This window comes from Lacerta agilis, chromosome 3 (genome assembly GCF_009819535.1).
Source record: "Lacerta agilis isolate rLacAgi1 chromosome 3, rLacAgi1.pri, whole genome shotgun sequence".
Lineage (NCBI taxonomy): Eukaryota > Metazoa > Chordata > Lepidosauria > Squamata > Lacertidae > Lacerta > Lacerta agilis.
Genome location: NC_046314.1, coordinates 62,934,448 through 63,078,626, shown reverse-complemented (window position 1 = coordinate 63,078,626; position 144,179 = coordinate 62,934,448). Strand labels below are relative to the sequence as shown.

General features: G+C 41.9%; 5 protein-coding genes, 1 non-coding gene and 1 pseudogene across 12 annotated transcripts; 5 read left to right on the top strand and 2 right to left on the bottom strand.

The window, feature by feature from the left end:
* Positions 1–6,647: 6,647 nt before the first annotated feature.
* PPP1R14C (protein phosphatase 1 regulatory inhibitor subunit 14C) lies at positions 6,648–42,665 on the bottom strand. The gene is made up of 4 exons (XM_033143984.1): positions 42,236–42,665; positions 10,647–10,730; positions 10,189–10,221; positions 6,648–7,917 (listed from the first exon to the last, which is right to left on the bottom strand). The coding sequence occupies exons 1-4, from the start codon at positions 42,512–42,514 to the stop codon at positions 7,843–7,845; spliced, it is 471 nt and encodes a 156-aa protein (XP_032999875.1). The 5' UTR covers positions 42,515–42,665; the 3' UTR covers positions 6,648–7,842.
* Positions 42,666–58,052: 15,387 nt separating this feature from the next.
* Positions 58,053–58,452, top strand: LOC117044617 (annotated as a pseudogene).
* A 13,299-nt stretch (positions 58,453–71,751) lies between these two features.
* Positions 71,752–82,285, top strand: LRP11 (LDL receptor related protein 11). Of its 2 annotated transcripts, XM_033143982.1 has the most exons (8): positions 71,757–72,323; positions 74,625–74,782; positions 75,618–75,759; positions 76,213–76,338; positions 76,637–76,840; positions 77,976–78,146; positions 78,501–78,602; positions 82,048–82,285. In XM_033143982.1, the coding sequence occupies exons 1-8, from the start codon at positions 71,786–71,788 to the stop codon at positions 82,200–82,202; spliced, it is 1,596 nt and encodes a 531-aa protein (XP_032999873.1). In that variant the 5' UTR covers positions 71,757–71,785; the 3' UTR covers positions 82,203–82,285. The 2 variants fall into 2 exon arrangements, with proteins under 2 accessions (XP_032999874.1, XP_032999873.1); XM_033143983.1 differs by lacking the exon at positions 77,976–78,146 and having other exon boundaries at positions 71,752–72,323.
* Positions 82,286–86,865: 4,580 nt separating this feature from the next.
* Positions 86,866–106,635, bottom strand: PCMT1 (protein-L-isoaspartate (D-aspartate) O-methyltransferase). Of its 5 annotated transcripts, none has more exons than XR_004426241.1 (9): positions 106,353–106,635; positions 98,417–98,521; positions 96,912–96,943; positions 95,992–96,096; positions 94,209–94,329; positions 93,395–93,480; positions 92,593–92,762; positions 90,742–90,932; positions 86,866–87,658 (listed from the first exon to the last, which is right to left on the bottom strand). XR_004426241.1 is itself a non-coding variant. In XM_033143981.1 (8 exons), exons 1-7 carry the CDS (start codon positions 106,618–106,620, stop codon positions 92,583–92,585), a joined length of 897 nt encoding a protein of 298 aa, XP_032999872.1. In that variant the 5' UTR covers positions 106,621–106,635; the 3' UTR covers positions 86,866–87,658; positions 92,540–92,582. The 5 variants fall into 5 exon arrangements, 2 of the variants coding, with proteins under 2 accessions (XP_032999872.1, XP_032999871.1); XR_004426242.1 differs by having other exon boundaries at positions 90,754–90,932; XR_004426243.1 differs by having other exon boundaries at positions 90,742–90,864.
* Positions 106,636–108,693: 2,058 nt separating this feature from the next.
* On the top strand, positions 108,694–116,057 carry NUP43 (nucleoporin 43). Its single transcript, XM_033143979.1, has 8 exons — positions 108,694–108,868; positions 109,798–109,920; positions 110,225–110,302; positions 111,536–111,704; positions 113,054–113,189; positions 113,312–113,463; positions 114,370–114,492; positions 115,055–116,057. The coding sequence occupies exons 1-8, from the start codon at positions 108,749–108,751 to the stop codon at positions 115,270–115,272; spliced, it is 1,119 nt and encodes a 372-aa protein (XP_032999870.1). The 5' UTR covers positions 108,694–108,748; the 3' UTR covers positions 115,273–116,057.
* A 2,700-nt stretch (positions 116,058–118,757) lies between these two features.
* LATS1 (large tumor suppressor kinase 1) lies at positions 118,758–136,840 on the top strand. 2 transcript variants are annotated; one of them, XM_033143977.1, is made up of 8 exons: positions 118,758–118,960; positions 123,428–123,902; positions 127,246–127,396; positions 128,074–129,569; positions 133,196–133,778; positions 134,120–134,302; positions 135,425–135,531; positions 135,652–136,840. In XM_033143977.1, exons 2-8 carry the CDS (start codon positions 123,555–123,557, stop codon positions 136,156–136,158), a joined length of 3,375 nt encoding a protein of 1,124 aa, XP_032999868.1. In that variant the 5' UTR covers positions 118,758–118,960; positions 123,428–123,554; the 3' UTR covers positions 136,159–136,840. The 2 variants fall into 2 exon arrangements, with proteins under 2 accessions (XP_032999868.1, XP_032999867.1); XM_033143976.1 differs by having other exon boundaries at positions 118,758–119,316.
* LOC117044830 lies at positions 131,311–131,451 on the top strand. The gene has a single exon (XR_004426360.1). It is a non-coding gene; the product is annotated as a U4 spliceosomal RNA (small nuclear RNA).
* Positions 136,841–144,179: the final 7,339 nt, after the last annotated feature.

The window sequence follows — 144,179 nt, the reverse complement described above, 5'->3', positions numbered from 1 at the left end:
GTTTTTGTTTTTCTTGCAAAACAGCCCAGTGAGAAATTCAGCATTTTCAGCATAAAAACCACATCACTTCAAGCACACAAAGCCAATGAAAAAAGCTAAACCCAGATGTAATTTATTTATTCCCAATATCTGTACAGTACAAAGTCCTCAGCAGTCCTCAGTCACTTTATTATTATTTTTAAAAACAACCTAACTAGATTTTATATTGTTAAACGCGAATATGATTGGTTAGCTTTCGGTACATGAAAGAACTATAAAAAGTTAGGAAACAAAGGAGGGGGGACAGAAAAAAACACCCTGCTCATATGTAGATTAGGGTGTGTTCTGTCACCCTGATAATTACAAACCACTGATTTTGTGGCTCAAGGGGGCGGGGGAGTTAACCATTTGAAACTCTGTTGCAAATAAAACTCAAAGCTGTTAAAGGCTGTAAACTTCTTTTTTCTCCCCAACCCCTCAAAGGGTCCTGAAAATCTGCACTCTGAAATGAGCTTATTGTCTAACATCCTGGTAAAAACTTCACACAGGAGAGTGAAATCATTCCTTTGACTTAATTGGCTGCCAGTTGCAGCCTTGACACAGGAACAAAGGAGTAATTCAGAAAAGCGGTTAAAAAGGTAAAGGACCCCTGACAGTTAAGTTCAGTTGCGAACAACGTTTGTCCGCAGACAGTTTTTCCGGGTCATGTGGCCAGCATGACTAAGCTGCTTCTGGTGAACCAGAGCAGCGCACGGAAACGCCGTTTACCTTCCCGCCGGAGCGGTACCTATTTATCTACTTGCACTTTGACGTGCCTTCAAACTGCTAGGTTGGCAGGAGCTGGGACCGAGCAACAGAAGCTCACCCTGTTGCGGGGATTCGAACCGCTGATTGGAAGATCGGCAAGCCCTAGGCTCAGTGGTTTACATCACAGTGTCACCCGCGTCCCATAGCAAAGTGGTTAGGATGATTCAAAACCTGCATGCTCATATCCAGTGCTTTTTTCTATTAAAAAATAAAAAAGTTTAGTAGTACTCTCATTTTCCTACTCATATTTGCAATACTGCCCCTCCATGAGGCCAAACTTAGATTCACAAAATGTTTAGGGGTATGCGCATCCCTGTGTCCCCCCAGAAAAAAGCACTGCTCATATCTTCCTCTTGCAACTTCTGAAAAGCAACTGCCCTGTGTTGCTCCATTCTGTTAAAGCCATTAGGTTGATCTTCTACCTTTACAAAGATCTAGGATTGCATGCATCTAAGAGACAAATTAGCTTGCTCTCAACATAAACTTTTCTTTGTCCCAACAACAGAAAACCTAGCCTGAAAGAGGAAAGAGTTGGGATTAAGCTCTATGCACAGACACTAAGGCCAAGAAGCAAGTCAATACAACTGATTCAAGCCCATGCCAGGAGCACAGCTGAGGACAAAGAGAGAGCACTTGATTTAAAAAAAAAAATGACATCTTAAGGACTGCAGCATTATACACATTCACTGGTTCAGTAAACTGTTGTTATGGCAACCAGGAGAAGGTCTTTTGTCATTTTAAGACATGAATCTTGCAAGCTTACAGAACTTTCCATGGGCTTTCAAGCCAGTCTTCTACAGCATAGTTACAAACAGGAAGTGATCAGCAACAGCATAAATCTTGCCTTGAGCAGTTCTTAAAGAGTTTGCAAGCACCAGGAACTGGAAGATGCCTTTCAACAATGGCCTGCATCCAATTCTCAAGGAGTTCCAAGCGAGGAAAAGTTCCACTGATTCTTCTGTCCACAAGTCAGAGAATGGCAAGGCTATTTACAGTCCTTGAACATGATTTAACTTCTATTTAATTAAGTGAAAAAAGTGGTTCATTGGTCCTTGTTGAAATTCATATTAAACATGCCAGGACTTATCGCTCTTTGGTACTTAATACTAATATAGACAGTAGCAAAATCCAGCTATTGCTGGCAAAGAATTAGGATGATTCCAACACAGGAGCTTGACTTGCTTAAAGATCAGTATGCTCAGCCCTGTTTCTGCAGTCAGTACACAAAGTGGAAGGTTTAAAAATGCCATTTCCTCCCTAATCAGACATAGACTAATGGAATCCTACACTTAACACAAGCCAAGCCTTCTAACAGTAATAAATTAGACATTGCTACAGATTTAGCCTGCTCCTACGGACAGCATTGTGTTTCATTTCGTTTGTAGCCACTACACATCAGATCTCAGTTTGAAGACTGACAATTCAGATAGCAGTATTTATGATAAAAGGCTAAACAGTATTTATTACCATTTTAACTTTGTGTGCAAACAGGAGAAAAAGGCTGGCATGTTGAGACTGGAACAAGCAAGCAGCTGCACACTTCACCTGATGCCATTTGCCAGTCTAAAATTGGTCTCACAATGGTGGGGCCAGAATATAGCATGCCGGAATCAATGTTGGATCCCCATCTCCAGGACACGGATGACTCAAGCCACTGTCTTGAATGTCAACTCAAGTCCCTTTCTAAATTTAGCCTTCAGTCAACCCTCAACCTTCATTTCTAAACCTCCCAACCCTCTGTCTCTTCTCTTCCTTGCACAGCTCCCTGCTGGGCATGTAATAATCTCAACTGGGACAGTAATCTCAACACAGACATTAGAAGATGGACAGAGCATCTATTCTATGACCTCGTCTAAAACCAGCCAGTCACCATGGAAGGAGGGAGGGGAGCTGCTGCAGGCCTAAGCTCCCAGATGCTCCCAGCTTCCTTTTGAGTTTGATGGCTACTACCACTGGAGTTTTTGTGACTGCAATGCTAAACTTTTGCTGTTGGAATGAAAGTAATTTACGTATCATAGAAATCATACCTCCCAAATGTCTAGCACCTTCCTGGGAAACACCATGCTATAGTTATTATTATTATTTATTAAATTTGTATACCACCCTTCATCCAAAGATCTCAGTGTGGTTCACAGGATAGTTTGATAGCTCTTGGTCTGAAACATTAACATTCTCATAATAATCACCCCAGACATTTTGTAAATTCTGAGTCTGCTTCAAAGAGGTGGATTGTAAAAATAAAAATTTTAAAAAATGGCCTATTGGCTTTTACAAGTTCCCACCTCTTCAGCAGGGAGGACACTGGAATTAAGGGCTCATCCACACTCACTTAACCCATATTTTGATCATATTGTGCACTGATTAATTCCCCTGGGTCTGAGAGTGTAATACAAACAATGACTGAAGTGGAAGAAGTATGAAAGCTAGAATCACTTTTGCCTCACTCTGAAGCCCACCCATCCAAGCCAAAGTCTCAACAAGTGGAGATCAATAATGTGTACTCAAGCCCTCCTGCTGGCTCTTCTCCCTCAGTCCTATTTTAAAAGGAAATGCCAGAAATGGGCAGGAGAGCATGCCTGTTCATTCCTAGACAAGATTAGGTTTAATGGCACTCCCAATTTCTGAAGGTAAATGAAATTATACTGTGGCCAAACACAACTCTGTTCATGCTACTTTTCCCACCTAAAGAGCCTAGGCTGGAGATCTGGTTTCTTGCTGTTTTAGTTCACGGTGTGTTATTGAAATGTCACTCCATTGCTAGAGGAACACCCACACAGCATAAAAGAGGTGAATCACAATGAGATCTCAACTCAATGGGTCCAATTCTCATCTTACAAAAACATCAGAAGTAATTCTGTTAGATCACTGACGTTACACCGCTACTCAGGGGGGAAGAATCCAACCGCTTCAGTCCCAGAAGCAAAACCAGCCAAGAAATGATTTAAAATTCAGTTCCGCTCTCAGATACATTGTAAAGGGACAAAGGAATTTTCAGCATGTGTAATCTGTAGGAGTGCAAGCCACAACACTAACTGTTTTATGCTCATGCATGAGACTGAAGGCAAACAGATACTGCTTTTTAGCTCAGAGCTTCTCATGTTTCTAGTGGGTGGGTGGTGGGAATCTTTTCTGAAATGAGTTTCTTAAAGGATGCCATTTTCAGCAACCATTCTGCTGTGCAATATAGGGCATATAGCACCAACTTGGTTAACCTCCAGGAAATTGCAGGGTGTTTCTTTTAAAAAATACATTTTAGGTAAAGCTTCATGTTGTGATTTCAGAGTTGAAGAACAAGTGAAGATGCCTATCTAATTGTCAATGTTTATTTCGTTTTACTGCCAAGTATTAACAAATTATTCAGATGTAAGAAAATTTGTCATATTTTCATATGATGAACATGACTTATAGTGGGTTGCCTTACTGTCTGGCTTCCATTTTTAAAAGACCCAAATTACTTAATGAACCGGAAAGCTACTTAAGACACTTTGCTTAGCTGCCATCACTATGGGCTGGGGGAGACTAGATTTCCCTCTTTCCATCCATTGTTCAGTTGTAAGAATATTTTTGAAGTCCCTGTTTCCAGTCCAGACTGACTTAGTGGGCTTCCAGAGTGGTGCTATTTTCAGATTGAATGCAAATGCAATGAAAGCTGGCTTGGTGCTTTTGCACAACAAACCCACTCTCTCCCCCCCCCCCAGTGGATATTTTGCTGAGGAAAGTTATGTGAAAACGCCCTGGAAAGTGTGGGATAATGCAGCACTACATAACCTCCCTACAAGCAAATCAGAATATTCAAAACAGGTAGACTGGAAGTGAGCCTGGGGGTGGTAATCCAAGCTTTGCCCTTCTACTTTTACTCTCATGCGATAAAGAACCACAATGTTCTGAACATGGAATTGTAAAGCAGTACAAAAGGAAGAGACAACCAGGACCCCCCCCCCAAGTGCAACCTGTCCTCAGTTGCAGAGGTCCTGCAACTAGTTGTTGTTGCTGCTGCTGCTGCTGTTATGTAGTTTAATGTCCCTTTCATCCAGAAAGGAGAGATTTAATTGTAATGAATAATAAATTCTCCTCCTACAGTACATGTTAGGAGTTGCAAATAAAAAATCCTTAATGTTTAGCACCCCTTTAATTTCAGCTTGCAACCAACCAATATGGGAAAGTATGTTTAACTTTTAAGAACCCCTTTAGACCATTAGAATGCCTTATTTAATTCCCCGCCCCCATCCAATTCAGTTCAGGGTCCGATTCCCACATTCTTTAGTGAAATTATCGAGTTCAGATAATGAATACGTGCAGAAAAAGAAAGGTTCGTTTTACTCTGCAGGTTTTAGAAACTGTCTAAGGGCCTCTCCAGACTCTGGTGCCTTGTTTCGTAGATGTATTCAGCAACATGTCATTGATGCAATAATAGCACGTTTGTGGTAGATTTATACTGGACCATCTTTCCATTTTATTAGTTTTGTGATACTTCCCCAGTGTCATTACATTATTGCTGCATGAAGGAGTTAGGGTTGACTATTCAGGATGGCTTTCAGTCTGTATGGAAACATGCCTTCTTAAAAAAAAACAAAAAAAAAAACAGCTATATAGATTCTCTTTAAGCTCTCTCATCCCTCTGCCAGAGCACTCTAAGTCCAGAAAATCAGCTAACTATCTTTTTGTACTCAGTCCAAAAGCATTGCCAAGGCTTCATGCTGGCACATTTAAATGCATTCTCCCCAGCAGTCCTGGAAGGAAGATACATTAAAAAAAAAACCAACCATGAAGGCAAGTGCCCCCCCGAGACTTGACACAGGTCCTCTTCCTTGTGTCATAATCCTACTTAAATCTTTATTGAACCTTTCTTATCAAATCTAGCAGGATGAGCAGATGCATTCTATGTCCTTCTACCCTTTTGGTTCAAAATGCATCTACCACTTGCAGTGTGAACTGATTCCAGACACTTTGTAATCTTCCTCTTTGGAGTTCATGACATGATTACATCTTTTAAGTTGTTGATCCCTTCTTATTCCACTCTATGCTATTCTTCTTATTTACCTCATTCTTTATTTTATTTTATCCTCTTTTACTCTATTAATCCACATTTAAGACTGTGTTTTATGTGCTTTTTATTTTGTTTCTTTGGTGCTGCTCATTGACAGCAACAATAAATCTTTTATTTGACTGTAGTGCAACAGAAGTGGGACAAAAACCAGAATATTTGTGGTATAAAGAGTCGCAGGATTTCAGCAGGAAGCAATGGAACATGCACTGACTGCAAATGAAGCAGCATCACTGCTCTCAATCTTTAGCAGGCATAAACAGTATTGAAATTAGGATTGTGTAGAACGGGCCCAACACCATCATGAGCACAACTCATCATGAATAAAATGATGTGTGGAGGAGCCTTAACCATGTAGGTGTCTCAACATGGAAGATAAGGGGCTGCACATACACCCCACACTTTAAGAGGACTGCTATAGAGAAATACATGTGGCATGAGGTAGCAATCATTCCTTTACAAAATATGACATCTTGTTGCCCTGTGGGTCATGTAAGTTATTTATAATGTACTAAACGTACTGGCATATTTCCTTTGTGACGGGCATGCCATTTTTTAAAATCTTCAAAATTAAATCTGAAGAAAAATGCAACGCTGTACATTAAAAAGCAATTAAGATCCATTCTTCACACCTTTCCTTGGCACACTGGAATCTTTCGCCTTAAAGTAAGTTGGTCAATAGTTTCTTTCAATGGAATGCTGTAAGGAAACTTGAGTTAACACAACTTTATCAGGTTGCTTCTGTACTCAAAACAGGTTGGCAAAGTAAGAACACCTTTCGCTTCTGCCAATAGTTAAAATACACGTAAAATGAAGCCCCAATTTGTTGCATTTATTTGAGTAAATATCTGGTAAATAAAGTCATTGATAAAACATTACAAAATTAAATACATTTTAAAAAGCTTGCCAGTATACATAAAGTCCACAAACATGTATTTCTTCTTTTAAAAAATAATATTACAGTATGTTCAGAGCACCCTTGATATAAAATGCCAGACTAGCATCTACCAGCAGATGGTAGCTTGTGAAACATTTAGAATGTTTTCCTGAAGTGTTAGGGATTCCGGCTTTCATAACTAAGAACCAGTACCACCCACACAGCCTATGAAGTCTGATGCCAAAGTTGGAGAATCAGTCTAATATTCTCGTCACAAGAAGAGAGGGCGGGAAGAAACTGCATTGGGCCAATATTACATGGTTTTGTTTGGTTTCACTTGCATTTCCTCATCTGAAAACCTTCAATGGCATCAACCCTTCCCTCACTGTTGCATCAGACCCTTAGGCAGTAGGTTAACACAATCCCAACAGACCATGAGGTGAAGAGAAGATGATCTGGCTAAGCATCAAAAGTCAATAAAATAAGTTCAAAGTCTACAAAATTAAGCCCTTGAAACCCCCTAGCTTGCTCATATGTTGCTTTGTGAATGAGTCTATTCACCCCAATGCTTTAAATGCATTTAGAAACAGTGGCAGCATTGACTTTTAACAAATTGCCTCCCCACCCCCACCCCAACATCACATCTGCTACAACTTTTGTTTAAATTGTTAACAAGACCACATTTCCCTTCCAACCATGTGAAGCAAAACGTAACACTCACTCGATAATTTATGTACATAAGCACAAGAACCTTAACATCCATGAGTCTGGTGCACAACTTAATGAAACAACCCAACTGGTCGCAAAGGAAGAGCACCCCCTAGTAGTTCTATACAGAATTCGTCAGGTAGGATTACTGTCTGGGACAGCGGAAGTCTCTCTAAATTTGGCGTTTCCCCACCTACTTTGAGCATCCTCAGGTAGTAAAAGCAGCATCCATAATGTTGATATCCATGATTAAAAAAAACAACTGACACTTTAAAAAAGCCTTAAAAACAGAAGTCGTCAAATTCATTAAAATGTCAGAACTCAACCAAAAAGTAATAATAAATTGCTCATAAAGACCGAACTAGAAGTTGATCTATCGAAAGTCCCAGTTTAGCAGCCACATCTCTCAAGAGGGCTCTGCTTCCAGTTATATACTCTTCTTCTGAGGAGGGCTCAATTTTCTCATCCCTCTTATCCGAGTTAGCAGTTCTTTGATAAAATCCTACAAAAACAAAGAATTGGGGGAAACGTGTCATTGGAAAAATCACCAAGAAAGTGTAACCCCTACCCATGCATTCATTCTAACACAACATTCAAAGCAAGACTAGGCCAGGGATTCCTGAATGCATGTTTTAACAAAAGGCTGCTTTCAAAATCCCAGTGATCCAGATTGAGTACAGTTGCCAGTAAGAGTCTGCACATGCGGGAACCCAGAAAAAGACTTTCAGTGGCAGAAGAGGGGAAAGTTTCCCCTAGTGACCCCACTTGCAACCAAAGCGCATAGTTTGCACAGACCTAATGCCTCCTCCCCACTCCCTTTCTCTCAATCACAATGGTGGCAGAGAGAAATTGATCCCATTCACACACACACACACACACACACACACACACACTTCCCTCCCACCTGCCAGCAGAGAACATTCACTAAGTTTCTAGCAATCTCCGTATATTCCTGCTATGGATATGCATTTTAAAACATGAGCACTGACTTCTAAAGGAGCTTATGTCCCCCATTTGGAGTTCCATCTGAATAAATCAAAAGACTACTGTATACATCTCCTGCTCAAACATGAATGGCAACTGCATCACTAAACACTCTCTGCTTTGCTGTGAAGTTTCAGAGACTTCTATTTCTAGCCTGCTTACTGGGAAAAGGACAGTGTGTGTATTAATAGTACAGAGGCATTAGTCATTTACAATACCCAAACATTTCCTAGAGGCTTGTAAAGCCAGATTGCCTCTTTCTAGGCAACAGATTTATGTGGCTTCTGCACATCTCTTGGAATATCCACCGGCAAGCTGTGACTGGAGTTCATGTTAGGAGTTCTCAAGTCACATGCGGTTCTCAGCAGCACCAAGTGCTTGGTACAGTTGTTCATCAAGTTTAGTGCAATACTCCAATAGTTTGAAAGATTGGCTGTTTCAGTCTGACTGAATCTGCTCACATACACACAGAAGGTCAGAGATTTTCCCTGCTGCTTGCAAAGTATGTGTTTTCCCAGGTTGATGCCACATGCCCAGAAAGTATTTTTAGCTGCTGGCATCCACTAAACAAGCTTACTTTTAAGATAAGGCAGCCACATCAAAACATTGTGTCATTCATTTCTTACAGATGACTAACTACTGGAGAGAGAGAGAGAGAGAGACTCTTTCTCCCTCTGTCAAAAAGGCTACAAAGCAACAAAGGAATCATGGAAGCAGTGAACAACCTGACAAATATATACAGTATGCTTGTTTAGCACAGTATAAAAGCTGGTGTCTGAAATGCCCTTATTTTACAATACACGGAAGACACCCAAACACATCACCGTGATGCTATGTGGAGCTGCACAACACACTTTCAAGTTACTAAACACAGGAAGCTGCTACCTGTATATAATAATTTGGACCACTGACCCATCTAGCTCAATATTGACTAGGCTGATTAGTTCACCAGGAATTCAGGCAGGAGATTTTTCCAGCCTTACCTGGAGATGCCAGGGATTGAAACTGAAGGATGCACAATACGAGCTTCATTACTGAGCTATGGCCCTTCCACAACAATTAATTTTTCATTCCACATGGATTTTTTTAAAATAATTTTTCAGGTGGTAGATTTCATAACACTCAACAAAAGGCTCATGCTCAATTTACAGTTGCCTTAAACAAGGAACAACTAGGAAAATTCTATGTGCTATATACCTTCATCCCCTTACCCTTTACTCTTACAAAGGATCAATTAAAGGCCAGGTGATATAGATGCAAATATTTATACTTAGTAACTGCAACAGAGGATTGTTGCAGGAAGACCATCGGTAGTCCACTACTGTTGCTTTTAACAAACAGGTAACATGTAGATCTTAAACACATGTCGATATGGACCAACACTGCACACATTTATGGAAAATCTATTCAGGTTCCCGATACAACTACAATGATGAGCATACACACTTATTTTAAATATGTGTGCAATGTCTGTCCAGCATGTGCTTGTTGCAGGAAAAACACCAGTGCTTCTCACAGCCACATGTAGAGCTGCCCTGAGTTAATAAGGATTTGAAACATGGCAGAGGAGTATCTGAGGGGCAGATCATTGGGTAGTGTGGCTTAACACAATTTGAGATCCAACTACCTAGTCAAAAGTATAATGGCAAAATATTCAAATAACTCCATTAACATGGATCTAGATTATGGCTATCTGTGCAGGTTTATTCATTTGGGTAAGACAAGCTGATTTGTACACACTAGACTATCATCATGTTCTTAAATTTAAAACAGCATAAGATTGGTTTACCTCTGTGGGTTTGTAGCAATCTACAAGCGCTTCCTAGAAATAAAAGAAGAGCATCAGTTGTTTTTATAAGGGCAGTCTTCCTTCATCCTTCTTGCATCTAAGGATCAGACACTTTCAGAGTAACCACCACACTTGCTGGGGAATAGACATCTTTTCTATGTCAGTATTTCATAGTCTAGGGGAAATAGGTAAACAAGTTCTACCTACTGCAATCAATGCCTGGATTCATATTACTTTACTCCACAATTAAGAGTTTATCTTTCATTTCTCCCAAGTTATACTGTACCTAGAATGGGATTGAGGTAAAAGACTATTCTACGTTGCAGCAGTAGCCTCCACACCTACCTCAATAACTCTGTACAGAAAATTATTCTAGGTTTGCGATTCGGACAGTGAAGATCTAATTAGGTTGCCCATGTATCTTAATTGCTGCCCCAAGTTGCTAAAATCAAACTAACTTGTAATTTGAGTGCTCTCTCCTCTTCGTTAGCAGCATCAAGAAGGTCATCAATGTCGATTTCTACATCGGGCATCTCTTCCTCCTGGGAAAAAGTGGAAGTTCAAAACTATATCATTCAATTTCATTTTAGCCAGGTTAAAAAGCTGTATGGCAATCTCTCTCACATACATTCACACCTCATTCTACCACCTGCTGGTTTGGTCCTAATAAGACTTGTGACATGCAGAGACCCAGTTCTTCCCTAATACACCACCATGTGAACTGGAGCATGAAACAGACCAAGAGGTGGAGGGACCTGCTTGGTGGGCTTTTGGAGAAAGACACTGAAATGTGTAGAGGCTGAAATATCTTGCTTATCCATTTAAGAAACCAAGAGCAGCACTTGTTCCAGCAACAGCTAGATGTAACCATTACCTGATAAAAAATAATACAATTTTGCAGGTGGAAAGAGAAGCAGACTAAAGGAGAGACCTGCAAATATTCAAGAGGGTTACCTCCCTTTTCCCACTTCATTTCAGCTCCAGAAAAAAGGTGACTTTTTATTTTATTTATTAGATTTGCATACTGCCCTTCATAAAAAGATCTCACTTTTCACACCTACATTATGGGAACAGCTTAATTTAGAGAGATAAAATGTATTTCTTTCCATTCTGATAATTCCTACGGCATGATTTTTATTATTTTATTTAATACTGGCTAGTAGTGTTCAGGGCTGCCCATGAATTTTTTAAAACCACTTTCCAAAATATATAGTAAACTTCATAAAATTTATATACCACTTGATTGTAAAAAATAATAATCCTCAAAGCGATTTACAAAAAGAATAAAACAATAAAATTATCAATAAAAACGTTAAGCTATGTAAAACATTCAAATCAGCAATAAAATCAGCCATAATTCCTAAATCAAATATTGGGAACATGAATTCAGATCCTAAAAGGGACGCATTTAAGCCTAATTAGAGGTCATAACAGCTGGTTAGGACATTAAATTTTACACCTTTGAAGCTAAAGGATTAGTGTTGCCTGTTAATGCTAATCTAAGTGTGTTGCTATCAGAGTACATTGTGGTTGTGAAGATGGCATTTACCAGCCCTATGAAGAGAGACCAGGTGGGCAAGGAAGTTACCATAAACATGGAATTTAGGAGAGTTGGGTTTCACTGAAGAACTGGGATATGGGCTAAAAGAGAGATTTGTTCAGCTGTGTGACCATTAGTTTTCTGTGTGGAGGTACAAACTCAATTCTTTCTTTCCCCTCTCCTACCTACCATTATAAACAGGAAAAAGCATCCTGGTGGTAATTCATTAAACACCAGGAAGCTACCAAAAGGATAGAGCTCTTGTGTGGCCAAATTCTTTTCACAACAGACAATCTGTGGAATACTTCAAGGCAGAAAAGAAATCATTAGTAAATATTTGTTCTGTAGGACTAACTATGAAAAAACCAGCCAAGAAAGCCAAATAAATGCACACACAAAAGTCTGAGTCAAGGTAAACTGTGGAGAAAAAGGATACAATTCTAGTCTTTGTGACTGAAGATTTCCCACAAGCCTTCAAACACTTGCATCTGGAGGAATCTTCATGTGTGCCCCAGGGATGATCAGGTAACAAGAAGAGAGTTTGAAACAGCCTTTATGTCGGTGTGAGCTCCTCCACACCAACAGATGGGCAGCTTTTTATTATTTAAAGAGGATATAAAGACTTTGAAGCCATTAAACCAATTCAAAACAAGTCATAACATTATTTGCCTAAAAGTCACTCTTGGGTGCAAACCCAGCTGCTACCAAGGCTCAAACTCCATTTCATTTCACTCAACCTTGAGACAAACTTCACACATGCCCAACAGGCATTAACAGAAGCTGGACCATACCCTTAGTTTACAAACTGTCATCTGTATGCCTCCCCCCAATAGCTCTGTTTTCGTAAGTTAAAAAAATAAAAATGTCAAGACTGACTACATCTGATAGATGACAGCATGCTAGTCTATCAAGACATCTGCCCTGTCATTAAAAAAGGGTTATAAAAAGGAGTCAGTACTCTTACAACAACAAAAATAGTATGATGGTGGTTTGGAGGTTTGTTTAGTTTGCTTAAATGTTTGGTAAGAAGATGACATTAACTGCAATTCTTGTTGTAGTCCTCTCAGCATTACTGAAGGGGAGGTTAATGACTTAAAAAAAAAAAAAGACTTTTGGGCATTACTCTGTTTTCCAAGACTAGTATAAGTTCACCCATTCCTTTTGCAATCAGCTCCTTTACATCAGTCCCTCTTGGGCTACTATGAATGCTCCTGCAATTGCAGAGATGGCTGCAATTATTCTGAATCCAAGGGCTTTGGGGCACACCAGAAATATTTACAATTTGCTCCCTCTGAAGAGCTAGGAAATTCACTTCAAACAAAACTCTCTTAAATTAAAGGCATAAGGAAAGCATGAAAGACACGTGGTGGAGTTTGTAGGAGTTGTTTAGAAGCAGGGAGAGGGAACATAAACCATACTTCTTGATGGATTGTGTTAAGAGGATTCTTAAATTTGAGGATTTGTTGAGGCAGCACTTTTTCGGTTTTGTAAAGTATCCTCAGTAAGCAACTATGTCAAAGGAGCAAGAAAGTCACTGTTCCATTTTCCCATACTATTTAAAAGGTAACGGTAAAGGTAAAGGTACCCCTGATGTGGACGACTGTGGGGTTGCGCGCTCATCTTGCTCTATAGGCTGAGGGAGCTGGCGTTTATCCGCAGACAGCTTCTGGGTCATGTGGCCAGCATGACTAAGCCGCTTCTGGTGAACCGGAGCAGTGCACGAAAACGCCGTTTACCTTCCCGCTGGAGCGATACCTATTTATCTACTTGCACTCTGACGAGCTTTCGAACTGCTAGGTGGGCAGGAGCAGGGACTGAGCAACGGGAGCTCACCCTGTCGCGGGGATTCAAACCGCCAACCTTCCGATCGGCAAGCCGTAGGCTCTGTGGTTTAGACCACAGCGCCACCCGCCTCCCCATACTATTTAAAAAAGCACCAAATAATGCTGCATCTTGACCCTTTGATCAAGGCTTCAGCTCTAATCAGGGGTTTTCCCCAAAGGTGCCAAACAGATTTCAACCCATAACAATCCTGCATCTGAGTTGTATGTTGCCATGTTTTTTGGATTACCATTTGCTCATGCATTTGCACTTTTATAAAATGTACAAGTTTTATGAACATCTCCCAATAAAAGTCAGTTGCATCCAGTTGAAAAAGTAGTTATTCCAAGTTGCTAGTTACTTAAATCTAACCAGGAGCTGGTTACCTGGAAGCTCACCAAGCCAAGGGAAAGGTCCCTCTTAGGAGTGTGGCACCTTATATTTTATGGAGTAAACCAGAGCCAGGTGTTGTTTGGCTCCAACTCCCAACAGCCTAGCCAGCATGGTCAATGGTCAGGAATGCCGAGAGCTGTAGACAAGCATAATCTGGGACACAGTAGATAATAATTTATTTGCATACTGGATATTTGGAGACCCACATGCAGTGCCAGCTACCTATTATATTATATAGTAAAATTGTCACGCAATATTCTTATTGAAATAGGAAATGTTGATCAAAATATTATTTTGCACCGAGCACTATTAATATCTAGTTTCTTCATCGTCTCAACCTCTGCTATACAACGCAATTCCTTCTTCTCATAAGGAAACAAAAGTAGCTTGTCTCTGGCCCATTTACAATTTTAAACTGTTCGACAAAATGACAGCTTCTACCACTGCTGCTACAGCATGCTGACAAGTCTCCCATAACAACAGTTTCTAAATTACATGCATCTTTTTTTAGAGGTCTGATGGTATCCAGACACAAATATAGACATTTGTTTAGCAAAGAAATGTCTCTTCTGTTTACCACTCTACTTTGATTATTCATCCGACTGAAAGGAAATACCCTTTCTTCACAATAGTCAATTAGCTCTCCTCATACCACTTTGGGGAAAGAGATTCATTTATAGAATTTTAATTAGGCTTTTAATGGTAATGTTTAAAGTATGATGTTTGGCATAAGCCTATTTTTAAAAACATGAAATAAAAAACCAAAGTGTACACAACTGACACCAATCATTGCCTTAGCAAGCCTACTCATGCCAGCAAAAGCAAAACCACAGTATTTGAGAACTATCACTTCCCTCTACTTCAAAGGAAGTGTTGACCTTTCCACTGATCACTGCCCACATGAGATTATTCTGATTTGGATCTGGATAGAGTTCCATTCACACAACTGGGCTTTCCTGGACTCCTTCCCATTGCTGCTCCTCAGAAAGCTATTCCTCATGAGTCAGGTGACACTCCAGAACTAAAAGTGATACAACAGACAGGGATGCAGTGAGCAATGGTGAATCAAATTAGGAACTTCCCTGTTGTCCAGCAGAAGTGGCCTTCTTTTCATCCAAAACTTTGGACCCAAGCCTTAAGGGTGGTCTGTTGCGCTGGCAATGAAAACGACGTGACGACAGGATGGTATCCACGGGAAGGCAACCTCGAGCCACACCCAAGGGCTCCCTTTTATTAGCAATCTCACACACAGGTCAATGGTTAGTTCCACAGGAACAACTTCAGGAACCAAATAAGGTCACATATAGCCAAATGGTGATACATCCATACCATATAAGGAGATGCTCCTACACAGGGTACTTTGGTAACACCCCAAAACTTCCCACATGACATCTCCATTGCGTACGTGCTCATCCTCCATGCCTCTCTCACATGCATCCGTCCCGCTGCTCATCTTGTGACTTTCCAGTACTTTTCCAACCACTCCTTTGTTCTCCTGTCCTTGCTGACACGTGTTTCCCATCCTGACGTTACCCGTCAGCATGGCTTGCCAGTGCTGTCATTCTAACCCTCCAGGTAGCGTGGCTTGCCAATGCTGCGTCTCTAGCCTTGGCAGAGCTGACGTGGATTGCCAGCGCTAACCCAGCCACAATCCCCACAGTGGTCAATCTGTGGCCCTCCAGGTTATCACTAGCAATGCTATCTGGGGAAGGAAGGACAGTTGTAGTAAAACAACCTATGGAGGACCACAGATTCTCTGCTCATGCCTAAATAAAACGTATTTTTCTAATTTACATCACCCCCTGTTTCTCTGCTCCCCACCGTCCCACCCACTTTATGGATGAGAACTTGCACTCTGCACACACATTTTGAATATATAAAACACACCTTGCTTTTGGCCACTTGATATGGAAAAAACATTGCTTTTTCTGTGAAGGCAGAAAAATGGATTGATTGGTAAGGAGCACATGCACCTGTCTGCTCAGAGACGGAGCTTAAGTGTTTTCCTTTGTCCAAAGATGCCTTTTCATAGAATCATAGAATTGTAGAGTTGGAAGGGACCCTGAGGATCATCTAGTCCAATGCAGCTGTCCCATACAGGGCTCAAACCTGCAACCTTGGCACTATCAGCACCACACTAACCAACTGAGCTATCCAGGTTTTTGTCTCATCCCAGCCAGTCCCAAGCTACTCCTGTGGCTACTAGAAGAAAAATATCAGAGCTTTCACCTCAGTGAGCTATGATGCACATTTTCCTGCTACAAGAACCACTACTGCAGAGGATCGGCACAGCTGAAAAGTGAATTACTTCACTTTGCTGCAGCGAATGACTGCAATTATGACAGGAATTGCAAATTATTATGCTCCATTCAAAGACTTTGTCACAGGCAAGCTGGCACCAGCAAGCACAGCTAGGTAGCTGTGTGAATGAATGTCTGAATTTACTATTACCTAAGTATTTACTATTAACAACCAGGGTTATTTTTAGACCATTTTCTAGTACCAAACTTAAAAGGGTGCTTTATAAAGATTTTGAAGAATGGAAAATTAGTTGGTGAAAGATTACCATTTAGGATAGGGTGAAATAATTAAGAGCTTTTGTTCTCCTGATCCAAGTTTAATCCTTTTCCATGAACTGTGACATTCAAATCTGGTAAGTGAGAAAGTTTGGAATATTTAGGAAATGTTCATTTAAATTATTTCTTTAATAAGACCACCAGGACTTCTGCAGTAGCTTTAATTTTTAGAAGCACAGGATTCTTTGCACCCCTAACAAGTTGGAAACGGTGCATGTAAAAATATTTTTCTTTTCAAAAAATAACCCTTTGTCAACAGGGAGTGCCTCTGATCAACTGAAACAATTCTTTGGGAGGCAGAGATGCAAGATGGCATCAGAGGAGGGACAGAGGGGAAAAGGGACAGAGGCCAGTGCTGCCCCCAGCACCCCTGGTTGAAAACCACTGGGCCTACACCATCTCCTGCCCTCTCCATTTCAAGAAAAATTACTGTAGGTGAAAAGTTGACTATTGTCCCACTGTCTGCTTGTTTGCTCATTTGATCTTGTTTCCAGATCCTATTACCGTACTCTGATCTTCCAAGTCTCCCAAGTAGTTTTCCACACATTTGTTGAGTGTGCAATTCAGGGTATACTTTTCCCCTTCTCTTAAAAATCTTGAGATTAAAGAACCTGCACCTTGACAGTGGTCAGCTATCAGTGAGTACACCCCCTTCCACAATTGTACGTATTATGCAGGATAAAACTTAAGTTCTGAATTGTTTGGGTATGTTTGGGAAAAATAATTGAATGCAGTGGCTTGGTGGAGACTCCATGGAACAGGATACATTTGCAACCCTTGTAAATGGAGACAAATATGCAAAGTCGCAGATAACATCTAATAGGTCCAGACAGGGGAAAATGTGCACACATATATGTACACACACAATAAGGTCTCAAGTCACTCATTTGCTTACAGCACTGCATACACCAGAAAGCCTGCCATGCCCCATGCCATGATGTTCTGCCTCTGGCACAAAGGTGACAGCTTCATATTGAATTACACCAGCTGTATCATAGCAGCAGTGTCACCATCTCAAAATGAATGGAGTGGGGGGGGAGCACAACTTCAAATTCCTTGCATCACAACACAATCAACAAGCATTTCACAGGGGGGAGCTACATCTCCATCAGAAATCAGATATTCTACTGCCAGTGTTCTGCTTCAGCACCGTGGGGAAGGGGGAGAATAAGAAAGTACATGGAGTGACTGCCATTTGTCCCATTGGCACAATTCTTATTTATATAAGCAGCCCTATTTATATAAACCACTTTTAAGGGCTTGTTTGGGCTACAGAGCGGAACCAGTCCAATGGACCTGCACAGCCAACTGTGGTAATGAAAACTAGAGGCAGGCAAGGACTAATTACAAACCTGTATCAACTCCAGAGGCCAATGGGAGCTCATGACACTTTCTGTTCTCATTGAATTCTGACTACATTCTGCCTGCTTTCGTATTAACCTCCCCCTGCAGAAGTGCCTCCCTGATATGAATACACATATGAAGATGTAAATCTACTCCAAGCCACAATAGCTGTCTGTGTGTCACAGTGTGTGCTAATCGTGCCTTAACAGCCATGCTTCGCTTGCTTCTTAGCTGCAGAGTCAAAACAATAAGTCACCTGCTCACCATGCAATGGTTGCCCACTTCTCCAAGCTGCCTATACTTGGGACTCCTGAGCTTCTGTTATTCCAGCTTCTCAGAGTTTGCAGTTCATGTGACCCAATTTCCTAGCTACTGCTATATAAAGCCCAGAATCTAAATCTAAACAGATTTCAAAGCCACCCTGTTGCTACCGTCATTCATTTTTACTTCCCTACCAGTCCCCATTCTAACCTGCCTATGAGCTTACAGAATTCATCTAGCTACTGCTCCCTGTGATTCTGAATGCTACTTCCCTTGGAGTGGACTGACAGGCTGGGTTCAGAGCCTGTAAGCTTTATTAACACAGTGGTATTTTGTGCGTTAGTTTCCAGGGAGAGCAGCAGTCTTTGGCTCGGAAGCTCCATGGCTAGCTTGCCTACGCCACTATAAATATCAAGAGATCACTACATTGTTTTAGACACCTGCTGAGGCTTTATTTCAGCAAGACTACCCAGACATATATTCCTTTAGAAAGCTTTGCTGCTTTTATCTGTGTTTTAATGATAATTATTTTATGCACACTTGTTTAACAGTTTCATGGATTTTAGTTGTGTTTTATTATGTGCACCGTCCTGAGAAAGCGCTTTAAGTTTTTATAAATCTTTCTGAGTACATAAAAAAGTGTCCTCAACCTCAAAAGCCCCTGGACTTTGCAACAGAGACTTTGAAACATGCACAGAACAAGATGGACCAGAGAGGAATTAAAAATCACAAGCTCCAGCAAGGGCCCAGAGCTGCTAGGAAGATGTGGGTAGGCAGTTTCTCCTTAGCCTGCCTACTACAGATGTGTTAGGAAGTCTTCAGTGACCCCAATCTCATGATCTGCCCACTTAACTGCTGCCTGCTTGCAGTATTTGCGACTTCTAAATAGCCTGAAGCATTCTACATTTTACAGTACAGATACACTTCAATGTCTACCGAGTAAAAACACTTTTGGAATTTCAGGGGGCAATACCTTCTGACTGGAGGTACTGGGTTTCAGGAATTCTGAACCCTGGAGGGAAAATATGGTCTCTTCCTTTAGGGGTGGGTGACATCAGTTTTGTACTTGTTGTTTCTTGCACACAGAAAATGTACAAATTAAAGGACAGCTGGTAATGCTCTTAGTACCCTAATAAGTCAGCAGGGTGCAGGAGCAGTGAGAAGTCTAGTCAAGAGGCTGTAATTGGCTCTGGTGCCCACCCGTTGAGAAGAGAGTTGGTGCCGCCAAGCAGACCAGAGGTGTCCACACTGACTATATATAGAAATTTTGGTTCCCCCGGTGCACTGCGCTGTCCTTTACACCTTGCAAAGTTTCCAGCAACACCCAAGTACTTCTGAAGTACTGGTGTGAAGAGGGGGGAGGATATATATATATATATATATATGAATGAGTAATTATATAATTCAGAATAAAACGCATTACCTGTGCAACTTGCTTTGCTATATTCTGTTCTGTCATCTTTTGGCTCAGTTCAACTTCACCATGTGGTGAACTAGACAGAACAGATGGCCAATAAGCTCTACTAAACTGCCAAGACCAGCCACTTAAGACGACACATACCCAGATCTGAAATTTGAGCTCAGAAATATGAAAGGAAGCAAATCTTTTAGTGCTCCATAAATAGTTGTCTAGAATCAATCACAAAAAGACAGTAGCAGTGTTTAAGGTTCTAATGTTAAAGTCTATCAACTAACACTAAGTTCTGAAGGTTTGAGACTAATAATTATTATTATTATTAAAAAAAGGAAATAGCTATCTTTCAACCTGCCTATTTCCCCTAAGCCTAATGGAGCATTTAACACTTTCAACCTGAAGCACAAAGTTTACTATCAAGCTAAAAATAGAGTTAAAAAATAATAATAATTTACATCTGGAGACGATACGGTCTTTTGTGGTTTTATTCTGCGGTTCATTCTTCATTTCCTCAAATAGTGAGACGTTCAAGGACAGTACCACCTGATTTGGCTTGCTTTGAATGTTAAGCCACATAGAGGTCACCAACACAGTGCCCTCTAGATATTCTGAACTGCAGCCCCTATCATCTCTGACCATTGGTATGCTGGCTGGAAGCAATGGGAGTTGTGAATTCAAGATTATTTGGAGAACACCATGTTGGCTACCCCTACAGATTCATGACAACTTTATAATAGTTGCTTTGTTCACAAATATACACATAGAACACAAATTATGAAAAGCTCAAGTACCACATAGGGACCAGCATTCTTAGCAATTTTTCCTTTTGATGGCTCAATTTGATGGCCCCAGTTTGTCAGTGGCACTGTTTTGCTGCCAGAGTATGGTGGTTGTTGTTGTTGTTGTTGTTGTTGTTGTTGTTGTTGTTGTTGTTGTTGTTTGTGTGCCATGAAACAGGTAGTATGCTCCTTTCCATTCCCCTTTTGCTTCCATATTATCTCTTCTAAGATTCCTTCCCTTTTCTTTAAAGTTAACATTAAGCTCTTACTCTTTTCCATAATTCGTTCAACCTCTCTGCCTGACAGTGTCAAACCAATATCAGTCCTCCACTTCTATCAAAGTCATAACAAAGGACAGCTGAAACGCACTGAAGAGCTTGCTCACCTGCGGAGACAACAGCTACAAGGGCTCTATAAAGTTGTGACAGGGTAGATTATTCAACATGACAACCTGCATGTGTAAAAGAAGGCTGTTTGTAGAGCCTACCACACTTTTGTATAGATCAATGGCAACTTGAGAGTAAATAAAAGCAACATGGGGTTGGATTAGCTCTATAGTGCCCAACAAAGCTAGGGAGATAAATCAGAATACTGAGTGAGGCCACTGAAATGAAGAGCTTTTGAATGTGATTGACAGAAGAGTGACCTTTCTGCTCTGAACTAGTTAAGCGTCACAAGAAGTTGAGGGATGTTTGGGGCTTTTCTATCACAACCAAGCAATATATCTAGTCACTTTCTGTATCTGTACTAGTAGTTGCACAAGGAACCAACAGGACAATTTAGTAAGGCAACAAGTTGAACAGTTTGAGTAGCTATACATAAGGGCAGATTTAAAAATAAACAGTGATTAATGTATCCAGTTACATCTATTTTAGACTGTTTCCTTAACAAAATCAATATATATTAATGTGCATCCTGTTTCTGGGGCCCTTTGTGTTCTTCTCTAGGATTCTTCCTGTTGCAGTGGTCAACTAGCTGGACTTATATACAATGTTTTCCATTCCTTTCCCATCCCATTAGTCAATCATGAGGTGAGAGGAGTCTTAGTTAAGTTTCCATTTCCCCTTAATTGAAAGGGGCAGCATTCTGCTAATGGGCCCTATAAGTGCAAATATTTCCGCTTGCATAGTGGGACTTCCCCCTCCTTCTGCTTGTAGTACCACACCCTCCACAAATCTGCTTCAGAGGGTTGGGGGAGCTCCTAGAACAGATTTGGGGGATGTGCAGGGGAAGAACGTTTTGTTTCACAAGCAGAAAACCTTCCTCTCACAGCACAATTGCATAAGTGCTATGATGGATTCCACCCTAGGTTCTTGGGATGAACGTTAAGACCCTCCTGTGAAAACCTTTCTAAGCAAAACAACCTATTGTGCTTTTAACCTCCTTAAGAACTTTTGACTTTCCTATGCTTAAGTGCCTTTAAAGCAAAAACCAACCATTTTACAACCCAAGCTTTACAAACAACAATCCAACACGAAGTGATTGAAAGTCCTGCTTCTTCACGAATCATTTTAATACAGTATTGAGAGATTTTTTAAAGCTTTCCCCAGCTGCATCTTGCCTTAAACCTCTTTTATTCTAATTAGCCCACTGCCAAAACATTCTCAGCACGATCTTACAAATGGCATAAGCAAACAATTTTGAAACTGGTGCAGCATGGCAGAAAATGACTTTGTAGTAGTCCCAGGTCACCAGTTCTGGATAGTGCAGTGACTGGTTACAAAATTTGTACAGAAAACACCTCTGTGCAAAATACCACACAGATCATTAGGTGTGCAAAGCACATAGTTTGTCACAACATAGTGCTAGGTTTCTGCCTAAGCTACAAAGAATAAATTTTGTGTTGAGGAATTGTTTTCGTTTTAAAATGAAAACTCAAATGTTAAAAACAACAACCTTTGAATGGAAAATGAATCAATATAGCTTTATCTCCAACTTTACCTTTAATTACAACAAATGCACAGAAAAACTGCACAATTAATAGTGTCAGATATCACTGGCACTAATCTCAGTGTTGAGCCAAAGAACACTAGTTGGAGTACCATCATTTGATTACAAAACATGGCATTTTCTCCTAAGTGAAAAACACACAGCAGAATCTGATTACATTCCATCCTATTGCTGAGACACGAGTCAAACATACACCATTTTTATCTAAATTAGATCTTGCTTGTATTAAATGAAAACCCAGTGTCACGAAACCTTAAGCCAAGTGCCATAAATTTCTAAGGTGTGGGCCTAAAGACTCTTGTTTCCTTTCCTATTTCATGAAAGCCCATTTAACCTGCTTCTGAAGATATACAACAATACAAAGATGCCTATTGTTAGTTTCTCAACAGGATTCAGAATGATGTTGTTATGGCCACCTCTGGGGTTGCTATGCCCCAGCTCCCCAAATGCAGGTTGCCCATCAAATTACAAAGGCTTTTCAGCTTCAGCCCCTTGGTCAAATTCTTTTCTGTGGACTATGCACTTAAAGGATCTGCCCATGCCAATGGGAACCAGAATATGCATGTGAAACATTGGAAATGAAGTGAGAAGGGGCAGAAAGAAGCCTTACTACTAGAGTGATTCCCTATAGGTAATAATGGCTCTCAAGTGCTTGAGTTCACAGAGTCTTACTGATTACAGTGGTGCCTTCAGGACAGGACTTTGGGACAGAAAGTCAGCAAGACCCCACCCCATAAGCACAGCAGGGCTAGCTTATAACATTTTAAAGTAATCCACATCATTATCTAAAAGACCATGCAGTCCTGAGTCTTAAGTTCCTATCGCCTCAGTTCATTTCCTGAGTGAAAGCTCCTTTCTTTCAAATTTGTAGTATTGTTCTCAGACAGAAATAACAAGAGACCTTGAGTTGCACTCTCTCTTTATGCCATGGCTCCTGTGCCTTTAACAATTGTCTTACAGTAATTCTCCAAAGTGAGGCTATAAGGAAAACTTCACTTGCTAAAATTTGTGTGTTAAGTGTGCAACAGTTGCCTATCAAAGTGAATTGGACAAGCTAATGAGTGGTGTGCACTAGAAGATGTAGCAAATACTCAGAATATGGGGAAAGGTTTTTCCAATGTCTTGAAGGCATGGGAGACCATGAACTTGGCCCTGAAAAGCAGAGAGCACTCTAATGCAGCAGTGAGGAACCAGTAGTCCTCCAGATGTTGATAAACTATGACTTCCATCATCCCTGACTATTGGCCATGCTGGCTGAAGCTGAAGCCCAACAACAACTGGAGGGCCACAGGTCATCCCTTGATCTGGAATCTGAAAAATCAAATCAGTCATTGGAAACACAATACACAGATGTACTTCATGATTGAGCAACAAGAGGCCATGAGCCGCACTCTCTGTAGGAGGACCAGTTTCTGTGGGGTTAACAATCTAGTAATAAATCTCAGGGGGCTCTCAGGACTGAAAGGAGGTGAATCTAGCTTTTTCTGTGGAGATAGCATGAAACAAGGATCCAGGCTACCATGCAGACCAACATGGCTGCCCAGCCTACCACCTCAAGTGAGAGCATGACCCAGAGGCCCCAGTGCTGCTGCGGGGAGCTCAGTTAGGCTCCTATTTCAAAGAGGCGTAGGGCCTGTCCAGATTGCAGACAGCACCTGTTGCCTCTGAGCTGGATGGCCTCCATCAATTATGGAAGAATGAGCTAAGCATATCTCATTTTCTTATGCTTCAGCAAGTAGTTACCATATGACAGAAGGATTGGCAAAAGAATAAGGTGCACTTGCAGTTCTGATGTCAGGAATGCCCCCCCCCCAGGGAATCAATTAGCAAACAGGCTGACCAGGCCTTATTAAGCAAGCCCCAAGTGGAAAGTGAGCCTCTTCCTCTCAGCCAAGTAGCTGCCTACCATCTCGCCTCAGGCCACCTCGACTAGCCTGCCACCATTTTGGGGCCAATGCAAACAGGCTGAGGCACAGGATACAATAATTCACAGTGGAGAGGAAATGTCCCTGTTCACAATGGCACAAAGGCACCGAGCCCCAGGGACCAGACTTTTGTGAACACAAGTCAACAACCTATTCTCATTCACAAAGGATCCCACCTGTATGGCACAGAAAGCCCCTCCTCTAATTTAAGGCTTTGAGCGGCAAAGGATACATGGATATTTCTGCCTCCATATTACCAGTTACAAAATCCGACACTAAACTGAAATTAACCTGGCGCTTCAAGTTAACAACATACAAATAGCATCTTTAAATTTCTGAAGTCTAAAAGCCTAACATGTCTACCTTATCCTTAACCTGCCTCTTAAGTCTCGTAACCCAGATCCACAAGCCATTTTCACACATTCAGGGCTACTCTGCGCAGTCTGCAAATGTGTTAGGGACAGACTCCTCTTCCTATACACTAATTGCTGGTATCTGTGGAGCCTGCCATCTTGTAGCTTGTCCACAGTCATTTCAACATGCAAAGGAGTAGACCGGAATATATAGAAATGGCTGTAGCATGCCATAGATACTAAATGCATAATAGGTATGTGCTTATAGAGAAACAATATAGTTTCTGAGAACCAATTTCCATCTATGAGGAAACATTCCTTTAAACTCAGGATGTTATCTCATTTAGAGATCCCATTCTAATCAGTTTACAAAGTGCAGTCAATCATGTACCAATGAAGAGGCAACAATCAAAACAGGAGCTTATAGTCTCTGGCTGGAATGCTGGAAGAAATGCAGGTGCTGACTTGCTTCATACTGAATTTGGGCAGAATATTGGCTGCATATTTCCAAATGAAAACAGAGCGAAGAATCTGCACCAGCTAATGTTTTAAGCAGGCACCACATGGACCATCTAGAATCCAGGCAGAGTAGTTATTAAGTGACCCCTCCCACTCTCACTTGCAAATTTCCTTTTCAATGGGTTACCAAACTATCTAGATCCAGGGCTCCATCTCTCTACTAGCACAACCAAATCACTCACAGTGACACGTCTCCGTGCCCTGACCTTAATTAGAACCATGTGGCTGACTGTAAAGATGTAAATGTGGTGATAGCAGGTAGTTGGTATAGGAGTAGGCTGAACTTCCTCGAATAAGGAACTCACAGCTTGCCTCCAGTAATTGCTTCTGCTGAGTAACCCCTCGCAGCAAACAGATGCTCAAGCAAGGCTCAGCTGCTAGTCAGCACATTGCAAGCACAGAGGATGCACCTTTGAGACAACTCTTTTTTTGCAAAGGATTAAAATCATTGGTACCCTGAGGCTCATCCAGTCCAACCCAGATATGCAGCTGTCCCATACAAGGATCCAACCTGCAACCTTGGCGTTATCAGCAACATACTCTAACCAACTGAGCTCTGCAGAAGTCTGCACTTCTATGTAATTTAGGAAATCACCTGCTCAGAGGCAGCAGGAAGCTGATTCAGCTTCATGGACTACATAGCCGCTTGACTGGTTTTACATTTTGAGCTGTTCTATTGAAACTTTAAAGAGTAATTATTAAAACTGCACTAAGTTCTAATCAACTATTCAAAAGGAAGTTTCTAGACATGATTCAGAATTCTTGCTTATCAAGACCCACAGAAGATAATATGTTTGGCTCTTGAACGAAATCAAGCTTTTCAACAGCATGAAATACAGCGTTCTTGCCAGATCATTATGAATTACTTTGCCTGGGAAGTAAACAGCAGATGCTGCTAGGAGCTAAATTCAAAATGTAAGCATGTTATACATTTCTCCCTTGCACATTTCAGAGAACATTAATACAATCGTTCGTCTTAAGGTTTTAGCTGTTTTTTTTTTTACATTGTTGGCTTCCACTTTAAAAGGGCAAAATTCGGAAACAACCACCTATGATGCCAGTTCCAACATTGATGTAAACTCTTCAGTAGTTTGCACACACACACTGGGGACAGCGGGGAGAATAGGGAGAAGCCAGGACAAGCTAATTTGGCCCTACCACAAACAAGTGTGGAGCACAACACTGTCCTGATTCACACATACCGCAATGCACAGACCCATGCTTTCTACTAGTATGTGTCTATGACGAAAGGGACAGGGCCTAACAGCTTATAATTAAGCCTGTCATTTGAAGCATAGGTAGAAATAGGTTTACACCACAAAGGAGATTGAATCCATTTTTTCTATTATAGAACTACAATTACCCTATTAACATTTAAATCAAAAGCAAAGCTTATAGTTACCGCAGAGTAATCCTGTTGAGACAGCCTGATAAGAGGATTTTCACTAGGAGGCACTGATTGTGCTGTCATGCACAATGCTAAAATTTAAAATCCTCCCATTAGCAATCCACTCAGGTCTTTGGGGACTGTGTTTTTACTTGATCATAAACTGTAGCATGGAAGGATCCATCTTACTTAAGGGGGGGGGAAGAGAAAGGTGGTTGCATCCACTTGTGTTGATTACTAGCAATTCAAGGATGTGACTGAGAAGAATAATACCCTGAATCTTTTACCCTGAATTCTCAGAATCTCTTGCTCATTCTCCAGACCCAAGGTGATTAGCAGCTAGTGATGTGTGCAAAAGATAAAGGGAAAACAGACAAGGCTTATAATGAGATCAATGGTATGACCTTCAGCCTTCATAATGCTCCTAATATGTTCAACAGACTTATGAATGGGAGGCTAACTGATCTCCAAGGAACCTTCTGCCTATTCTACTCCAACTACTTTAAGTGCCCAGTCAACATTTGACCAAGCTTTGTGGTGCATTGCAGTGCCTTAGGAAATTCAATTTAAATGTTAAATCTTCCAAATGTACATTGCTCAATGAACAAGTCGACTGTTAGAGACATATTGTTTCCCTGGAAGGACTGGCAACATTATGTTGCAAAGCAGAAGCTATGAGAACCTAGCTGAATTAAATTAGGATCATAGAAACTTAGAGTCGGAAGGGACCCAAGGGGCATCTAGTCCAACCCCCTGCAATGCAGATGAGGTTAGAGAAAGCCAGGTCCAAGTTCCTAGAGTGGGTGTAGGGAACATTTGGCCTTCCAAATGTTACTGAGCTACAACTCCCATCAGTTTCCAAAAGCATGGGCAATGGCCAGTGATGATGGGAGGTGTAGTTCACCAACACCTGGAAGGCCAACAGTTCCTCACACCTGTTCTGGAGGCTAGCCTTTGGTAGGCATAGGCAGTAGAAGAAAGGATAACTGCTGTTATTAGTCTCTCAACACATCACCCTATTTAACATTACAGTGTTCCTACTGACAAAGGGAGCCAATTTGAACAAATGAAAGAATGTAGCTCAAGCAGGTTCTAATTCATGACTGGACTACTGCAATGCACCCAACATGGAGCTACCCTTGAAGACCCAGCCACTGAAGAACGTAGCTGCAGATTATTGAGTGGGGTAGGTAGGCGGGAGCATACATCACTGGTCCTGAAAGCACTGCACTCCCTGTAAGCTGCCACACTATTCAAGGTTTCGATACTGGTGTACTAAAGCCATGAACAGTACCAATGTGTATGACCCATGGGGTGGCAACTCAGGACAGAGCCTTCTCTGTAGCAGTGCCCTGGTTTCTGAACTCAGCAGTCTTCCCAGCACCAGCCTCATATAAACATGCTCTATAACAAGTCATATTATTAGTCCATTTAGCCCAGTAATATCTACTCAGACTAGCAACATTTGGTCAACAGTAGGAAATGATCCTTGCTAATCGTTTGAGAAACAAATGAATTACTTTTTCTCATGGACCAATGGGTAACTTATTTACCTTCAGGGACAAGCTGCTTACATTGCAGTACTAATCCAATTTCTGAGAGGTTCCTAGACTCAAAAACGATCTTCCGGGAATTACTCTTGTGGAGGAAAAGTTTGGTTTTCCTTTGAATGGAATAAATTGGTCGTCCAAGTGTCTCGAGAGTTTTGACCATCATTGAGCCATCACAGGAACATCTTTGAGGCACCCTGCCCTTTCAAGTTGTGTGGCTCCCCTCCTGTCTTTTCCTTTTCCATTTTTGTACATATTTGCTTTCTCACTTAGAAGCATGAAAACAAAGTCAGTTGTTAATAAATGTTAGCCTTTGTCCATGCGTCCTTGGAGGTAAACTAAGTTATATCAATTTCTAAGTAACTTTCTACACAGTATTGAGAAACTGGCCTGACCTACTCTGCAATTGGCTGAGTACCGCTACAGCCGTCGTGCAGCTTTCCCCAGTAACTGTGCCTATTTCTGAAACACAGGAAATCATTACGTAGAAAAAATGTCTGCTTTAACCAGGTTATTTTTGTTTCAGGTATGTGTTAGGAGTTTCAAGCATCCTAGAAAGCTATGGGGCTGGTGGATGGGCTCCAAAAGAGTGACATCTGACACAGTTCACAAGCACTTTGCATAAAGTATAGTTAAAACATGCTTTTGTAAGACGTTTCAGAGCATGGCGCTCTTTCAATCCTCAACTGCCAAACATGCGAATGTGCATGTTATAGCCAGTTTGGGGAGGGAGCTGGGAAACAAAAACAAAAATCTAAGTATATGAAGCAAAATTAAGATGTTACAACAATGTAATAAAAATGAATGAATGAATGAATGAATGAATACTACAAGCATGCTCATCAAGCATCACACTGCTTTCACGCTCGTTGACTATCACTAGAATCAGGTTTACATAAGAGGAATTGTATAGTATGTTTTCTGGATGCCTGATTTCTCTGCCTGAAAGAATGCTAGCCATCAGTGGCGTGCGGCCAGTGGACTAATCTAGTCCCCTAACTGTTCCCCTGGCACCTCCTTCCCAAAGCGCAGGAAGCTTCTTCCCACCTTTGGGAGGGAGGTGCAATGCTCCAAAGGGTTGAAAACCCCACCACCACCTTCCCAAAGCCCACAAAGCTTTTGCCCAGCTTAGCGAGGTGTGATGCCCCTGCCCCACAATCACCCTCGCAAGCTGGTGCCTCTGGCCCTCACTGTTCCCCTGTGAAAAAATTCACTGCATGCCACTGCTAGTCATGTATTTTTATTTTTAAAAAGCGCAGCTGAACTTTGATGGACTTGAATATTCCCTGGACCACTGTTTTTCAAGTATTGGGTTGAGACTCACGGTTGGGTCATGGACTGATCTAAGGTTGGTAGCAACCACAGCAACATTACCAACATCATACAAATATAGGGTTAAAAAAAGTAAGGAAGAAGAAGTGGGTTCCCAAATGCACGTTTTGGGCTACAGGTGGGTCCTAAGTCTGAAAAGGTTCAAAATTACTACCTTACACAGCCTTCCTCAGGCATGTATCCTTCCCTGGCTATGACCCAGAGTTCTATGGAGTTATCTAGAAAATCAGTTTCCTCCAAGAGTGCCTGGATCTGGTCTGCGACCACCTGCTCAAGAACCATGTCCAAGAACTGGCCAGTTATTACTCAGATTTCCCAAATTCAGGGAGGATTTTAGTACATGAGAACCCACCCTAAATGCTGCAAAAGGCCTGCGACATACTGTTTATGCAGCCTCTGAACCAGGACTGTAAGTAACCATGGCAACCAGCTCAATTCTGAAGTGCACAGCAGATAAGTCAGGTGAGAAGCATTCACTGAAGTAGGTGCAGACAAATATAAATATTAATACATCAGTCATTGGCTAACATGAATGAAATTCTAGGAGATGGAAAAACACTACAAGCCAGATTTAAAGTAGGTCACAAAATGAGTTTACACACACTTGGGTGCCATTAACATCTAGCCATACAGCCTATGTTGATTCCCCTATTAAACCTGTGAAGACACAACACTTGAAAGGAAAATGTTCATTTCACAGTAACACATGAAGCCTTTACTTGAAAGCCTCTTTAGCTTCAATGAAATCTGCTCTCAAGATATGCTTAGCAACACAACATTTGTAATGCCAAAACGCCTTAGTTTGTTATAAGAAGTAGCAAGCAAGACATTGTTTTGAGTTTGGGGGAGTAGTAGGCGGAATGCCTGGCTCCCCTTCTCATTCATGGAATAGATGCCTGGTGAGGTGATAGCCAAGGTAATGGGCCATTAAGGGAACAAAGGGGCTATGCAACACTGGCAGAGTTGAGAACTGAGAGTTGAGTAATGTGCACTAGAAGCTGGGGGGAAAGCTACAGACTGGGAAGTCAGAGAAAGCCAGAGGGATGTTTGATTTCTGTGTGAATCCAAGGCTGGGGCATTGGGAGAACAAGATCCTCTTGGGCAGTTGATGTTGGGAGCCCCTCCATCGTAGGTTAAGGTTGTATATATGTGAAAATAAAACATATACCCTAAAGACACTACGGTCTCCACTGTATCACATTCTGAAGGAAAAAAGAACCCTGGGTAACTGCCTGGAATCCCTTTTGAATGTTGCACTGCTCAACTATTGGGGTGGCGAGAAACCATATGTAACTCACCTCTTTCTACAAGAGTTGGTATCCTGTATCTTGTTACAGAATAACTTTAGTGTACATGTTCCCCAAAAGAGTGTACTTGCATGTTTAGATTTCTTAATGTCTGTATTATCACATTTTCGAGGTTCAGATTCATTACATACAAAATACTGAAGATGAAACAGCAGTACAAACTGCAGAATATTTGTTCTCCATTAAATTGTTTTAATCATTATTTGATGATATATTGTATGTAATTTCTATAAATCGCTTTAGGACTTCTGCTGGCTAAATTATGCAGTGAGGACAACTAAATTGTGCAGTGAGGAGAATTCCCATCGCTGGAGAGTACAGGAATGCAATCCCCAAGTTTTCCTCTTCTCTACTCTTCTACACACAGAAATAGCAACCACTACAAAATATTAATACAAACCTATGAAGTAGCCTCTTGCATATCATTCTGTGTTTTCCAAGTTGACTTATGGAAGAATTCAATGAACTGGTTTACTGTCATCACCTCATTATTATGTACTGTAAAATAATATGTTTAGTATTTTACCCTCCTAGTGACCCATTTTTTTTGTCAGTCATGTGTTTTATTATTTACGTGTGTACATTTTAAAACAGAAAAATAAAATGTATTTTTATATATAAAAAAGGAGAAGGGGGCCTGATGAGACTAACTATGCATAGTATATGTATGTTTTCTACCCTGGTACAAGATGGGCCTTGCTTAAATAAAGGTAAGCCACCAAGGTTTAATTTCCCCAAACTTGGACTGTAACCCCAATTGGCAGGTGAAGGGTCATCATGAAGAGAAGAGAAGAGAAGAGTTCAATGAGTGGATTGCAACCTGGGGCAAGTATTCTGAAGATCATGTGTTATGAATGAGCTTTCCCAACATGGAGAATATACAATATAGTATAATTTTATTAGAGACTGATCTTTGATCTAGGGAACAACTGCAGCCATTCATTTATACTGTTTGCACAGCCTCATTCTTGCATGCCATGCTCCGAATGCCAGAGGAGGAAATACATGCTTTAAACTCAATCCAATATTAATCATGGGTTAAGTAGCTTTGACAGCCACTTCCAAGTCTGAAGAATGCCGTCAACTTGGAGAAACTTGTGAAACAGACCTACACCTGGTTCAGCAGATTTCACCACAATCTATAACAGCAGTGTTGAGGAATTTGTTCAGCATGAAGTGCCACTTAAGGACTGGTTGCAGGTGATTTCGGCAGTTTTCACTTAAAGAGTGGTTCACTTGATTTTTAACATGGCAGACACCAATTCCAGATGTTACATATACGTATCCATAGCTTTACTGTTGGAGCCACCCTCAAATGCTGTATGAACAGGGAAATGAAGGCTTGTCTAATCATGATCTCGCCACAGAATATATATTAAGATGTCACCTTGAAGACTTTCATCAGTTTAGCAGCAGCACACCAAAAAAAAAACAACCCGGACCCAGCATGATGATCTGCTAACACAGAGGCAGACCATTGATCCATCTAGCTCAGTATTGTCTTCACTGACTGCCAGTGACTACCCAGGGTTTTGGTCTTTCAGAGTCTGGCGACTGAATTGGGGACCTACATGCAAAGTACTCACCTGCCCTGCCACTGAGCCTCGGCCCTGGTGTTATGCAAAAACCAGTTTGACCCTCAGAGTATGTGCTTGTTCCTAACAAATCAATAGGATTTAATCTGGGACACAATTTCTCAACAAAAACTGTTCATTTCAGATACTGTGGTAACCAGGTACGGACAACAATTTTTTTTTACCCTTACTAGCCCATAAAAAAAATGCTGTCATTCATTCATACTGCTTCCCTTGTCCTTACATTACTTTTGAGGAAGCAGACAGGAAATAATTCCTGAAACTGGGAGGAGTACCCACTCCTGAGGGGGCTTTAAGTTTGTTGGCTTAGTTAACCCCTTCCCTGCCTTGCCAACTGAGAACAGCTCAGTACAATACTTATTGCATAAAGTACACAAAAATAATGGATAAAGAATATTCATATGCTTTTTACAATAATCACTTTTCTATCATATACTTTTGAATTAGACAGCTGCCTCCTTGTTTATCTTACATGAATGGTCACAAAAAGCATTGCCCTCCAAGCACAAAACGTTGAATGACAGAATCTGTAGTATCCAGTCAAATTCATGAGTTTTTTGGATTCTGAATGTAGGTGTAAGCAAAGCCTGCGCATCTGCACAAATGGCAATTTGTCTGCTATTGACTCAGAATATGCTATTCAGAATCACTTCAGTTTCTGCAACTAAGCTCTTTTCATGTATTGAAACAGTACACCAAAAAATATTCTTTTCTTACTGGCAAGAGGGTGCAAGGAGCACCCTCCAATTACTCCAATTTTGGCACAGACTCCAAAAATACGTTGTAGTGGTTGAAGCCAGGGGCGGAGGAAGGGGGCGGTCTGTCCCATGTGTCACCACTGTGGGGGGTGACAAAATGCCGGGTGGCACTCACCACGGGGCCTGCAGCGGGTCCAAGCCACGCGTCTCTCCTGGGAGTGATGCAGTGGCTTGGGTGCCCACAGGCTCCATGTTGCCCCAAACGGTCCACTAGCCACCTCCCCTTCAGCTGTAGGGTGGCTGAGTGGAAGGAGGCAGGCAGACTCCTCGGAGGCCCTGCGGAGCATCCTGCCCAGGCTTGCCCCACCTTGCTGGTGGTTGGCATCGCCCCCACAGGTGCAGGGCACGCAAGCTGCCCCAGGCGCCCAATCAGCTTGCTCTGTCGCTGGGTGAAGCACATGTCCAACAAAACCAGGTATGGGAAACCTTTGACCCTCCAGATATTGCTGAACTCCCACTCCCATCATCATTGTTCATGCTTGCTGGAGCTGATGGGAGTTGTATTTCAGCAACACCTGGAGAGCCAAACATTCCCAACACCTGAACAAAACATTTCCCTAGCCACTTCAGTATCATGTCTTTAAATCAAGGGCCTCTCTCCACCTGTTTTATTACATGTGTATCCTGCAACAGGTTACTGACACAGTAACAGGGAATTAGTGCTGGATTTATCCTGCTTTAGATTGTTCAGCAATACTTCCACAGTGCAACCACATTGCTGCTGTTCAGAGGGGCTATAGTGCAACAAAAGCAGCCCTAAAAATAAAGCAAACATTTGTGGTATAAAGAGGTGTGCTATTTTTCTGGAAAAAGAGGTGCCGGGACTCACCATGAAGGCCTCCCTTGTTCTCTTATAATGGTGCTCACCTGAGAGGTGCCGGAACTGAGTTCCAGCATGTTCTGGCTGGAAAAAAGCCCTGATAAAGAGATGGGATTTCAGTGGGAAGTTACAGAATATGCACCAATTGGAAACGAAGCAGTGTGACCATCCCAACACCTTTGCATGTGCAAATAGCATTGAGAGCAGCGCTGCATGTAACAACAATACCACAAATCATCATGAATGTGCAATAAACAAGATATATGGAGGGACCTCAAGACACTATACTTCAACCTTGTGTTCTAACAAGGTTAGATTCAAAGTAAAGCACTTTTATATCCCAGGAGCTTATCAAGCATGTGCTCAACTTCAACTGGAAATTGGGTTTACGATATTTCTGCAAGTTAATTGTCATCAACACAGATATACAATTTGTGAGAGCACTACGTGAAATAATGAAATATTCAGCAGAAACTAATCATGTTATTACATGCTCCCCAATTTCTGGGTTGTGAGAAGTTTCAGGAGCGCAGTGCTTAATCAAGTTTGATTCTACTGTGGAATGAGGCCAGCAGTGTTTTGTAGTATTTGTGCTTATATACAAATAAATGGGATAAAAACGCTCTACCACATGTTCCAATGTTCAGCGCCACATCAGGGACAAGCAGCACCTCAAAACGCTTCAAAAGCCAACTCCGCTCCCATTTGCCTTTCTCCCAAACTGTCATGTCTTCACATATACAGTTAAAAACAACATCCCCAGGTGAAGGAGGAAGACAGACATGGTTCTCTTCTCCAAATAGTCTCGGCTATTTTCTTAGTCACTGCTAAGACCAGCTATTGACAGCCATCAGCTAATCTCCTGAACAAAGGGAAAGAAATGGGCAATTTTGCCAGGACTATCAACAAATTCTAGGCTCTGGAGTTGGAAGGAATCCCAAAGCTAAACCAAATTCCCCCATCACGTCAATGTGAAATTTAGGGCATATGCAACTGCACATAAGAACAGCAGTCAACACAGGTGGGTTTTGTTTTTTTACCCCTGTGAATACGCCTTCCAAACTTTCATGCTTCAAGAGACACACTTACCTGTCTCCACCCCAAAAGATGATATCCTTGTCAGTTTTGCCCTTCTCCCCTGTGCCTTTTCCCCTTTATCTAAAAGCATTATTTGCACTATCATCTGGTGTCCAACTTTCCCCCTTTTAAAAATTAAGCCACAAGACTGTTCAACAGAGAGAGGTAGGAGGATCCTTTGTGATATCCTAGCTGCTCAGCCAGTCAGTACACTGCACAGGTGAGTGGGGTTAGACTGCTGAGCAATCCCCAGTCAGTCAGGAAGCTCACTAGGTAACCTTGGGACAGTCATGCTCTGTCAGCCTAACTTACCCACAGGACAGTTTGGCAAGGACAAAATGAAGGTGAGTGTGATATACACTACCTTGGAGAAAGGGCGAGATAAATACTGCAGTTAATAATTCTACTGACAAAACTTGTCACATGCCCTTCTGAGTTTGCTCCTCTAGAGGAGACTGTGTACTTAACAGGATGATGAGCACACTTTCCAAAGCAGAGCAGCTCCTATTTTCATACACGTCTGTATGCAATATTATTTCTTGGTCTATGAGAATGCAGAATGCTGGTCTGATCCAGCAGAAGTCTTCTTACGCTCATTGGAGTTTCTGTACAAAAATAATACGTATCTTGGATAGAAGTGTGGGTGTCCTGCTCATCTTCTCATCCACTGCAAGTTCATTTCCTCAGGCTCCAAAGAGATAAGAGATTTTTTATTTATTTGTTTTCAAATAAAATGTATGTGCCATTTTTGGCCCTCAGAAATACACCCTAAAAGCAGCTTAAAATAAAGCAATTAAAGCATAATTTCAACCCAACTGAGTAATTAAACAGAGAAGCATATTTCTCCTGCAACATTTCATGTGGTATTTTGACAGTTCCACAAAGAATGGCATTGTGGTAGAGATGGGCTGCCCAGAGGAAAAAAATGTGACAAGTGGCGTCACTTTACAAAGCAGCAGTATAAGTGCACCTTCAGAGTCCATTCTAGCTCCATACTGTCAACAATGACTGGCAGACTTTGCCCATGAGCCCTTTGAGCACCAGGTATTCTTCCACACCATCATCTCCAGAGCAAGCAGCCAAATGCCCCCACAGCAGCAAAGCAGTGCCCCAAATATAATTCACCATGATGCTTTGGCTAGCAAGCTGAGCAACATAGTTCTCTTGTAGTGGCTTCAATATTCCACTTTTATTAGCTACAATATGAACACTCTCATTGTATATTAATCCCACCTCAGTATACTAGACAATGATGAATGTATGAAGTATAGATTGCTTTTTTCTATCAAGCCAATCCATTTTGAGTCCCTGGAACAAACAGGCTGATATGTATTCTGATTTGACCCTGTTTAAAACACACACACACACACACAAACACTTTATTGTTTGGGACTTGGCTTAAAAATGAACCTCATCAAGTTTCAAGATTCTTTTGATCAGACGGTGGCTGTTTTCACACTGAACTGAACATTTTCCTTTTCCTGTAGTAATTAAGGTGCATTCTTACTGTAGTAACTAGCCATCCTGAAATCACTTCCTTCTGTTTTACCATATCCATTACTTTAAAAAAAAGAAAAGACAAGGGTTCCCTGAATAATGATTTATTTATGTTCTAAATATAGATCATCATCTCACTCACATCAGGTTTCAAGATTTTTAAAGTAACAGGCACAATAAAGAATGCTTTAAAAGTCTTTACCCAACACTTTCCAGATATGATCCATTCTCTGAAGAGTCAAGTCAGAAAATATTTATAGCTTTAAACATCACTTTGTTTGCAAGCTTTATTGCAAACTACTTTGTCGTAAACTAAACCTATTAAAATTGCAGCTTCTATGAGCTGTGTTGCATGAGTGATCCACAGACCCACTACAATCTATTAAGAGGAATGACCCGCACTTAAGATTCTGGAGGGCAAAGTTAGCCAGTCGCAACATTAGTCATCAACCTTGCTTTGCAATGCAGTGCATTTATCTTGTCTAAGCCACGGTTTCTCAAATAGGGCCAGATGAGGCCACCAGGAACAATTGATGCAGCATCTAGGAAACTGGTTTAACGTGGCCACAAGTGGTTTCTATGAGATACTAGTTGTTGTCTACATCTTGAGACCAGAAGGAGTGCTTTGCCTCTGGTTTAGAGCCCTTCTGAGAAGTCCATCCAGGTGTGCTCCCTGAATTGACAGTGATATGGGGATGTGGGTCCCTCCTGATGTTGGGGGGTAGTTCCTCAGGGGATGCATGCTTAGAGAGTACAAACTCCAGAGACCTGTGGGGATGGGAAGTCTCATGTTTCACAGCTCCTGATCTGCAGGATGGAGAGGTAGCATACCAGGGAGGCTATATCTAAAACAAGTCCAAAAGCATTTAAGGTCAATAAAGGTATTCAAGTACCAAAATAATACAAGTATTTTGATGTGTGTAGATAAGGCAGATCATATAACAGGCCATAATGGATTGTCCATCTGATAAAGCCTTTGCATTGTTATAAACCAGCTACCATGGCTATGATCTGTAAGCTTAACATTTAGTTGTGCCTAACCTGGGACAAATAGGGACACGGGTGGCGCTGTGGTCTAAACCACTGATCCTAGTGCTTGCCAATCGGAAAAGTCGGAGGTTCGAAATAGATAAATAGGTACCGCTCCGGCGGGAAGGTAAACAGTGTTTCCGTGTGCTGCTCTGGTTTTGCCAGAAGCGGCTTAGTCATGCTGGCCACATGACTCGGAAAAACTGCCTGTGGACAAACGTTGGCTCCTTCAGCCAGTAAAGTGAGATGAGCGCCACAACCCCAGAGTTGTTCGCGACTGGACTTAACTGTCAGGGGTCCTTTTTTAACCTGGGACAAAGTGAAGAACTCCTACACCAGAATGCTCACCCGTTCACACATTATTCCATGTACCATCTCATGATCTGTGGATGCCAGTGCCTGCATGGGGCTGGGCTGGGCCAAGCCAATTCCAGCAATGCAAGCCTGGGGCTGATCGGATTCTAGTAAATGTATAGTATTCACTTTTGATCCAAGAAATCAAAGCGCAACCTTTATAATAAGAGGACTAGTCAAGCAGATCTTAGAAGTATCAACAAGGTTTTTCCAGCATACTTTTCTAGCCTCAACAACCTTTCAGAGGCTGCAAATATTCACATGTGTGTTATTGCCAGTTCTTCTGACAATAAGCATATGAACTTTTGCAGCTCTAAATTCGGATTAAAGAACTTGCTTATTTAAGCACCAACATGTTAAAGTGCACAACTTTAATGCTACCTTCCTTGCTGAAAATATTATCTGGAATAGAATAGGTTTCTGCGATCTTCCCACCCCCCATGAGAATGGCAAGAAGAAGAAATCAGAACAAGTTTCTGGCTTAGCATTTAATCATCACAATCTGTCTGAGGATTCACTTTCCTGCAGGCGTAAGAACTTGCAGCTTCATTAACCATTTATTTTACAATAATTATACCTAACACATGTATGAATCCAAAGTCATTTCCTGTCTCTGAAATTAATTATGCTTGTGCCCTAATTATATATTTATATTTTACTTTTCTTATAATAACCTGAATGGTCAGTAAAATTACCACTTGCCTTGATGCTCCTAAAGGGGCTAAACACACTTTCCAAATATCTGAAGAAGTGTGCATGCACACGAAAGCTCATACCAAGAACAAACTTAGTTGGTCTCTAAGGTGCTACTGGAAGGAATTTTTTTATTTTAATTTGTTTTGACACTTTCCAAAAATGATCAAAGGCGGAATGAGCAACACTCAATGTCTCCCCCAAGAGCCACAGAGTCTTTAGTGGAAGATGGGGCAGGAGGACATGAATTTTCCCACATAAGCCTTCCATATCATTGAGGAGGAAATGGCTGGCTGGCACCTTGAACAGAAGCACTCAAGTTAGAAGGCAAGGACACGGCAACATTTCACGTTCACATCTTGCAGACTTCAGGTGATTCCTTGACCAGCCTTGCAAAAGCACTTAACACCATACCTAACTCAACTATAGCTGTATAGAATAATGCCCCTGACAAGTTGTGCAAGTGTTGTGCAGCTCCACCCAATAAGACAAATTGGCACACTTTTCTGACAAAGCTTCTTCCAGCTACGACAGTACACTTCACTTAAAACAATGGAAGATGTATATTCTACACTGCATTAATATTTAGAAATTTTCCTTTGACGTGTGCTGCAAGAAACTCTAATGAAACCTGCCCCCGGGTTCTTAATTCTTTAGTAGCTTTCAGTTAGGCTAAGTGCCCAATAAGCCATTAGAACATAAAATGGAGGAGAATTCATCCCAAATGCTTTTTCTGGCCTATTTCTAGATGCTATAGAAATAGCTACATGTGGAATGCCATAATGGAGGACCATCATTGGTTACTGGACACAATGACTACCATATGTTCCACCTCTGCTGTTAGAGGCAGCTTGCCTCTGAATGCCACTTGCTGGGGGATCACAAGTAGGGAAAGCAATACAGTATTGCCCTCAGGTGCTCCCTGCAGGCTTCTGTGAGAGCATGATGCTGGACTAGATGGGCTCTTCTGCTTAATTCATTCACATATTAAGCAGGGAGGGGAGGTGTCTAATTCTGAACCTCCCCCAATGTCTAACCCTTCTCCCATTCCATGACTGCTCTCTCCGGCCAAGTTCACGTCATGTACTGGAGTGAAACAGGCAAGGAAGTGCCTGAAACTATCGTGAGGCAAAGTGTAAAGAGTTCAAGTCTCTTTCCCAACATACTTTTTGTGACAAAAGTAGACCTTTATCCATTAATATGCTGAATGTGTGAACAATCACGACTACCTTCACTTTGGCCCTCAGTGAGACAAAGAAGGGGGGGTCTTTAAGTGTGTGCACATGGAGCATTGCAGCAGTGTGATAAGCTGCTACAAAACACCAGCATGTCAGTGAGTTGACTAGGCTACCACCCTTTGCCGTAACTTAGTTTTCTAATTCCGCAGGATTTTTGTATGGAGTTACCGGTACATTCAATGAGCTCTCACCTCGAGTTTGAAATACTTCAGCAGAGATTCAGGTTTGCCACCTCAATGACAACTAGACTTCCAAGGTCATCACTAGAACTAGATATGGGAGGTCTGTAAATAGCCCATTTCTTAAATTGTTAAAAGCAACAACAACTGAACAGCACACAAATTTGGGAGGGGGAAAAGAGAGAGAATTGAATCTGGACCATGGGGCTCAGGGTGGGGTGGGATGAGGAAAGGAGTTTTTACTTCTTTTGCCCCACCTTGGCACCATTAATCCCAATTACGATCAACCACAAGCTTCTTTGTTTCACAGGACAATATTACAGGTTTGATACCTTTGTCCCCCTTGACAAGGTATTGGGAAAATAGCAGCTTGAGAGTGGGGGATAATTTTCATGGGGAAAACAGTGCAGAGTTGCAAGTCTCCATTTCCCAAACAACCAAGTCTAAATCATAACCCCCTTCCCAGCTGCTATTTATAGTAATAATACTAATAATTTATTATTTGTACCCCGCCCATCTGACTGGGTTGCCCCAGCCACTCTGGGTGACTTCCAGCATATATAAAGACATAGTAAAACATTAAACATTAAAAAGCTTCCCTATACAGGGCTGCCTTCAGATGTACCCTGAAGGTAATATAGTTACTCATTTAATTCTTTAAGAAATTTATAGTTGGAAATATCACACTCTTTCCCCAATTTGCTATTTGAACAGAAGCTAACTATCATAGCAAAGTCAAAAGAACGCAAGTCCAAAAGCAATTCAATCCTGCTAGAAATCAAGCATTCATTCTTCCAATCAAATATAAATTGTGCAAGATACTATTTGCTAACCTGATGAGCACTTGGCTTCCTTAGGGAAAACTCATCATCCCTGAGGAAAGCAGATTCTTGCTTTCCCCATTATACATACTGAACTGTCACTCACTGTTCTTTCACCAGGAAAATTCCCAACGTGTAAGTAAGGGAATAAGCAAGATTCTTATTTAACATGTCCAAGCACAAGCCTTGACACATTCCACCAAACTCCAACATGAAACAGTCTCTGTAGGAGAAAAGGACTGCCAAGTACGTTGAAATGAACCCCCAAAGGCACTGATCTATTTTTTTCCCTCTGGCACTAAGTTGACTACAGACAAGATTAAGGTAGGCAACACTCACGATTTAAAAATATATCTAATCACTCCACCCCACCTCCCAAGCTCCTCTCCTTACAGAAACATCTAGTAACATACGACCTCTAGTTAGTATGCAAGCCTAACAGAAGCACTCACTGGTTGCGATCGATGTCCTCCCCGTTTTACGCATTATCCAAAAGCGGAGAGCCCACTTAGCCTAACAAATTAAGGTTGGCCTCAGATATTAAAACAGTTTCCATCTCTTTGCACTTTAAACCTGCGATCTGAGATCACACTGAGAGGTTAGCAAACCGACAGCTCCGCGTACACTAATGAATATCATTATCAACAGTACGGGGTATGGCAGGCTGGTGGGGTTTTGAGCCAAGAAAGAGCAGCAAATAAAGCATTCATAGAAGTGAGCGCGCTCCTCCGCGTTGCCGGCTGAGGGTTTAAGCTAAGCCGCTGTAGGCAGAAGCGCGGAGGGTAATGAGCATCACATGATCCCGAGGAGAAGCGCCGCATGCAGGAAAACCCAGAACCCCCCACTCAGCACACCTATGGCAAAATATACACGGATTTGTTTTAAGGGGCAACAAGTCAACGTGCCCTTTTATTTGGTTGTGGGAAGTGGGAATCTTGCATAGCTTCTCTCTCTCTCTCTCACTCACTCACTCACTCACACCCTTAAGAGGGCGAAGCTGAAGGGGAGACAGAACACGGGAATGTCATTTAGAGGTGGCTTCATTCAGATTCTCTCTCTCTCTCTCTCTCTCTCTCACACACACACACACACACACACTCCCGGCGTTTTCCTCAGCCAGGAAGATCTTCATACTCCGGTGCAATTTATAAAACGACCGTGATGAAAAGGAATCCCCAATATGCAAATGAGAGGATTAAAAATGGCATGCAAGTTAATTTTTTTAAAAAAAATTGCGATCAAACCACGAAAGCGGTGTTGTAGAAGGCGCTGGAGAAGCAGCGAGTTGCTCAGCCTCTCTGCTCGCCAGGATGCCGCTTCCCGAGGCAGGGAGGGCAGATTTAAAGTACTTGTGGCTCCTACTTGCTGGGCGCTCTCCGGCCAACCGGGAGCCTCTGAGGGCTGTGGGGTGTGTCTGGGGGGCCTCGACGGGGCGCCCTTCCCTTCTGCCTTTCGGATCCGGGCCCCGATCACCCCGAAGGCTCCCTCCCTCCCGTGATCAGTTCCCCAGGAAGGAGCGGGCAGGAGTACAGTACCTCGCAGCCGTAGAGCTGCCCGAGCTGCTCCACGATCCACTCCTCCAGCACGAGCCTTTTCCGCAGCTCCTTGCGATCGTATTTGACCGTCACTTTGCCCTGCTGGTGGCGCCGCTGTTGCTGCTGAACTTGCACCACCGCCGCCGACGGGGCCACCGACTCTTCCCGGGACGAGCCGCCAACGCCGCCGCCGCGGGGGCTCTGGAAGAAAACGCGGTTCCCTCCGCCTCCTCCAGTGGCGGCGGGCCCCGGCTCGCTGCCCCCGGTCACCACCGACATGGTCTGCTTCAGCCCCTGCTTCGCGGAGAGACCCGATCCTCCGGGGGTCTCGGGCTGGCAGGGGGCTCTGCTACGGCTGCCCACCGAGGTGCTCTATGCCCTCCACGCCGCCGTGCCAGAGCGCGCTGCCAGTCCTGCCTGCACCTGCAGCTCACAGCCTCTCATCGCGCTGCTCTCGCCGCCGGTTCAGCGTTGGAAGGAGGGGCGGGGCGTCAGGCGGCCTGGAAACGGGGAGGGGAGAGCGAGCGCCTTAAAGGCGCAACTCGCCGCCCGCCTGACGTCAGGCAGATTCCCGCCCCCCTCAAGCGCTTCTTGGGGTTACCAACGTTCCCCGCTGCCAGTGCTCTTGTGCCTTCTAAGTCAGCAAGCTCCTCAGTGAGGAGGTTGGAAGCTGTATGGAGGAATTAATAGTTTGTGAATTAAGAAAAAGACTTAAACAATATAAGTCTCTTTGGGGAATGTAAGGATTTGTATATATTGGTTTATTTGGATTTTTTGTTTTGTTTTATTTGGAATGTATATTTTTGGACGTATTGGAAAATCAATAGAAAGCAATTAAAAAAAATAAGCAAGCAAGCTTCATTAGGGCTACCACTTTGGGACACGCTTCTTGACTGCATGGTGGCTAGGCTGGAATTCATCAGGTGAAGCTTTGCCCAAGGTTCGCCTGTTGAATTTCCTCCCTCCTGTTAATAATAATTATTATTATTATTATTATTATTATTATTATTATTATTATTTATTTATACCCCGCCCATTTGGCTGAGTTTCCCCAGCCACTCTGGGCAGCTCCCAACAGAATATTAAAAACAAGATAAAAACATCAAACATTAAAAACTTCCCTAAACAGGGCTGCGTTCAAATAAAAGTCAGATAGTTGTTTAGTTGTTCACGCTGGTGGGTCCTTCTCAAAGAGACCCTGTTCCTTTAAAATACTGACACCCAGAGGGGTTTTCATGTAAACGGGGGTAGGATGGGACCGTACAAATTACACATGGAAGAATTTTACTGGGAGAACAAATGCAGTGATGGCACAACGCTCTGTGGCGCTAAATCTAGGAAGGCTCATATGTCACCATAGGGAACCACTGAAATTACACTGGGCTTATACTGGAATAGTGAGCAGGCCCAAACAGAGGGGGGGGGGTGATATGGGCCACTTGCCCCGGGCCTCTGATTCCAAAGGGGGCCTCGGTCAGCATATTCACAATCGCTCACCATTATTTAAATGTAAATACTTAAAACAATCCTTTTCCCTATGTATTTTTTAAAAGCACTATTGTATATCTATATTTTCCATTTTGTCTTTATATGCAGATGTGGTTCAAGCCTTGAAATAAAATTATTTGTCAGCATAACTTTTGTGAAAATTATTTATAAGACTTTGGCACATTTATCTACCTGGCCCAGGCCTCTGCCTGGCTCTGCAAGGGCCTGATAGTGAGACCTTGGACCTTACCGTATGGCATCAGGAAATGGGCTAGTTCTGCACACGCAATAAATCCCATACCCTCCCCCAAAAAAGAAACCAGGGAATTGTAGTTTGCTGGGAATTGTAGCTCTGTGACCTCTCACTACAGTTCCCAGGATTGTGGTGGGGGGTGTACTTTAAATGTATGGTGTGTACACAGCCACTATTGCTGGGAGCACAGGGTATACACCACTGGACGAAAGTGGTGACAAAATATGCAGTGTGTGTGGCTCTCTAACTCATTCTCAGTGGCTACAAATAATGTTTGTAGTGTGTTTTGTGCAAGGTGCTTAAGGGTGAGTTTGCCATCTCCTTTACTAAAATCAACTCCAGAAACTCATCCCGATTGTGACACAGGGCGAGGGGATTTAAATGCACTCCCCCTCCATGCCCTCCTTTCCCCTACAGCTAATCACCCCATAAAGCTTCTATTAGGGAGGAGGGTGTTTTAAGAAGCCTTCCTAGCACCAGGATCCCACCCTAGGAGATTTTGTTAAGAAAGAGGCATGTCTAGCATGGCGTAAAACACAATAGTAATGTAACATGCTGGCTGGCCTGAAGCCTGAACATCTCCAGTAAGACCTACTGGTATCTGTTTGAGTTGGATTTTGTAGGTTAAGGTTAGGTCACAGGTGGGGGGGGTGTTATATATTAAATGAAATTGTAGTTTGGTACACTTTTATCCTGTTTTAATGAGGATTTTTATGACACTTTTTTCCACACAGCTTTAGGCTTTTGAAGGGGAGGGCCTTAAATGTGCATAAATAAATCTATACGGAACAGAGATTGATTCTAGGGCTTGATGACCATTTCTGAAGCAGATTCCAGGAACTGCCACCAATAAGTAACAGCTAGCAGCAAAACCTAAATGGAGGACCTGTTCAAGTCAGGGATCAATCTAGTATGTCTTAGTAGAATATAATTACAAAACGACTACATGATACCAGGAAAATTGCCACAGGGAATATTTTACTAATGATAAATAGCAATCTTAATAGTGGTGGTGATGTCTGGAGATGGTGTTAATAATATTGATCAGTCTGCACTCCTTTAACACAACAGTGCAAAGACATTAATATTCCATTTCATACATCCCAGGGCTGGAGCTGGAAACATGTTTTTGGTAAGTTCTTGGCTTCCACTAGTCCCAGACATGTGGTTACTTAGTGATGAGGGGAAAGCACTCTGCACATGCTCAAAAGTGTTCTTATAAAAAATGTTTTCTTATCACACATTCCAGGGACATACATGGGAAATAAAATTGGGTCTCAAACCAAACCCTGCATTACCTTTTCATCCATGTCTCTCATCTCCCTTACCCCAGTAACTGCAGTACTGAGAACTCTATTGTGTCTTTGACAGATTTTTGCCAAATACATTTGTATTAACCTTTGCAATATGAGTGGGTAAATGTGATTTCTTCTTCCGGCAGTTGGTCTGAGTTTAGCAACCAGTGACAGTAAACGATGATACTACACCTGTGAATAATGCATTATTAAAGGAGAAAGAGCCTTCAATGAAAGGTGACACCACCAATTCTTTCACTTGGCAGAAAAGGGGAAAAGCTAATTGAACATATGACATTGCTTTATACTGAGTCAGCCTGCCGGTTCATGTTAGTCCACTGCAATTCACTCTGACTGGCAGCAGCTCTCAAAGGTCTTAAGAAGAGGTATCTCCCAGCCCTCCAGACAATATTATAAACCGAAGATGGCAGAGACTGAATCTCAGACTTTATGGCTACAGAGCAGGTCCTCTAACACCGGCTGCAGCTCTTTTCAACTAATTCCTTGCAAAATTAGTTGGACTGCTTCTAGTAAGATGTACTGAACTACTGACACAATCAGATCGACTGGATCTCCAATCTGATTGGGGTCAAATCTATTTTAAAATAAAGTATGACCAGAATAATAAATTGATATCTGGTGTATTATTATTAATTGGATTTATTACCCGCCTTCAACAATAAAAAATAAAAGATTAAAATCAGTTTAAACAATTTACAATTAGAAGAGTAAGATGGGCCCTACCATATATACCGTAATCTCAGGGGTCAAACGCCAGAGGAAAGTGCTGCGTCTTCAGCATATGATCACTGGCGAACGAAGCCGCTTGGCCACCCAGGGGCGGGGTGTCACTCTGTAGTGCGTATGTGCAGCGTCGCTAAGCACGATGCATTCGTCGCTCCGTACAACGTATGCATGCTCCGTACGATGCATGTGTCTCTACAAATGATGCATGCATCACTACATATGATGCATGTGTCATATGTAGCAATGCTGCGCATGGACATTACAGAGCGGTGGAGCGAGCAAGCCATGGAGTGAGGCTGCCTTGCTCCATGCCTTGCTCATGGGGTTTGCCGCGGAGCCGCTCCGTAGCGTGCATGCACAGTGTTGCTACGTAGGGACGTGTGTGCGTGCTCGCTATGGAATGGGCGGAGGCAAGGGGCGGGCCAGGGAGGGGCGTCAGCGGCTGATGCCCCTCCCTGGCCCTCCCGTTGCTTCCACCCCAGCTAGAAAAAAGGAAAGTGCACGCAGAGCAGGTTTGCGAGAAAGCTGTCGGAGCGTGCTTTCTACCAGGCAGCGGGGCTCAGCTTGGGCGTCGTGGGGGCGAGCGCCGAGTGTCACCCCCCCCCCAGGGTGGCAACCAGGGCGGACCACTCCCAATGCACCCCCTTACTCCGCCCCTGAATATGATGAAAGCTATACAATGAAGGTGTCAGATGAGCCTCCGTGCAGAGGGAGTTCCACAGCTTAGGAGCTGCCACAGAAAATATAAAAAGGCATTAAGGGAGTATTGGATAAATTCATGGAACAGAAAGTTGTCAATAGCTACTGACCTTCAACTGCTATGCTCCACCTCCATGGTCAGAGGCAGTAATGTTTCTGAATACCCGTTGCTAAAATCCACAGGAGAAGAGAGTGCTCATGTGCTCAGGTCCTGCTTGCAGGATTTCCACAGGCACCTGGTTGGCCACTGTGGCCTGATGTAGCAACCTCTTTGTATGTTCTTAATATGTTACTGCAATTGTTGTCAAACAACATTCGTTGGAACCCTGAAGTTCCAAAGATCCTGTGATACAAAGATCTGTAATGGAAGATAAATTGCCGAAAAGATAATATGCCTGTTATCACCAAATATCTCCAGCCAATGTGTAACTGGATTGTTTTGTTTCCATGGCAGGCACTGAATACCAAATTGCACAATATGGTGGCTATAGTGTATAATGCTTAATTTTCATGGAGTGCAATTCTGTGTATGTTTACTCAGAAGGAAGTCCTCAACAGTCTCCTCTTAGTTCCTCTCTGTCCTCAAGCTCAGAAGAAGCTAACGTTTGCCTCCACTATAACCTATTTCTCATAAGGTCACAACACATGACGTCACAACGCATGCGTCAGGACAGACTTTCCATCCCGCCAGCACTGCTGCTCCAATGGCGACTGAGTGACCCGCCAAGCAATCAGCGGCTCCTGGGGCTTCCCCGTCCCTGTTGCTTTAAAGCAGCACGGATGGGGCAGCCCCACGAGCTGCCGGCAGGGCAGGGCTGGCCCAAGTGTCACCCCCCCTCCCCTGGAACCCGGGGCGGACCGCCCCCCTCGCGACGCCCGTACAAGTTATAGAGAAAAAGGAATTAATAGGAATTAATACAAAATTAGATACAATATTTGAAAATAAAGCAACTTACATGATTTAATTTAAAGTAACTGGATATAATTTGCTTATGAAATAGTAAGCAGCATTGACAAAGGAATCAAAGTGAATAACATTACTCCCAATTCCATCCAGCCCATCTAGTTGCGGAACAAATCTAAGTGCCCTAGCATATTAGATCAATAAAAATTCATAGCTACTAATCATCCAGCCATAGGCTAGGCCTCCTGGTCCTCAGCATGAGCAAATTCCATGAAGCAAGGCATTTGGCAGGCAACAACTAATAAAAAAACAAAACCATACAACACATAGACCCTGCAAGGAAAAGACCCACTTTAAAAAGAAAGGAAACCATGTACACCTTTTGAATCAATCAGCAACATAACTATGGAGCATTATCCTTCTACTGAGTTTTCCAGTAAATGTCTCATTCAAATAGGTGGATCCACATAAAATGTAGACCAGGAGTGGTGGTGGTGGTGGGGAGATAAGCAACTGGAACCCCTGCTGCGTCAGCCACTCCTCACTTCCAGCATTCTTTTGCCAAAACATTCTACGCTTTCACTTTTGTTTTGACATCAGGATGGGGGAAGTATGAGAGATACATACTATTGGAATTTATTTTTCTTGGGTTGAAGTGGTTCTTGGCCCCCAAAAAGTTCCCCACCCTTGTAGTGCTAGCTATGGGACCAATGTTAGCTGAGGAAGTGCCCTCTTAGCTGAGGAAGTGCCCTATCTCTCTCTCTCTCTCTCTCTCTCTCACACACACACACACACACACACACACACTTCCATTTTGATGTTATGTCACCAAACAGGCTGTTTCTGCCGTTAATGGGGACCAACAACATTTTGGAATTACCAAGATTTGCCCCACTGAAGCAAATGGGAGCTGCACATTCATTTCAGTGGGGCTTACTCAGGACAACTTTGCAGTGGATATACAGTAAGTGCCTGGTGTCCATGGAAAATTCCATAAGGGAAACAACAGAGTCGAGACAGTCTGGTCTCCTAACTAGACAGCCACAAGGTAAAAATGAAAAGCCTGTGGTTGTAGACCGTGAAACAGAGAGAGATCATTCTGTCATTGTTAAAATTAGACTCTAATGGATGAAACATTAAGACCAACGTTTCAGATAAAGCAGCACACTTTGTTAATAAGGATGACATTTAATAATGAGGATACTGCTAGGAAAATTAGAAGTAATATAGAAGCAGCATTAAGAAATAAGATTGCTTGAAGCTCCCTATTAATTTTGATGAGCAAAGGCAGGCATTCAGAGCAAAAGAAGCCATCATGTTTGTTCACCTCAGAACTGTAAAACCCACCATTTACAAGGGACAGGTGGTGGTTGGCTGAAAAAAATACAGGATGTCCTGATCAGCTACTTACAAGCTGGAATACTTACAGCCCAGTCCTGTGCATGTCAGCGTACTGTTTTAAATAGGGAACATTCCCTAGCTATGATTGCCGGCTGGTGTATGGTTACCAGATTTTTTTCAATGAATCCGGGGACACTTATTTTTATTTTTTATTTTTTTTTAAGCTGAGTAGCAACAGGGAATCAGTAGTGGGGATGGCGAGGCAAAAGACCCTGGGCCCAAGCACACATGCATATTGTATAAAGGTACAAAGCCCTTCTTTTGCACCCTGTGAAACATAAATGCGCAGAGTTTTTAAAAAACTGGGCAACAGCATGCCGCACACCTGTGGCTCCCGAGCCTTCCCCAATCTCCTGCCCCCTTCCCCCTTTGTTTTGACAGATTGGGGGAGGCTCAGGAGTCGTGGGCAGGTGTCTGTTGCCCAGGAGGGGCGCAAGGCGCAGGGTTTCTCTGCCAGGCAAGGTGCAAAACCCTTCTTTCGCACCCTGTGAAACATACCCTGTGGGCAACGGCCACCAGCCCACAGCTCCTGAACCTCCCCCGATCAGTCAAAACAAAGGGGGAAGGAGATCTGTACCGCCGGAAGTCCCCGGTTCCCCTTCGGCAGTGGCGGAGGCAGCAGCAGTCAGTAGACTTCCGGTGAGGAAAGATGGTGGGCATCACGGTAGCGAGCAGCTCCTGAAGCCAGCCAGAGCCAACTGCGCGACCAGGCTGGCTCCAGGCTGCTGAGGCTGCCGCTGCCACATTTCCCGGGGACAGATTTGCAAATCTGGGGACATTCTGGGGACGGAATTTGTCTGGGGACAGATTTGCAAATCCGGAGACTGTCCCCAGGAACCGGGGACGTCTGGTAACCCTAGGTTAGTGGCATTGTTGATGCCAGAGTCTCATAAGAGGCCTTTATAAACATTCTGATACACTTCAGCGTATGTCCTGAAATGATTAGGTGATTCCGGTGTGAAATCAGCAGCTCCATCTCTATTCTCTTCCTGCTAAGCATTCTCCATGGCTAATCTCATTTTTAAAAATACTTGATTGGAAAATCACTTCCCCTCTTTCTTTGAAGTGGCCACAAAGTGCACATTTGGAAGACGGCAGGGAAGAAGCTTTTAAGATCGACTACCAGTGTCCTCAGGCCCGAGTCAGTCAAAAGAGGTTTCCCATCTGGTCCCCCAGCATAGTTTCTGATCCCGAACCCTCTTCACTTTATTTTGTATCTAAGCAACTGTCTCTTAAGCCAAGATGGAGACAAAGGCCTCTTATGCATCCCACCACACTGAAACCAAATGTCCTCAGGGTGGTTAAACAAACAGATAAGGATGGTGGAAAGAAATCTAGTATAAAACAACATATTAAAAAAAAAAACATGGCAAAAAAGGGATGCAGCCCAATTAAGGATGTGATGTTACGGCCCTTGGGAGAATGCTTTGCAGATCTGTGAGGGGGAGCATGAGGTCTGATCATGGACCTCCTCACTGCAGTCACTGTCTCCCCTCTGCCACTGATGCTCCAATGACAGGCCAGGGGGGAAAATGTGAGTCACCCTCTGCTGGGTCCATTCTTTTCCCAACACGTCCACAAAATTGGAGGGATGGGCAGAGTAGAAATAGCAAATAAATGTTAACTGTCTAAATTACTTAAATTAATATGTTTAATCAGCATATTTGTATAGATTTGAATCTGGATAAAAATGATATTTCTGAAGAAAGAAGCATGTTGTCTCTGTCCGATGTGTCAGAGCAGCCACAAGCACAGTATTCCTGCTCTGGGAGAAGATAGAAAGTGGGCTTCTAGATGGTAGCTGAATATTACAAAACAGAGGTGGAGGCCCTTTTGCAGCATGAGAGCCACATTCCCTGTCACATCATTCTGCGTGTTGTGACATAGAATTACGTGGAGCAGTGATCAGATCATCAAGATCCAGTTGGGCTGCCTGTACACCTCCAAGTGTCTTGCATGTGTTGTTGACTGGTGAGCACTGGTTGTTCCTGTGGTTGTTATGTGTGTGTTGTTGTTTTTTAAAACATTTTGCCTCTGCCAGGTTGAGAATATTTTGGATTCAGTGGAAATACCACAGGCACGATGGCAGTGTTTCTCCCCACCCCCATGCAATTACGCATATAAAATTGCTCTGTTAATCTCCTTGCAGTTGTGGTAGTTCCCAAAATCTTGGAAGGAAACCTGTGATAAACATTGCCCAAGTGTCAGAACCAATGCTTCCAATTTGCTCATTAAATCAAAGGGTTAACACACTTCTCTTGAAAGACAGCAAGGCTCAAGGGCACCAGGAAAATCAATATTACCAGAGCCTATGAGACTTTAATTGTCCATCACGGCTGTGCTGTTTTTAAAACCTTTTTGCATTATTGATTTCTCACCTTCTTCCCATAAAAATAAAAGATTTCCACATCTTTATAAATGAGACAAAATACACTTGCTTAGAGGGATGCATACAGATGCTGTCATGAGAGTCGATATATTCCCCCCCCCCCTTTAAGTTTTCATTGTTGCCTTGTAGGGGAAATAGGTGTGAAATAGATGTGGCCATTTCTGATCCAAACTTGAGAGAAGTCCAGAAGGATTTTCTATGGCTAGGAAGCGAGGCTCCACCATAACACTCTATTGCCATTACATTCTGTCTCTTCTTCTAATGTACTTTAATATCCCATCACTTCAGTCGTATCCTTGACAAGCATTCAGGCTTTGTAAATAAAATATTGAGCATTCATAGAATCACAGAATCATAAGAGTTGTAGAGTTGAAAATGCAGCACAACCGCTTCCTCTCACTGCATTGCAAGTCCCATTTTTACATTGCTGTATGTACCTGATTTGTTTTCCCACCCCTGCAGCCCCCCTGAACTTCTATTCAATGAAGCTGCCATCTGCACATGTGCAGACGGCTGAAATGTACACACCTCAGCTTAACCACAGCATACATTTTCAAATCAGATGGAAGCTGGTTTGAGGAGAAACACATAAAGCAGGAGTGTTTCTCAATAAGCTACTGCATAATGTTATAAGTTTGTGGGGTGCATGGACTCCCTTTCTAATTCCGGGGTGCTAGACATTGAATTTAGCATGTTAAAATATAAGCCATATTAAAAATATAAACTGGGCTGGTTTCCGGATGAAGTAATTGCCTGAAAAGATGGGCCATGAAGACAGCACAAAAAACTGGGCTGAGGCCTATTAAGGAAGCCATCAACAAGGCAAAGGCTCTCTGTCGGACACAGATGGGTGGAGCCCCTCTCAGGGCTCTGGTAGAGAGCCAAAGACAATGCAGAGTTGGAAGGGGGAGTTTCAGAATTGCAGTGGGCTGATGTAAGCAAGAGGGAAATAGTTACGCTTTGGGGAAGCAGTTTGCAAGTTGGAGAAAAGGCGGGGGGGTCACAGCACAATGTGGGCTGACAGTTTGAATCCAAACCAATCCATGGGAGAGACAAGGCCCTCCTGGAGTTTAAAGCTGGAACCCCCACCCCCCACTCAGGTTGTATATATGTATAAACAAACCATATATCATAAAGACACCACATTCTCCACTGGACCTCATTGTCCAAAAAGAAACATAGAGCCTAGTAAGCATGCCTGGTACCCCTAGATTCTCACACCGCTCAGAGATTGGGCTGGCATGTAACAACGCGTATGAATTGTGGCTTAAATCAGCAGCAGTGGGAGCACATTGTAGCCAGAGTAAATGGTAATGTGTACATAACTTTGATCAGCTTTTTTGATCCACTTGTGGCCTGCCCCAGGCACCTCACCGCAGCAAACTGGACTCTTAATTTTACCTCACAGCAGGTAAGGACTGAGGGTGGGTGACAGGTCTAGGAATGAAGGATGCCACCCCTGCATCTCTCCCCATGGTTCCTGGGTTATGAAGGAATCACAACCATTTTCTGGGTTGTGACCTGGCAGCCTGCCTGCAGCACCAGGGAATATGTTTCTGCAGAATGAAAATCTATTCGTATTTGTGCTTGTTTCTTGTTTGTGCTTCTCCAGCAGTTTTTGTGCAGCTGTGAAATTCTTTGCCAGGTTAATGTGAACCTGGCTGACTGTTACAAGCATAATCAAGATCCTGGAAAAGTCATCTGAGTACAATGTACCCTCTTGTTTGGTGTGTGGTTGTTATCTGACCAGAAATGGAGTTGCATTAATAGATAGTGTACCCTTCAGGTAGATTGGACTATCTTGTTTTAAGATCGAACACTGAAAAAAATAGGTAAGTAGATGGATGGATGGATTTCAAATCTGTCTGTCTGTCTGTCTGTCTTCAGCTGCAGAAAAAAATGGAAACAAAATGTACACACAGCTGTACACCTCCCCAATGGGGCTCCTATGACTTTAACATGGGGGGATTAGACTTTACCCACCACTGCATCTTTCTGCTGGCAAAAAGTTTCACTGGTTGAACTTTCACCTATCATGCCATTTTTAGGGGCATGGGGTCAAGGAGAGGGCTTGGCTAGAATCTCTCTCCCTGGAATGTTTCTGCTTACCAGAAACATTACATGAAGATTAAAAAAGAATGGTATGTCCACTTTTGAAGTGTAGAAGTGTTCGTTCTACCATTTTGGACTCTATCACCTCATTCTGCTGCTTGTGCAGATCTGGCCTAATCAGCATGCAAAGGTGGAGGAGAGCCTTGGAAATAAGGGCTTGGTATCTGAAGCCAAAGTAGCATTGCAAAAGGCGACCAGCTGAATCTTTCACAATATTCTTTCTCAGTTGTGCAGACAAACCCTTGTTTGCACCCTTTCTTGAGTCTGATCACCATAACAAAGTTAGTTTCTCATTGGGAGTTCTTAACGGGACAATTTCTATTTCAAACCAGTCCTTGGCATACATTGATTGGTTGTGTTATCTGCTCTGAGATTTCAGGATGTGGCAGAATGAAATAGATAAGGTCCAATCAGCTGATTTTGAGATTATTATGTGTTTACTGATAAACTGTCTGGCTTCAACAAGGTGAAAAATGAATTAACTGGTGATAAATTTATTCATTGAAACTTTTCATTGAAAAAATGCTATTTTGATTTTTTCTTAAGCTTAAGAAATTAAAATAAAAGTTACAACCCATTGTCTAGGGTAATAAAAGTTACCGTTATCATATTCATTTACTTTGTAAATGTGGCTTCTTTATGTGTTGCGAGTTTAATTGATCATTTGTGTTACCAAGTGACTGGCTCTTGTGCCTTTAATAGTAACTTAATCTGTAGAAATCAGCCTGTAAAGCATTGCCATTGTTTGGAGATAAGCATTTTAATCTGATAATGTCTGCAGATTGAACACTGGGGCTGGTGAAAAAGAAAGAGAGAGAGAGAGAGAGAGAGAGAAAGAAAGAAAGAAAGAAAGAGTGAGTTGGTGACTCTTATCAGCTTGAACCACGATTTTAAGCAAACCACTTTGATATCACAGAACTTTTTCACATGTGAGGCTCATATAAACTTTCACTTAAATCTGTCTCTTTGCATAAATCTGTAGCGTACAGCTTGATTTATCTTCCATAATCACCCCTAAATTAACAACATGGAACAAACAACATAACCCATATTACATTTAAACAGTTTTATGAATTTAAAGATGCACTGGGGATCTACTACCTAGAACAGAATTGCTGTTTGTTTGTTTGTTAAATTTGTATACCGCCCTTCATCTGAATATCACAAAGCAATACATAACATAAAAACACAAAATGAGAAGACAAAAAACATAATTAAACAAGAACAAAAACAAGCCAAAAATCCCCCCTCCCACAAACACATTTGTATTACGGCCAGCAGTGAAGAAAGACTGCTGGTTTTTAAGGAAACAATTGTATCTCATCAGCTAGCTACATACACATATTATGTAGGAATTCCACCTCCCACCTGCACTTTGCTTCTGCCTGGCCAAAACTGCTAGCAGCTGAAAACTTCTGGAAGATTTAACACCCAGCAACAAAACCTATTGGGAGTCTTGCTCTTGCCTGAAGATACAGACAGCAGAACAGAACAAGATGGAGCATGAATGTAGAAAAACCCTCCCTATCTGGAAGCAAAAAAATCAGGATTTGAATGTGGATAAAGGGAAATATAGGCTGCCAAAGGAAAGACTCTAAACAAATAAGTAAGGGGACTTTTTATTATTGGACCAGCCACAGTTAATGAAAATATTGTTATAGGATTGGGAGGCTAGTCTGGATGTCATCTTTGGATCCCCTGACGTTTAATAACAGTAAGACGGGATTCTGCAGAGGAAGAGGCTGCTTAAGTGGTTAAGTATCTCTTTTTGCATGACCAAAGAGTGCAGGTAACAAGTTGCTAAAGAAACAACTAGATGAAGATGTTGAAGCGGACAGGCCTCACTCCGCTGCCTGGGCTGGGAATCAATGTCATTGGTGAGCATAAGAATGGACCTCAGCTAGTCTGGAACTAGAGTTTCTAAGACACAGAGACCTGACTTGCTTTCTGTGCTGAAAACAAAGTATGACTTTGCCCACTGCCCTAGAATACTAATGGGGGAACAAGATCTATTGGAGTATTGATGCTGAAGGTCCTTCCATCCAATGTTCAGCCTGTCTACATGTGCAAATAAAACCATGTATCACAAATATCCATCTCCAGTGACCTTCTCAGTGGTAGAGCATCTTCTTGTCTGCAGAAAGTCCTTGGTTCAATCTCTGGCATCTCCAGGTGGGAATGTCCCCAGTCTGAAATCCCAGAGAGCCACTGCCAGTCTGTAGACAATACTGAGCTAAATGGATCCATGGTCTGACTCTGCTCCTAAGGAAACCAAGCCCAAAGTATGTGCTGGAAACCCAAAATCTCTCATTGCTTGGAGTCTGGGGTGCCTGTAGCAGTATCTAAAAGGAAATTGTTGTCTCCTACCTTCATTTTCTTTGGCAGGGCTATCTTTGCACCAGGGTGCCTCCAGATGTTCATATGATTCAGTCCCGTCTACTTTTTGAGAAGTGCTTCAGGGAAGGTCTATCTTCCTTGCCCTTCTCTTATTTTCTGGGATTTTAACCTAGTATCTCTCTTGCTTCAGCATCTTTCCTTCTCACTCTCTTCTGTCCTTTTCCTCATGAGAATAAATACTATAAACCCGCCGGCAGGGTTTTGTAATTGTTAATTTTATTTTATTATACTGTATTGTCTTCCATGCGTGTGAGAAATAACCATAATAAGTATTCATCAGCTATTTATTATTAATAGCTACTTCTCAGTTACATGCAGTGCAAGAATGGGGCATGAGGCCCCAATTTTATGGCCCTTCGAGATGACAATCCTTTTCCTTTGTTTCAATATCATGAGCAGCCATGGGGATAGGAGTAGAAAACAGCAGATCTCCTCTCTGTCACACCTTCTGCCCTGATGGTGTGGTCCAAAGGATACTCCCTGAAAAAGAGGGAGACATGGCTTCAAATCTTGTTCATAGTAGATGATGTCACTTCTTAGCCTCAATATTTGTCCATGATAAATATTTTCAGTACAGCTCATAACTGGCAAGCATGATCATCTGCAGCTTTGGAACAACTGTTTTGTATGGCAGAATCCCAGAGGTGAGTCGAGAACCAAGCACACTGAAGAAATCCCACAAGCTCAAAGCAAAAAGCCTCTAATATGATGTGACACATCAGCAGTCAAGAGTGTGGCATTTGTAGCTGTGCACAGGGTAAATGTCTTGTTCTGGTACAGTTAGTTGTGTGACATACCGGTATTATGCAGTTGTGCTACACCAACACATGGTGACCAAGGTCTTTCCCTTTGACATGGAAGAATGGATTTTCACTTTAACATACATTATTTTTATTAGCCAAGGACACAATTCATATCTTTCTGAGAAATATATCCCACAATTAGGGGTGGGAGGGTGGTATGTTCACTATACTTTGCTTCAAATTCTGACTTTCTCAGCACAGATCAGGTATCCATTTTTATCCTGGGTGACTTACAGGCAGGGATGGGGGAGAAATTCAATTCGGCTGAATTCAGAGTTTCAGAAGCAACATGCAAACTAAAAGGCAGCCATCCTTTGAAACTCACACTTCTTTGAGTTTTGCAATGCAGGTCTCCAGCCAAGTAATGCATAAAAAGTATACACTAAGCTAAAGCGTGCCTATAAATGCATAATTTGGTGAGATTAACCTACAAATACACATTATACTGGGAGGAAATTGCTTGCAAAAAATATGTACATTAGGGAAAATTTGCACTAAAATTCTGATAAACATTGCAAACTGATGTGGAAATGTGGAGAACTCAAGACTGAAAAGGTGAGAAACTGAGAAAAACACAACATGATACAGCATATTTACCCATCCCTACCTACAGGCTAGTCTGTGGCAGCTTTCAAAGATACAGTTTTACTATATGAAAGAAGTTGCTGGCTGTCAGAAAAGTCAAGGGAGTGCTTAAGAACTGCTTTCCCACAGAAGAAAGCTCCTTTGTGTAGCACAGTATCTTATGTCCAAAATTGCTTTGTGACAGACACTGAAGTAACAAGTTAAAACACATGCTGATACCAGAGTCTGCTTCCTCTTAGCCTTCCTTAGCTAAACATCAGCTTAGCTTAGGCCTTGGGGCAAGCAGATGTACAGCGTTTCTCAAAACCAAGTTTTTACATTCTTGAGTGTTGAAGTGTGTGTGTGTGTGTGTGTGTGTGTGTGTGTGACCACGTGCAGTTCACCTGGAACTGCTATTTGTTTTATCCTGTTAACCTTTTGCCCACAGAGAGCTTTTGTTACAAATGCCAAGAAATTATTCCTTATGATTTGTCTACCCGTATGAAATTCAAAAGACAACTTGCTGTGATCTCCACCCCCAAGTCAACTTCAGTAGCTTCACGCTGTAACCACTGCACGGATCGTCTCATTGGTTGGCAAAGAGGCTGGTGGCTTGCTGCTTCCCCTCCCTGTCTCCTCCAAGGCTTCCATCTGGCACCAGACCAATGCTTCTCTCTCGTCCTGCCTCAACAGAGACCAGCAAAGCTTTCTGGCCGGAAATCACCGAGGGAGAAGCAGCTATGGTAGCTGCTCTGACTGTATACTATGCCGCCAAAGGACGATAAGAAGAAGAAGGACACGGGCAAGTCGGCCAAGAAGAACAAGGACCCCATCAACAAGTCCGGTGGAAAAGCCAAGAAGAAGAAGTGGTCCAAAGGGAAAGTAAGAGACACGTTGAACAACCTTGTTTAGTTTGACAAAGCTACTTACGACAAGCTGTGCAAGGAGGTGCCAAACTACAAACTCATCACATTTGCTGTGGTCTCTGAAAGGCTGAAGATTTGAGGCTCCTTAGCTCTAGGAGCTTCTCAGCAGAGGCCTAATCAAACTGGTGTCCATGCATAAAGCCCACACCCGAAACACCAAGGGGGGGTGTACCAGCTACAGAGGAGGGTGCATGAGAGGTTCTTGGGTGGTTTTTAGACTCTGTATATCACAAAAATAATTTTAAAAAATTGATCTCCTGAAGGAAAAAAAAAAACAGACTAGCAAATTTATAATGCATGGTGAATTATGTTAACCACCTGCAATGTAGGGGGGGAAAACCACATTTTTTATACATTCAGACTTGTAGGTTAAGAACCCACAGGTGCCTGTGTGACAATTATGACAGTGATATACCGGTATCTCAGCAAATCTGACACATCAGATGTTAAGTCAGGCAAGAAGTACAGAACACAAACTTCCTCCGAGTCACAGGGTCCTGCGATGTCTAGCTCTAGTAGTCAAATACTACCACCAGCTCATCAGAGGTAGATAGTTAAATTGTAAAAGACATGAGCCATTCCCTGATACAATTACTAGGATGAAGTTATTTCAGTCCACTGGCTTGGAATGCAATCCAACAAGCAGGATGGTCTCAGACAGGTGTGCTCTGATCAAGCATAGGGTCCCTCTCCAACAGTGGAGGGTCTCTCTGCTGGTCTGCAGTTCTCCTCCCTCTCCATGGTCTCACCTGTTCCCACTTCATTCCCATTCCCCACTTGTTACTTTAGTTGTCATCCAACAGCTCAGTTGGTAGAGCATAAAACTCTTAATCTCAGGGTTGTGGGTTTGAGCCCCAAGTTGGGCAAAAGTTTCTTGCATTGCTGGGGGTTGGACCTTCATGGTCCCTTCCAACTCTATGATTCTATGAGCCATCCATTATGCCACAGAATTGCCAGGTGAACCCTGAGCAATACAAGACACAAGACATACTTTTACCTTTTCATTAACATTGTTAAAGTAGAACCTTCTTCTTGCTTGAATAAAGAGAAGAGCCGCACTATACTTGCAGTAAAGAAAGAATCAAGGGCTCCAGGAACCCACATGTTCAGCAGCCTGGAGGGGATTGATAGTTGATTTATCTTCAATGGTCAATCAGTACAGCTCACTAAAGTCATGGGATGTGACTTCTGAAGGAGTTAAATGGGGGCTGTAGAATCCAGAGAGCATTCCTTTTTCAAAGGTTAGGGTGGAATTCAACATAACACAAAGTGGGGAATGCACACAGGGAATGAGGTCTACTTGCACAATGAGACTTTTCCACCCTCTCCTCTCCCTGTGTGGCCCACCTGTACATACCCTAAAACTCTTCTGAGTCCTAAGCAAATTTAGGGGATGCATAGCGGGTGCAGGCGGAGGAGAAGAGGATAATTCATGTTTCATAAGTGAACCGAATTACACACAACAACAACAACAACAACAACAACAACAACATAGTTGAATCTCATCCTGAGTCTGTAGTTCTCTGCATGTGTTCAGAAGCACGATAGTACTTTTCCACATTTTTTTCCAGTGTTAAATCCCAGCAGTGGTAACAAGTTTCAAGGCTAAACCCTGACTCAAATTAAACTTCACATGTTGACCTTTATGCTTAACAAAGCTCCTTCACTCCGACCAAGTCTTTAGTTACCGGTATTTCTCCATGGGAGACAATACCTATTATCTCCCATGATTCAATGAATCCCAACTTTCCTTCACCAATCCCTGACAATGTTTCTAATTCCACAGAAAGGACTTCATTCTTCCATTTTGCAAAGAGAACAAATGATGCAGTTTATCACCCAAAGCCTAATCGTTTTGTGATATACTGCTCTATCTGAAACGTGTGTGTATTGGTGCATCATACATTATGACTAAGCTGCCTGCAACTGCATATGTACTAAATTGCGGTCCTTGCATCATGGCTCAGTCTATTTCAGCGCAGAATGTTGCAACAGCTTGGTGCTAATGTGCATATCCATTTATTGTCTATAAAAAAGACACCAATGTTATCTAGTTATTCCTTGATGGAACATTCCTTCAGTAGGTTTTCTGAGTGATAGGGCAACGGGGAACTAATCAACAAGTTTCACTTAATGACACAGAATAACTCACATACTTTTGCAATACAACACTCTTAAGTACATATAGGAACCTGAGGAAAATCCTGCTGGATCTGGCCAAGTGCCCAACTAGTCCAGCGCCCTGTTCTTACAGTAGCCAACCAGGTACCTATGAGAAGCCCACAAGCAGGACCTGAGTGCAACAGCATTGCCTGAAGTTCACCACCAAACCAGGGAGCCTTCCAGACTCATCAAAGAGGACGATCAGGAGCAATTGCGTCTATGACCTTTCTTTTCTCACCATTCCATAGCTCAACTTGGGCCTCAGGAGAATCACTAGCTCTACCAGCAGAACATCCCTCAGAGTCCATAAGTGTCTGGGGTTGACCATTTTAATGGGATCTCTAACTCTGCAGAGGAGGGGACTGGCACATAAGAGCAAACCTTGCCACTGTGACTCTGACCATGGCAATGCGGTGATCACCGCTACTCCCAATTTTCAGACCACCCCTCTCCCACCCATAAGCAAAGGTTGGGCACATCAGTGTTACAGGCATTAACCATGGGTGCCAGTCTATGACATAAAAGGACAGTGCACTTAGCATTCCATACCATAAACTGGGCATGCACAGCTCAAATTTCCCAGTAACAAAATATTATAATTGGATAGCTGGGAAAGGAAAGCTTATGGGAATGTTTTACCACAAAGACAAGAAGCCAACTCTCTCCCTCCCTCTCCCTCTCTCCAGTCCCATTGATCTCAATTGGACTTACACATAAATGACTGTTCTGAAATGTGGCCAGAATCAATGCATGAAGTATATAAATCTGTCACTGGAAGTATATCCAGGTAGAATTTCACCAGAAAAAGCATCTATGGAAAAAATAGGGAACCCTTGGAAAGCAAGGCATGATGACTGCATTGGCCACCCTCTCCTTCCATCAACCATGTAGAACAGTGAAGAATGAGAAAGGTGTGGAATATGATCCCAGTCATGTCAACGGTAAAGACTGGCAATGCCAAAAGTGTGCAGCTGATCTTCTGTCGCAGGACTTCCTGTACATGCCATTGGGCTCTGATCAGTTTTAGCAAATAAGGCAGGGGTGGGGAACCTATGTCCTTGAAGATGCTGCTGGACCTCAACTCACATCATCCACAGCTGGCATAGCCAATGGTGAGGGTTGGCCAGATGTAGTCCAATAACATCTACTAGAATGGACACTGTTTCCTCGCCACTGAAATCAGGCATGCGAATCTAATGCAGAACAGCAGCAACAAATGGTTGAACAATGATGGCAAATATGCACCATATTCCCTCTGTGAAAAGAACAGAAACATTCATTTTGTGTGCTTTGGTGATGCCATTTCAATGCTAATGAGATAGCTGTAATCTAATTATTTGGCAAGAGTCAGCTGAACAAGAAAGACCACTGTTATTTTGTTTCATGTAGAAATGTAGGCGTGTTTTCATGAGATAAGCCCAGAGAAATGCCTTTCCTTCCAAATTATTCTTACTGGAGAAAAATGTGGCCGTGTGTTGCAACTACGGCTCATTCTCATACATTCAAAGTCGCCTATAGAACATAATAGTAAATTTCGGGGGGGGGGAGGGAACCTTGATTTAGAATAAAAAATAAATAAAGATTTTTCTGGCCACAATTCAGAGAAATGTGACTAATACCACACACAGCTAGCAAAGCTTTAAATGATTACACAGTATACATCACTATAAAAGAAGGCATATTGACCACAAATCAGCCCCAAACTCTGGCATATGGGATACTAGATTTGAGGTTTTGCAGCTAACACTGATAAGTAGAGAGGACCTAGCAATCATATCCAATGTGCAAGCTGGTTCAGTTCTAGCCATTGAACAAGCAGGGAAGAGCTCAGGGGCAGAGCTTCCATTTTGTATGCAGAAGGTCCCAGGTTCCAACAGGGCCGTCGCTAGGGGGTGGCAAGACGGGCCCCCACCAGAAGCGCAGGTGATGAGGGGGGCGCAAAATCGGCTAAAATATGTCCATAAATATAAATATTGATTATTGCCTCATAAGAAATGGTTTTAAATAGAGGGTGAATTGAATGGGTGGAAAGGGGGATTGGAGGAGTGGTGGAAAGAAGAACTAGTTTGTCTGTGGCTAGGGGCCGCAATCTGGATGGTTCTGCCAGGGGCGCAAGATCACCTAGCTACAGCTCTGGGTTCAAACCCTGGAGACAGGGGTGCCAATTTGAATAAAATATTGGGGGGCCCAAGTAAGCTCCACCTTGCATAGTAGATCACAAGACCCAGCTCATACACATCATTTGAATGGCAATGTCCATCAACTGGGGGGGAGACCCCTCAAATATTTTATTGGGGGGCCAAAGGGACATTGGCTTGTAGGAGTTGGCTCCTATGCCTGGAGAGCTGCTGCCAGCCTGCATAGACAATGCTCAGCTAGATGGGTGAATGGTCTGACTCAGTATAAAGCAACTTCCAATGAACACCATTGTCAGGGTGCTGTCGAGGGCTCCTGGCTGATTGCCCAGGAAAGCAGAGAGACAGAGAAAACACAGGCCTTTTATTCCTTTTTATAATTATTCCAGATGCCAAGGCAAGGCAACCAAGACTTTTCAGTATCTAACGTTGCTCCAAGTGAAGCTCCATGCCCCCACCTTCTCTGTACTCCCCTATTCATCAGACTCCTCCCCTCCTCTTCTACGGTTGCTGTTAAGGGTCCCCTGCCTTTGAGCCCTCTGCTCTGCTATTCTCAGTGAATGCCTGGTTTTAGGGGAGGGGACGGGTTCTGGGAGCCCCCCCCCCCAGAGACAGCGTGTCTGTCAGCTGCTGCTTGGGCCCTGCCTGCTCAATACTGCCTGGCTCCTCATCTCCCATTATTTCCCAACTTCTTCCCTCTTCTTCTTCCTCTGGGGTGTGCCCTGTATCGAACCAGTCCTGTAGATCTATGTTATCTGCCCCTTCCTCCTCTCTGGGGGGCTATTGGGGAGGTGGTCTCCACCATCCCTCTTCATCTGCACAGTCCCTGATAACCATAGGCACTTTCAGATGGGTGTCGGTTGTGGGATGGGTGCTCCTTACGCCTGAAAGTTCCTTGCAGCATCCACACACCCTTGTTGTCACCAAAATGCCAGCCTGTGTTCCTCCTCCCCAATTTAATCTGGATTAATTCTTTTAATGGAAAAACTGATGAGTTTTTTTTTATTGTTGTCAGTGAACCATCCATGATATATCAGCAACCCATTTGCAATAATAACCTGCTCCCCAAACACCCCCTGTGCTTTCTTAAACCTCTTGCAGTACCCATATTATCAGACCTATATTATGTTTGCATCCATTTACTAGCTGTCAGGTTTGTGCTGATATCCACTGCTGCATGGATCAGACTTGAGAGTCAAGCTAGCTACCCCAGCCCTCCACCCCCAGTCCCCAAGCCTTTCTCAGGCTCCTTGTGCTTTTGTAAGCCTGAAGCCATCCTGGGCTATTTTTTATTATTATTACTTTGCAAGTTATGCTGAAATGGGGGTTCTAAAAGAAAGGTGCTTTCTGTGTTTTAAATCTGTCACTTTGGCATTCCTATCTGATCACTTGAAGAGAATTTCATGTGAGAGTAGGTGGTACAGGCATATTGTGGTATCTGTGGAATATATTTTTCCCCCAAAAATACATGTTATGGCAGCACAATTTCAGTGCAGCCCAACACCTGTGCTACTAAGAATGATGATGTATTGTTCCTTGTTTATTATAAAATACAGTTATATGATGTTGCATCAAGCAATTGCTATCCAGCACTTTCCAGTGCATTTTGTTGTCACTTTCTTTCTTGCAAAACAGTCTGGGTAGTTTTTTTTGGGGGGGGGGGCAGGTTTGACATACTAGAGCACCAAATCAACTTTAATTGCACCGCCTGAATTTTCAGAGAGAAAATGTATAGCAAGATTCCCATTGCTGCATTTCTAGGTTATTCATTATTTGTCTCAAATTTCGTTAGGGAGAGGGAAAAAAGCTCAAAACAAGCCAATACCCTTGGATGGAATTGTAAGGGCTGTGGGGAAAGATCACAAAAATCAGATAGAGCAAAGGAAGATTAAAACTTCATGTGAACAAAGGGAAATGATTATCATAAAGCAACAGATTTCAAGAAGGATAACTTTAAATAAAGGGATCAGAGTGATGTTGGGAAAGAAAGAAGATAACAGAAGGTGGATGAGAAAATGTGCTCCCCAGAGGTGTATCCATTCCTAGTGATCATAACCTTTCAGGGATGGAGACTAATGTGTCTCTCAGAGAGAATGGAAGTACTTGCTTCTGTTTCCAGGTATTGCAGCCTAGACTTCTGTATCACAGCATGACAGAGAAAGTTGTCCTTGCTGGAATCATTGACCAGGACATGGAGGAAAGAATGCCCCATGTCATCTCCTCTCTATCCATCTCTCTTCTTCCTTTATTATCTCCTTTCTTCACTTCCCCCCCCCCTCCTCATTCTTTCCGACTCCTTCCACTCCATAACTATCATCCCTACAATATTAGGCATTGCAATATCCTGCTATATTTATTGTAAGCCAGAAGAGCCCAAAGACCTCAGGAGACAGACCCTCACTTTCAGAAATCAGGGTGTGCCCCAGCAAAATTGGGTTCCAGTCTCCCAGTGACTCTAGAGTTATGGAGAAGACACAGTCATAGCAATAAAGAAGGGGAGTAGTTCCCCATTATTATTATTTTGTGGGATATGTGTGCTTTGCGTGCCCGAGCAGAGACCCCCGACCCCAAGAGCCACCCGGAAGAAATGAATGACTCATGACAACATGTTATGTGATTAAATTGGCCACAACTTTATTTAAACTTTCAGGTGTAGGAAGAGCTTGGCATATATTGGGTGTGTATCCCTCCCAGTCCCCAGCTGGGGATCTGGGGCACATCAGGGTAATCAGGGAAGTGGGCTGGCTCTGGAAGACATTTGTTTGGCAGAGTGCCTACCCCCATTTCACTGCAACTATGGGGAGTGCACTGACAACCTTTCAACATATGGTCAGTGACTCCCCTCCAACTTAGCCCCTTTAATGGAGAATCCTGGAATCACAGCCATGGGGGGGGGGCAATCACCGCTTCATTCCCCCCCCCCCATTTAGGGAAGATAAACTAAAGGATTCCACCCAAGGCCCCAAACCACCAAAGTTGTGGCATTTGCTACGGGGAAGGCGAAACCTGCCAATGCAATTCCTTCCCGGGCCCTTAACAGCAACCATCCTAAGACTGTAGCAGCGCCTGCATAGCTGTAAAAGAAGTTAACCTGCAATAAAAGAGCATTAAACAAAGGGAGGGGAGGGTGGGTGGGTGAAGCTCTGGAGCTGACTGCGCACTCTCAGGTAGGCTCCACCCCTTTTAACTATGCGAAGAGCTCCACCTCCCCCTGTCACAGATAGGTTCATTAGAACTGAGGTTTGGCAGGAACCTCAAAAGGCTGTGACATGGGGAGGTGGACCAGGAACTTCTGCCGTTGTCTCAGGGATCGGAGTGCTGCGAGCTGCCATACAAAGGGAGCCCTCCGGTTGATGGGAGAGCAGTCATTACCCCATTTTAGTCATATCTGCGTGTGCCAAGTTTGTCTCGCTACTGATCAGTTGTGACCTACTTGTCTTGCGGTTCTCACATTCACTCAGCAGAGGCCACCTTCTCAGCAGGTACTTGCCATGCTTTGGCATGATAGGGCCATTCACTGTCCTGGGTGAATTTCTCCCTAAAGCCACAGACAAATTAAAAGATAAACCCTTCAAATAAATTGCTTTTCTTCCACTTGCCATTTGCTTTTTTTAAAAACAAGATTTGAAGGATTTCTCCTGGCACCAGTTCCTCGCTATACTCATCTTTTACACCACGTGTTGTCTACCGAACGCAGTGCAGTCAATTATGCAGTATCTGGGCAGAGAAACAATCTCTGCACTCTCACACACTCTATAGTAAAATATATCATACAATTGATTTTTTTATAAAATAAAAAGTAGTTGGTGAAGAGAATCTATTTGGGGGGTGGAGCAGGAATGGAAACACTGCTTCTGAACACTTTCCTCTAATTTAATTCATATTAGGAAGGCTAAAGAGAAGTAAGGTGTGTGTGTGTGTGTGTGTGTGTGTGAGAGAGAGAGAGAGAGAGAGAGAGAGAGAGAGAGAGAGAGAATATGATTGTTTGTGTGCCACTTACACTCAAGGCCAGAGAGAGCCATAGAAATAATCCAGACTGATATAAAGAGAAAACAGTTAACTGACAATATTTTATATAAATGAATGTCATGCACCTGTGACAGCTTATTGCTATTTGTGAAGCAATTATCTAAATTTGAAAGAGGGGGCATCTGCTATAACAACTGAAGGTTGGGGAGATGTTGTTTTTCTGTTGATTTATATTCAAATTAGCATGCAAAATTTTGAAGAAAAATGAGGAGAGGGTTTTTTTTTCCTGCCTGTTGTTTTTAAAACCTCAACATAGCTGTACTGTGCAGCTTTTTAAAAAAATAGATTTAATGAGATTCATTCACTTTGGGGTTCGAACCTCAAAGTGAATGATCCTTTCCCCTAACTTACTACCTACATGTATAACTGTTTTTAGCATCTCTGAGCTTGCCAGATATCTCTTAAGTCTGAAGCTAATAGTAGTTTTAGAGATGTGAAGTTATTAAAGTAGAATTTGGAGTTGAAACCGAAGGAGAGAAGGCAGGGGAAGTCAATTGTTAAAGATTCAAACAAGAAGTTTTTTTTTTGTATTCAAACAAGAAAAAGAATCTTTGGTATGTTTGTATTTGTTTTGATATAATTGTGGGTGGGTTGTGTCTGGGTTAATGTGGGTGTAGGTGTTGGATTGTTTTTTGTTATGAAAAAACCAATAAATTCTTTATTAAAAAAAAAATGAAGCTAATAGTAGTGAATTTTCTTGATTTCAACACCACCCAGACCTAACAGGGGCACACAGGGTTGAAGGGAAGAAGTGGAAACTGAAAGAGGAACAATCCTCTGCTACAAGCTCCTAGCTTTTCCCATTCCATGCAGTTTAGAACCCCAGATGCTGTTGGACTCCAGTTTAGCCAATGGTGCTTGATGATGGGAGCTGGAGTCCAGCAACATCCAGAGGGCTGCAGGTTCCCCACCCTGGTTGAGATTCAACCTGACTAATTTATTCTGAGGAGTCTGACTTAGCAAGAAGGGGAATCAGCAAAGGTTCTTGGGCCTCCATGAGATACCCAGTTGCCAACACCTTTCCTAACTTGAATCAGATGTTGGATCCAGCAATTTGTAAGCTGAATCCCCATCAAGGTGTAACAAATGTAAAATAGATTAATGAGTGACCCTATACAGACCACTCCTTGCTCGGCTGTACGTTGCCACGAAGCTAATGCACAGTCTCCAGATTTGTGCCTGTGTAGATAATCCAGGCTGAACTACTCTGTGCTTTCTAACACAACATGTCTTGTTTTTGCATTTGTATCACACTGTCAGTTAATATGTAGGAGAAGAAAGCTACAGTGATTCCTGCATTTGTGCGGGAGCTTATGAGATTAAAGTCACTTATCTAAAAACCCTATAATTTTCCCGTTATACCAAATGCATAGTCTGGCCATAGTATTTAGTAAGAGTGTATGATCTGGATACCAAACAATTATTTTTTTAAAAGTTGCATTGGTCTAATCAGGCTAGAACACAGCAATTCTGGTTACGTGGTTTTGTTAAACTGAGTTGTCATGGTTTGTTTCATCAAAAGGGCCTGTATAACTTGTAACTGAACACACACACTTTGATACTATTCTACTGTAGCTCTGAAGTAGAACAACCAATTTAGGCGTGTCGGAATGATGCACAATCACACAGGCACCCACGGCAATGAATCTGGAAGTAGCCACAAAATATCATAAAGACGTCACAAAAAAGGGCGGGCCGGGCTTATGCATGCTTCGCCAACACAAACAGGGGTACTGAACACAACCCTCATGCAAAACAAGGATTGCCTATATTCAACTTCTGTCTTACTACATTATCTGTGCCATAGGAATCTGCCATGTTAGAAAGAATTCCTCCCACAATTTGTATTATAAATCTGAGCACCTTCCAGTGATGGAGGTGGATGTTTGATTATAATAGCAACATTTTTACAGAGTGCTCAAGCCAGCAGCCTAATGAAACATAACTATGATTTTTGAGAATTTCTATACAGATTACACTAACAGCAGTTTCCTCTGCATTCTCATTCCCTTTTTCCATCCCTCTGAAAAAACTGAATTTTGAGCCAGACAATGAATAATTTACTTTACCACTGAGCTGATAAGCAATCTGGTTTATGTATATGTTTTATTCATTCTACAATATCAGTCAACAATTAATAAAGAAAGATGGGAGAGACATCTTAATAACCCAAACCCAAGAAGTCTGTTGTAATAAGTAGTAAGCTGCTGCCACCTTCTGAAGAAAACCTAAAATTACTCTCTTTGTAGAAGTCCATCTGATTGTGCATAATTACATACATAATAACAGTTAGGAAAGCTTAGTCCCTTCGCTAACCATTTGTGATGTCACAGTCTCAGATGTGAAAACTCTCAGGCAGGCAGCCACCATTGGGAGACCGAGTGAGCCTGGCAGAACTGGGCGTTAAGGGGTTTTGGAGTGCTACTTTAGTCAGGAAATGAATTTCCAAGAATTTTCAAATATTATTTTGTTGATCTGATCAATCCCTACTCTACCCCTAACTCAGAAATCACTCAGAATGCACACAGTCCAAGTTCTCTCTCTCTCTCATACACACACACACACAGTCAAAGAAAACTATGTTACAACAACAGCATTGAAAAAAGAATGAGTTCATATCTTAGAGGAACACCATCTTCCATGCAGAGGCCAAGAAGGTACGTAGGAAGGTACCTAGGCTCCCTTGCACCCTTGGGAAGGAGCTGTATCAGCACCTCTGAAGCCAGGAGAGACCATGGAGCAGAAACTCAAAAAGTTTGCTTTTCACTGCCTTTCACTCTCTGCCAATGACCCTCCTCAGCCATCAGGGTCAAGGTGTGCTCTGCTCCATCTCCCCTTCTCCTCCTCCATTGGTCTATCTGTCTGAGTGCATGGACAGGCAGGCAGGCTCCTACACACTACAAGCCAGAGTGGAGAGGAATGATTTTTGCACCCACTGGGCCTGCTCCCTCGGTGGGGCCTCTCCTGGCCAACCCCTAGGTACATCCCTGCTCCCATGCTTGTCTGAAAGCAAAAGGCTGCAGCCCAATGGATGGGTTGCAAGCCTCTTGGGCACTCACATCTTCAAAGCAGGGCAACTTCTATCCTCACCCTGACTTCCATGCATTGAATGCCAAGTCAGGAAAGGATGCTATAGGTGGCAAGGAAAAGGGGATCTTGTTAGTCTACCAATCTATTGTATACCAAACCAATAAACACTAGGATGATTCTTCAACATCAACTTCGTTGGACTGGTCATGGTGTTCAGGTGCCTGGTTATATCGTCTTCCAAAGCAACTACTCTATTTGCAACTTAAGAATGGAAAGGGAAATACCAGTGGACAACAAAAGAGGTTTAAAGATGCTCTCAAGGCAAATCTTTAAAAATGTAGTATAAGCACTGATAACTGGGAAATACTGGCCTGTGAGTGCTCCAGTTGGAGAACAACCTTTACCAAAGGTGTCATGGACTTTAAAGAAGCACGAACTCAGGGCTAAAAGGAGAAACAAGCACATTTGGCAAACTCTCCCAGAAACCTATGTCCCCACTGTGGAAGGACATGTGGATCCAGAATTGGCCTCCACAGTCACTTATGGACTCACTGTTAAGACTATGTTCACGGAAGACAATCTTACTTGGCTATGAGTGATCGCTAAAGAGGAAGATCTACTCTGTGCTCTTTGCTGTTACTACTGTCAAATACTGCAGGGGGAAAAGAGCAAGATGGGCATTTGACTTCTTGATAGATTATTTTGAACTAAATGGAAGAGATGCACATAACTCTAACTATCTCATCCTCAGGTACAAATGACCAGGAGTACAACATAGGGTGGGTATTAAGACAGCACACGGTGAATTAATTATGTAGTGAGGAATTTCTTCCTATAATTTAAAGCCAAGGGGGGACAGAGGGGAGCAGCTGCCCCCCATCAAGTAAAGTAATAGAAATACCAGAGCCGTCTTAAGGGGATCTGCCGCCCTGGCGCGGCTATCCCTCCGGCGCCCCCGCCATGCCGCCTCTCCGCCGCCTCCCTCCCGCGCTTGTCGCCCCTTGGGAGGGGGGTGGGCGAGCGGGGGATGAGGGGCGTGGCGCTGGAGCGGCGCGGGGCTCTGCGCGCCCTTCCAGCGCTTCCGGGACGGGAGGCGAGGGCGGCCGGCTCGCGCTCCCGCGCGCATCCGGATGCCGCGGCGCAGCCGGGCGGCGCGGCTGGGCAGCTTGTGCTTCATCGGGTGGGCGGCCGGCTGCGCACAGAGCGCGAGCCGGCCGCCCTCGCCTCCCGTCCCGGAAGCGCTGGAAGGGCGCGCAGAGCTGTGCTCCTGTGCTCTGCTGGGCAGCCAGAGGGCGTGGCGTGGCCGGCCAGCTCCCTTGCCGGGAGTCAGAGGGCGCTGCCGGCAGGCGCTGCCAGCGGGGCTGGAGGACGGAGGCGCCCTCCAGGCCATTGCGCCCTGGCGCGCCACGCCACCAGCCCCAATGGTGAGAAATACTTAACTAACTGACCAATCACGTCGGTTCTGCCCCCCCTTAACGAAGTCCTGCAAACCCCCCCCCCCAACAAAAATCCTGGCTACGCCCATGAGCTAATTGAATCCATTTTTGCAAGATGTGTTTATAGGTGTTCTGTCCTATGTATACATTGTGTTCTGTACTACCCTTAGCATCTGTGGATGCAAGGTTGGTTAAACAAAAAATTAATAAATCAAATACTGCTTAATGCAGTTTTGGAAGGTTTTTGGAGACTCAGTTTGTTCTCCTTTGGAAGTATGCCAGCTTGTTGCGTGCATAAAGCCAGCGATCCATTTGGAACCGGGCAGATGAAGCACCAAAGCGCATGATTCACGAGCAGCCAATCTCACTTGCTGTTTATACCCGGCCGGCTCTCTCGCGCATAAGCAGACCTGCATCTCCAAACAATCCCGCCTTCTGACGTGAAACAGACGGCGTAGTGGAGAAAGAGGGGGCCGGGATCGACGGTCGCTGGGCGGAGCTTTCCTCGGGTCGCCCTCCGCCTTCCGTGCTCGGAGGAGGCGGTGCCAGAGTGCCGGCGGGGCTTGCGCCTCGGAGCTGTTCAGAGCTCGGTGGTGCTGATCGGAGCCGGGCTGTTCCCGCCGCGTCCCCGGCTGGCGCGGGGAGGGGCCACCATGGGGCGCTCTTCGCCGCCTCCTCCGCCGCCTCCTGGGCGGCTCTGGTAGCAGCGGGGCTCTCCGCCTGCCCACCGTCCCTTCGGCTCTCTCCCTGGCCGGCATCGCTGCGGCCCTCTCGGAGCTATGGCCGCGCAGGTGCCCGGGCCGACGGGCCTGGCTCTCTTCCTCTCGCTGCTGCTCTTGCCGCTGCCGGGGTGGGCGTCGGTGCAGCTCCGGTCGCCGGGGGCGTCCGGGGTCGAGACGCTGCTGGAGGAGTTCCGCCGCCAGCTGCTGCAGCAGGAGCAGGAGCCCCCGGGCGGTGGAGGAGGCAACGAGCTGGCGGAGGTGGCAGCAAGCCACTGCCACGGGGGAAACGGCGGGCCGTCGGGCTTCTTCTCGGCCAGGCCCGACACCATCATCCGCACCAAGGACTCCATCGCGGCGGGCGCCACCTTCCTCGACTCGCCGGGCTCGGTGGCGGGGCCCAGGCAGTGCCTGGACGCCTGCTGCGCCGAAGCCCGCTGCACCCTGGCCGTCGTGCAGCAGCCGCAGCAATCGCCCGCCTCGCTGCGCTGCTACCTCTTCAACTGCACCTACCGCGGCCGCGCCGTCTGCCTCTTCTCCCCGCAGCGCGGCTACAGCAGCTACGGCCTGGAGCCCAGCAGCCGCCCGCCCGCCCCGGGTAAGAAGGAGCCTTCAGTCCGCCGCAGCCGCCTTGGGACCTGTTGGGTTCAGTGGGCGCTCTCAGTCACACACGCCGACCCGGAAGACCGGCACTTGGGTTGGGGGCGTGGGGAGGAGGCGCTTTGCGGGTGCCCAGGAGGCTCTTGGAAACGGAGCGGTTTAAGGCCTGGAACTGAGCCGTGGCTGTTGGTGCTCACCTTAGACTTGTACCAGGAAGGAAATGGCAGTCGCTACAGGGTGGCCTTGTTTACATACTAGAGCTTCTGTCACCGGCGGAGACTAAGGGGCCGGTTGGGGCTGGGGCAGAAACGGGGCAGCTCTTTCTCCTATGGTGACCCCATAGATGGGGTGAGATGAATCTTTGTACAGTATGTATTATGTAGGCACCCACTATGCTTCAGGCAGGCAGAGTGCATCTTTGTGCCATACCCTTTTTATGCCTGGGCACCATTGATTGATTGATTGATTGATTATTTATTTACTATGCCACCCTTCACCTGCAGATCACAGGGTGGTTCACAACATCTCCTTGTCCCTCTTACAGGCCTATATAGTGGTGGGTGGAGAGCCAGATGGCGGGCTTCTCCTTTTCTTCTTCTTTCCTTCTCAGGCCAACCTCTTCTATTGTTCGAAAAGTATACATAAAGCTGACAGACAAAGTGGCAAAAGTGTTGCTCGCTTCTCCTCTCCTCTCTCAGTTCTGTGGGTGATATCCAACTAAGTCAGGGGTAAGCAACATGACATCCTCTAGATGTTGCTGGACTAAAACTCCCATCACTCATGTTGGCTGGGGCTGATGAATCTAACAACATCTGGTGGGCACCACCTTGGCTACCCCTGAACTAAGATATATTTAGATTGAAATAAGTGTCCTTGGATTTCACTGGGTCTGCTCCAAGTAGGATTTAGTTCAACATCACTCTCTGGGTGGTATTCAACTAAGTTTTACTCAGAGTGGACCTGTTGAAATTAAGGAGCCTAACGTAGCCATATTCATTCATTTCAGCGGGTCTACTCAGAGTAAAACTTAGTTGAATACCACCCAATGTATTGTTAAGGTCCTTCATGAACACACAAAGGCATGCATGAATTTCCTTCCTCAGCATGTAGCCACAGTGCTTTTGCATTGGTGTCAAGCAGCTCCCAGTCAAAGACTTCTCTGCCCACTCAGGTGAGGATGACACAGTGTCTGTGTCATTGGTGACAGCCCTTGCAGAAGCATGACTCACTTGCTTCTCTGCAAGGCACTTCCATGTAGAAATTAGCATATTATAAACACACCAGTCATGGTGTGCAGACACACTGAGGATCTGCAGTGAATCACTGCTTTATATGTAGGAACATTGCTCATGCAGAATCTTCAAATGTTACAGTCTTCGTCTGCACATCTTGTCGATTTCTACACATAAAAAATCCTGTGATGAGTGAAGTGGCATGAACGTGTAAGTCTGGCGGTTCCAAACATGCAAATGCATGCAGCTTTGGGCATTTGGGGAAGGCCACTTTCCTACTTTCATTTTCAGAGCACAAAAGGTTATTGCAACTCATTTTGCATTACTTACAGAATATATTTGCTCTCTTACAAGTAAAGGGAAGGTTGCAGTTTAAGCATGCTAGTGCTGAGAAGACAAGGATGCCTTGATTATGAGCAGAGTGGTTTTTCCCACAAGGCCGGTGTGAAGCACAGCCAGTTTTCAGACATATGAGTCAAGGGCTTTAGGTTCTAGAGAAAAATGTGAGTACTCTCAGGCAAGCTATCTCTTTTCTTTCTTTTTAAGATGGTAAAAAGCAGGGAGAGAAACTTGCATGGACTGAGAGGTCCATGCCTCTGCTTCTATTCTTCAACAAGTTTATTGCATTCACTAGCAGAGCTAGGGAATGGGAAAGAGCAGCCAAAAGAGGAGACGTGAACTGCTGCAGCAGCAACTGCACCTCTGCTCAGACTGGCAAGGGACCAGCACCAAGTGACTTCTATGTTTGTCCATTAAAGAGTGAGGATTTTCACCCCTTGGGAGGCTGTGGCAGCAGCTTCCCAGAGAAAGAGGCATTGAGAGCCCTCAAAAGTTCCATGAAGGCTGCATGAAAACTGAGTAGGATCCCTGTGTGGTCTTCTCAGTCCTCTCCTTCCAGTCCAATGAGTGTGCCTGCCTGCCTCCTCATTCCTGTCTCATAGTGCTGTGCCTTCACCATCCAGGTGTGTTTCTGTGAAGACACTTGTGTGCCAGAAGAGAACTCAAAACTTGCCAGGGATGTGTGCTCTCTTTTCTTTTAGTAACAGGATTGCTTTTCTTTTATTTAGAAACTGATGAGCCTCCTCTCAGCAAGGCAGGGAAAGACATTATGCTTCAGTTGCCCATTAACTGGGTGATTCTAGACGGCCGAGAAAGTAGAGATGACCATGGAATCATACAGTATGAGTGGAGACTGCTTCAAGGTGCCCCTTCAGTTGATATGAAGGTATCTATAACTTTGTAGTGCAAGTTAATTATTTGCTAAATTTGGTCCTGGTATTGTAAAAATAACAATGTGAACTTTTCAGAGTGCAATCAGATAAAACATAAAATGAGATGTTTTAGAGACTGTAGACTGTTTAGTTGATATTCATTTCTCAAAGCTGGTATTTGTCAGGAAATTGGGTTACTACATATATACATATACAGTACTAGTACTGTATGTATATATTACAAATAAATTACAAATATGGGCATTAAGCCTTAAATGAACATGCCTTGCAAACATTCCTTCTTCATATTATGCATAAGGGAATGAATATGTGTTTACTATTATCATATATGGAATCCTGCTGTTTGGGTTTGTTTATTTAGCCCTGCAGCTGGCATGAAATCTTCATTAAGAAGGAAGAAGTTGAAATGGGTTGATCACCTTTCTGTTTATTTTTTGATATTACTGGATTCTTTTTTAACAATATGATGGTGGTCCTGGAAAAGTTGGAGCACTTCACTCTTAGGATATCACTGCACTTCTTATGGTCAAATGTTTATTTTCTGGGCCTGTGCTCTTTGCTACCAAAAGAGCACTGGTCCAATATGCTGAAGCTTTATTACATTTTTACACTACCACTACTCACTGTTTCCAATTTCAGTCTCTTTCTCTCTCTATATATATATTCTTATAAGCTGCTTGGCAGACTTTCAGGTCTGTGCTTGTGTCAAAGCATGGATGTTGGCTTCATTCATTAGCATTCCACAGGCTTTTGACTGTGTTACTATAACATAGCAAGGGTGTGAAGAGCAGGACTTGTTCAATTAATGCCTTGGTTTCTTTGGGACAGGTACCACAACCTGGAACTCTGAAGCTCTCTCAACTGCAAGAAGGGAAATACATGCTGGAGCTGACTGTGACAGACACAGCTGGCCAAAGGAGCTCAGATAATGTCTCAGTGACTGTACTTCCTGTGGGTCACTCCATGTTAGGTGAGAAAATGGTTGAAATAATATTTTTGCAACCACATGGTATCTGTCAAGCACTTTGAACTGAAGAAGAGAATGAGAAGTCTCATCGCATAAGCAAACTTACACTTGTACAATGTTGATATTGCTCATAATTATGAAATTGACAGAGCTTACTCTCTAATAATGAGGGGGAAGGGTGTGCCATTAAGAGCTATATTAATGCTTTTGTTTATTATGTATTATGTTGTTACTGCTATCATTATCATTATTTCATTTATATGCCACAATGCCAAAGTAGGCTTGCAAGTGGCTTTAGAACTTTTTTTACTTTTTTTAGTGAACCATTTTTGGTGAAGGGCAGTATAATAATCTCATAATGTATAGTTTCTGTAACTCCCATTCCAGCACTTCCAGTTTAAACAACTCAGTTTAGTGGTTCTCTTTTCATGTAACTCGAGGGTTGGTTTGTTACAGGATGTTTTGGGGTTTGTTCGCGCTACCAGTTCCTCTGTGATGATGGTTGCTGCATTGATATCACCTATGCCTGTGATGGAGAAGAGCAGTGTCTGGATGGGTCTGATGAAGCTTTTTGTCAGAAATGTGAGTAAACAGCACTTTGAGTTTACACGCATCTTTTACTTATGCACCTGCAAATGGACATTTTCCCTCTACAGACTTGCAGAGGAAAAATGTCTGTTGACAGGAGGGGTTTGAATTCAAACCACACCTGCAGATGGGAAATTTCAATGGGGCTTGCTGTCACCAGCAATCTCATGATCAGCATTGCAAGTGAGCTCTTTGAAAGTGCACTCTCAGTGTCAGTCATCTGATTATTTGAGTGTTTAAACAACATACACACACACCATAAAGACAATGTCTGTTTTTTTAATTTATTCAGTTACTTCAGGACAAAAGACAATAACTCACCCAGCCACTAGCTTCATCCAGCAAAACAGCATTGGACAAACTAACGATGTCAACAAGGAACTTACATTTGAAATCACCCAGAAAACTACTGTAAGCAATCAAGCATCTGATGCAGACAAGATCAACAAATCATCCTCTCAGGGACCAAAGAAACAAATTACTGGGTTAATGCCAGGTATAATGAATATACCTTAAATATCTCTGACACTGCCACCACATGTCATGTTTTGCAGCATTAGTATAGTTCTCAGTATGCCTCCTCCTAAGCACTTATAACCAATACAGGCAACACTATGTTGCTAAGCACCTGTACTTGCAGAATTAAGTACACTAAAGCCCATTGATTTCAATGAAATTTGAAGAAAATGTTGTGTGTTCTGAGCCTGATTATAGAAGCACTGTTTTCCCTCCCACACACACCTCTGATCATGGAAGTATTTATCACTGTGTATGCTACCGGTATGAGTAAGAAAGTGTTCTCACCCTGGTCAATTCTAATAGCTCTTATTGTCATGTGCAAATTTAGAGCTGTATTCTGCATTTCTGAATGATCAAACCTCATAGTATTGCACAAGATTCAGAGAGGCAGGGTCTACGTAGAAAGTCTTCCTTGGCTTGTCTAACATGGTACAGTGGTACCTCAGGTGACATACGCTTCAGGTGACATACGCTTCAGGTTACATACTCGGCTAACCCAGAAATAACGCTTCAGGTTGAGAACTTTGCTTCAGGATAAGAACCAAAATTGTGCTCTGGCGGCGCAGCGGCAGCGGTAGGTCACATTAGCTAAAGTGGTGCTTCAGGTTAAGAACAGTTTCAGGTTAACAACGAACCTCCAGAATGAATTAAGTTCTTAACCTGAGGTACCACTGTACACCTTCATCTTGGGCATGGGAAAGACTGTTGAAATGATCCTGAGCTGATACCACTTACCATTTTGCCGCATATTCCAATACACATTTTGCCCAGCATCTGGCTCTAATAGGTGCCATATGGTCTCCATAGCCGATTACTTTTGCATGCAAATTACTCTTTTGCTTTTTCTGCTGTGATTCAATTAATAATGTGAGATGGACACAGTTCTAGCCACTGATGGGGAAAGAGCAGAAGTAGTCAGGCATGTTAAAGCAAAAACAAAATCAATCAGTTTCGTAGTTAAGAAACTGAAGTGTTATAAAATAGTGACAACCATTAAATCACATACTTAATGCAATAAGTACCAAACTTTAGAAAACCTAAACTCTGGCTTATTTTTAGATGTTTTAGAAGACATAATGCTTATAGTTTCTTTTTTCCTGCTTTAATCGCAGAACTGTGCTTGGTGCCTCCTGCTGCTGGCCCCTGCAATGGCCATTTCCCTCGCTGGCATTTTGATGCTTTTTCTGGCACTTGCATACATTTCGTCTATGGCGGCTGCAAAGGCAATGAAAACAACTTCCTTCAAGAATCAGACTGCCTTGCTGAATGTGTAAAAGCTCATGGTAATAATCAGTCACTCTTTTTAAGAATAGGGGAATATTGCAGTACAACATAGCTGCAGAATCTCTTGTTTTTTTTTTAGCTCAGAATAAGCCCCTTGAAATCCCAGGAGCTGCTTGAATAATCCTCTTATTAGAAGACAGGAAATTTGCAGTGGCAGCCAGGAACAGTACTAATGCATCTGCAGCCTGTTAAGAGATGCCGAAGAGGAGCCCCTATGCTTCTGCTCGATGACAGCACTCTATGTGCTGTAGTTACTGAAAAAAACATAGGAGGGAGGGCAGACTGTAAAGCAAATGATATGTTATGTATATGGAATATGACTTATAGCTATATATCCTGCTCCATATTTACAGACTCTAAAACCTCAGGGAAAGACACAGATTATAAAAATGAAAATAACATTGTGGTGTTAAAGGGCACGCCCATCGAAAAGAGCCATCCGGTACCAGAAGCAGGTAATTACAATGCTGTATTTTAAAACTAACCCTCATAGAATTAGGTGTCACTGAATGTTTTAATTCCCATTAATGTGCAGAGTGGGATTGATTAAACAAAACAAAATGCCTTAACGATACAATCTTAACAACTTGCATCACCAAGTAAGCACAAACTACAGGAATAACATCCCTGCATGGTGGTTATGTCCTAGATTGGGCCAGCATGTCCATGTCCCCCTGCCTAAGCTTCCTTTGCTTCTTGCATTTGCTGTTGTAGCTAGTCTGACATGGGTGGTGCTGTGGTCTAAAACACTGAGCCCCTTGGGCTTGCCAGTCAGAAGATCGGCGGTTTGAATCCCTGCGACGGAGTGAGCTCCCGTTGCTCTGTCCCAGCTCCTGCCAACCTAGCAATTCGAAAGCACGCCAGTGCAAGTAGATAAATAGGTACTGCTGTGGCGGGAAGGTAAACAGCATTTCTGTACACTCTGGTTTCCGTCACGGTGTTCCATTGCACCAGAAGTGGTTTAGATATGCTGGCCACATGACCCGGAAAGCTGTCTGCGGACAAACACCAGCTCCTTCAGCCTGAAAGCGAGATGAGCGCCGCACCCCATAGTCGCCTTTGACTGGATGTAACTGTCATGGGGTCCTTTACTTTTTCTTTTTAGCTAGTCTGAAGACCACAGATTGGTTTCAAACCTGTCAAGGACTTCTAGCACAACAGCTGATGGCTTGCATCTTGTTTTTATTTCTGCTTACTTGGGACTGTATCTTTGCATCAGGCTGTGTATACTCTTCTTCCTCAGAAGCAGGCACACTAAGAAGTCCATCCTCTGCCAGAGAGACAATCTGCTTTGCCCAGCCACTTTCTTCTTGTCTGGCTTGCCTCCAGGAAGCTTGGCATCAAGGCTGCCAGGCCGGCTGTGCCAATATCTCAGGGCAAAACTACATGTTATGCTAACTCCATAGCTGTGCCTTTATGTGCAGGCTCTCGTTGTTGTTTTTACATAAATTGCCAGGCCAGGACCCTCAGCCCAAATTGGGACCCTAGGATAGGTAAGGGTCATTGTGGTATAGGAAGTTTTGCCCTTCACCCTTTATTCACAGTTGTCCCAATCTGGATCTGGAATACTGCACCTGCAGTTTGCGTTGGGGGAAAACTCCCACTCATTTCAGTGCCGTTATTGTCATATGCAAATTGAAGATAAGGGGGGGGGGCTTATCCAGATCAGGACCATAGTTGTGGGAAGAGGGTTAAAACTCCCCTATCCCCAACAGGGGGATCCTGCTCCAGATCAGACCTTCTATTTCAGCAATGGGGGCAGACTTTGGAAACCTTTTGTAATATGGTGCCCTGTACGAGCCCACAATTTGGCACCCCCAAATGGATCTTCTCAATTTTGCACCCCCTCAATTTTGCACTCTGTTAGGGGGAACTGCCTACACCACCCTAAATCCAGCACTGCCAACAATTTGTCTTTTCATAAAACTAAACAAACCCTACCCTGCACAGATATGTAGATAACATAGTGTTTGCTTTGGCCCTCAGTGTAGATAATAGATGGGTTTCCTGACCTGTTGGGCTTCTGGTATGCGGTCCTTCACCTCAAGGACAGAAGGATGTCCTGCAGAAAACTCAGCATGATCCTGAGATAATATATGGGAGTTAGGTTTATAATATCATCCCTATGACATGTAGGTTAGCACAAAGTCTTCTTACAGCAGTTGACAAGTGATGGTGTGCACTTCTTTTCTGACAAAGATTTGTTTAAGGAAGAGGCCATCTATACAGTTTCCTAAGGCAGAACAAGCCTTAGGAAGAGAAACTTTTAAAATCACAAAAGCAATGGTGGGCTTATTTCCTGCGTGAGGGTGCATACAGACTTACATAATTTTTGCACAACCTCACTGCAGAAGCATATGCGCTGCATTTTAGACACACAGTCTTCTCCCTTGTATTGACCTCAGGGAAAACCTGTTCTTCCAGTTTGCTGCAAATGCCAGCTTTGCACAGTTCTCATGGGTACTGTGTCCATGCCAAAGCCTGCAAGCTTATCCAGTATGCAAAAAGCGTAAAGCAAGTGTTACTATTATAAGAAAAAAGGGGCAGATTGATCAGCTAAACATGCAGGATGCTCAGAATGGGGAGGAACACAGGGGGAGATCAGCCTTCAGCTTGGAGGTTGTGTGTCCATATTTTTCAGAGTGAAGGCAAGGAGAGAGAAATCTGCAGCACTGTTTTCCTATTTGCAGGTACAGCTGTTTGCAGTGTTGATAGCCCTAAGCACTAACTTTCATATGATCACATTTCTTTCCTAGAAGTAGGAGGATCCAATTTTCATGATTAGATATACAGTCAAAATTCTGCTGTAACTTGCAGCCATGGCAAATAAAAAAGAAATGTGTTGAAAACTGGCCTAAGCTTTATCTAGGTACATGCTCAGACAGTAAATAGCATGGGTAGGCAAACTAAGGCCCAGGGGCCGAATCCAACCCATTCGCCTTCTAAATCCGGCCCACGGTTGGTCCGGGAATAGTTTGTTTTTACATGAGTAGAGTGTGTGCTTTTATTTAAAAATCCACCTCTGGGTTATTTGTGGGGCATAGGAATTCGTTCATTTCCCCCCTTCAAAATATAGTCCGGCCCCCCACAAGGTCTGAGGGACAGTGGACCGGCCCCCTGCTGAAAAAGTTTGTTGACCCCTGGTAAACAGCATTCTGTTTATCAAAGTGACACAGACAACCATCTGGTAATATTGCTACAAAGTCTCAATGGCAAGGTTGTTTTAAAACAGTTTCACTAGGCAAAAGTTATGTTTTTGTACCCAAGGGGAGAAAAGCACAGTTACAATTCATAGTACCGGTAGCTGCCTGGCTCTTCAAAGGCACTTTCCCCTTAAACCCCAGCACTGAGCATCATACCTACAAGGCACTCTTGCAAAACTTGGAATTGTTTTACTGGAGACCAAGCATTCTCTGTTAACTGTTTAAGAAAATCCTTTTCTAATAATTGGGACAGCAACTGGTGTCAAATGTTTTTAAGTGGGCTGACATTAGGGACGAAAGATGAATTTGGTTCCTTTCACATTTTAATGCAAACCTACGTATTTTGCAGTTCCCAAAGCTGCAAGACAGCTGTGCTTTGAAATTCACACTTCTCCAAATTTTGTGGTGCATCTCTCCAACCAAAACTATGTATATTAGGGGAAAGTGTGCAAAACCAAAAATGCTAGTTAGGAAAAATAAGGTACAAAAATATTAGGGGGGGGAATCACTTGGAAAAAAATGTATATTCAACAAAACGGCATACAAAAATGTATGTATTAGAAGAAATGTACACTAATATGCTGGTGAATAACAATTATTATTATTATTATTAAAAATTATTTGGCTTTATATAGCACATTCTTGATTAGTTCCAGTGTTAACATTGTTTAACTGCTCCTTTCTTTCCCTTTCAAAGGTGCTGTCCTCCCTCTGGCTCTTGGACTGGCCATCACTGCTATGCTGCTGCTCATGGTAGCTTGCCGACTTCGGTTAGTGAGACAGAAACTTAAGAAAGCTCGGCCCCTGATGTCTGAGGAATCCGATTACCTCATAAATGGGATGTATCTCTAAAGCAGGGTTCAGGTGACTTCCCTTTCCTGGAGCTTTCCTCAAAAAAAGTGTGCCTCTTGCATCTTACACTTTCCTCTTTTTTTTAAAAAAAAAAAGGTAAAAACTCATGTTTAAAGAGAAAACGCAGCAGCCACCTTCTAAAAGATTCTTTCTAACATCAGTGGTAGAGATGTTTATAGCTGCACCAACAGACAGACTGGCTTCCCTCTGCCAGAGCTCTAGAACTATCCTGTGCTTGTCAATAAGGCAAATTCCATCTTACTCTGTTGTGTATTGGTTCAGTCCCATGAAAATACTGCCATATCTAAGGTAATGTGGCTGGAACTGCCCTCTCCTTGTAATCCATAACACTCAGTTCTGTTTTGCAAAGAAGCATCATGCAGTGTTACAGCACCATTTTGAATATTGATTTCTGGGTGGCTGATGATCTACATTGCTGCACCACTCCCATGTCCCAAGGGATGGCACAGGTCAGGGCATGGAAAAATACAGCAGTCATATAAGAGCCTAGACACATCTATTTCCTGTTGTGTTGGTTCTCTGCATCTGGCCTTAGGTGAGAAATTAGATTCCTTTTACATAAATGATATTTCTTTAGCTTCCTTTTACAGAAAGGATATTTATTTACTAATTTAAAACCAGTATTTTATTTTATTTTTAAATAACATGGCACTATTATCACTTCAAGATTGGTTCAAATAGAAGCATATATTTTTACTCACCTACTTGCCTGGGGTTGCTTCTTACTTGTCACAGGCATGGGATTATTTACAAGCCACCCTGTTAAAGTGCAGAGTTTCCCAAGGTGAAACATTAGGCTTGCTCTATACAGGCAGCAAAATGAAGCACTTGGATCTTAAAGTGGTATGAGTGGTTTGTATCACTTCAGACAGTGGAAAGGGAAGAGAGATGTTTTAGTGTTCCATTACACAAAAACAAACTTAACAGCTCAAGCAGAGGGACCATAGGGGAGACTGCCCTCTGCTATGCTACTTTTCTAAACACAGTTGAGGATTCCCACCCTTCAAGCAATCTATTTTTCATGGGCAATGAGCAGCATTATCCCCCGCTTTAAACTGAAGATCAAAAAAATTATAGCACCCCCAGGGGTCTGAAGTTGTACACTCTATGCTACTAGCTCAGGACTCTGCCACCTCATTGTGCTACAGATATGGACTAGGCCTTATGTTCAGCAACACATCCCATTGCTGCTATAGCCATTTAATATTGATACAACGCTGCCTGCTTTCATGGAGCTTGAAAAATTCTTGCTAATTGGACCCTCACAGCGAAGTTAAAGTTTCAGTAGTTGCATCCATTTTAAAGCTCATCCCATCGTCTGATGAATTCAATGTATGACTGAATTGTAGGAAGTGTTCACTATACAGTACAGTTTGTAGTCTGTGTATCAGTTTTTGTGTGTGAACCCTCCTCTTTATCCATCTGTGCAAAGAAGTTCCCATCCGAGGACCCAGGTACAAATCAATGCAGAAAAGGCATGCAATGATTCTGTATGTCTCTCTTATTCTAATGAACTTACAACTTTGAATCCTACCACAGACTTCCACATTGCCAATGTCCCAATCTGATAATGTAAAGTAAGAGATAATAAACCTATTTTATTCTTAATGCCTTGCAAAATACTTGTTTTCCTTTCAGTAACTATGTAAACAAAAATCTATGTTAGCAGGGTTCTGTATTGTTGCAAAAGTGTCAGAGCTGAGAACAGAGGAAAGGTTCTGGAGAAACCGACTAAGGGGAAGAGAGGTATCCTGGGCTCTTTTTATTCTTAGCATATAATTGATCTCCTGCATTTCATTAGCTTAGCCCCTCACCCAGTTTCTGCTTTACGTGCAAACTGGACAGACACATGAAAGGTGGCCTCATCATGCCTAGCTGGGTTCTAAAACCTACTGCCTGGGGCTGGGCTTCACTGCTGAACATGCGGTTCTCATAGGACACTTCCACCCAAAACGATCTCCTCACATAGCAAATTAGCATACGGAGAAGCTTAGGCTAGAAACCTTCTCCTTGACAGCCAGTTTGCCAATTACCACTTTGCTAAGAAGCAGGCCTCTGTAGAGTTTGAAAGTTAACAGGTCTGCCACTACCTGTTACCAGCTGCTTTGCATTATTAACTGATAAAAAGAGAAACATTTGTGTTAAGGCTATGCTGTTAGTTCTCTACCAATAGTCCCATGTACAAATTACCTGTTTGTCACAAAATTATGATGTTAGGTGGCTTTTAACAGTAAATTGACAGTACTTTCAGGTATGTGGAGCTAATGTATACTTTTGCACCTGCTTCTCAAGTGTGTTGTGAACCTTCTACTTTGAGAAATCATGTGACCCAGGGGTGGAAGTGCTGCACGCTGCTTTGCTCCATCATCTTTGATTGCCTTTTCTTGCTTATCAGTTTGGAGTTACAACCTCCTTTTTTTGTCCCTATGCTAAGCTTTACAAATAATTGTTATAAATATTCACAGGGGCAGGGCTGTAACTAGTGGACTTACTATTGGCAGTGCTATTATGAATGTGTTTCCCCCTTCTTTACATTATTTTCACTGCAGATCCATTTTAACAAGAAACTCCTGCTCTATGAGTCTACCAATTCTGTCCCTTCTTAATCTTACAATTATCTACAAAGCTAAGGGCCACAATTCACAGAATCCTTTAAGGGCAGGTACAGAGAATATGGGGCCCTCTTGATTCCATTGGGACTCCAGCTCCCATCAGCCTCAACCAGCATAGCCAGTGCTTTCATCCATGCAGATTTCTGATTACAGTGGAACTTATTCTCTTCTCCCTGTCTACCTGTTCTGAGGTTCCCCCCACCCAAAACCCCCAGAGCAGATTTGGGAAGAGGGGCACAAGCAGTGGAGAAGGAAGTCCTTGAACTTCTTGCATTTACGGAACTGCTTAACTGGCTATCACCCATGTTTCCTGTTTCCTGCTTTAGGGTGTGACCCATGGCTACATTTTGAGTCACTTCACATATTTTTTGGAAGCAAGGTAGGAGATTTGTATTCAAGCTGGCTTTTGCTGGCCAGGAATACAGCAAGATGAAAGTTTAATAATTTAACTGAGGTAATAATTAACCTTATTGCCTGGCCCAAACTGTTAGGCTAAATCTAAATAAATCAGTAAAAATATAGCTGGGGATCATTGGGGTTGGGGGAGAGAGGAGTTAAATCTACCCTGCCATGCCCATAGCCTCATTCTCATTTACTTAACTGAAGACATAAAACCTAGCATGGACTAGCTAGCATTGTACAAGGCAGTCCTTTTCTACTGCTGTGAGCTTATTTCTCCAAGCTGTAAGACACAGTGCAAAAGAGCACTTTTTGGTTTAAATACCTTAATGGGAAATGTTTTAAGAAAGAAAAATTATTTCAGTGCTTCTCAAGTTCTGTTTGCTCCTGGCAGGCTGTAGCATAATCATTTTTGCAAACATTCTAAAAACAATGGAGCCATTATATATTGCAGGCATTTTATGAAGAAAAATAAATGAGGTCCTTTGCAGCATTTGTAAACGTGCTTGAACAACTAAAAGATGTTCAACGGGGCTATTGGAACTGGTGATTTATTCATCACTACATAACGCCTGCAAAGAAAATCAAGCCAGTGTTCTCCTTTCCCCTAAACCCCCGTTTGCATAATGATTTGTATTATCAGGAAAATAAGCTAACTTTCTATTTGCCTTTAAAAGTATCTAACTGGCAACAACAAATATATTGATCCTCACAATGTGTTTCTGTAATGCTCAAATCTTTGGGATCTCTTCTCTCATCCTGTTCCTGTATTAGCTATGCTTTTCAAGAGGTCGTCTTGATCAGTGCTATTTTTCTAGAAAAAGAGGTGCCGGAATTCACTATGAACACCTCCCTTGTTCCCTTAGAATGGCAATGGTGCCCACCTGATGGGTGCCAGAACTGAGTTCCAGTTGAAAAAAACCCTGATCTTAACACTGATTATTTATCACAAGTAGAATAAAGCAGTAAAAGCAGTAAAACAACTACTAAAAATTGATTTCATTGAAATTTATAGATTACACATCTTTGGGTTTAATGGAGCTTATTCTGAGGCTAAGTGAATATAGGATTGCCACCTAGGCTTTGGTTTAGGGTTGGCATAGGGGAAAAGTATGGCTATTGCGTCTTTAATACCTGTGTGGCAGGCAGAAGTTCAACAGGTTAAATATTTTCTAGTATGGAAATAATATGAAGGGGAAAAGCTCTTCCTAGTCACGTTCTGGGTGCCTTTTATTATTTTTGTGGACAATGATTTATTTTTTCAGCACTCCACCTACAAAAAGGACACAAATTTGCATGTGACCCAAATCATATGCAAATTCTGGCCAGATCTATGCCCTATCTTTCAAACATCAGGGATTATGTACACGGATAGGTAGCAACAGCTGCACACAAAACCACACACTTCTGTTACAATAAGCACTCAAGGGGTGTTGCTTTAAAAAAAAAAAATCAAGTGTCTCCTTGCAGGTACAACAAGCGAAAGTGAACATGTGTTTCAAAAAACAACATAAGGATCACACGAGAACTTTCACACTTCTGAAAATTAGCTGTTGGTAAAAGTCTTTTCTAATGTTTAGCAAATGGGTCAACTACCCAGACACTTTCCCATTAAAAATAGCACTTGAAAACCCTTTTTGTTTTGAATTTTATTTGGCAAAGCAGCATTGCATAAACTGTTCAATGATTAGGACATAGCTTACACAGTATTTGTTATACAGTTTTAAATTCAGGTACATCAAATTTGCAAACAATACTCTACTATAAACCTCTAAGTTATTCTACAAGTAAAAGGGAGAAAACTATGTCAGTTATGTCCATCCTGAACAGCAGTGTATTCAACAAGAGCTGTCACTTCTGATGTCTTGAAGTTTATATACACGATATCTGGTTTTTAAAGGGAAGAAAGCAGCTGATTGTATATACTACATGCTAGTCTATGACACCACGCTGAAAGCTTTGAAGAACTTCATCTCATTTTAGTAGCATCTAGAAGACAGCTGAACACAGGAACCATATAGTGTGCATGTAGTGTCAGAAAGTGCAGATAAGCGGTTTGATGGACGAACACCGGAGCTGAAATAAGTGTTCAGTAAGTTTCCCAATCCAAAATAAAGAAGATAACAAATTGCAGGTCTGTCTGGCTTTCTGCAGACATATTTCACTTCTTTAAACAGGTGAAAATAAGGGCATGTTGAAAAGAAACATTTGCCCAAATTTAAACTTTCCATCAGTTCATTATCAAACTTGCATTAACTTCTACAAAATAAAAAACACCACACTTTTCCATGCTGATAACAGTGTAACAAAGTCCAAAACAAGCTGCAATGCTGTTGGTTTTGAAAAGCTTTTAAGAATTGGAGATGAGCAGTCCACTGTTAACACTATGTTTGGGTCAGATGACGTAGCTTTTACATTTCATCCCTGCAAAAAGAGGACAAAAATTACAAGTCTAGTCTTCCAGTTTAACTCCTCAGAATTAAACTTGTTCTTCCTCAGAATTAAACTTGTTCTCAGATACTGCAGCAAAATTGCATAAGCCTGTTCAGGTACTTAAGCCAAAAGAAGGGTCAAGAACATCAAAATAGTAGTGCCACATAAATCAAAGCAAAAATACTTCATACGCTTCAGTGAATGCCATTAGCTGTAAAATTACTGAAGAAAATGCCTTAGCTCTCTGTAGACTATATACTGTAGATTAATTTGCCATTATAGTCCAATTATTCTTTGTATCTGCACCAAAGGCTGCAAAATGTGAAACCTAAGTTCAAAATTAGACTTCACAGTGAACAGGGAGACCCTTGTTCTGTCCAGAGGAATGCAGACCACCCTGGGGCAAACAAGGCGTTGGATTTGTGAAATCCTTGTGGAGAGTGGCAGAAGCATATATGTAGCTGAGAAACAGCAAGCAAGGAAAGGCTTAAACTCTTCAACTACTCCTGCTGCTTTTCATTGCCTCTTAATGCTAATTTGTTTTTGGTTTTTTAAGGAAACAAGGTCTGCATCTGCATTTGAAGTTTAGTTGGCCCCCAATATGGTGGACTTACATCTGAGGAGTTCAAGTTATGGAGGACTTGCTGAGGGGGTTTGAGCTAGTTACTTTGCTTCAGCTATAGTTCCCTATCCACAATCCAGAATGAACAGAGCCTTTGATTCCACTGTTAACGATGAGGCATGGACCAAAGCAGTAGCTAATTACTGAGCAATACAAATTATAAAATACTGCTTGTTTTTCAGAACAGCTTTCTCAACTGATTTTAACTGATCCAGGACTAAATAGTAGCTATACCACTGAAAGACCTGAAAGCCAAGGACAAAGATTCAGACTGGAATAGATGTGTGTAGCTTCTTCTATAGCAATAGTGATTAGACAAGCACAGTATTCAAGTATCTTTCTAACAGGCAAAGTAAAAGTGTACATAAATGTCAGAAACTATATACATGACTTCATACTACCGCTATTCTATCAACTGCTGCTTTTACTTTTAACTTTGTATTTTAGAACAATTCAACAGATACATATTAATAGGATTCTAAGCCCCAATGCATAACATGCTAAATCAACCACCACACACAAAATATGCTGACATATGCTGAGAACTACAAAGCATCCATATCCAGAAGCACTTATATTTGCAGTATTCTAGCACAGAATGGCAGCATGCGCATCTGAATTCAAACGTGTATCTGCATAGAAGCAGAAAACTGAAAAAGTGTGAAACAATACCTAAAAAGGTTACTGTGTACTGCTTCCTTCCCTTCTGTCTGTCAACCCCATGCTGCAATCCAGTGCTATGAGCTTTGAGGGGATCAAGTACCGGTAAGCAGAATCAACATGAGATCCCCAACTCTCAAAACTTTGTGCAGACATGCCTCAGAGTTTTCATATTAGTAGCACTCCAAATTTTAAAAGTCCTTTAGCTAGTCTACAGTCAATGGCCTGACCCTGCCTTCCAAATACATTCCATTTAGCATTATAATCTCTGACATTCTTATAGATCAGGCATAGGCAAACTCGGCCTTCCAGATGTTTTCGGACTACAACTCCCATCATCCCTAGTTAACAGGACCAGTGGTCAGGCGTCCTGGGAGTTGTAGTCCCAAAACATCTGGAGGGCTGAGTTTGCCTATGCCTGTTGTAGATCGATTACAAAAAGCTTTAAGTTCATAATGCCCTCTAAAGCAATTGCAGTCTTTAGGATGGAACAGCTAAAATTCCACTCAAATAGTAAAATCAAGCCATTTCTCATAGAAGGTACTATTAATCTGTTCTAAAATAATTAAAACACCTTTATACAACAATCAAACACAATAACCTATGGTCGGGTACCCAAAAGGCCAACTGTCATACTTGTAAATATAACAAATCTAAGGCAAGAGAGCACTCAGGTTTAATAAGATTTACTCCACCAAGTGTCACAGCCTTACGTTTCTCAAAAGAACATGAGATACTTTGCCAAGCCTCTTAGCATAACATAGGTGTGTCCCAGATGCAAGCTGAGAGTCATTAGATGGTAAAGCACAATGATTCCTAGGCAGTTAATGTGGGAATAGATATCTCTACCAAATATACTTGATTATAGATAGGGGTGCAAAGGATTAGAGTACCAACTCTGCAAGAGATTAAAGTAATAGCTACAGAGATCACAAAATAAAATTATGGCAGCTCCAAGTTGTGGAACATGACCAATTTGCAGGCCAAACTAAGGAGCAAAAGAGAACGCAGTTAGGGAAATACCAGTAAGAGTTGGGGGCAAGGGCTGTGCCATGGGGGGGGGGCAAGTGCCCCTGCAAACATGGAGCTTCACCCACCTCCACATGCCTCCCCCTTGCTATCATTAGCATATTCTGTTAATTTCAAAAAACAACTCGCCCACCATATACTCAGCCCCTTCTGTGCCCCCCCATTTTTTCTACTGACATCACTGGTTGTGGGGGGAAATATAATCCAATAAAAAGCCATGCAATGATTTGGGGTGTAAAGCAGAGCAAAGGAGCAGCAGCAGCAGCAGCAGCAGCAGCAGCAGCAGCAGCAGCAGCAAGGACTTCTGAGGTGGAATTGTGTCTTGTGGTCATGGTCTTCTAGAGACTTGCATTTTTGTGGCTTAATAACTTTTGCAGCAGACACACAACCCTGATATGATTTCCTCATGATTATGTTTGTGGTGGTTCAAATTGAAACCTTTTAGAATTTTACATACATTCAAATAAATGAATGAATGTACATTTTAGTTTGTGAGCTCATTCTGAGATACGATTACTTTGATGAGCAGTACTTAAATAGACTGATTTTTGCAATCACCTTGTGATGACAGCAATATCTATCACCACAAGAGTGCTGTAAAAAGTAAGGCTTGGGAAAAAGAAAGCAGTTATGTGAACTGGCCCCAATCTAGCTTCTCTCACAATGAAGTGTTCAATGTGCAAATAACTAGACACATGGCTTGATCCCTACAGGTAGGGAGATACTGGAGATTAACTGAAATGTAAGCATAAAACCTACTGACCAGCTTACTCACTCTGCATTTTCTTCACTGCACTAGATGTTAGCTTGTACCTGTATCTCAGGAGTGTTAGCTGACATTTTTGTAAACTGAATCTTCTTCCAGCTGCTCTGATGTTTCTAAATTCTTTAAGCAGTATCTGTATTAATGACTGTTGCAACACCTTCATGATCTTCAGCAGGCTTCATTCAGATCTGTCACTGTGAATATCTATAACCAATTTCCAAATGGAGGTTCTGTTTGAGGCACTTCACTCAGTTTTCAAATAATGGATAGAATAATAGCTAAGCTCAAGAGAGTTTAGCTTTAATGGAGATTTTAATGAAAAGAAGACCTTCGTATTTTATGACACACTACACTGTATCCCCTTAATCTATCTATTACATAAAAACAGAAAACATACCTATCTGCCTTCCAAACAACCAACCTGTGAAGGTTTCTGCTTCTACCCAGGACCAGCTATGAGGACATAACCAAATATGCAACCATCACTGAGTGGGAGAATGTGAGTACCATGCATCTGTTGCCAGCAGTTTTTTGAGGCTAAGAGGGCCATACACAGCCTATACTAGCTGTGTAGAGCTATCTCCCCATTATCAGAAAAAAACCAAACACAATTTTGGTGAAAATGGGAAATTGCACACTGTGCTAAATCTACTTCGGAAGCAAAGGCTATCCATCAATAAAATATTAATATAGCATTTAAACAAATGGCAAATATTAATTTGCTCAGCAGAATCTAGTCTCTTGAGTATGAAACAAGCTTTTTGTAGCAGCTTTTGGTGAGCAGCAATTCATAAAGTTATCAGTATGCTACGCAGTAGCTCAATACTGTTCCCACAAAACAGTCGGCCTTCCATTGAAGGCAGAAAAGCAAAATTAATTAGTTTATTTTTGCACAGACATTTCTACAGCTGTAAACTGTCTAGAAATGTTACATTTTTATTAAATGTCAAAGTAAAACTTTATAGATTTGAAGAGCTAATCATGCATGTGTTTGTCTCATCAACAAAGACAGTACACAAGCATTTCTATCTAGTCAGCAGTGTAGGACTGCTGGCTTATTCATATGCATGCTAATGATAGGCACCCTTTTAGCACCGACTACTCTGTTATGTGTGCCCTAAACTGCAAAGCTATCCACAAACCCTGACAGCTCTCAGAGTTAAAAATCTCTGTGACCTGGTGGCTTGTTGAAGATGAACAGTTTGTCAGCTTGAAGGAAATATGACAAACATTATCACACATCCAATGCCAACTTCTTTGAAAATAGCAAATGTAAAGTATTTGGCTTGGGTTGCTTTTGATCAACTATAGTGAACTTGTCTTAAAGCTAAACAACTAACATTTTAAAATATCCGCAATTAGATTGCTTGCTCTAAAGGTTTCTGAGCAATGTTTAACTTTTGAAAACTGGGAAATCCCTTTCTATTATAGAAGTCAGGCAGACACTTGCAGTGTGTCTGATCTATTGCACCTTGCATATAATGCATACCTATCAAAATCTAACCCAAGACAGCAATAAGAACTTTGTATTTTGGGAATACTTTAGTCTCAAAATGTAGGTAATATTTTTAGCTTACACAAGAGAACCTCAAGAAGACACAAGTTACAATGAAAAATGAAATAAGTGCAATCCATGCAATGGTATTTTCCCCAGCATTTAATGAGACACAAAAAAACTTGTGGTGATGTAACAATGCAAGAGGTTGCTTTCGGTGGTACAGTGAAGCAGAAAGCAGGGAGCAAAAGCAGCCTTGGCAAGCTATGTCTTAAGAATCAAGATTCAAGACCCTTTCACCTTGTATGTGTGTGTGTGTGGAAGAAGAAAGTCGAACAGAAAATCACTTCCACCTGGACCACTGCTTCTCCTTATCTGTTAAAGGCACATATATCACTCCCATCAGAGGCTTCATTTTGACACTGCCATCTTCTAGCTTATCGTACTGTTCCAGCATCTGGTTTCCTCCAGCGGGTCCAACAGGTAATATTAACCTTCCACCAGGCTTTAATTGATCTATAAGCTATAAATTTTTTAAAAAAGTTAATTATTCACAGCAAGTGTACCCCTAAGCAGTATTAGTTATACTCAGAGCAGACTCATTGAAATTAATGGAAATGACTAATTTAGGTCCATTAATTTCAATGGGCCTGCTCTTGAGTCTTAATTACTTAATTAGATACAACTCTAAGATCCCTACCTTGTACAATGTAAAATAAAGAAGAATATTGTATTATATTCCTTGATGGTAAGAGCTTTTAGGCCTAATGCTCTGAGACACAGCCCACTGTTCTAGCCCTTCCCCCTGAAAAATTGCTGGAAGCTAAGTTCTGGAAACAGGTAAAAGGAGAAGGGATAGTTTGGAATGCCCCAGTCTTTATTTGCATTGACAAAATTAAAAGGGATTTGGGCCTGCACTGTGAAAGCTTTTCATTTCCAAACCACCATCACCCCCAATTCCAAATAACATCAACATCACCTATTATACTTAGTATACCAAATCAAATTCCATTGTTGCAATGTGTTTCAATTAATGAAATCTAATTTAAAAAGCCCATCATTTAAAGCAGGTATATGCATCCAATTAATCATTTCAATTAATAAAGAAAAATCATAGCAAACAATATGTACCATATATATGCATAAATCACTTACTGCTTGGGGAACAACTGGTGCAGCAGCTCCTACATGAATAGCATCATATGGAGCTTCATCAGAATATCCCAACCTTCCATCTCCCACTGCAAGGGGGGGAAAGATATATACAAGGATGAGGAACAGCTGACTTCATATTGTCCTCAGCTTATTCAAGACACTGAACTCACAGATGAAATCTTAACTAAATTTATGGGTTTATGTAGAACCAGCAAAAAAATGTTGAAATTAAAAATAGCCATAATTAGCCTCCTAAATTTTAATTAGATTTCCAACTGAAATTTCTACTGGGAATGAATGACCTGGGTTCCAGGGAATTAGTACCAAACAGCAGTAGTTCACTAAATGCAGCCAGATGTAGATACAACAAAAGGCAGCTGTACATGAGGATTGGAAAGGGCTCCTAGTGATTTCTGCTCTTGTGCAACTGCAGTGCCATAAAGAGGAAGCACTTTTACAGAGTGGACCCACAAATGAAACCCAGTTTGAAAGGCTATGACTCCCTGCGCCAACGCTAAACTTCTTAGATCAGATCCCATGACCTGGTCACTAAGCACAGTGGCTTGCAAAATATTACAAACCTAAGCACATGTAACTGAAAATGAGGTTATTAGTGGGCTTGGAAGGTTTTTGTTTTAAAAAACCCATCAAAAAGTAAACATAATAATTAAACAAAATTATATAGGTTGGATAGTAAACCTAACTACTCTAGTTGTTTATATTTCATAAAAAACCTACTACAAAAAGTAAGACCCTGCATTGAAGAAGCATATTCCTAAACCTATTTTTACTGTTAACATACTCCAGTACTTACCAATCAGTTTCACTCTTCCTGAAGATAACAATAGGGGGTCGTCCTTTTTAACATTATTTATTGAGTCATCTACCAACTCTTTGATATGATCAATTCCTACAACTTGTCCTTTGGGACCAACCTGAAACAAAAATCCAAGTTTATTTTGGTATGGAATGTACTATGTATGTATTCAGTTTCTTACTTTTACTTTCAATTAAAGTTATAAGCAAAGGCTACAAGAGATGAAGGATGAAACCTATTATGGATTTTTCCTATTATCTGTCTTATCTGTTTCTCTTACATATGTCCAACCCCAGTTTCACCACATCCATTATGCCTTATAATCTGTTTGGCATGCAAGTTTCTTCTAATAAAGTTTTTGCCATAAATACTTTTGAGTTTCTCTTGATCCATACTTATGAAGTCATTTTCCAATATTTCCCCCAAAACGAATATATTTTAATTCACATTCCAAGAAGATATGAATGTTTTAAGGCCTCAAACCAGTGCTGCATGTTAACAGTTTTATTATGAAATATATGAATATCAACTTATTTTGTTATGTACAGAACTTTTTTTTAACTTAAAATGCTCTATTGGCATTTGAAATGTAATACAATATAATATAATCTGTTCAGCACTAGTATTGACTGCTGATTCACCTAAGCAGGATTACACAGGTGACAAGGCAACTTTTTAAAGTTTAGGATTTCTTAAGATATACTGAGATGATGGAAAGAATCCACTAGCTGGAAAAAGAATACTGAACTAGATGGACCTTGGCAGTTCTTATTATCTTACAAGATTATGGGAAAGAAATATGGAGGGTTTTTTTTTAAAGTGTGTTCCATGTTGCAAGTTGATGTTAAAAGAAGAATGCAGAGTCTGAAGTCTACTTCTATATTAATGGCATGTCATACACATCACACACTCTGCAAAAGAAAATAGAAATAGAAAATCCTGCACACCCCTGCTTGCTTTCTTACATGATCATTAAGAAAAATCACTGAGGAAGGTATTGAAGTGGGGATGTGAAACATTTTTCAGCATGAATGCCATCATGGGCAACCTTCTGGGGAACCTGCATGCTGATGGTCAGTGGGCCAAAGGCAAAAAGTCAGCAGAGCAATGGATGCAATTCTTACATTTGTACAGTAAGCTTTATTCCAGCCACATACAAGTCAAATGCTTCTACACATCTCTGCATCCTCTACCCAGGCAAACAAGAGGCATTTTCACAATGCATATTCCAGCCAGGTAAAAGCACTTAAGGAGGGTGCAGAGCAGGGCCAGTGAGGTCTGAGGATGGGCATCACTGGGGGAAGAGTCCCAAGAGCCAGAAAGAGAGGTCTGGAGGGCTGCATCTCTAGCCTTTAGCCCTGAGGATCCCTAGCCCTGTTTTAAAGCATCCTTTTTCAGGTTATAATTACTAAGCATTACACAGGAACTTGCCCTGGAATGGAGTACTTCCATACTTCATAGACTGCTCTTTCGTCAAAATATTCAATCCAACTATTAGGTGGCATTAAATACAAAAAACAAAACAAAAATATGAGCGATTTGAGCTAGTATTGCTTCGTGTTCTTTACTGAAATTTATGAGCTGGACTTTATTGAAACAGTAAGGCATTGATGTAAAGGTACCCAAAAAGACCTATCCTTCTAAAAGTATAAAATAATATCAGAATCAAGTCCTTGCAATTCTCTTGTAAAGACATAAAAAATAAAGCATTTTGTAATGCACACAGAAACCTAACAAGAGTCATATATTTATCGTAAGTGGTTAAGAATTGTCCTCTCACCATTCGTGCAAAGCATGCAGAAAGAATTCCACTTCCAGATCCTACATCAAGGGCTTTGGCTCCTTCATGTAATTGTTCATATAAGAGTTCTAGAGCGTATGCATGCTGACCGAAGAAAAAAAGGAAAAGATGTTGGTATTTTACTTTTGGTTTTGCCCAACGTACAATGCTATGGTTTTATGTTCTTTCATAAAGAATTCAAACTATGCAATTCCCTACAGAGAACCCAGTAACTGAACTCAATCAAGCTGTTGTAGATATCAAAGAATTTCACAATTTAAGAGCTGCAGTTTCAAACCACATAAAGGTAAGTATGTCAACTGTCAATTTGTAAATGTAAAAAGATCCCCAAACCCTTTATCTATCCAAATTTGATTTCAGAATTGTCCATTTACACAATAACAGTTCAGAGGATCAAGCCCAGGATACAAAGAAATATGTTACTAAATGAAAAACAGCTTTTAGAACCCCCAAAGGTTATCTGACAAGAACCCATGAGCTTAACATTTGATATTAAGTTTTGCATTTTTCTCTATAAACCCTAATAAAATCTATTGAGCTTACAGAATGAGCCTAGACACAGAAAGACAGAAAAGCATTCAAAGAAACTTGTGCCAGGCAGACTGTGAATCTATCAATCAAGTCTGCTATTGACAGCAACTATGATATGGAATGTTAACGCGTGTCACAGTTGGAAGCCAACCCCATCCACAAAGAAAAACATGAGGGAGAGAAAAAACCTACCTTCTCAAACAACTAACAACTAACAGTATCCTTAAAAAGGGTGTGTGGGCTAAGTATTAGGGTTCCCCCCGCCATGTACTACACTGGGATGTTTCATCAGGGGAGAAAGAGGAAAATGAAAGTTTAGTTGTTAAAGGTGGCAGGCTGACAGTGTACTGTATAAATATAACGCTTACCATGTGTGGAGCACTGATTGTTGCTTGAAATCCTATAAAACATTTAAAGAATGATATGAGTAACAAAACAGCTCACTTATCAAAATGTTCAACATTAGCACCTTTGCTAGCCAACAAATGAAGAGTTAAATATCATTTCTAAAATATTATAATGACGAAGAAACATTTTCCAAGAGCAAATCATTAGCAGCAAACCTGAACCAAAGATTTTAAAAGAGGAATGCAATGAACTTGTTTGCATGTCATGTTAATCTGGAATCCCAACATGTGAGCGCAGATGTGCCTGTCAAGGCCTTCCCTGGGACCCATGAAAAGACCTGAACCTATGCACAAATTTTAAATGCCCCCATACCTCTCTGATTAGACATCTCGCCTTCTCATTGCAGGGCAGAGGCAAGACAGTAAGCATTTCCCCTTCCTACTCAAATAAATAAGTGAAACCAAGGTGACATAAAGGTAATATAATAACCTGCTCTGATTCCTAACAATCAGTAATATACTGCCTCTGAACACAGATGTTGTATTTAGCTGTCATGGTTAGGAACCATTGACATACCTATCCTCCACTAATTTGTCCAAGTTTTTTTTAAAGCCATCTAAGCTAGTGGACATCACCATATTTTGTAGCACTGAATTCTGTAACTATCTGTTACAGTATTTGACATAAAATTTCCTTTTTCCATTCCTGAACTTAAGGCCAAAAAAAAATCATTGTATGATTTTGACTGCTAGTGCCATGAGGAAAAGTGATTTATCCACATCTCAGTCACATGCATAATTTTACCAATTTTGTCCCTTCCCATCAGCTATGGTTTTTTTCTAAACTAAATATCCCCACACACATTTTTTGTAAGTGAGAATTTTCCTGTAAGGAAGATGCTCCAACCCCCTAATAATTTTAGCCCCCTTTTCCTAGCTGTTGTTGCCATTCTAATTTGTGTTACAAAAGCTTACAACATTACACAAGTGTTTTGAACTGCAGGCCCAAAGGAGGATGTCAAAAACATCAGAATGGCCAGGTGTAGTGCTTTATTAAAGAAGGTGTAGGCTTACAGCAAAGGTGCCTGCTAGGTTTCCCAGCCTTTACAGAACAGGACAGATCATTCAGCAAGAAGGTGACTTGTCCATGCCCAAGCAAACATTAATAAATTTTTATACCCAAAGCAGCTTACATCTCTTTGGCCAGGACTGCCCATCACTCCACCTGACCAGATGAGGGTCTGGGTGACAAATATCCAAATCTTACAGATAGTTCCCCTTCCTGGGCTCAGAGCCCAGCACCCCAAGGATAACATCAAAGCAAACCAATTAGCTTATATCAAAGCAAGTGGGTATAAACATATATGAGCTCATTGCTACAACAACTGCCAAATAATTGTGGAGTTACCTTGACTACCAAGATGGCATTTGCAACACTTCTGGAGCAGTTCACCTTTGGTTCGACACAACAAGACCTTAGGAAAATAAAGCTTTTAGTCAATAAAGCTTTTAGTCAATTTTCATACCTATTGATTGAGGAGAATCCATATATGGGTTGCATTTTGCATAATGGCAGCGGTCTGTTGCAAGCATTACTTCAAATACTTTATCTGACTTGATTATTCCATTTTCTGGAAGAAAGGCAAATCAAAATACAGTATAAGGGAATATTATTCCACAATACCATTACACTGAAACTACAAAATAAAATGTACCACAGTCTTCAGAAAAAAACACAAGTGGTCATTCAATTGATGTAATGCTCAGTTGTAAACTTTTATAGGAGAGAATTTTTCAAGCATCAAATAACAATACAAATGTCTGCTATGAATCCAGGAAGGACTGAGTTAATGACTAAAACAATATATTTATTACAATATATTTATTATATTTATATAAAAAAGAGATTACATTCTTATAGCAAAATGCTTTGGCTTTTCCCTTCTTCAGTGGCTCTGAAGTGAACCAACTCACATCAGGGAACTTCAGGAAGATGCTGCTTTAAAATATAGCCTACAGCAGTGATATACATTAGGCCCATATTAGTTTATCTGCAAATTATGGAAGCTGAAATTATGGAACTTCAACATTACTATGAAAACCCACTGTCAAAATAAATTAGGAGTTGGACCATGAGTCTTCTGGATTGCGTAGTGCTGGTGTTATTGTTATAGTCAGCTATTTAAGGGTTCAGAATGGGAAAAGTGCTTTATCCTATCCCTGCCATCCCTTTGTTATTCTAGAGGTGCCTGGGTTGTTATTCTAGAGATGGCCTGGGTGTAAGTGCTTCCAGATCAAACCTGAATTTTGGGGTGGGTCAAATATTAGTCTTGCCTGTTTGGACAAATTCCTCATCTAGGACTTTGGCCTGTGATTGACTGTTTCTGGATTGATCCCCCTTTAATAAGGTTATGTGCCACATTTCCTAAGTTCTGCAGAGCAGCCAAGCACATAGAGCACTGAAATCCAGGCAGGAATGGGACTGCAGCAGAGAACAGATGTAACCAAAATTCAGCTATACTTGTTCTAACACTGCAAAGAATAGACCACCGCAGTTCTTATATAAAGCCTGGAAAATCCAATGTGTATCAACACATCGGAGTCTCTTCAGTTCCACACCGTGAAAAATGTACCACAATTTTCAGAAAGAAAATAGTTGAACTCTAGATGGGGCTTTACCCTGAGAGTGTATCTTCTAATCTTATTTCAGTATAGTTGTAAATGAGGAAACCCCGTGCAAATTGAATTAACACCCACAATATACAATCCAGTTCATGCCTGCCTTGATTACTGATTTAGCGGCTGGGACTATGGCACCTTTGTTGACAAGCATTATATCAGCACATTTAGCACTGAGACCAAGTCATGCTGGTTCCCACCCCCTCAATAAGTGTGTTGTTTTATTTATTTTTTGGTCAACCAGTTACCAACCTCCCATTTTTTAGAAGAACAAATGAGAAAAGCTTCAGAGTACAGCTGCAACAGCATAAAAATATATTTACAACTAAATATGATAACAGTGTTTCATTATTAGAATACTTGCATGGTCCCAATTCCTTAAAATACTGCTTTAGCAATATTTGCTTCTTGGTCCAGCTTCCTTACCTCACTTTGAACTAATTAAGGGTTGTGGATTGCAGAACTAGATTCTTGCAGAAGAAATAATCCTGCAACATCTAAGATAATAAAAAATGCATTTTTCCAAGTTGGACTATTTGTCCACATAGTCCAGTTCTGTCTACTCTGATTGGCAGCTCCAGAGTCTCAGGCAGATGTCTTTCCCATTTGCTACCTGACCCGCTTAACAGATGATGCCAGAGATTGAACTGGGAACCTTTTGTGTAAAATAATGTGCTCAGGTACTGAACTATGGTCTCTTCCCAACTATGTAGTAAAGTAAGAACTACACTATTGTGGTTCAGCAATATTACAAGTTATAGAAAAGCCTGAGAAGAGAGTTCAAGAAACTATGAATTGTTTAATAATCTTCAAACCTGTAATATGTTCATCTTTGCTGTGAGAATGAACTCAATAGTCACAGGCAAGGTGGTATATTTCATTTTGAAAACGTTTTTTTTTTAAAAAAAAATCAGGAAATGACTAGAAAATAACAAGGGGGAAGGGAAGAAAAATAACACTCTGATAACCAGCATTTCACCCCAGATGTGGAGCACTATCTACTAGTAAAGATTTTTCTTTCTTTTTTTAGAGAGTTCCTTAAAAACAAGTTCAAAAACACTTACTAGTAGCTGCAACAGAAAGTAGGGCTTTGTAAGAGCCTAGATATTTTTTTCAGATCATTTTTTCCCCTAGACTTCAAACTAGAATGGTTTTACGGGTGAATTTTGGAAGTAAATGTGCTCTTTGACACAGTGATTGGTTAGCTTCTTGATCAGAAGATTTAAAACCAACAATCGAGCATGATTTTACAGGGGAAGAATCAGGTTTTAAAATAATATTTAGACATGCTCATTAATTTCAATGAGTTCACTAATACCTAGCTGAATACCACCCTATCTGTGTCACATTTCTGGATATTTACTATTTTATTTTACCACATTTCTTAGGGCTGTGAAAATCGTGCTGAAATTGTCATCCAAAATTTGCAAAGCAACACTAGAATTTATGTAACACTTTCCAAGGTTTTTAAGCACTAAGAGTCATATTCATTATTTAGTAGCAAAATTCAAACTACATCATGCTGTTGTCCAGCCTGCAAGCACCATACATATTTATGTTGCAAAAGGTTCTGAAACAAATCTGCAGCTTATTTAAGTCCCTGCTCACACCCCTACCTTATTAATAAACTATGATGTAGCTTTTTACTGTTCATCCCTGCAACATCAAGAATAAGAGAGGGGCATAGCGAGAGAAATAACACAAGCCCACCTTCCCTACACTATTCTCAGGAAACCCTATTGCTCTGCTAGACATTATCATTGATTTTCCAGTGATGAGTTGGTGGAGGAAGCCATATGTTCTTAACAGAGAAATGTTTTTAAATATTTGGCAGGCCAGGCAGATAAGATTAACTTCAGCATACCTTCTCTTTTTAGTTAAATTTAAATTCTTTAAGTTAGATCTTTTGGTTGTTATCCTGTTCTGCACTTAATTATTATTTTTGTATATTTATTGACCTAGATCCTTTTGGCCACCTACGAATATTTTTCTACAAAGGATAAATATAAAATACTGGAAATAGATAAATAAGAAACAAAATAAAATGAATGTTATGGACATACACAGTCATAAAATATAACTATGCATGTGCTGTTGAAGTCAGAATGTTACAAAGTCATGTTTCCATTATAGAAGTACACTCAAATAAATAAATAAATAAGCCAGTAACAAACAAACAAACAAACAAACAAACAAACAAACCACTCTGGGCGGCTTCCAACAAAATATAAAAAATTCAAGAAATCATCAAACATTAAAAACTTCCCTAAACAGGGCTGCCTTCAGATGTCTTCTGAAAGTCAGATAGTTGTTTAATTCCTTGACATCTAATGAGAGGGTGTTCCACAGGGTGGGTGCCACTACCGAGAAGGCCCTCTGCCTGGTTCCCTGTAACTTTGCTTTTCGCAGTGAGGGAACTGCCAGAAGGCCCTTGGAGCTGGACCTCAGTGAATGATGGGGGTGGAGACGCTCCTTCAGGTATACTGGGTCAAGGCCATTTAGGGCTTTAAAGGTCAGCACCAACACTTTGAATTGTGCTCAGAAACGTACTGGGAGCCAATGTAGGTCTTTCAGGACCGGTGTTATGTGGTCTCGGCAGTCTAATTCCTCTGTTGTCAGAGGCATAAAAAAGCCACACCCCCAATTTATTTATGGTAAACAACTGCTTACTATTAGATTCTAATGGTTTATTGAATATTCCTTTATTTGATATGTTGTGACTTTTTTACATTGTATCAGATTGTTACTATTAATATTTGATGTTTTCTTGTGTTTTTCTATGTGTTGGAAGCCGCCCAGAGTGGCTGGGGTAACCCAGCCAGATGGGCGGGGAATAAATAAATAAAAATTATCATTATTATTATTACTTAGCAAGTAGAGACTGACACATACTAAAACTGCCCCCAAAATTTAAAAGCTGCTGTCCTATAATGAGTTTATTGACATATACTATATAACAGAAAAAAGTATTAAGATACAATGTAATATAAAACAAATCTCAAAAATTTTCCAACCATTTTTCACTCTGCTCTTTAAATCACTTGCTACATTCCCAAATGAGACAAACAGGATACTAACGCTATTTGCTTAGTTGCAATATGAAAGCAGGAACAGACAGCAGGAGCTGCTGCAAATGATTTTTGACCAAGACCTATAAATCTTTTTCCAACCAGCTTCTCCTGTAAAATACTTCATGGAGCAGGAATGGGAAGTCAAGATTCTTACTTTCGAGATTTGCTGCTCATTTGTTTGGGTGCTTTTTGTACAAAACCATATAATTTAGTAATAGCCCAAATGCTTTAACAAACAAAAATTACAACTCCATCAAACAAATGACATCACTAATTTATATTTTGCTGTTCAGTCGTGTCCGTGTTGAGAAAGTTTAAGGTGTTGCAGTTATACCAAATGAAAGGAAGTTTCTAACCTCCACAGTTGGGGAAATTAAATATGGGACACTGATGTTCAGTCATTCAGTCATGTCCGACTCTTTGTGACCCCATGGACCAGAGCACGCCAGGCACCCCTATCTTTCACTGCCTCCTGCAGTTTGGCGAAACTCATGCCAGTCACTTCGAGAACACTGTCCAACCATCTCATCCTCTGTCGTCCCCTTCTCCTTGTGCCCTCCATCTTTCCCAACATCAGGGTCTTTTCCAGGGAGTCTTCTCTTCTCATGAGGTGGCCAAAGTACCGGAGTCTCAACTTCAGGATCTGCCCTTCCAGTGAGCACTCAGGGCTGATTTCTTTAAGGATGGATAAGTGTGATCTTTTTGCAGTCCATGGGACTCTCAAGAGTCTCCTCCAGCACCATAATTCAAAAGCATCAATTTATATTTACAATATCGCTACCACAGATTGTCATGTGCTGTGGGATTACTTTCGATTTATGCAGCCTGGTGATGTAGACAAGGTATTTGCTGCTCTGCACCCAACCATGGCTCCTTCTTGGCTTACTAAATCTAGCAGAGGGGTGTGACTAGTTGGACTGAGGGCATGGTTCATAGTGTGAGAGGGTGATTCCTGACTTGAAAGAAACAACATCCGCTCCTAAAGAAATCAGCCAGAATTCACCTGTGCCAGAATTCACCATGAAGTTGATACAGTAAGTGACACACTTTTATCACTGGGGGGTGGAGAGGTGCTGTTAAGCATTTTTGGATACTGTTTATCTACTGATTCCAATCTGGGTTTAGGCCTGGCCATGTGACCAAATCTGCCTTCGCTGCCCTGATGACTAACTTTTACTGAGAATGGGGCAAGAGGAATAAGTCCTTCCTCCTCCTCAATCTATCTACAGCTTTTGTTACCATTAACCATGCTAGCCTCCTAAATACCTTACAGGGGGTTGCAATTTTACCTACAGGACCGAGTCCAGAAAGTAAAACTGGGAAATTGGTTTTTGGTCCCATGACAGTGCCACAGGGTGTTATACTATCACCAATGTTATTTAGGGATGTGGGTGGCACTGTGGTCTAAACCACCGAGCTTGGGCTTGCCAATCGGAAAGTCAGGGGTTTGAATCCCCACGACGGGGTGAGCTCCCATTGCTTGGTCCCAGCTCCTGCCAACCTAGCAGTTTGAAAGCACGTCAAAATGCAAGTACTGTAGATAAATAGGTACCGCTCCGGCGGGAAGGTAAAAGGCGTTTCCGTGCACTGCTCTGGTTTCACCAGAAGCGGCTTAAGTCATGCTGGCCACATGACCCGGAAAAACTGTCTGCGGACAAACGTCGGCTCCCTCGGCCAGTAAAGCGAGATGAGTGCCACAACCCGAGTCGATCACAACTGGACTTAACTGTAAGGGGTCCTTTACCTTTTTAATGTTATTTAATATCTATATGAAGCTGCTAGGAATGGTCATTAGGACATTTGAAGCAAGGTGCTGATAATAATTTATTGTATGCCTTTCCCACCCCTCAAAAGATGGTCTCAGGGTAAGAAAAAGCATATAAAAAGACTATTAGAAAACTCAGCTCTATTTCTCAATAAAATCTGAAACAGGAGAGGCTGCACAAGCAGTGGCCTAGTGCCTGGAAGCAATGGTAGGCTGGATGATGACAAATAAATGGAACTTTGATCCAAGCAAGGCTGAGGCTCTGTGGGTGAGTGGTTCCTGTGTCCCAGAAACAGGCCAGCTGCCTCCAAGGATGGGAGTTACACTTCCTCAGAAGATGCAGGTACATGGTCTGGGGTTACTCCTGGATCCAGCTGTCACTGACTAGGCTCAGGTGATCTCCGTAGCTAGGAGCACCTTCCACCAGCTTCAGCCATTCCTCAACTAGAACAGCTTGCCCAAAGTAACCCAGGGCATTAGTATTTCTGAAAGTGGATTACTAATGTATGATATATGCAGGGCTTCCCTTGTGATTGCTCTGAAAGATGCAGTTAGAGCCGAATGCTATAGCATTATCACTGACAGGAGAGAGAACCTACTAGCATATTACACGACAACTCAAAGAACTGCACTAGCTGCTGATTTGCTATCAGACCAAGTTCAAGGTCTTACTATTAGCATATAAAACCGTAACAGCTTGGGAGCAGTGTCTGTGGAAAGCCCCTTATGTGCCTACTTCCACAGCTTCAATGTGCCAAACCTGCACTGAACAAACACCTTCATTATGCTGTTTTAGACACAGACTAAAAACTTTGTTTCAGCAAGCCTACCCGGCCATGTAAACAAGTTATGCGTACCTGCTTTTAAATTTTGTTGAATTGTATACTTGATATCTTTTTGTGTGCACCAATAAATGACTTTTTTGATTAGGCTGTTAATCAATTATTGTAAATAAATAAAAACAACAAATTATCCATTTCATCCAACTTTCTCATGGGATTCACGTTTGCAGCACACATTAACATGGGTGGTGGCGGCTCCCAGGCAAACAAAGATGTTAACAGCTGAACCGATGAGAAGCACCCCAAGAGACTAGACAGTTGCATAATGACTGGGGGGAGAGCGAAAGAGCAGCTGCCACACTATCCAAGGGACATTTTAGATTTAGATGGTTTCATTCTTCTCTGCAGTCACATGAACCTGAAACCTAACTTTGCCTTTAACGACTTGAAAAACCTGGCACTTTCCGGCTTTTGTGAGCTACGCATCGGTTGTTTGCCTGTGGGTGGGAAACAACAACACATGCCCCCTGCAGTAGGTAACCCGCATAATGTTTATTTATTTTATATTATATTAAAAAGACGTTTGGCAGGTCCGATGCGCGATGCGCTGAGAGCCGGCCGTTTAGCTGCCTTCCCCCTTAAGACGCGGGAAGCGGAAACGGAACCGGGAGAGAGAGAGAGAGAGAGGCACCTCTACCACGGCTGTCGGGCCCAGCGGCGAAGCTGAGTGGACAGCCGAGGCTGCCGCTGCCGCTTCTCCGCTTGCGAAACAGCGAAGGGACTCAGCCCTGCCCTCTTCCAGTAGTGGCGACAGCAGCCACCGCCCTCAAGCAAGCTCCCGCCGCACCGAGACACACCCGCTCGACTGCGGGGACTCTCTTTTCTCTCTCTTCCCCTCGCGGTGCTCGCGACCTCCCACCCGCCCACGTCTCCAGCAGCCGCCAGGTGCGAAGGCCGTTGGCGAAGGCACCCCAACGCGCGCTTCTGAGGGCCGACAACTAACGGTCACTCCCTAGCGACGGGGTGCGCGCGCGCGCTTGTGTATGTGTGGTACATGAATGGACTGCGCGCGCCCTGGCCCCTCCTTCTGCCTCCTCCTCCTCCTCCTCCTCCCACCCCCTTCCTTGGCCACCGGGCCCGGCGCGCACACCACAGACGCACTCACTGCGGAGGTTGTGGATGAGCTCGGAGTGACTGGCGCCTCCTGACTTCCAGGCCATAGCTAGACAGACTCTGCGGAGCAGGTAGAGAGCCGCCTTCAGTGCCGCGACTGCGCACAGCAGTTTCCCCAGGAAGGACACAACCTCCAGCGCCGACACAGGCGCCGCCTCCTTCCCTCCCGCAGCAGCAGCTGCCGCCGCCGCCGCTGCCGCCGCCGCCTCGCGTCCGCCGGAGGGAGGGGCTGCTCCCCCGCCCCCCCGCGCGCTCGACATTCCGAACGGGCGCCGCCGCCGGGCAACCGCGGCTGGTGTACGCAGGCGCAGTACATGGAATAAAGGGGAGCGGGCCGGGAAGGGGGGAACCTCTTGGTGATGAGCGGAGGGGCGGGGTAGGAGGCTGGGTTCTTGGGGTTGCGGAGGATAGCGAGGGGGCTCGCAGCCGAGGTTGTGGGAAGCTGGCTGCTCCTTTAAACGGAAGCATGTGACTGGTTCTGCTGTCGGGCTATAAATAACCGTAGCATGGCTCATAAGGCACATACATTTGCAGTTTTATTTGCAGTGCAATGTGGGTAGGCTTTGAGGCAGAGCTCAGTTTTAGGGGGTGAAAAGTCTCGCAGCAATGGGGCCACATGATTTTTATTTTATTTATGTTTCAAGAAAAAAGATTCATAGCCCACCAACCCCAGCACTGGGTACAACACAGAGAAAATCGTAACAAAAAAATCAATGACACACAAAAAGAGACAGTCGAAACAACAGAAAGGGGCTGCAAGGATGTTGCCCACTAAAACGATAGGGCTGGGGAATGTTTGTGGAATTGCTAATGGATCTGGTGTGCTCAGCTGGGAGGGACAACACACCCAATGAGAAAATGCAATACGAAAATGACAAACAAGCCCTCAACACCCCTGAAAACAGCCAGTGCCCACTAAGCTGCGACTGTGATATCAGCCATGCCCACATGCTGCTCACCCATGGAGGGAGCCAATGAACGCTCAGCAAGATGTAGCACACACCATTGCATCACCATACATACAACACCCATGGCGATGCCACTCTGCCCCCATGCTTATCAGACCAAGCAGCACAGCCAAAACTAACCCCTACTGCCAGTTCTGAAGCATCCTTCCAGGCAGGGATCTGAATCCCTTTATGCTCCTCACAACCACTGTTTGGGAGCATAACCCACCAAGGACAGGAAGGGGAGCCCACACAACACAGCACTCACATAGCTCCCCAGACAGGGCACACCTAAAGTGTGCACATAGCACTTATAGGTTAAAGTTATAAGGCCCACCCAAAGAGGAAGAGGCACTCTTGTTAAACAGCCAAGTCAAGGAGAGGGTCGAGAATGCTCTTCCATCTAACCTGTGAGGAAAATGGGGAAAACATGCTTCTTTAATTAATTTATTGGTAATTGCTTACACTTCCTCAACTCTGCCTAGATTTGAATGAGGAAGAATCCCAGAATCTGCAGTTTATGTACCTGAGAGGGAGAATTCTTTTAACAAGAGCCATTTACTGTTCATTGCACACTTGAGATAAATATTTTATTATGGCAGTACTGCCCCTGCCCTAACATAAATCCTGGCTACGCCCATGTTGTTGTTATTGTTCAGTCGTGTCCGACTCTTCATGACCCCATGGACCAGAGCACGCCATGCACGCCTGTCTTTCACTGCCTCCCGCAGTTTGGCCAAACTCGCTTCGAGAACACTGTCCAAACATCTCATCCTCTGTTGTCCCCTTCTCCTTGTGCCCTCTATCTTTCCCAACATCAGGGTCTTTTCTATGGAGTCTACTCTTCTCATGAGGTGGCCAAAGTACTGGAGCCTCAACTTCAGGATCTGTCCTTCAAGTGAGCACTCAGGGCTGATTTCTTTAAGGATGGATAAGTTTGATCTTTTTGCAGTCCATGGGACTCTCAAGAGTCTCCTCCAGCACCATGGGATACGCCCATAGTAGCACATAATGGGATGGTGGCCAAGAAGGATGGCAGGGGGAGCCAAGCCTCCCCTCGTGCCATTAGGTCCCTCGTCTTTATTAGGGTGCTTAATATTGACATATATCAAGAGATGTGGGGCATCACCACCACGTCCTGGGGAAAACCGACATGGAAGGAACGTCTGGAGATGCTTTACATCCCACCTCAGCGTTTCCTGCAATTCTAGCTATTAGAAAACGAAAGGAAAAGCCAAAGGTAGAGCACCCCGCGTTACTCCCCCCCCCCAGTAATCTCGGGAGTCTAACGCCTCCTTGAGAGAGAGGGGGAGCAGCGCAGTCCTGACAGGTTTTTGTCCCACTTCCTTCGCCGTCTCCCGTGACGTGTGTCAGCCAATCAGAAGGGCGCATTTGAAAGCCGGCGGAGGTAAGAGTCGTGGCGGGTTCTACCCGCTTAAGCATGGAGGATGTGGCTGCCAAGTACGTGTCCCAGAAAGTTAGTAAGGCCCGCTGGCGGCCCGTGTCTGCCACTGCCCTGCAACCTCCCGAGGTCTTCGCTACCGGCTCGTGGGATAACGAGGTAACGTGGTTTTCCACCCCTGTCATCTCTTTCCACCCCCGCCCCTCTCTCCTGTGGCCTCAGGGTGAGCTGCCTTGGAAAGGTGGGTGCACCACTCTCCCCCCGCCCTTCGGTGCTTTCTATTCCTACGTGCAAGTTTTCCGTGTCTGAATCTCGGGGGTGGAGCTGTATTCGCTTAAACAGAGGTCCGTCGAAGCCCCAGACCCCATATTTTTTCTTTAGTGTATTCAACGGCGTGTGTGTTGTAGTAGTAGTTACGATTTAACTGGGCGCTTTTGTGCTTTGTGTGATTCTGCCTGTTCTTATTTAACTGTTGAGCTCCCCGAGCCAGTGAGACTGTTAGGATAATAATAGTAAATAACGTATACCCCGCCCACCTGGCTGGGTTTCCCTAGAAAATGAACTCTTTCCCTCCCTTTCCCTCGCCCCCCCTTTTTTTATATAAAAATGAACGATTAAAACAACTACAGGTACTAGCCATTTGTAATTAAGGTGTGGGGTGGCTTAGAAATAACTGGCACATAATAATAAGCATTTCATTCTGCGCTGGAAGTGTAATTTAATAGCTTTCTCTCTATTTGCTCCCTCTCCTCACTAATGCAATAAAATAGATTATGTGATCACTGAAAGCTTTTGTAGAAATTATAGAAACCTGGTAAGCTGTCTATTGACAGTTCAGTAGGTACTATGTGTGTAAAAAAGAAAATCCACCTGTTTTGTGTTTCCATTCTTTTTACCTCTGTGGTGTGCACAGTATATAGTGTTCTGTATCTACCTTTTAGCTCCATATATTTATTGATGATAGTATGGTATTTGGGATGCTTTTTTAGCATGGCAAGAAAAACGAAAGTTTCGCTGAAGTAGGTTGCTATCCAAGTTTGGTTTTTCTTACACTGGTACAAGAGCTTGCTTTTCTTGTAATCCTATAGGAAAATAAGATTTCAATTTGGTCTGTTGGAGACTTCGGAAGTTTGACCCCAAATGGAGAATATCATGGAGAACCACATCTGCTATGTGATATTGAACACAGTGGTGATGTTATGGATATGGAGGTAAAAGTGCTATAAAAATAGCTCTTAATGACATTTAATTTCCGTGTTGAGAAAGTTTAAGGTGTTGCAGTTATACCAAATGAAAGGAAGTTTCTAACCCCCACAGTTGGGGAAATTAAATATGGAATACTGATGTTCAGTCATTCAGTCATGTCTGACTCTTTGTGACCCCATGGACCAGAGCACTCCAGGCACGCCTATCTTTCACTGCCTCCCGCATGGGACACTGATACAATTTGTTTATCAGATCTTGTGTAAATACAGATTTGTGTGTTAACATGTTTGAGGGTTTCTTCTCCCTTAGTTTTTGGATCAGGAGAGAATTGTGACTGCTTCATCCACTGGAAGTGTGACCATATTCAGACATCATCAAAATAATCAGGTAAATAGTATTCGCTTTCAGCTACTATGACAGTTGCTCTGCATGTCTAGAATAAACAAGTGTGAAGCTGTTAAACATAAATGACAGCTAAAAAACTAGCAGAAGTGGTTAGTTCTTTCTCTTGCACTTAGTTGACTAAAGCATAATTGTGTGGTCCCTAGGCAGCTTTAGAAACATTTTATGAGAACTATACCATACAACTCTTCAGGTTTGTGTTGATGTATATTAGCTGAGTATACATTAATGTTGACAAAACCTTTATTGTGGAATAGTCTGCAGTTCTAATCACCATTAATCATAGTGAGACATGCTTCTGAATACTGCATATGATTGTGCTGTTAATATAAAGCTCAGTATACAAAAGAAAACAGTGAAACGTTTCTACTTCATTAGAACACTTACAATGTAGTTCTATATTAGATGGGGTTCTTTCCCCCCCTTGTGTCTGGGACTTCATCAAAGGCTACTCTCCAACTATCAGCAGTTATGTAACTGTAGAAGCAAGGGCCAATCTCTGTCACTGGACAGAAGAATAAGGGTCACTGGGTACTTGTGTATTTTTAATGCATTATAAGCTGTCTCGGAGATTATTTGATCTAAAGGTAGTGTATAAATAAACAACAATGGATGGGATTCAGCTAAGTCATTAAATAACATGCAATGGGACCTTCCCTCCCTCCCACCCCCCCACCCCTAAATCTGTTCTGGCGGGTTGGAATTCCTGGAATGTATTTAGGTGTGCAAGCGGAAGAAACTGAAAACCCGTTTGCATGAGCGGACCTCACTCCCTGTGTGCATACCCCACCTAGCGCTATGTTGAATTCCATCCATAATTATTTGCCCTTGTCCTTGAACGTCTGCTGATAACTTTCCATTTGATTTGCTGTGTGTAATCAGTCTTTCAGATTAAATGCAAAACCATTCCCGCAGAATGGTTTGATGGGATATTTCTGGCAATCTGATTTCCTAGGAGTTGGTTACTCATGATAAATAACTGCAAGGCACTGACCTGAAGTGTTGTAGATCAGGGTGGGGGACCTTTTTTTAACCCAGGGGCTGCATTCCCTCATAGCCAGCTTTCTGGGGCCACATGCCAATGGGTTCAAAATGAAAGTAAGAGTGACCAGAGTGGACAGGGCCAGAGCTGATGGTGTGGCCAACACACATAAATCTGCTGATGCTGTCATGCAGCATACACATATTCATTCTCTCCTGCCTTCTTTTGTCTTTTAGACTCTGTCTTTAAACCAGAAATGGAACAATGCACATTACTATGATGCATCTGGTGGCAGTGCATCATGCACTGGGATCATATGCAACAGCCCTGAAATTTTTACAGTTGGTGAAGATGGTAGGATAAATGTGTTTGAAGTTGACCATAAGGAAGCTAAACGTACTATAGGTAAGTAATTTGAGCTCAAGTCCTAAATATTTGTGCAACATATTGTTGTAAACCTTCCTGCTGACCTTTGATAGCTCAGGATAAAAAGGAAACAATTGCCTGGGGAGTCATTGGAGGATCCATGAGTGCCATTTTTATGTGAACTTAATCATAGCTGTAGGGAACAAGAATATGAAGTATATACAACTATGAAGCAAAGTATATACAACTATGAAACACTGGAATGTGATTTACACTGAGACATCAATTGGCATGTGCAGTATTGCTTACCTTACCCTATAAACTACCTGTTCATTGAGGCTCAGGGAGACATTAAATTTTGGATGGTGCTCTTTGTCATCTGCCTTAATCAATCTAGATGCTAAGGTGTTTTGAATGTTTTTAAGCAGATGAGATAAACATTTCCCAAACTGACAGCTCTCATGTTTGAACCGAAGCATAGATCATGCGCTATATGTTAGTATTTGCTATTAGTTGTTAAAACTCCATCTGCACACATCCAATTTCCATGGGAATGGTATACTCTGCTGCAATGCCTATACTTTGCTTTGTCATTAAAAACATTCTCTAATAGAATTATTAGTTTTTTTAGAGCAAAGAATATTCTCAGGGACCTACAGACAGACATGTTCTGCTGTGGTTTTCATAAGAACTCATATGTGAATGCAGCAAAGCTTCAACAGTAAGATCTTAACGAATATGGTTAAAAGAGTGCTCTTGTAGTAATGGTTAGAAAAGCGAACAAGAAACAATAGCTTCAGCAAAATGGAAGCTATTTAACAAAATCTAAAATTGCTACTGGCCTCTTAACCAAGGTGTTGAGATATTTAATGATGAAATAGTGGCATAACAAACCAGTCAGCAGTTCTCAGGGAGGCAACACTCTTCTCTCATACACCAATGAAGTTATTCCAGTGTTGATCTTTTGTGAAGACACTGATAAAGGCCATGTGCACTTTAAAATACTTGACCTTTACTTTCATGAAGTTTCTAATTGGATTATTCGCACTTTAATAAGCATTGTACAAAAATTCCCATCTCTCTTGGTAGGCAGAAGTGTGGGCAATATATCAGAAACAGTAATATTGAATTCTGTGGGGATTACTCCCAGGTAAATGGCTATAGGATTACAGCCTTAGTGTACTCTTAATGAGAAGGTATATTAGTATATCCAACTAGTAGTTTACATGCCAGAAAATTCTCTCTAGAACATTTCATTTCCTGTGATAAATCCTACAGCTACTTCTTAGAAACAGTTGTTCACTCTGCTTTTCTGATATATAAACAAACAATGCTTGCTAAGAGTGAGACATTTTTAGATATGAACTTTTTTTTCTAATTTCCTGTAGATAATGCTGACAGCAGTACACTCCATGCAGTTACTCAGCTTCGCACAACAGAGATCCTGACAGTCAATTCCATTGGTCAGCTAAAAGTATGGGATTTCAGACAGCAAGGAAATGAGCCTTCACAGATATTTTCATTGTAAGCATGTACTCTCAGATAAGGAATGCTGTTAAAGCCAAGCACTATAGCTAAATGTCATTTACCCTGGATTTCAGCCTGTTTGATTCCCCATTAAAATATGTGTTCCTCTTGCCTTGCAGGACAGGGGAAAGAGTTCCACTGCACTGTGTCGATAGGCATCCTTGTCAGCAGCACATTGTAGCCACAGGCAGCCAAGATGGAATGTTGAGTATTTGGGATGTAAGACAAGGCGGCATACCAGTTTCCTTGCTAAATGCTCACGACGCAGAATGTAAGTACCAAAACAAACAGGTGTAATTCTTGCACCTGTCTTAATGTCAACAACTAGAGGTACAAGCCTTCCACATATGAGCACAGTACTTGGGCGAGGCAGGATTTCCATAGAGCTCAATAGACCCTTGTATCTCTCCTCTTTGGCATATACATGGGTATATGTTTGGGAGGTCTGTACATCCTCCAGTTATTCAAATGGTTGTGGTGTGTCCATGTATACAAGCTATGGGGTAAAAGAGAAATGGCTCTAAGCCAGCCTTTCTTAACATTGGGTCCCCAGATTCATAGAGTACTGTAATAGAATTGTAGTATTGCAAGGGACCCCTAGGAGCATGTGTGTGTATTCATATCAGCAAACTATTCTGTATTCAGGGAATTAGCCCTTCCGGAACATGAATGAATAAGAGAATTTATTACAAAATTCTTAAATGGAACCTATTCTGAGTACAGTCACCCTCTGTTCTGCTGGGAGACAGGAGAGTTGGCACAGAAACTATGGCACATTTTACAAAATATACAAGAGCGCAGCAACTGTAACTTGGGAACATAGTCTAGGCAGTGGAATGCCTCCTAAGGTGCTCAAGAGGGAACAATAGAGATTTCACTGTATTTTCTCAATAAAATTTCATTTCAGGAAAAGCTACAATCACACCCCATGTGAGGGTTCTGTTCCAGAGGCAGTGTGCATATGCAAAATTATTTCGTAGTTCATAGAAAAAATATGTGTATGAGTCTACTTTGTAAAAATTCAAACTTCTGTTCTACTTTACTTAGGCTCATTGTATTAGACTCAGCCTCTAATAATAGTCTATTATTGTAAAATGGTGCATGCCTTCATGCTATATAGTATCCTTATTAAGTACAGATTAGTGTATATTGCAATAATATTTGTTTACATGTTCAGTATGGGAAGTCCACTTTCATCCTTCCAATCCTGATCATCTGTTCACTTGTTCAGAAGATGGAACTCTGTGGCACTGGGATGTTTCCACTGACGTTTCTGAAAGAAAATCATTCCTTCATACAGGTAAATTTCCTATTTTTGAGTTAAAAAAGGTAAAGGATCCTGGATGGTTAAGTCCAGTCAAAGGCGACTATGGGGTTGCGGTACTCATCTCGCCTTCAGGCTGAGGGAGCTGGCGTTTGTCCACAGACAGCTTTCCGGGTCATGTGGCCAGCATGACTAAACCACTTCTTCTGCAGTGGAACACCGTGACGGAAACCAGAGCGCACGAAAACGCTGCTTACCTTCCCACCACAGTGGTACCTATTTATCTACTTGCACTGGCATGCTTTCGAACTGCTAGGTTGGCAGGAGCTGGGACAGAGCTCACCCCGTCGCGGGGATTCGAACTGCCAACCTTCTGTTTGTCAAGAGGCTCAGTGGTTTAGACCACAGCGCCACCCCATCCCTAAGTTGAGAAGGAAAGAGGTGTAGGCTATATTTCTGGGATGTTAGCAGCAAAGCCAAATACTTAAACTGTTAACAACATGAACAACGGTTAAGCATCACATTTGCTATGGAGAACAATGACTTTCTAATTTCTGCATTTAAGTTAAAAATTAACTCATTTTGTGGTTTGTTTTAGGTGGAAGAAGTACTACTACATATCTGCCTCACAGTGCAGTTAATCAGTCTGTAACAAGTGCCTGGCTGAGCAATGATCCCACCAAAGACCGCATGGAGATCACAAATTTAATTTCAAATCCAACATTATCTGTGAATAGTTTAGATGTTTTAGGATCATGTCTTGTATATGGAACTGATGCAGAATCTATTTATGTTAAAAAAAACCTATTTTCATAATTTTATCTTCACCAAAGCTGATTCTGAACTTCTAAATGCTGAAATACATACATTTTCTAGTCATAATTAAACTAGGGGAATAATTTGTAATGACAGATAAACTACAATTCACATTGCAGCCTCAATTTTCTTAACCGTTACATAAAAGAAAAATAATTGCCATTTCTTTCTAGTTCATGGGTTACCAACTCCTCTTTGCAGTAAGCTACCTAAAGCTCAAAAATTTAAAAGAATAGTTGAGCCACTTTTACATTTCTCCAGTAACGAAGAGTATAATTAATGTTTAGGTTACTGATGGTGGCAATAGGCTAAACCTATGAACGAATGCTTGTTTTGGGGAGACTTATGTTGCATTTTTATGTACCATTTAGGTTATAATACTTATAATCGAAGCTGGGGGAAATATAAATCTTGGCAAAGGAAAACAGAAACAGTAGACTATTAAAATGCTTCAAAATTTTAATAGTAAGCCATGAAATGGTTTTTAATAGTAACTTTAATGTGACACTGCATACCTCCAGCACTTACTGTATCTGACAATAAGACCAATATTTGGCCTGTCATACAAATTCCATTTAGATTAGCACTGTTACTATTAATTTTTACTTGGAAGTCCCACTGATTTCAGGAAGACTTTTTCCCAGTTATGTGTGCTAAGGTTCAACAGCCTTATCAATTAAAAAACAACTGCTTGTAAAATGTTAAGAAACCACTGACTGCATGTATCATTTATGAGAAAACTTTTTTTATTAAACTGTCAATAGAAGTTGGTTTTCTTTTTCCTACACCCGAGTGCATAAATGATTATTATAAAACTTGAACTGAATAATAAAGCTGCCTTAGATAGCTGTAAGCAGGGCTGCCAAGAGAAGGGTCTATGAGTCCAAGTGAGCCTTTTAAAGCAAAGGTGAATAGTTTGTTCCAGCCCCCCTCCAGGTGTATAGGACCAAGAGCTGTTTGGAGTTTTTGTTTGGTGTAGGTGGGTGGGTAGGAAGGCACTGATGCACTCCAAAGGAGGCTGTCGTTTCAGAAACCATGTGAATGCCATATTTTTACCTCCACAATAAGTATTCAGTTAGGGTTAGGCTAAACAGCCCTATGCCACTTGTGAGTTGTGGGTTACAACAGGAGCACTACCACCATGCAAATGCACAGCAAGTTTAAGGAATGTGTTCCCAACTGCATGTTTGGGTGAACAGTGGGTCCTGGGTCTGAAAAGGATGAAATCTGTTTCCCTGAAGAATGCGGGGTAGGGATTTGCCAATTTGGCCAAGTCAAAGGCATCAAAATGCCTTGGCCTGGTTCTGTCCTCTACAGGTGAAACTCGAAAAATTAGAATATCATGGAAAAGTTCATTTATTTCAGCAATTCAACTTTAAAGGTGAAACTAATATATGAGATAGACTCAAGACATGCAAAGCGAGATATGTCCAGCCTTTATTTGTTATAATTGTGATGATTATGGCGTACAGCTGATGAGAACCCCAAATTCACAATCTCAGAAAATTAGAATATTGTGAAAAGGTGCAGCAGCTACTCAATCCTTAACACCTGCAAAGGGTTCCTGAGCCTTTAAATGGTCTCTCAGTCTGGTTCAGTAGGAATCACACATGGGAAAGGCTGCTGACCTGACAGTTGTGCAGAAAACCATCATTGAGACCCTCCATAAGGAGGGAAAGCCTCAAAAGGTAATTGCAGAAGAGGTTAGATGTTCCCAAAGTGCTGTATCAAAGCTCATTAATGGAAAGTTATGCGGAAGAGAAAAGTGTGGGAGAAAAAGGTGCACAAGCAGCAGGGATGACCGCAGCCTGGAGAGGATTGTCAGGAAAAGGCCATTCAAACGTGTTGGGGACTTTCACAAGGAGTGGACTGAGGCTGGAGTTAGTGCATCAAGAGCCACCACACACAGACTGATCCTGGAGATGGGCTTTAAATGTTGTATTCCTCTTGTCAAGCCGCTCCTGAACAAGAAACAGCGTCAGAAGCGTCTTACCTGGGCTAAAGAAAAAAAGAACTGGTCTGTTGCTCAGTGGTCCCAAGTCCTCTTTTCTGATGAGAGCAACTTTTGCATCTCATTTGGAAACGAAGGACCCAGAGTCTGGAGGAAGAATGGGGAGGCACACAATGCCAGATGCTTGAAGTCCAGTGTGAAGTTTCCAGTCTGTGTTGATTTGGGGAGCCATGTCATCTGCTGGTGTTGGTCCGCCGTGCTTCAGTAAGTCTAGGGTCAACGCAGCCATCTACCAGGAGATTTGGGAGCACTTCATGCTTCCTTCCAGACGAGCTTTATGGGGATGCTGACTTCATTTTCCAGCAGGACTTGGCACCTGCCCACACTGCCAAAAGTACCAAAACTTGGTTCAACGCCCATGGGATTACTGTGCTTGATTGGCCAGCAAACATGCCTGACCTGAACCCATAGAGAATCTATGGGGCATTGCCAAGAGAAAGATGAGACATGAGACCAAGCAATGCAGAAGAGCTGAAGGCTGCTATTGAAGCATCCTGGCATTCCATAACACCTCAGCAGTGCCACAGGCTGATAGCATCCATGCCACACCGCATTGCGGCAGTAATTGATGCAAAAGGGGCCCAAACTAAGTCCTGAGTACATATGCATGCTTCTACTTTTCAGAGGTCCAATATTCTATTTGTAATCCTTGTTTTGTTGATTTCATTTTAATATTCAAATTTTCTGAGATTGTGAATTTGGGGTTTTCATCAGCTTTACGCCATAATCAACACAATTATAACAAAGGCTTCACATATCTCGCTTTGCATGTCATGAGTCTATCTCATATATCAGTTTCACCTTTTAAGTTGAATTACTGAAATAAATGAACTTTTCCACTATATTCTAATTTTTCGAGTTTCACCTGTTCTTAGTTCCACCCAATGGGCCCAATCTGCCCCCGCTCCCCCCCCCCCACAGCCAGAGCAGGCGAGGGAGAAGCGACTCATGAGTAGAGACTGCAGCTGTTCCTTGCAGCCACCTACTGCTCCGGCAACCGAGCAACGAAACTAGTTGCAAGAAACAGCTGCCGCAGCCCTCTCGCGCTCTCAGCGGCACGTTCATATCATTGCCCAGGCCCTACTGTTTGGCCCTCTTGCCCGCCTGAGCAGCCGCTTTCCCTCGCTTGCGCTGCGTGCTCTCCCGGGCAGAAGCAAGCGGAGGCTGCCGCTGCTCGTTGGCACTGCCATCTCCTCTGCCTCCCTTCGGCAGCAGCCTCTCCGAGAAGAAGCAGCAGCAGCAGCTGCTCACAGGCGCTGCGAGACAGGCACGTGCCTGCCTTCTCCCCACTGCTCGCCTGGCGCAGTTTCCCTCGCCAGTTGCATCACCCGCCCCCCAGAAGGCGGAGGCTTCTGACTCCTCGCATTCCAAAGCGGGGGGAGAAGAGGAGGAGGAGGCCAAAAGCCGGCGAAACACGCAAAGGAAGACGGGAAAAGGTTTTACATCCGGGAACCGTGGGCGACAGGCCCTCCGACAAAATGGCGGCCCGGAACTGAACCCCGGAAAAAAGGGGGTGGGTGGGAGATATTGCAGGGGGGAGGGGACGAGCAACTGCTGCCATCAGCTCCGGGGACCGAAGCCTTGCAGGCCGCTGCAGAAACGCGCCGCTCCCGCCCCTCTGGGAACCGCTCGCCTTGAGGCGCTGCCGTCTCCTCCTCCTCCTTCTCCCTCAGGCAGGTGGGTAGGAAGGCTTGCCTGCAGTTCCGCCTCAGGGAAGGAAACTCGGTGGCTAGTTAATGGGGAAGGCCCTGCGCACCACACGCCTTGGCCTGGAGTGTTATAACGGGTCCTTCGCTGCCACGGCAAGAACGTTGCTGCCTCCCTTGCGTGGTAAGCGTCTCACCTCCTTCCTCCCCCCGCATTCCTCCGTCTCCGTACAGCTTCTCTCAGGCAGGTTTCTGGCCTTTTTGGTGTCGTGGGCGTTCCTTATTAGACCATCCGTCCCATTCAACCTTAGACACCCGCTTGCAACCACCTTATTTATTTCCTGCTCTCCATCCATTCCCCACTTTTTCCTGCCGTGCTGACGAGAAGTAAGTGCAACGTCTTAAACTTAAACGAAGTAGCTGTTCTCTTTTGTTTCTCTGGTATTTCGTTTTCCTGTCAGATCTCTCTATCTTGCTGACTGGTTTTCTAAAAAATGACAATTAAAGAAGGGTGTTGGTCTGCCATAGTCAAAACAAAATAAACAAAATTTGTTTTAAAGAAGAGTAGTAGTTAATATTCTCCCAGGGCAGATAAGAATTGTTTGGAAACCTGTCTACTATTTCTCCATAGCCAGTTCACTATTATAATTTTTAAAATGTTTCATCTTACTGCTTGGAATAATGATTAGATGAAAAAGAATGTTCAAAGTATAACACCAATGCGAATCTGAGATAAATCTGCAAGATCAGATTATCTACTTAACAGAGAACACTATCTAACTCATAATGATGCTGATATGCTTTTCTTTCTCTGGTTTACAGTACTGTATAGTACTTTGCTTAGGTGCAAGTTTATTTTATATGTGTGTGTGTGTGTGTGTGTGTGTGTGTGTATGTATATATATATATATATATATATATATATATATATATATATATATATATATAAAATTTATACCCCGCCCATCTGGCTGGGTTTCCCTACCCACTCTGGGCGGCTTACAACAGAATATTAAAATGAAATAATCTATTAAACATTAAAAGCTTCCATAAACAGGGCTGCCTTCAGATGTCTTCTAAAAGTCTGGTAGTTCTTTTTCTCTTTGACATCTGGTGGGAGGGCATTCCACAGGGTGGGTGCCACTACCGAGAAGGCCCTCTGCCTGGTTCCCTGTAACTTGGCTTCTTGTAGTGAGGGAACCACCAGAAGGCCATCGGAACTGGACCTCAGTGTCCGGGCAGAACAATGGGGGTGGAGACGCTCCTTCAGGTATACTTCAGTCATAAATAGCCTAATTGTGAAGAAAAACCTGCAGTTAGAGTTTTTTCTCTTTAAACCACAGCTCCACTTCCAAGTATTTTGATATTGATTGTCATTATTAAATATTAGGTGCTTAACATTCTGCTGTATGCTATACAAATAACAAAATAGGCACACTTTTGCCTAGATGGCTTACTATATTATATTATGCCCAGGGTGGAGGGAGGGAAGATTGTAAAAAAAACCCACAGAACCTCAGATATATAAATTGTATTTAAGTGGGGGGAGATGAAAAGATTTCTGTGGTGTATTTTATTTTGTTTTAAAAGTGTGCCTCAGTGTGTTTTTGAGACATAACAATTGTAGGTATTAACAATTATAAAGGTTCACTATTTCTTTTGGCCCCATAGTTTATAGTATTGCATTGGCATTTATGAGCTATTGGACTTTTGCTTCATTGTTATAGGTCTCCTAACAGCTTGATCTTACGCATGTTTACTCAAGTTTCATTTATTTAAATTGGGCTTACTCCCAAGTGTGTTTGTGATCTAAGGTAGTGGTTCCCAAACTTGTTATCTCCTGGACCACCTGAAAATTGCTGAGTGTCTTGGCAGACCGCTTAATGATTTTCTATTTGTTTAGCAATTGTAATGTGCTGTGCTAGATGTTGAAGTATTTCTTTAAAATTATATGGAATTCAAATTTTAATACAATAACTTGGCGCTCAGGACTCTAAGTGGAATCAGCAAATACTGCATCTCCCATCCCTCCATTCTACCTGCAAGAATGTCCAGTTTGCAGAGCAGCAGCTTTCTCTAATCAACACATTTCCATTAGAGAAGCCTTTTCATTTGTAACATGGCAGGTCTGAATCCAGCTCTTTGTGAATTAAAACATGGCTAGTGATATTTAGCAGGAAGAGAAAAATTGTTTTAAACCTTAATATATTGAAAGAAAACAAGCCTTTTTTCCCCATTGAGGACTGATCAGGCTCATTGAAATCAAAGTTGGATTTTCCATTGACTTAAGTGGGAAGTAGATAATTTTGTTGAAAATGCAGACTTTAATTAGGTAGTCCTTTTTAAAGGGTGAGTAGATAGTCCTGCAGGTCTTTGCCTCTTGTGTACCTACTGTCTTTGCAGTATTTTAACTGGATTGATGGCCTATGTTCTTAGCACTACCTTGAACATCCTTAATTGAAAGCAAAAATATAGGACGGCATCCAGTGATTGTGCATCTGATTGTGCAGCACATTTCTGTGTATGCAATGGGACTCCCCTTCCTTTGCTCCCTTAGCTCCCCTGCATGCCCTCCAAATCTCCAAAGGGCCCTTTAACCCCAGAGGTGACTAGGGGGACAGAGGATTGGGTGGGGCCAGGTACATTGAGATGGAGCTAAAGATAGGGGAAGTACTACAGTTTTGTGAGACTCACTTATTTTAGGGTAAACCTCATTGAACAAAGTGGGACTTCTGAGTAAGATTGTGTTAGTAATCTTGACTATGTCCTACTTCAGAAATATAATTAGTCATTACATAGTGACACTACATCATTCTTATAGAGAAACAAGCAAAATGTTACCTTCAGAAACAGTTATTTTACCACATGCAGCTCAGTCCAATGCATTATTACTTATTGAATGGAATATGACTGGCTCCCAAAGTAGTGTCTGTTGGATTGCATTTCTGTCCCTTTGACAGTAGCCTAACATGCTGAAAGTAAACAGGTGAAGCTCTTCATAACATGGCTATCTCAATTGTGGGGAAAGCAGTTTCCAGCCAGTGTACTTAGAAGAAATTATTATTATTATTATTATTATTATTATTATTATTTATACCCCGCCCATCTGGCTGGGTCTCCCCAGGCACTCTGGGAGGCTTCCAACAGAATATTAAAATGCAATAATCTATTAAACATTAAAAGCTTCCCTTTCATAAGTGGCCTTATTCCTAAGTGCATTGGAGTACAGCCTTCATAGAAACTCTGCTTTTCATATCAGGCTACTGCTAAACTCATGGAAGCAGGAAAATAAAGTTGGTAATCCTGCTGCTAGTCTAGAAAGCTGCCTTGGGGGACAAGTAGAATTACTACCTTTTTCTCACTGGATTATTGTGCCTTTAAACAGCTGCAAGGAGAAGCAGATTTTTAGCAGCTGTAACTTACCTAGGAATGGAAAATCCAGTTTTGGAGCCTGATCTGGGTATCAAAATGAACTTTCATTAAATTTGCAATAGGAATAAAACAGTTTCAAGTATCCATTTCACTGAGGATTGGTGAGGCTCAGAGACCAATAACATACTGTACTTTCCCATTACAGGTGGGTAGCTGTGTTGGTCTGCCGTAGTCGACACAAAATTTTAAAAAATTCCTTCCAGTAGCACCTTTAGAGACCAACTAAGTTTGTTATTGGTATGAGCTTTCGTGTATCTGAAGAAGGGTGCCTGCACACAAAAGCTCATACCAATTAAAAACTTAGCTGGTCTCTAAGGTGCTACTGGAAGGGAAAAAAATTATTTTGTTCATACTTTCCCATTTCAGAGAACATAAAACTGAACAAAGCAGTTGCAAAAGCCTATTGTAGAGCACAGAAAATGGTAGTTAGGTTGTGTTTTATAAATCCAGATGTGCACCAGATGAGTTAGTTTCACTTAAAAATTTCAGAAGGGAAAAATGGACTACTGCTACTGAAAGTAAATCTGCAACAAAGCTTTTCCAAAAGTGCATTTCAGGGACACCCCACCCCCATTTTAAAAGCAGTTTAAAACATTTCTTTCTCCACAAACTAAACATAAGTTTAATTTTCCCCAATAGAAATGACTTCATGTAAAAAGAGGTCTAAATTTTTGCATAATAGTCTTGACTTGGTTAGCTTGTTTTGAAAGTCTACTGACAATGCCACCAGTATCTCCAGTCTTTGACAGCACACAGAACACTTATATTGGGCGAGTTATACATGGATATCTCTGAAGTTGTGTCTTTATAGATTCTCTACATGCCTGATTCCCTCAATTCAAGTTAGGTTATAAAGAATAAAGCATTTTGCTAAACCTGTCAGATCAAATCATTTGGAAGCAAACATGTAAATAAAACTCTGGTTTCAATCCTATGCACACTTAATTGAAAGTAAAACCAAATGATCCCAGCGGGAGTTATTTTTTACTAAGCATGCATAGGATTCTGCTGTTGGCGGGAAAATAGCAATTGGAAAATGTTATAACAATGACATTTATTTATTTAGGTTGGCTGACCTAGGTTTGAATGAATGGTTATCCTCCTGGAATCAAGATCAACTGTGAATTTTGAAGTTGCCATCCAACTTGTTGAGTATATTGAAGGTGAATCTTCGTTAGAGGTTATACAGTTTCATGAAGAGAAGTGAGAAGCCAGAAGGATATAGACAAATGAGGCCTAAAACTTTTCCTGCCAGTAATTACACTGGCAGCAGCCGGCAAATGTTGCAGGAAATACGAGAAAGCCTTAGAAATTTGCCTAAGCCCTCTGAAGCTGCAAAAGTTGAGCAAAATGTGGGTAAAATATCAACTGATGATCCCAGACAGGGTCGAAATCCCCCTAAATTTGTGACCTACCATAAAGCATTACAAGAAATTCGAAATTCTCTGCTTCCCTTTGCAAATGAAACAAGTTCAACAAGAGGAACATCAGAAGTTAATCGCCAGATGTTGCAAGATCTACAAGCTGCTGGATTTGATGAGGTAAAATAACAAATTTAAGTGGTTACTTATATTAATGATAGTGCAAAAGCCAGATGAAATCATTTTGAATGTTTTGCTTCCAATTTGTTATTGGGGACTCAGAAAACAGTGTTGCTGGTAATATTTTGCTGCTTCCTGTGCACACTCCTAGTACTGTATAAGGCGGGTGATAAAAATCAATGATTTTTTTTAAAAAAATTAAAAATTGGATTTTTTTGATAAAAATTGGATTTTTTAATTTAAATTGGATTTTTTAAATTTAAATCAGATTTTTTTTAAATAAAATGCTTTTTGAGGAAAATATATTACCATCCAAAGGTTATTCCCTCATGAAATAAAGATTAGTTTTTTAATTATGTAGAATAAGGCTGTATATGTTTAATATACAAAACCTATAATATAATATTAAAAACCTATAATGGCAGCAGGCCGTAAAAGAGGCCCAGTTTGGCAATATTTTAATAAAGTTCCTTTACCTATTGGTAAGGCAGGCATGTGTGCAAAATGCAAACACTGCAACAAAGAAATGCAAGGCCTGGTGGACCGAATGAGGCAACATCATGAGAAGTGCTGTGATGAAGATGAAAAAACTATGATTTAAATCAAGCCTTACTGACTAGTGATTTAAATCGTGATTTAAATCAGTTTGATTTAAATCAAATCCACCCTGTGTATAAGCTTAATGTTCCTGTCTAGAATTCAGTCCAAAATACAGAGTGTTTAACTTTGGCTTTCTAGTGCTCATTATTGTTACTTTTCAGAAGGGTTTGTTTGTCTTTATTTATTGTGGTTCAGGCCTTTTCCACAAGCATTTCAGATTGCTAGCAAACTTTTATTTGATTATAGTTAATACCATAAGTAATGTTAATGGGATGATTATTTTATGCACTGTTGTTCTTTTTGTGTTTTCTATTTCTTGTATTTTATTATTTTTGGGATTTCATTAGTGCATAAAACTCAAGTGCTTTAGATCATGCAACAAATCAGCCCAAGTACCCAACTCTTTCAGTGTAACTTATATATTTTTAAGATGCATCATGTTTTTGAGGCTGCATTCCTAATATGCTTACCAGAGGAAGTCCCTTTGCCATCTTTCTCTCTTCTCTGGAGTCTGTCAATGATCTGCTTTGGATCTTTTTCTCTTTCCTCACAATCCTGTTAGTTATTTTGTATTATGCTGAACCTGCAGCTTCACTTCTATATTTGCTTTCCATTTCTGATAACTCTGCTTGAGTTTTTGGTATTTCTGGCTAGATGTGTTTCCATTCACTTTCTCTTAACCTTTCCCAAACTGGGCTATTGGTCTTTTCTCCTTCTCTACGTACACTGTCTTTATTTTCTTTTACCTGGTACTTTGCATCATTCTTCTCCTTTATGTTAAAGTTGGTTTTGATTCCTCTTTTTTATTCAAGCTGTTTCAAAAAAATGTTCAAACATAAATACAGTGGTGCCCCGCAAGACGAAATTAATTCGTTCTGCGGGTGCTGTCGTATAGCGAAAATTTCGTCTTGCGAAGCACCAACGGGGGAAGAGCAGTTTGACGAAAAAAAGAAAAAAAAAATCGGCATTTTTTTCGTCTTGCGAGGCAAGCCCATAGGAAAATTCGTCTTGCGAGGCAGCCTTCCGCTAGCGAATGCCTTTCGTCTAGCGAGTTTTTCGTCTAGCGAGGCATTCGTCTAGCGGGGCACCACTGTATAACTAAGATGTATTTTTTTGTTGTCCTCTTCCACTGCCAAGGCACTGGTGTAGTATTAATTATTAATGTATAGCTTTATAGCTTTCCTCTTCTCAGCTTCCTCTGGTCTCTTCCATCCTTTTAACTCTGCTGCTAATTTACCGGTAGTTCATTTTGGCCACTGTCTTTGTTGTTTCAATTACCTTCATTGGGTTCCTTATCAAAGCCAGTTTAAGCTGTCACTTCCTTTTCTTAAACCTCATCTGTATGGACACCATCTTATCTATCTTTTATTTGTCTTCTCATAGTCTTCACCTCTTGCTTTACTTCCTCTCACACACAGTGCTTTTTTGTTGCCACTGGTGAAAGGAATATGTAATGAGCTAGGGAGTAGGAATTTCAAGGGAAAGTGGCAGTATATCCCCTTGCAGCTATTTCTGCTGCCTGCAACATACATCACTGAATTGAGAAACTTACTGCATGATGTATAAGGGAGAGTTTTCCCTCTGTTTTCTTTCCCGCTCCCTTGCAGCTGGGAAGCATCCCTTTGTCTGGGTGGCAGGAATGGATTTGGTGGATAAATATATCCTCAGTTGGGTTGCTGCTCCTGTTTATTTCATAAAGTGGAGCTATTGAAATCAGGCACAACTACCCTCTAAATGAGAGCACCTTCCCTCAGTCTTCTGACTTGAGTCAGGAGACAGCTCAGGCATTAGCTCTTTACCTTTCCCCCTTCACTCTCTTTTTTGTCTGCCTTAAGTTTTTTTTTAAGACCACTCTCTTATGTATTCTAAAGAGAGAGAGAAGCAGCTCAGTGTGCTTTTGATCCCACCCTGCCATCAGTCTAATCCCCACACTCACTCTTTCCTCCTAATCCCGCATCACACTTTTTCTCATTCTAATAGAGTTTGGGGAAAGTTTGCCTCAAGTTTAATAACCAATTGTGCAACACTATGCACTAAGAAGCCTAAGGCTACAAGCTTGTACCTGCTTATTGAAAGTAAGCCAAATTAAATTTAATGGAACTTACTTCTGAATAGGATAGTATTGCATTTTCAGTTTCACAGTGTTATCAGTATTGGAGTCAGATAAAATGTCTTAAGGAGTGACAAAAAAGGAACCACCAAGCTTCAGAGAGAGATAGAAATACAGTAAGGCACATCCGTGCATAAGAAAAAGGACAGATTGCGAAGAATGCATCAGCCTTTGCAAGAGAGTTAATAGTGACTTAAACTGTAAGTGCAATCATATATTGTACAGAAGTGGACTCACTGTGTCCATTAGGGCTTATCCAGAAAAGGATTGCAGTCTTATAATTCTTACAATATATAAAATCTATTGAATTTTTATTAAGTCTTCGAGGGTTCAATTATAATCTCCATGGAAAAGCATATAAGAAGCCCTGCCATCTGGAAGGTGTAATTTGGAGGGAGATACCAGCAGGAGATGGTTGATTCACCCTTTCCCAACTGCCCAGATGATTTGCATAATTAGAAAAATACTTTGCATAGTAAGCAAATTAGGCCACATTTGGGGAACTGAAATCTAGATCTTATCTAGACATCTTAACAGTGCATTAAAGGTTTGAATGTGTCCCTTCCACCCTTTTTCGTTGTGAGTTATTGGAGGTTTTATTTTAAAACCTTTCTCTTCCCACTCCCCAAATAGGATATGGTTGTACAAGCTCTAAGACAAACCAACAGCCGCAGTATAGAAGCAGCAATTGAATTCATAAGTAAAATGAGCTACCAAGATTCTCGGCGAGAACAAATGGCAGCGGCAGCAGCTAGACCTGTTAACGCTGGCACAAAACCACCAGGTAGGTGTAAAGATAAAAAAAAAAAGGTAAAGTACCTGGATGGTTAAGTCCAGTCAAAAGCGACTTGGGTGCGGTGCTCATCTCCACAAAGAAGGGAAATAAGTTGAGAATGCTTCTTCATCTCATCTGGCTAGCTCCAGCCCCATTTCTCTCCCACCTTTGGGTTGGCAACTGGAAAACTGGGTATAGCCAGAGAAAGGCAATGCATAGAGATCTGGATGAAGTTTTACAGCAATGGGTCATTTTAATATATTATATTCAAATGTGCATAACTAAGCCTTTTTTTAAAAAATGAAAAGCTTCAGGAAAGGAGTGTTCAGAGTGTAAGAGGGAGGGATGCTTAGTCCATCCATTCTCCGCCTCCCATGTCTGTGCTGAAAATCAAATGCCTCCTTCCCCCAGAGACTTTCTTGTGGAGTTCCACAAGTTTGTTTGTCCTATCAAACTCAGAAATTAACCACAAAAGAGAGAAAAGCCTCTTGAGCATAGGAACAATTTGGTTCAAATAAATAGCTGGATAGAAAAAATAGTGTCCTGTTGCTGCTTTCCATTTGGGGAAAAAATGTGTTTGGGCTCAGTTACATTACATTTCTTAATCCTATGAAATTCCTGTTCTGAAATAACAGTCCACTATGTAATAAAAAAGCATACTGTTGTTTTCTTTTAAAAACAAACAGGGGGAGTGCAGCAGACAGTCAACCGCAGGCAGAGCTGGAAAGGTTCTAAAGAATCCTTGGTTCCTCAGAGACATGGTCCTACATTGGTAGATGGCCTGGCATTTCATTCCGAGAATCCCATTTCTCAGCCTGATGGAGGAAGACCCTTGTCTGGCTCTGGAATAACAGGATTTGCTCAGGCTCATCCTGGTAATGGACAAAGAGCAAATCCGCCACCTCCACCTCAAGTAAGGAGTGTAACCCCTCCTCCTCCACCTCCCAGGGGAACAACTCCGCCTCCCAGAGGAACAACTCCACCTCCTTCTTCCTGGGAAACAAATTCTCAGACAAAACGGTATTCTGGTAGCATGGAATATATGATCTCTCGCATTTCTCCAGTGCCACCAGGGGCATGGCAAGATGGCTATCCTCCGCAACCTATAAATCCGTCATCGATGAATCCTCCCACACAGGGACAAAGAGGCATTAGTTCTGTTCCTGTTGGCAGGCAACCAATAATCATGCAAAGTTCAGTTAACAATAAATTTAGTTTTTCATCTGGAAGGGCTGGAATACAAAATGGCAATTGTCAGACTGATTATATTGTTCATCAAAATATTGTGCCTGGTAACTCAGCAAATCGTCAACCACCACCGCCTTACCCCATGTCTCCGGCAAGCCAGCAAAGCCCCACACCTTTGCAAATGCAAACCGGAGGCTCTGCAGCCCCATCATATCCTAATGGGAACATTCCTCAGTCTATGATGGTACCAAACAGAAACAGCCACAATATGGAGCTGTACAATATAAATGTTCCTGGAATCCCAACATCCTGGCCCCAATCATCCTCTGGGCATGAAATTCCAACTTGGCAACCTAATATTCCAGTAAGGTCAAATTCCTTCAATAACCCTCTTGGAAACAGACAAAATCATGCTACCAATTCACAGACTTCTGCCACCACAGTAACTGCTGTTACTCCAGCTCCTATACAGCAGCCAGTAAAAAGTATGCGTGTACTGAAACCAGAGCTGCAAACTGCCTTAGCTCCTACTCACCCTTCTTGGATGTCACAACCAATGCAGGCTGTCCAACCCATCTCCTTTTCTGAGGGACCATGTACAAATATGGCAGTCATATCACCTGTGCCAGAGGCTCCAACATATCAAGGTCCACCACCACCTTATCCAAAGCATTTATTACACCCAAATCCACCTGTCGCTCCTTACGAGTCTGTTGCAAAGCCTGGCAAAGAGGATCAGCCCAGTTTTCCTAAAGAAGAAGAAAGTGAAAAGAATGAGAACAGTGAGGGAATGGATAGAGAAAAGAAGCAAATAACAACTTCACCAGTCCCTGTTAGGAAAAACAAGAGAGATGAAGAAAGAAGGGAGTCCCGCATTCAGAGCTATTCTCCTCAGGCTTTTAAGTTCTTTATGGAGCAGCATGTGGAAAACATACTGAAATCTCATCAGCAGCGACTCCATCGTAAGAAACAACTGGAAAATGAAATGATGCGGGTAAAGCCTTTTTATTATTTAATTCCTATTTCTGTGTTGCTTCTGTGTAGAATGTTTTTCAAGCCTTCTAATTGTATCATTGTGTCAAATCTCTGAGGTGCACTAGGCTGACCTTCAGTGATTTACTCATGGCCAAAAACTCTTGAATCTGAGATCTTTCATACCCAAATGCCAGGAGCAGCTGGTGTGATGGGCTAAAACTGTGGAACCATCTTCTTTGCAGCACCATTGCTGCAGCTTACCAGGGCAGTGCTTAGGTGGAGCATCAGTGAGGTTGGGGCTCCATGAATGCACCAATGGGAGTACCAGATCGACTTTTTGACACTCCATTCCAATGACGTCTAGGTAAGCTGCAGCAGTGTTGGTGTCTGAAGGACAAGGCTTTGGCTCTAGCGTACCACATCAGCCATTACTGTTAGATGCAATAGCATCACTTGCCACAGCCCCCCAAAATTCATACTTAAATAATTTGTTGAATCTGAGTTGTTTCCCTTATATGTATTATATCATGCAACAGTATCAAGGTAGATGCGTTAGGTATTTTGTGTCTAGGAAGAAAAGTAAAAAGTAATAAAAAATTGTTTCTGAAGTAATGTTGCATGAGCAAAATATACTTAAGCTCCTGCAAGGAGCTGTTTCAGGTTTTTTGGTAATTTCCACGGCAGGCGTTTGTGACATATGCTACTAACTTACCTCTTCCATGAGCACAGTTGATGATAGTCTAGCTCTGTAGGAATGTAGCATTTGTTATAGTTCTACATTTACTCTATTTAAATAAATATTATTCCTAGCAGATAAATGGCTTTGATCCTGAGTTGCTGTTTGACTATCAGAAATGACTCTGAGCCTAAGATCCAATTGGGCCTGTATCTGTACAATCTCAAATTCAGTTCCAGAATACATTTGCAGAATTTATACTTTCACCTTCAATTAAAGTCCCAGGGCAGCATTTCCTGGATACTGTTTTGTCCTATGGATACTTGTTGTTCACTCTGTTTCTCTCTTTAAGGTAGTAGTGGTAGAATTCAGCCTCAGACCACAGGTGTTGTTACATATCTCTTTATGTAAGCGGTTAGCATCAAGTTCTGATGTGAGATGTAGCAATTAGCTTTGTCCAAGGGGTTTCGAACAAGATTTTCAAGCACGAGAATTGTAATAAGAATGGCTTGCTGACTTCATTCTTTTTTACAGTCCACATAGTTCAAATCAAAGTGAGGGAACAGGGCCGTGTGAGTACTCTGGGAACTTTAAGACCCTAATAATGCAGGCTTCCTCAACCTCGACCCTCCAGATGTTTTTGGCCTACAACTCCCATGATCCCTGGCTAGCAGGACCAGTGGTCAGGGATGATGGCAATTGTAGGGCCCAAGGTTGAGGAAGCCTTTCCTAATGGAAGGAATCTCATTTGCAGGGGGGAAACCCTGAAAAATCGAAAGCTCTTCTAACACTCAGCAATAAGGCTGCTCTAATCAGGGTATCAGGCTGGAATCACAGGAGAGCTTGAAGTTCTCTAGCCATTGTCTATACCTTTGTAGGAAAGGTCTACCTTACTTTTTGAAAACAGGGTTCTTGGTCAAAAAAGAATCTATCTCCTTATGTCCGCTGAAGCCAAGTTGGTACATGCAAGAAACTATAAAAGGAATGCATGCAATCAGGAAGCACTGGAAAGTGGGGAGAAACAATTGATCTAAAAATGCAGTATGCCAACTTTCAACTTTATTGCTCAGAAGAGAAACAAATTAGCTTTGCGCAGTGGCAGTATCGTAGCCAATGAGGTTAATCTGAGGTGCGATTATTGCTAATTGAAAACTTTTCCCAATACCCCACCATGACGACTTGAAATATAGTCTGCAATGGCAATTTTTGACAGTCTCTATGGAGACTGCAAGAAAAAGAAACAAATTGTTGATTCCATGAGAGTTGGGAATGGGGAAGTCGGAAACTTATTTATATGTGCCCAACCAAGAATATACAAAAGTGTAGTCAGAAGCAAGCAGCTTCCCTAGGAATGTGTCAAAGAGATTAAGGGTAAGTATTATTTTCCCCAAACTCTAGCAACACTGATTCTGCTAGGACCATTCCTTCTAAATCTAAGCTTTGCAGCTATTTTTTTGTGGCAGACATGGGCCTAGAAGTAAGTGACTCAGTAGACTGAGAGATTTACCAAATCCTGTGATGAATAGAGGCTAACAAGATATAAGGGTTTTCCTTAATCTTGCTAATTTTATGTTAAGCTATTTGATTGAATGTAAAAGGCCTCTTTGAAAGAAAAAAAAACAACTGTATAACCTCCAAAATTATGTGGCATAGGAAGGAACTGTTTTAATCACTTGTGAGTTCTTTTGATTTGTTACAGACAGATGTATTTTGACAAAGCAGTGGAATTGCCTTTATTACCTGCGTTAAAAATAAGCATTGGAATTTCAACTGCATGTTATTAATTTCTAGTTTACACTTTCACTGGAATCAAGGGTGAACCACTTTTCTCTGCTTCTGTGACATTCTTTAGAAGTGCGGTTTTGTTTTCAAAAAATATCCCTGTTAAATTGTATCTTTCTGTAATAGTAAGCTAACTGGTGTGTAAATCAGATTCCAGTTCTTGCTTTTTCTACATGTTCATTCTTAGTCTCTTTCCTTTTCACTTTCACTAACAGCTGATTTAACTATTAAGGTGTTGGAACCTTTCCTGACATCTCTACCCTTCGTTACTGGGTAGGCAAGTAATATTTTGGAGACAAGTGTTGCATTTACAGAATAGCATGGACTCTTTCTTACGGAACCTACATGCATGCTTACTTGCATTTGAATTAAGCATGTATTCTTTCACTTCACTTGAATGTATTTATATCAGATTACTAATCTTCCTTCCTTTTCCTGTTTTATAAAATTATTTATGGTTTGCAGTAGCACAGGGATAATGATGCAATTACACTTTTGTATTTTACTTAATTCTATATACTTAAAAGTGGCTGGTTTATTTAGTACTTGCATTACTTATTTTGCCAGACACTTATTTGTATCACTTTCCATCCTCCCTTTCTTCTAAAGATCGTGTTCAACACAATTATAAATTGAGTCCTTTAACAGTGAAGGGTAGAAAGTCACATGGGAAGAAATAGTGCAGTTTCTTTAGTAAGATTTGAATCCTGACAGGGGAAAACTACTTTGCTTGTCATGTAAATAGAAGACATGTGAATGAGATCTAGCTTTAGCTGACTATTAAGAATGTTTCTATGAAGGAAAGTAGTCCTAGCCATCCTGTCCCCCAAACTCTTAGCAGTAACAGAATGTTGTGTTCAGCTTGCCTATTTTCATCAGTCAAGACCCTCATCAAACCAATTGTCCTTAAATCCTGAGCCTGGTTGTGCATGGCTCTTACTGTATGGCTTTGTTATAATCACTCCTTTTAACCATCCCTGAAAACTACATTTTGTGTCATATTTGTTCTGAAGTGTTTTCATTGACTCCTAACATATTGCAATACAGAAATTAAAACAATAAAAAATGGAGGCATTATTCCCTATTTAAGGACTGCTGCTTTGCTTGTCCTAAACCTGAGTTTGTAGACATTTTCCTTGAGCAATTCTTCATTTTTTCACTTGTCAAATTTCATATTTGTTACATAGGTTGGGTTATCTCAAGAAGCCCAGGATCAAATGAGGAAAATGTTATGCCAAAAGGAATCTAACTACATCCGTCTGAAACGGGCAAAAATGGATAAATCAATGTTTGTTAAGATTAAGACCCTTGGAATTGGGGCATTTGGAGAGGTGTGCTTAGCAAGAAAGGTGGATACAAATGCCTTATATGCAACAAAAACTCTACGTAAAAAGGATGTGTTACTTCGCAATCAGGTTGCTCATGTTAAAGCTGAACGGGATATCCTTGCAGAAGCTGATAATGAGTGGGTAGTTCGTTTGTACTATTCATTCCAAGATAAAGACAATTTATACTTCGTAATGGACTATATTCCAGGAGGAGATATGATGAGTCTGTTAATTCGAATGGGGGTCTTCCCAGAAAATATGGCCCGCTTCTACATAGCAGAATTGATCTGCGCAGTTGAAAGTGTCCACAAGATGGGATTCATTCATAGGGACATAAAACCAGATAATATTCTGATTGATCGTGATGGCCACATCAAATTGACTGACTTTGGGCTTTGTACTGGCTTTCGGTGGACACATGATTCCAAATACTACCAGAGTGGTAAGAGAATTTTTTTGTCCAATAATGGCATTTTGTTACTGCATATTAGCATATATAGTAGCAGTGTTTACCTGTATTTACTAGCAGGTCTTCCGCATTGCTGCCTGATTGAGCACCATAACATTTTGTGAAGTCATTATCAAAGCAGAGATAGTCTCAATCACCCATTATATAATATTAGATGTCTCTTGTAATCTTGTCCCACTTTAAAAAAATATTAATGACTATTGTGAAATGACATCATTTAAAATATATATGCAGCAAAGATGAGCAAGATTTTGCTTCCCAATCACCCCCTTCACAATTGGTTCTATTTGTTCACAAAATGTTTTCTATTGCAGGTGACCACCCACGTCAGGACAGCATGGATTTCAGTAATGAATGGGGAGATCCAGCAAGCTGTAGATGTGGAGACAGGTTGAAGCCACTCGAACGTAGAGCAGCACGTCAGCACCAGCGCTGTCTGGCACACTCATTAGTTGGGACACCAAATTATATTGCACCAGAAGTATTGCTGCGGACAGGTAAATGTTTCCTGTTGTTCCTTGGCAAAGTAATTTGGTGCTAGTTTCTGAAAATGATTACCCAGAAACGCAAACTGGTATAATAACGCACCGCTATAATACAGGACTGTATACAGTGATACAAATGACAATTTATGGTGCTATATTTTGTAACGCGGTGTCAGGGTAGAGTTAGAAAAAGAGTTAGACTGTTCACAGAGGCAAGGGTTAAGTTATGACTCCAACTCGGGGGAGGGGAGGTACAAGCCAGTCCTCACGAGGAGGTTAGAAAAAGAGCGGGAAAAGCCTTTTGAGTGTTGCTGGTCAGGGGAGAAGCAGAGTTCAGAAGGTATCTGAACTGAATGACTCTGTGGAGTGATAGTTGAAGTTAAGAACTATTTATTAATACTGTTTGTGAATTCTTAATAAAAATTATAAAAGACCAAGAGACGTTTGTGTGGTAATGTGAAGAGGAATCGACCAGCCTTGACACACAACATAGTGTATCAATGTGAAGAACTCTTCATCCTAATAGGGGAAATCACAGTTATCCAACATTGTATAGATTCCTCTGCTTGTGGTAAAGTACACCTGGATAGAAAAAGCACCTATTTTTAAGGTAGCTTCTCATTTCAGCTACAAATGCAAACATGAACAATGTAGTTTCCCCCCGTTTGGTGAGCCTACCATTTTTTCAAAATGTTTTTATCATACAGATAATATTGTAATACGACTATACTGTGACACTTTATGATCTTAAATTTTGTATTATTGTGCTACGTGTAATAGAGCTCCTGACTTTTAACAGTCCAGCTACATAGTAATTAGATTAGACTTCTGTTTGTATGCTGCCTTTCCACAAAAGAAATTGTGTTCAATAACATTTCAGCAATAATTTATATAAGCATTGAATATACAGTAGCAACATTTCTGAAAATGAATCAAGCCAAACTGCATACACATTAAAACGCCACATGCAAAAGCAGCACTAACCATCAGCCCATTTTTAAGACCTGAAAATACGGTAGTTACATGCAGTAGAAAATTGAAAAACAGGGCAATGGGGAAAAAACTGGTGTATTCTCAAATTAAATCTAGAATTTTTATTGAAATATCAAATAACTGAGTTTTCTTTCGTTTCAGGATATACACAGCTGTGTGATTGGTGGAGTGTTGGGGTGATTCTCTTTGAAATGCTAGTTGGACAACCTCCCTTCCTGGCACAAACACCATTGGAAACACAGATGAAGGTATCTGAGGAAAATCTACTTTCGAATGTGTTTCACTTGTTGGTGAGGGTAGGTGTTTTATTACTGAAACTGAAACAGTCTTCTAATTTTGTTGCACTTGTTTGTGTTTTTAAACTAAAGGTTATCAATTGGAAAACATCACTACACATCCCACTGCAAGCAAAACTAACACCAGAGGCATCTGACCTTATTATTAAGCTCTGCCGTGGGCCAGAAGACCGCTTAGGCAAGAATGGTGCAGATGAAATAAAAGCACATCCATTTTTTAAATCTATTGATTTTTCAAGTGATCTGCGGCAACAACCTGCTTCCTACATCCCTAAAATTACGCATCCCACAGACACATCAAATTTTGATCCAATTGACCCAGATAAATTATGGAGTGAGGATAAGGAAGGGAATGTAAATGACACACTTAATGGGTGGTATAAAAATGGCAAACATCCTGAACATGCTTTTTATGAATTTACATTTCGAAGGTTTTTTGATGACAATGGTTACCCTTACAGCTATCCCAAGCCTATTGAATATGAATACAGTAATTGTCATAGATTGGAGTCAGAATCAGATGAAGATGAGGAGAGGACCAGAAGAGAGGCCCAAAATCATGATCTAGTTTATATTTAGTGGAGGACTTAAACCATTCTTTGGGATTTCCAAGATGTATGCTACAAGAGAACCTGAAATACTGTTGGAAAGCTGGTTTTCTGCGCACTTGGGTTGGAGAAAAAGGATGCATGATCATTGTTGATCTAGTGGTTTTTCCTGTCTTTCTTTTCTCCCTATCAACACAGAAGTCCTTTTTCAAGCATTCATTTTTTCCAGCATTCATTTTTTAAAGAGGAATATAGAAAACAGTAACGTTAGGAAAAAATAAATTGTAAAATAAATAGTTACACCTTTGTAAAGTATTCAGATTAGGAAATTGTAATTTCTTTAGGAAATTAGATACTTGTCTATTTGTATATAGACCACATACATTAATTTTCTTCCCATAATTTTTCATTTTTCTAATTGCCTTAGCTTGACCAAATATCATTAATAACATGTACTTACTAAACTGATAGTTGTTTTTCCTGACTATTTATCAAAATCTCACTCTAGATGACACTGCAGAGAGTAAACTAGTAGGGATTTTCTGGCACTCTGTGGGGGTTGTGGGTTTGGAACAAAAAAGCATAAGATTCTAATCCGAAACCCATTTAGAAGTAAACTGTTGAGAATGTAGTGGGACTGACTTCTGAGTAAACATGCATAGGAATGTTCATGTTTCTTCTGACAATAAATGATGAAGTCCACATATTAGTAATTATTTTAATTTTGCTTGATTGTTTTGTTTTTTTACAGGCTTTGTGGTGCCGTAACATAAAATTGAGGCGGGGGGGGGGGGCTTGTGTAGAGTGATACTGCCCTATCACAAAATGTCTTTGCTGGTTGCTCTCATCCTGCATTAGAAAAGTCTGAAAACACTTGAGTTCCTGTGATACATACTTACTATGAATTCTTATACTATCCCTGTAAGAAAAACCATAACCAGATTCCCTGCAGTTCCATTATTACTGTCCTCATGCTATATCATTTCAAACCAAAGGGCTTGTTTTGAAACAGGTGGTTCAGTTCCTTACTCCCAGATTCATTAACTAATTTGAACTGAACTAGTAATCCTGTTTACTGGGGATTAGATATAATTTTATATCTCCAGTAGACTGCTTCTGGGATACCTTTGAAGTTGCAGTCTCTTGTTTCATCATTCCAAGAATAACATGCTATAAAGCCTGGTTTCCCTAGTACATGTTAGCATGACGATATTTCTTGCTTCCTGCATAGAGGGCACATGCTGCTGTTGCAGGTAACTGTTGTACCCGCAAAATCTTTTTGTACCTCAGTGATTGTAGAAGGTACAGGTAAAACTCGAAAAATTAGAATATCGTGGAAAGGTTCATTTCTTTCAGTAATTCAACTTAAAAGGTGAAACTAATATGAGATAGACTCATGACATGCAAAGTCAGATATGTCAAGCCTTTATTTGTTATGTGATATTATGCAGCTGATGAGAACCCCAAATTAACAATTTCAACGTTGGGGTTTTCATCAGCTGTATGCCATAATCATCACAATTATAACAAACAAAGGCTTGACATATCTCGCTTTGCATGTCATGAGTCTATCTCGTATATTAAACTCCAGTAGCTAATGAAAACAATTGCTTACATAAATGGACTTTTCCACGATATTCTAATTTTTTGAGTTTCACCTGTAAATAGTTCTTCATCCCAGAGCCAGCTTCTTTAAACTAAAGGAAAAACAATTTTGCTTGCTTGATTTTTTAGAAGGCAGTTCCCCCCTGTATAGATTATTCTACACGTCCTGCTCTCTAACACAAAGATGCACAAATTGTTACCCTTTCAAACCCATATGCTAGCTTTTTCACCCTTGAAGAATTAGCAGATTCAACATCCTGAAGTTCCTATCATACAACTACTTAAGAATATGTATATATCTCTCTGGTTGTGAAAAATAATGTGATGTGCTCTGAAGAATCTCCTTCCCTGACTCGTGCTTATTCTTTTGCAATGAGTTAATTTATTATTTATTATGATTCCTTGCTTTTCCTCTGATAATTACATAAATGGCTCATAAGAATCTTCTAGATAATCTTGTGCCCATATAGTTTAACATGGTCAGGGCTGCTAACTTTCAGCATTAGAACCAGATATTGTGCCTTTAGACCATTCTCTGGCCTGCTTACCTCTTGAGCAAATAGGCATGTTTAATATTTCTCTATTAAAAACAGTAATATTCATGGAGTATAGGCTAGTGTAAAATGCATATAGATACCCATCTTCAAGAAAAACAATTGCTCCAGCACCTTTATCATTTAACATTCTGGTTTAGAATTTACCTTGTGTGTGTCGTACCTATGATGGGTATATTTAAAAAAAACAACACAGTTCATACACGCTCCCTTAGTGGGTATATAGCTTTTAGTCTTAACTAGGGAATCTTGTGAAAAGTTCTGTGGGCGGTCAGATAGTCTTGTCTTGCTCCCCTACACTACAAAACATAAGTTCTGTGTTTGGAGCTGAAGTGTGAATCAGACCTTGGAATGTCTAACTTTAGCATTATATAGGATGCAGTGTACAGTTATTCTAACTTTTGAGATGTGTTTTTTGTAAAAATAAAAAGTCCTATTTTAAAGAGGATTTTGAAGGTTGTCCCTTGTTTATTATTGATAGGAGTTCCAGTTAAACTGGCAAGCTGTTGTTTTTTGTCCTGCAATAAAATATAATATATTCCTGGCTAAAGCCAGATAAATTTAAACTGTTAGCTGCAGTTAAGTACATATGTGAACTTGCTTTCTCAGTTTCAAAACAGAATGTTCATCATCTAAACTCATAGAGAAAATGGAGAGATCTTATGTGTCCCGAGTTCTCAAGTCCAGGAGATGGCCTGTTTTGGAAGAGGTTACCCTGTCCTAGGAGTAGCAGGCCCATAGCTTAGGGGTTCTGGATTCAACTGAGTTTCAGGTAGCCTTAGTGGCTATGAGTGCCTTTTTCCAGCTATGCACCATTTTGAAAATAAATGATTTGGCTACTGTATTCCAGACCCTGGTAACTTCCCGATTGGATCATTGCAATGCACTCTCCATTGGCCTGCCCTTAAAGATTACTTAGAAAGCTCAATTGATCAGGATTACTGGCTGGGATTCCATTTTCAATCATATTATCCCTTTTCTTAAACAGCTGCATTGTTGGTCTGTTCATTTTTGGGCCCAGTTTTTCATGTTAGTGTTTAGAGTAAACGGTGCTTCCATCACTGTTCCATTGCACCAGAAGTGGTTTAGTCATGCTAGTCACATGACCCGGAAAGCTGTCTGTGGACAAACGCCGGCTCCCTCAGCCTGAAGGCAAAATGAGTGCCGCACCCCATAGTCGCCTTTCACTGGACTTAACCATCCAGGGGTCCTTTACTGTTTACCTTTAAAGCCCTAAACTACTTAGGCTCATATACCTGAAGGACCACCTCCTTCCCTGCAGACCCTCTCAGGTGTTAAGATCAGCAGCAGAGGCCTCTCTTCATAGTTTTGTTGCCACCAAGAACTTTGGGCAAGACTTAGAAAGGGCATTCTTAGTGGCAGCCCCTAAACTGGAACTCCCACCCTGCTGAGGTGTGTCTGGGACCCTCACTACAAAGTTTTCAGAGAATGCTGAAGATACATCTCTTTATCCTGGCCTTTGACACTTGAGATGTGTATTTGTAGAACCTACCCTACTTTTGTGATTTAAAAATTTACAACAAACTACAAAGTTGTATTCTAAATTATTGTTACCCACCCTGAGACCTTAGGTTGAAGGGCGAGTGATAAAAAAAATTTAACCATAATAATAATCCAAATGTTAAGAACACATCAAAGGTTTTAGGTGCACAAATAAGACCTGTTAATTTTAACTGGACTCTGACCAAACTTAACTTTTCTAGATCTTGCCCGTTACTGTTTTCAGCTAAGGAGTGATGGTGTAACATTCACAAATGTAGACCCCAAATTATTTTAATTAAGCGTGTTAATATTTATATGCAGAGAAATTATGAATGTGATGTGTGACTCTGCATTTTGGAACATTTTAAAAATAATATTCTGACTCATTTGTTCCCCACTTTCCATCGAAAAGATTCCAACAAATGCTACTTTTTCTTGGGGAAGGAGAATGCTAAATTAGGATAACGTGTTTGTGAGAGTCCTCATATAAACAATGTCATGCTTTCCCACTCTTTGTGACATAGTCTTGGTGGTCCTATTATTTATCAGTAGTCAGACTGGATTTATTGTAGCATCAGTTTTTATTAGCAATGTACTTCATCAGTTTGTGTGTCTTTATTGCCAAGTTGTGCCCTTGGAAAAACAGAAGATATGCTCATAAGCAATTGTGATGTTACCTTGTGTCCATGTGTAGATTTTCTCATACTTTTTTCAAAGTAGTCTCTGGTGTGAATTTCGAATCTTTTATAGACTGCACAATTTACATTTTTCTTCATGGAAGAAATTCTATTTTTTTAGTTTTGTAGTAATTTCAACAAAAAAGTTTGTGACGGACCAAACAAAAGAGAGAAAACAAACTTGTTCCACACTTGGTTTCTAAATAAACTTTTCAGTTAAAACATTAAAAATGTCATTGCTTTGCTTTTCCACATACACATATCACCTGTATTTATATAAAATGTTCTATAATCATGTAATTGTATTGTAAATTTGGTTGTACTGTTTGCTTACATTCTTTCCTAGGGCGGGCCCTCTTGCTGATTCTTTTCTACCTTATTCATAACCAACCCTACAGAATGTTTGACTAAAACTTTTCTCTCGTTTTTGGAGACTTAAAAAAAATCTTGTTGTTGCAGTATGCAAAGCTGTGATGGAGAACCAGTTTTTTGTTTTTTGTTTTTTTGATATTGTACATCTGCTAGACAATGCAGTGTGAGTGGGTTCATAGATGCTGCTGCTGTTACCCAAAGTACCTGTTAATTTTTGGCTGCAGATCTCTGGTATTTTAAACAAGACATTAGTATTTGCTGTAATGCAGCCAAAGGAAAGCAATGGTATATTTGGGTAAACATCTGATAGTAAAACTTTAAAATGCCTTAATATACCCTCCAGTAAAAGGCACTATTCAAGTTTACTTTTATATTGCATTTTGTATATATGCCTTTTGTATTGTAAACACTGCTGGTAAACATTACACTTTCATTAAGAAAATTCTGTAGTCTGAGAGAAGTGCCTTGACAGACAGTGTAACAATCTTTACATATTTCTGCATGTAATAACTATTTGGTAATCCATTAAATTCCTTGAGTGTCTTATGGATCTCTTTCGACTTTTTAAATCAGTTTTCTCTAATGTACCATTTGCTGAGATAATAAAATTTTAATTCAGTGAATAAGCTGCTAATCAAATATAATTTTAAATTGATAAAAAAAATGTTGGTCTGGTCTTCCTCCTCTTTGTTGAATGGGGATATTGAAATCCTGTTCATTCAAATGTTATGCTGTATTTGTTTTTGCTGGCCATGATTACCTGGCTCACAGAGCAATTCAAATCCTTAACAGGGAGCAAAGATGGATGGATCCATCAGCTTATCCAAAACTCTGCCACATGAGTGAAGGGTGTTTTTCATACATTTTACCTTGCACTAGCATTAGGCTTGTATAGCTGTCAGGGACCTATGGGTCTTTGGATCTCGGAGCTCCAATGCCCCATATGTCCTGGGTTTTTTGGGGGGGCAGAGTTTCTCTGGGTACCAGCAGCAGTAGCTTCACACCTGCCCTCACAGAACTTGGAGCCACTAGTACCACACACCCCGACCAGTGGTGCTCTTCACCAGCTGATAGGCCTGCATACCATCCCACTACCATCTGACATGAACATCCAGGGGTTAAGATTTTGCCCCGTTGTTATTTACTGTATTTCTAAAGCTGCCCTCATGCCATGGGGTCCCAGGACAGTGTACAAATAAGAGTATAAATCTTACCATGCAATGGAATTCTCTCCCCCCCCCCCCCATAAATACAGGTATTTTGAAAACCACAGTTCATAAGACTGGTAATTTCTTCCCAACTTAGGTACAAATCTAAGACCCTATCCTATTGGTCTTTATTCTAAAGTAACATGAAGTAGCATTCCAAACTACAAATATAACAAAATATAAAATCAAACCTAAAAAATTTTTTTGTCGTTCAGTCGTGTCCGACTCTTCGTGACCCCATGAACCAGAGCACGCCAGGCACGCCTATCATTCACTGCCTCCCGCAGTCTGGCCAAACTCATGTTAGTAGCTTCGAGAATACTGTCCAACCATCTCATCCTTTGTCGTCCCCTTCTCCTTGTGCCCTCCATCTTTCCCAACATCAGGGTCTTTTCCAGGGAGTCTTCTCTTCTCATGAGGTGGCCAAAGTACTGGAGCCTCAACTTCAGGATCTGTCCTTCTAGTGAGCACTCAGGGCCGATTTCCTTGAGAATGGATAGGTTTGATCTTCTTGCAGTCCATGGGACTCTCAAGAGTCTCCTCCAGCACCATAATTCAAAAGCATCAATTCTTCGCCGATCAGCCTTCTTGATGGTCCAGCTCTCACTTCCATACATTACTACTGGGAAAACCATAGCTTTAACTATACGGACCTTTGTTGGCAAGGTGATATCTTTGCTTTTTAAGATGCTGTCTAGGTTTGTCATTGCTTTTCTCCCAAGAAGCAGGCGTCTTCTAATTTCGTGACTGCTGTCACCATCTGCAGTGATCATGGAACCCAAGAAAGTGAAATCTCTCACTGCCTCCATTTCTTCCCCTTCTATTTGCCAGGAGGTGATGGGACCAGTGGCCATGATCTTAGTTTTTTTGATGTTGAGCTTCAGACCATATTTTGCGCTTTCCTCTTTCACCCTCATTAAAAGGTTCTTCAATTCCTCCTCACTTTCTGCCATCAAGGTTGTATCATCAGCATATCTGAGGTTGTTGATATTTTTTCCAGCAATCTTAATTCCGGTTTGGGATTCATCCAGCCCAGCCTTTCGCATGATGAATTCTGCATATAAGTTAAATAAGCTGGGAGACAATATACAGCCTTGTCGTACTCCTTTCCCAATTTTGAACCAATCAGTTATTCCATATCCAGTTCTAACTGTAGCTTCTTGTCCCAAATAGAGATTTCTCAGGAGACAGATGAGGTGATCCGGCACTCCCATTTCTTTAAGAACTTTCCATAGTTTGCTGTGATCGACACAGTCAAATGCTTTTGCGTAGTCAATGAAGCAGAAGTAGATGTTAAAAAAAATACACAGCACTTTATGCTGCTTTTCTATACACACCGGAAAGTAAGCCCAGTTTAACTCTGTGAGGTCTACTTATTGGTAGATGCTCTAGACTGTTGCATTGCTATGATACTGCAGTTTGTGAAACATAGGAGGCTCTGTGAAATGCTGAGTGTAGCGTGATCCTACTTCTGCCACTAAGGTAAGGTAAAAAGGTCTTTCCTTGGCTTTGCTATGCCACTAAGCCAAAGAAGGAATCTATACCCATATGTCACCTCCCATCAGGCAGCAGAGCCTATGATCAAGGATAATGGAAGATACCAACCAAAATATCTGGAGGACCCCTTCTCAAAATCATATACAGTAGCCTTTAATTTCAGGAAAATGGAGGGCAACACCAAACCTGATGCCTCAATGCCTTCCACATGCTCCGAGTCAGAAATATTTTGGACAGCACATTGCAGGACATTCTCAAAGATGCGCTCTCCCAAGCCCACATTCCCAGCATGTTCACACTCCTGTTTCGGTGATGCCTGTGCTGACTTGGTCATATTCACAAAATGGAAGATGGCAGGATCCCCCCAGGGTCATAGTTACAGGCACCAAACCAACCTGTTGGCAGACCGACTCTGCCTTACAAAGACGTCTGCAAACAAAACAGACAGGCTGGCAAAATCAATCTTGCCCTGTGGGAGTCCCTTGCAGATGTCTGCAGGTCCAGTAGGCTAGTTTCTACACACTCAGCCCGCTCTCTATCCTACATTCAGACGTGCAAGAGGCCTTATCGGAGATAAAGGGCACATTCCAAGTACGTAAGAAGGCTCGGGTGCCAAGCGGAGCCAGCGAGGGGTGA

Excerpts from the sequence above, each read along its gene's own strand:
- PPP1R14C (XM_033143984.1), bottom strand. The coding sequence starts at position 42,514 with ATGTCGGTGGTGACCGGGGGCAGCGAGCCGGGGCCCGCCGCCACTGGA. Across the intron at positions 10,731-42,235 it reads GGCAGCTCTACGGCTGCGAG|GAGGAAGAGATGCCCGATGT; the intron begins GTACTGTACTCC and ends ACTTTTTCCCAG. Across the intron at positions 7,918-10,188 it reads ATTGCTACAAACCCACAGAG|GATTTTATCAAAGAACTGCT; the intron begins GTAAACCAATCT and ends TTGTTTTTGTAG.
- LRP11 (XM_033143982.1), top strand. The coding sequence starts at position 71,786 with ATGGCCGCGCAGGTGCCCGGGCCGACGGGCCTGGCTCTCTTCCTCTCG. Across the intron at positions 74,783-75,617 it reads CCCCTTCAGTTGATATGAAG|GTACCACAACCTGGAACTCT; the intron begins GTATCTATAACT and ends TCTTTGGGACAG. Across the intron at positions 76,339-76,636 it reads TGAAGCTTTTTGTCAGAAAT|TTACTTCAGGACAAAAGACA; the intron begins GTGAGTAAACAG and ends TAATTTATTCAG.
- PCMT1 (XM_033143980.1), bottom strand. The coding sequence starts at position 106,620 with ATGTCGAGCGCGCGGGGGGGCGGGGGAGCAGCCCCTCCCTCCGGCGGA. Across the intron at positions 96,097-96,911 it reads CAATCAGTGCTCCACACATG|CATGCATACGCTCTAGAACT; the intron begins GTAAGCGTTATA and ends TTCTTCGGTCAG. Across the intron at positions 94,330-95,991 it reads CTGCATGCTTTGCACGAATG|GTTGGTCCCAAAGGACAAGT; the intron begins GTGAGAGGACAA and ends TTTTTGTTTCAG.
- NUP43 (XM_033143979.1), top strand. The coding sequence starts at position 108,749 with ATGGAGGATGTGGCTGCCAAGTACGTGTCCCAGAAAGTTAGTAAGGCC. Across the intron at positions 111,705-113,053 it reads GGAAGCTAAACGTACTATAG|ATAATGCTGACAGCAGTACA; the intron begins GTAAGTAATTTG and ends AATTTCCTGTAG. Across the intron at positions 113,464-114,369 it reads AAATGCTCACGACGCAGAAT|TATGGGAAGTCCACTTTCAT; the intron begins GTAAGTACCAAA and ends TTACATGTTCAG.
- LATS1 (XM_033143977.1), top strand. The coding sequence starts at position 123,555 with ATGAAGAGAAGTGAGAAGCCAGAAGGATATAGACAAATGAGGCCTAAA. Across the intron at positions 134,303-135,424 it reads AGAAGTATTGCTGCGGACAG|GATATACACAGCTGTGTGAT; the intron begins GTAAATGTTTCC and ends CTTTCGTTTCAG. Across the intron at positions 135,532-135,651 it reads CATTGGAAACACAGATGAAG|GTTATCAATTGGAAAACATC; the intron begins GTATCTGAGGAA and ends TTTAAACTAAAG.